General features: G+C 41.2%; 2 protein-coding genes across 2 annotated transcripts; both read left to right on the plus strand.

Annotated features, from left to right (window-relative positions):
- The first annotated feature begins 17,454 nt into the window (after positions 1-17,454).
- On the plus strand, positions 17,455-71,011 carry RLF (RLF zinc finger). Its single transcript, XM_032202441.1, is given in 19 exon segments — positions 17,455-17,613; positions 22,345-22,499; positions 29,633-29,714; positions 44,105-44,237; positions 48,701-48,903; positions 56,154-56,290; positions 63,113-63,254; positions 65,879-66,631; positions 66,633-66,716; positions 66,718-66,790; positions 66,793-66,894; positions 66,897-67,043; positions 67,046-67,090; positions 67,093-67,277; positions 67,279-67,353; positions 67,355-67,612; positions 67,615-67,726; positions 67,729-69,030; positions 69,033-71,011. Coding segments are annotated over 19 exon segments (5,700 nt in total). The 5' UTR covers positions 17,455-17,460; the 3' UTR covers positions 70,592-71,011.
- Positions 71,012-78,421: 7,410 nt separating this feature from the next.
- Positions 78,422-99,312, plus strand: ZMPSTE24 (zinc metallopeptidase STE24). Its single transcript, XM_032202442.1, has 10 exons — positions 78,422-78,572; positions 80,267-80,413; positions 83,217-83,303; positions 83,988-84,104; positions 87,457-87,609; positions 90,453-90,594; positions 92,540-92,700; positions 93,934-94,038; positions 96,987-97,130; positions 97,470-99,312. The coding sequence occupies exons 1-10, from the start codon at positions 78,456-78,458 to the stop codon at positions 97,692-97,694; spliced, it is 1,398 nt and encodes a 465-aa protein (XP_032058333.1). The 5' UTR covers positions 78,422-78,455; the 3' UTR covers positions 97,695-99,312.
- The last annotated feature ends 3,373 nt before the right edge of the window (positions 99,313-102,685 follow it).

Raw genomic sequence — 102,685 nt, forward strand, 5'->3', positions numbered from 1 at the left:
GGACGCGACCCGACCCAGGGACCTGGGCCATAGACCAGACCCAACCCGGGGACCCAGGCCCGGATACCCGACCCCACACGGGGACCTGGGGCCGGAGACCTGACCCGACAAGGGACCCGTGCTGGGGACCCGATCCAACCTGGGGACGTGTGCCGGGGAACTGACCTGACCCGGGGACCTGGGCCGGGGACACGACCCAGGCTGGGGACCCGGGCTAGGGACCCGACCTGCCCCGGGAACCTGGGCCGGGGACCCGACCTGACCCGGGGACCTGGGCCAGGGTCCCGACCTGACCTGGAGATCTGGGCCGGGGACACGACCCCAGATGGGGACCTGGGCCGGGGACCCGACCCGACCCGGGGACCTGGGCCGGGGAGCCAACCTGACCAGGGGACCTGGGGCTGGGGACCCGACCCAACCCAGGGACCCGGGCGGGGAACAGACCAGACCTGTGGACCTGGTTGGGAGACCCGACCCGACCTGGGGACCCAGGGCTGGGGACCTGACCCGACCCGGGACCGTAGACCCAACTGGACCCGGGGACCTACCAGGCATACACCTATCTCTAAAATTGGCCCAATTTCTCGTGTCCCTACCCTGAAGGGCTTTGCAGCTGCTACCCAGAACTAAATGTCTCTCACGAAGAATCCCCAATGTTATAAGTTAGACCACACAATTTACTGGTCTATTGAAATTATTTTATTAATCAAGTAAGCAGACACAAGCAAAACAGCACTGGGCGGCTGGGGAGTCTCCGCTCCGCCATGGCACGCAACTTCCCCTTTCCAGTGTCGCTGTTTTATAGCATTGAAGTTCCGGCTTGTCGAGACCTGTTGACTTGTCGACTTGTCGAGACTTGTTCTGAGGCTGCGCAGTCTGTTGTTGGGGGTCATTATTCTTCCTCCAGTGATCACGCGTTGTGCTTGTGTTCAGGTGGGGGCAAAACAGGATGTCTTGCGGTGGGTGGGTGGTATCTTACAGAATCTTTGTTTTAACAAGGATGTTTACCCAACCCTCCCTTCCCCATTTGTCCCCATGTTACAATGCCGTGAGTTGTGAAACCTTATCTCCTCAGTAGATTCTTTATATTCTCAAGGACAATGAACAAACCCCTACTAATTTATCACACCCAACCTTTGCAGAAGCTTCCCTGGAGGAGGCAATGGTAGCTCCCAGGCCTGCAGCTACCTCCAAAGTAGGACCAAAATTCATAGAGACCTAACCCGTAGGGGTCTTCAGCTGCCACTGACCAGCAATTTTCTCTTTGCGGCTAAACACAATGTTTTATAAAACATGATTTGCTAAGGGAAGAGAAGGCACCAGTCAGGTACCGCCCTCCAAAGCTGGCCAAAGGTCTCGGGAGCCTAGCCTGAAGGGACTGCGCACTCAATCTCAATCTCTCTCTGGACGTGGCCAAACAATTTCACAAAGTATGCCTGGGAGGAGGCATGGGTAGCTACTGCGCTTGCACCTAATTCCCAATTTGGACAAAATTATCCTAGCTTCCCTCACCGGACAAGATGCTTTGGACCAGAACTAAGGCAGGTATGCCTGAGTTTGAACTTAGTTTGAACTTTTTCCTAAGTACAAACTGCTGGCAGGAAAGGGAGCTCCCGAGCATACAGCAGGCTCCAAACTTGACTACAATTCTTGGGGACCTCCACTAGAGGTTTCCAAGTTTAGCATCTGCAATAGAAAAAATCTCTCTTGGAGGAAGCCCAAATTTTGGAAAGGCATGCCAAGGTGAGAAAGCAAGGGTAGCTACCAGGCATAAACCTATCTCTACAATTGGCCCAACTTCTCATGTCCCTACCTTGAAGGGCTTTGCAGCTGCTACCCAGAACTAAATGTCTCTCACGAAGAATCCCCAACCTTTGCAGAAGCTTCCCTGGAGGAGGCAATGGTAGCTCCCAGGCCTGCAGCTACCTCCAAAGCAGGACCAAAATTCTTAGGGACCTAACCTGCAGGAGTCTTCAGCTGGTATTCACAAGCAATTCTTTATTTGGTGTTGTAGGTATGTGATGGAGTGGAAATAGGAGAGCAGAGTTTCAGAGAGATGAGGTGACATGATAGAAGATGAGATGAGGTGAGGGGAGCTGAGATGTTGTAGATGATAGGAGATGGAGTGGGATTAGGTGAGCAGATCTTTGGAGAGATGAGGTAAGGGGAGGGGAAGGGAGGGGATGGGAGATGATATTTGATAAAATAATCTGTTGAAGTGATACATGGTCAGTGAAGTTTAGGTAAGATAGATGTGTTCAGTTAAGGTGAGATGTGGTGTGGTGAGATTATGTGAGCTGAGTTTAGATGAGGTGGTATATATGAGCAGTGATTAGGAGAGATTGAGGAGTGAGATTAGGAGAGCAGAGTTTTGGAGAAACAAGGTGTTGGAATATAAGGTGAGGTGAGTTTACATGTGGTGAGGTGAGGTTTGTGAGATCGTGTGAGATATGGGGAAGTTAATTTAAGTGACATGGTATGACATCAGCTTAACTGACCATAGGTACAGAGAGATTAGGTAAAGTGATGTGATGTGAACTGGCCTGAGGTGATCTGAAGGGAGTTGAGGTAAATTGATATAAAGTGTGGTAACATGAGGTGAGGCGAGAGGGGGAATGAGGTGAAGTGAGTTGATACGAGATAGATGAGGCGAGGTGAATTGAGCTGAGATGCCCAGAACTGAGGAGAGTATAGGTGAGGTGAGGTTACTTGAGGTAAAGTGAGATGATGTGAGATTGGTTGAGGTGAGGTAGATGAGGCAAACTGGAGTTAGATTAGGAGAGGTGAGGTGAGAGGAGATGTGACAAGGTATGGTGAGGTGATATAAGATGGTGTGAAGTTACATGAGCTGAGAAGGTGTCACATGTGGTGAGTTGTTGTAAGGTGAGGTGAGATGAGATTTGATGAAACAAGATCACATGAAGTAATGTGCATTCTGGTGACATGAACTGAGCTGAGCAGAGAGGAGGTGGTGTGACCTGAGATGAGGTGAGAAGAAATGAGGTTAAGTGATGTGACCTGAGCCAAGCCAATCAGAGGAAAGGAGAGATTAGCTGAGGTGAGACAAGGTTTGGTGAAAAGAATTGAGCTTCACCTGACCTCCCTTCCCCTCACCTCTCATCACTTCATCTCTCTTCACATCACTTCATCTCACATTAATCTTATCTCAGGCATCTGCACTGGATGGAGTTTTCCAGGACTGAGAAATGGACTGACAAAACCCTCATGATGCTCACCATGGAGAGATTGCAGAGCCCTTCCCCCTTGTTAGAAACAAACCCAGCATGAGGACATGCTGGGTGCACCCAGCATTGAAGTAAACTGGATGGAAGGGCCTTGCTGGGCAACAAGCTGACCATGAAGCAGTAATCCAATAGTAAAAGATAAATAGTATGGATCAAAGGCATCTCAAAGGGGATTCCTTGAGAAGTCATGGACAGATTACTACTTACAACCTGGGAAGTTTGGTGAAAGGCTGGGAATCGTGCTTTTGATTGTTGAGAGGATCAAGAACATGTCTGGACACACTGTAACCTGCACAGCAGGAAGGGATTGATCAGAACAGAGACACTCAATTTCACACCTTGCAGGCACTGGTGAACCCCAGAGATGGCCGAGAGACTGCTGTCACTTGTTGGTCAAGCTGTGTCCCAGGGGCAGCTGCTACCCCAGCATTACCATTACTGATCCAAGCCATTCTGTGAAAACATCAGCATCCAGTCAGCAGCAATGGGCGTGTGCTGAACTTGGGTTCAGCTCACGCACAGCACTGCTTGCAACTGGGAGAGGTCAAGGCAGGAAGGACATCCCAAGCAGTGCTGGTTGCCTCATGAGGCGGCAGACCCAGTCACTGCAGGGGAGAGCACCGCTGGGCAGCAGAGGGAAGGCACATTTGGATCATCAGCTGGGATCAGAGCAGCCCTGCCTAACCCTCTTGTTCTCTTTGATGACTGAGGATTCTCAGTGACAGCCTGTAGGCAGGAATGAGTTCAAGCTGCACATGCAGCTTGAGGCTGGACCCCTAACTTGAAGGCGGTTGAAAGGAAAAGCACTTAAGTCAGTCTTGGCTAATTTAGCTGTCCATTTCTAGTTGTGTTTCAAATGACTTGGCTGTGATTTCCCTCTTGTTTGGGGACTGCAGGCTCTTTCTGGCTGCTTGTGACTCTGTCCAGAATATGGTTCAAGAGTTTGCAGCTCAGCCCAACGTGTATCTGTTTCTCTTCCTGTGGGACACAGTCAGCATGATAGAATGGACGTGCTTCTCAGAAGAACTGTTCCTGCCTCTGAACTGGCTGCAGCTTTTTCTTGTCATCTTTGAAGGAAAGAATTGAGCATCATCTTGCAGTTTGCAAAAAATGCACTACATGCAATGTGAACCAGAAGATCTCCTGCAATCTTCTAGTCTCACATCATGACAGATTTTGCTGTCTGTGCTGGTAAACCACCAAGAGTCAAGCACTTAGATTTTTCTTTGTGAATGACATGTTGTTTGGAGTAGTGAGTAGCTCCCCATAAAGCCTAAGCTTTAGCTTCTAAATTTTAGGGATGTCTTTTGAGAAGCACTGTCTTCCAAAGATACCATCTTCCCAAAGAGGAGCAGTTACTTATAGTCACACTGTCCTGCTTTCTTTCTAAAGGGACAGACAGAGAGACTGTGCAGAAGGATGCGCTTTGGCAAGGAAGTGGTCACACACTACCAATCTCAGACAAAGGGACAGAGGCAATGCAGGCAAATGTCATACCAAGTAAAGGCTGTTTCTTAGTTATCCACTGTCACCAAGCAGAATCAGCATGCATGTGCAGGTTCTTGCCCTGGTACCTGCTCTTGCACAGAAGAGACAAAGACAGAAGATAATATAAATTGGCCTGAGAGGGGACGTTAGGGAAGGTACCAACATTAGGGAAGATACCACCATCAGGGGAGATACGGTCACGAGAGAATACACCATCCTGAGTGTGGGAATAGAAATGTTGTTTTTGCAGAGTTACATTGTTTAGAAGGAGGGAATGTGGTACTGAGATATGCTTACAGTGATAAGAAAGTTTAGCAGGCGACCTTGTAAAATGCAGACAATCAGACTCCTTAGGACAATTAGGTGAAAATCACGGTGTCAAGTCAAGTCAGATAAGTGAAGAAACATTACCACTTCAAGCAGTAAAAATGTCAAAAGAAATCTGAAATTTAACAGGCCGGCGACTGAAGGCCATGCATTGTTTGTGAAGCATCAGATAGACTGTGAATCTGGATTACCCACTCAGTGGGGAAACAGGGGAGGGTCCTGCCATCAAAAGGTATATAAACTGTGTTTTGGAACTAGTAGATGCGCTCTCTCCTGCTTGTGGGGCGCCCGCCATTGCAATCGCGAATAAATTACTACTTCACTGAGATCCTCGCCTGAGCCTAAGTTATTGGCTACGGAGTGTTTCTCACACTGAGGACCTCCTGACTCGACGGGCTGAGCCTCTCTTCTCCTCCCTCCCCTCCCTCCACATTGGGATGCCTTTGGTTGAGATCTGAACACTTAGTTATACCATTTGTCTCTGAGGAAACTTAGAAACCTCTATAGAGTCTTTGTGCCTTTTAGCGCGTTGATTTCCAGGCTGCATACCTGTGTATTTCATGCATGCTACCTTGCTTTTGCAGACAGTAACTATCACCGGCAATCCAAAGAACCTGTGTACTTGTTGCTGGAATAAATTGCACTTAACTGCATTGTTCCTAGCCGTGATAGTTCTCATTGAATGCAACTAGAGTTAGGACAGTTATATGTTATTGGTGAATCTGTGACCATGGTAGTTCAATGCTCTGAATCCGACCAGACCCATATCGGTTAATGTGTTATTGGTGAATCTGTGATTGTGATAGTTCAGTACCCTCAATCTGACCAGACCCATAACAGTTAATTAGCTACACCCCTTAACGTGACAGTCTGAAATGCTGGAGGTCAGCCAGACTGTGCCCACCATACAGGGAATGCAGGGGAAGGGAGCTGGGGAGCAACAAAGCAGGAGCAGACAAAAGGGCTGTGAGCACAGCAGTGACCCTGCACAGTGCTCACCTGAGAACCCCCCTGTTCAAACTGGCTGTGCCACAGCCACACACAAGCCCTTTCCCTTCCTGATCCTGGACAGAGCCCAGGCTCTGCAAAGCCAGCCTTCCTCAGGTCCTAATGATTCATGGAAGAACTCTACAAGTCAAAAGCAAATGAGTCATAGAGTAGGTATGTTATAAATGAAGTCTCAACTCAATTTGAATTTAGTAATATTTATAAAAGACAAGTAAACAGTGCTGGGTGCGCGGGGAGTCTACGCTCCACCAACACGCACACACAAACATCAGACATTCTAAATATACAGAACACTGCTTTTACATAGTAAACCCAAGTACACCTATACATATGTACAATCAGAAAAGGTAACAAACAATCTTTTAAGTCTATTACTATTAATGTCCATGTCTCGGGGAGCATAGTTGAAGTTGGTAATCCTGACAGAAGTGCTCCCATATCTTCCATGACTTAACAGTCTCCATTTTCCATTCATTTTCTTAATTAAAAACACCAGAGAATTCCAGGGCTAGTCGTGGGAGCAATATGTCTCACTTTAAGTTGTTAAGCAACTCAGTCTTCGGGCCTTATGTATCCTGATCTTCCCAGATTGAAGAAAAGCATATCCATCTCCTTTTCAAGGCCAATGAGGCCTGGGTCAAAAGGCATGTCCAGGTCAGCAGGGGGCATAACAGCAAAAGCCTTCGATGGCTGTAGCAGCAGAGGGGCTGATGGCATAGCAGTCAGATCAGTAAATGAGCCCGCAGCTCCCTCACTGTCTGGCAAACCACACATTTCTGACTGTGGTCCCACACGGCTCTTTAAGGCCTCAGAGACTGCTCGCCAGGTGCCGAGCAATCCCACTGCAACCTTGCCATTTTTAGTTGCAGAGTCCCACACCTTGACCTCAACTTGGTCCCATATTTCAGGCTCATAAACTGTCCAATTGTTAATAAGGAGAATAAGCTGTAAGGTTACCAGGACAGTCTTTGTTTCTAAGGACATATGATTCCCCATAATGTGCAACTGCTTACCAGCGAGAGGCAGTTGTGTGCACAGGTCCGCTTCTCTCAGCTCGAGCTTCTCTTCAGCTCCAGTGCACCTATTTCCAGCAACTTTCTGCACGAGCTTCTCTGAGCAGTTTGCTGAGTTTGGCGGAACCTATCTTCATGAGGCAATCAAAGTGCCTGTTCTAGTCCTGGTCTCCATTCTGCCAGCCTGTTCCTCTTCACTTCTTTTTCCTGCTTCTTTATTGATGACATGACTTCATCGTGTTGCCTTTTTTTTTTTTTTTTCTTTATCTTGAGGGCAGGCTCCCCTCTTATACCCTTCTCCCCACAGCAGTTCTTTTCAAAACAACTTTTCATTGGTCGGACAACTTTGAATATAACAACAACAGCAAACACCCAGAAACTTCCATGCCGTAATGGCTGGAGAACAAGAAACCCCAGACTGCATGGAGTCTCCTGAATCACCCTTCTTTGTTCCCTCTAAACTCTTTTATATTCCTGATGGCCTCATCATTAAGAGTCTAATGTTATCTCAACCATGGGGCTTTCCAACCCCCATGGCCACATTCCCAAATCTCCACCTTCTTTATTAATCGTCCCTAGAAACAAAGACTGTCCTGGTAACCTTACAGCTTATTCTCCTTATTAACAATTGGACAGTTTATGAGCCTGAAATATGGGACCAAGTTGAGGTCAAGGTGTGGGACTCTGCAACTAAAAATGGCAAGGTTGCAGTGGGATTGCTTGGCACCTGGCGAGCAGTCTCTGAGGCCTTAAAGAGCCGTGTGGGACCACAGTCAGAAATGTGTGGTTTGCCAGACAGTGAGGGAGCTGCGGGCTCATTTACTGATCTGACTGCTATGCCATCAGCCCCTCTGCTGCTACAGCCATCGAAGGCTTTTGCTGTTACGCCCCCTGCTGACCTGGACATGCCTTCCAGCCACTGGGGACTTCACCTGACTGACGTTTTTTCAAATATGATGGAGAGTGGCTTGGCAACTACATCAACCAATTCCATCAGGACCCTGGGATGCATGTAATCAGGGCCCACAGACTTGTACTTGTTAAGTTGCATCAGGAGGTTCCAAACTTGCTCTTCGCTTATGATGGGAGGGACTCTGCTCCCCCAGTCCCTGCCTAGAGGTCCAGGGACTCAAGAGATGTGGGAAGCCTGACCACCAGTGAAGACCAAGGTAAAGAAGTTAAGTACCTCTGCCTTCTCCACATCTGTTGTTACCTGTTCTCCTTCATTTGTCAGAGGCGATACACTCTCCTTGGTCTTTCTTTTGTGGTCAATGTACCTGTAGAACCCCTTCTTGGTATTCTTTGCATCCCTCATCAAGTTTAGTTCTGTCAGTGCCTTGGCTTTCCTGATCTTAACCCTGCACACTCGCATAGCATTTCTGTACTCTTCCCAGGGCACGTGGCCCTGTTTCCACCGTCTGTGCATTTCCTTCTTTTGCTCAAGTTTAACCAGTAGGTCCTTGTTCAACCATGCCAGTTCCTACCTTCCCTGCTTGATTTATTACATTTGGGAATAAAGAGCTCTTGTGCTCTAATGAAAATATCCTTAAAGAGTTGCCAGCTCTGATCATATCCTGTGTCCCCAAGGACCATGTTCCATGGGATCTCATCCACTCCTTTGAACAGTTGGAAGTTGGCTCTTCTGAAGGTCAGGGACCTAACTTTGTTCTTAGCCAAGCCCATATTCCTTGAGATTAGAAACTCAACCAGAGCGTGAATCTTAGGTAATTCCCTATTTTCATCAGTGTTCTGCCCGTCCTACCAAATAAATATTCAAGCTTGCATTTTAGATGTCATTTATATGAACTTTTCCATTGGGTTGTCCACATTCATGCTTTTGCCATAAAAACAACTGAAATGGTAGCCCAAGAGGTCAATTACACAAAAATGTCTGAAAAAAACTTTCTTAAACCTTCTGGTTTCACATAACTGATAAACTTCTTGTTACACCCACCTAAAAAATGAAGACTTTCTCATGTCATATTGATCAAATATATTTGCCTAAGAAGAAACACAGGAATTGTTTAGATTTACACTATGACTCATAAGTACATGCAGAGTTGCATTTAGCCATCTGATTTTTAAAATAACTTTTGTTTCTGCCAGTTGTCTTTTACTAATTCTTTAACTTTTGTTGTTAAAACCTTTACACTTTTCCACACATAGAATCATAGAATGGCCTGGGTTGGATGGGATGTTAAAGACCATTGTGGGAATAGAAATGTTGTTTTTGCAGAGTTACATTGTTTAGAAGGAGGGAATGTGGTACTGAGATATGCTTACAGTGATAAGAAAGTTTAGCAGGCGACCTTGTAAAATGCAGACAATCAGACTCCTTAGGACAATTAGGTGAAAATCATGGTGTCAAGTCAAGTCAGATAAGTGAGGAAACATTACCACTTCAAGCAGTAAAAATGTCAAAAGAAATCTGAAATTTAACAGGCCGGCGACTGAAGGCCATGCATTGTTTGTGAAGCATCAGATAGATTGTGAATCTGGATTACCCACTCAGTGGGGAAGCAGGGGAGGGTCCTGCCATCAAAAGGTATATAAACTGTGTTTTGGAACTAGTAGATGCGCTCTCTCCTGCTTGTGGGGCGCCCGCCATTGCAATCGCGAATAAATTACTACTTCACTGAGATCCTCGCCTGAGCCTAAGTTATTGGCTACGGAGTGTTTCTCACACCATCAAGTTCCAAGCCCCCCTGACATAGGCAGAAACGCCTCCCACTAGATCAAGTTGATCAAATCCCTACCCACCCTGGCCTTGTGCACATCCACAGCTTCTCTGAGCAACCTGTTCCAGTGCCTCACCACCCTCTGAGTAAAGAATTTCCTCTGAATATCTAATCTAAACCTACCTTCTTCTAGTTTAAACCTTTGCACCTTGTCCTATCACTACACTCTTTGATAAAGGGAGTCTTTCCTGTAGGCCCTCTTTAGGTACTGGAAGGCCACTATAAGGTTGCCCCAGAGCCTTCTCTCCTTTAGGCTGAACAACCCCAGCTCTTTCAGCCTGTCTTCGTAGGAATCATAGAATAATTAAGGTTTGAAGAGACCTTCAAGATCTGGTCCAACCATCATCCTACTACCAATGTCACCCACTAAACCATGTCCGTAAGCACCAGGTGCAACCTTTCCTTAAACACTCTCAGGGATTGTGATGCCATCACTTCCCTGGGAAACCCATTCCAATGCCTGACTACTCTTTCTGAGAAGATATGTCTCCTAATTTCTAACTTAAACCTCCCTTGGCGCAACTTGAAGCCATTTCCTCTGGTCCTATCATGAGTTACCTGTGAGAAGAGGCTGACCCCGAGCTCCCCACACCTGCCTTTCAGGCAGTTGTAGAGAGCAATGAGGCCTCCCCTGAGCCTTCTCTTCTCCAAAATAAACAACCCCAGTTCCCTCAGCTGCTCTGCACAGGACTTGTGTTCCAGGCCCCTCATCAGCTTCATAGCCCTTCTCTGGACATGTACCAGGATCTCAATGTACTTTTTTACTGAGGGGCCCAAAGCTGTACACAGTACTCAGGGTGCAGCCTCACCAGAGCTAAGTACAAAAGGTGGAAATAATAGCTTTGACTCGAGCATTGGAACTATCCAAAGGCAAGAAAATTAACATCTGGATAGACTCCAAATACACTTTTGGGGTAGTCCATGATCATGGGGCTGTATGGAAGGAGAGAGGACTCTTATCTACTCAAGGGAAACATATAAAGCACACTGAAGAGATTCTACAGCTCCTAGAAGCAGTACAGCTACCTGCAAAGATGGCTATAATATATTGCAAAGCTCACCAAAAGGGAAATACCGCTCAGGAATTGGGCAATGCTATCACAGACTGGGAGGCCTAAAGAGTGGCTGAAAAAAATGACTTAGGAATACAGTCCTTGGTCCCAGATGGTAAGGTACATATTGATTGTGAACCCAGGTATTCCAAAGAAGATCAGAAATTAATTGAAAATCTAGGGGGAAAAATAGGGCAAGGTAGATGAGCAAAAACACCAGAGGATAAAATAATAATACCTTTTGCATTGTTATGGGCCATAGTTATGGCAGAGCATAGAAAATCCCATTGGGGAACAGAAGCCATATATAGGTATCTGAGCCAGTTGATATTTGCCCGGAATCTGTATACTACCATCAAGCAAGTAACAACAGTGTGAGGTTTGTTTACAGAATAATCCCAAATTGGGGCCTAAAGCCCAGTTTGGGCAAACAGGGAGAGGAAATTATCCAGGACAGCAATGGCAAATTGATTTATCAGAACTCCCATGTAAAGGGAGGTTTCAGTATCTGTTGGTCTTGATGGATACCTTTTCAGGGTGGCTGGGAGCATTCCCTTGCTGAACTAACAAGGCTAAGGAGGTACCCAAGGCATTGTTACAAGAAATAATACCGAGATTTGGTGTTCCTGTGGTAATTTCATCAGATCGAGGATCACACTTTGTTGCAAAGGTCATAAGCGTCTGGGAATAGATTGGCAACTACATACCCCACATAACCTTCAATCCAGTGGTCAAGTAGAGAAAATGAACCACCTAATTCAGATATAGATTGCAAAATTAGGACAGGAGGCCCATTTGTCCTGGCCTCAATCATTGCCTTTAGCACTTCTGAGAACCAGGACTAAGTCCAGGACCAAGAAGGGGTCGAGTTCTTTTGAAATAGTGAACAGAAAGCCCTATATCGTACAGTTTGGAATATCAACTCAGACCAGCAGCAAGATATTGAGGGATTACATAATAAGCCTGCAGAAACAACTTCGGGAAGTCAAGAAGCTGGTCCTAGAACTAGGACCTGAGGTCTTGATGGGCCTGTGCACAATATTGAACCTGGTGATTATGTATACGTTAGATCTCTTTCAGATACACTTTTAGAATCAAAATGGGAAGGCCCATTCCAAGTGTTATTGACTACTTACACAGCAGTCAAGATTAAAGAACAGACATAATGGATACATCACACCAGAATAAAGAGGGCATCTAGACCACAATGGGAGTCAGCACCTACAGGACCGCTGAAACTCCAAATTCAGCAAAAAGATGGACAATGCTGGGTTTATTCAGCCTACGGTTAGGTCCCACCCTCTCATGGGAAACCAATTATCACTTTAAATTGACACCTATGTGGGTCAATTTGACCAGAGCCAAAGACTGTTGGGTCTGCATGGCCATGCCAAGGGGAGACCTAGAAATACTACTATACAGAGTTATGACCTCAAATTGGACTTTTATCAATAATGCCACAGGTGTCAATATGTGGAAGGCTGGGAAAACGTCTGTTACAATGTAAATAAAATGTGACAAATGACATAAAGGGACCCAGATTTACCCTCCAGCTGGAGGAATATTCCTAGAGGGATGTAAGAATAAGTCAATGGGAACCTGCAGTTTTTCTCCTCAATCTGGAAGTATTAATCTGACCACTATAAATTGTACTATTACAAATCTGCAAGAAGAATCATCCATCCAAACAATATCTAAATTGGAGTTAAAGGTTTTGGATGTAACCCTCAAAGGAATTTACCTTAATCATACAGTTCAGGCAAAGAGTAAGGCCATGAGCACCATATTCATATGCCCAGCCCCTACCGGATTTTGGTGGTTATGTGGGGATGGGTGGGCCTGGAAAATATTGCCCAGATCCTGGAAGGGAACTCATACACTTGGAAGTATAATTTCCCAGCATAAAATTATTAATCAGACTCAGATACCTTGGGGGATCCTACAGAATCCCTGGGTATGAGCTAGGCAAAGTACCAACCCGTTGGTAGAAAGGCATACCTAATTCCATAATTTTGTCTGATGGTTTCTGCCTTGGAAAGGGGTTAGTGAATTAGAAAAGGCAATTGTAAATATTTCTGCCATGAAAGGATGATAGTTCTTGGGGATTTTCAGAACTTTGGGAAAAACTTACTTCTTGGATACCTAATTTTACATGGCTAAAGCAGCTCTCTATTGTAGTCATTATAATTATCATATTAGGATTATTAATATGTTGTATGTTTCAGTGTTTCATATGGATATGTAAACAAACTGTGAACTCATAAGAGGAATGGAAAAAGCATAAGTTGAGACAGAACACTGAAAGTGGCAAGTATTTCACCAAGACCCTCAAAGGGAATGGTGTTATATGGCAAAAGAATTTGCTTAGGATAAAGAAAAGGGGGAACTTGAGACAGGGAACAAGGGAAAGCACGTCAATTTTGCAGGTTTTAGCTAACACAGGGAGTATGTTGTATATCAACCACAATGACAGGACTGCAGTAGGGAGTACAAGGACGGGATGACCCTAAAAGACAAGGGAAGAAAAGACTTCATACACATAGACAATAGAACCAGCAAGAACAGGCTTGGACTGCTGAAGTCTGTAAAAGAAAGGAAGGGTCAAAAGTTTAGCAGCGAGGAAGACTACTGGTGTTCATCAAAAGACCACCAGAGTACACTGGACAACCACCCAAGGACTCTAGCACGCATGCAAATAGGGGCAGGAACCTATGTTAATGATTCTCTGGATACCTAATGAATATGCAAGAGACTTACAGAGGGGGGGTGAAAGGAATATGTATATATGCTATTAATATAAGCACCCTGGGAGTAACCCTTGGTGTGCATACCAGGAGGAGTGATCTCCCTAGCACCCAGCTGCCATAAACATGCCTGCTTCATAATTCTCCTCAAGTTGTGAAGCTTTATTTCCTTGCCTCGATTAGTCAGGCAGGACTTGCCTTCCACAAACCCACACTGGCTGGGCCTTATCCTCCTGGTTGTCCCACATATGCTGTGTGATTGCATTCAAGATGACCTGTTCCATTACCTTTCCTGGCACCACAGTCAGGCTGACAGGCCTGCAGTTCCCCAGGTCCTCCTTACAACCCTTCTTATAGATGGGCGTCACATTAGCAAATCTCCAGTCACCTGGGACCTCTCTGGTTGACCATGACTGCTGATAGATAACGGAAAGTGGCACAGCAATCACATCCTCCAACTCCCTCAGCACCCTCAGGTGGATCCCATCTGGCCCAATGGACTTGTGACAGTCCAGGTGGAGCAGCTGGTCTCTAACTGTTTCCACCTGAACTGTGGGGTATTCTTCTGCGCCTTGTCCCAGACTTCCAGGTCAGGAGGATGAGTACCCTGAGGATAAGTGAGAAAAATCTCAATAATTTTCTTAGTCAGGATATTCTGTGAAGTTATTTTATTCACAATTGCAATGGCTGGCATCCTGCAAGCATTAGCGCACAGCAAAAGTTTATCATTACCATATATTCCCTATTACCTGACACCTGATTTCTCCCATTTCCTCATTGGCTGAGTACTAGAGGTTCACAACCTATTCAACACAATTCTATACCATATACGTACAATTTAATTTGACCAACTGTTAATTTCTCCTTTTCCTTTTTTTTCTTCTCTCGTGACTAGAGGGCCCATGATTTTTGTTTTTACTCATTTCGTACTGCTCATCCTGTTTTTCTTAGCTATCCTCCTTTTGACAGTGGGACCTTCCCCTTATCTGCTTAACATACTCCCCACTGCTATGCCACGCAAACACTTTTGAATATGCAAGGTTAATGGAATTTTCCCCTGCAAAGACACAACTCTTTCTCACATAAGTGGTCTGGCTAGTAAAGACAGACGCAAAGAAGGTGTTAAGAACCTCAGCCTTTTCCTTACCCTTAGTAGTCATGTTCCCCCCTGCGTCCAATAAAGAATGGAGATTCTCTTTGGCCCTCTTCTTGCCATTAATGTACGTATAAAAACTTTTTGTTACCTTTGACCATAGCAGCCAGGCTGAGCTTGTGCTTGGCTTTGGCCTTCCCGATTTTTTTCTCTGCATATTCTGGCAACTTCCTTGTACTCTCCACAAGCTGCCTGCTCCTTCTTCCACTGGCCATAAAATCTCTTTTTCTCCTGGACACTCATCAAAAGTTCCCTGTTGAGCCATGCCAGTCTTCTTCCCCACCAGCCCATCTGTGGTGTAAATGCCTGAAGTAACTAGGAAAATAAAACTAACATTCACATTTTTAAGGAAAAGGTACAGCATTGAAGAGGTTTTCAGGGTAGGGAATAACTGCATTATCTGAGCGTTCCCTAGGCTCCCAACCTTAGATGCTATCACGCTGGGGAAACTTGGTGTGCTAGCTCTAAGGAACAGCACGGAGCATAGAGTGGAGTGGAGACACCACGGCTAGGCTCTGTAATCAGATGGGGCCTCGATTGTTCTTGTGCACAAAGCTGCACTTTTTGCCACCCTAAGCCAAAGGCCTGTCATGTTTTGACAAATGCTGTACCCTAGTGTACTTTTTGCTCATTATAATATCATTATAATACCAAAACACACCTCCATCCCAAAAGCTACCCGCCTCCAAGGTGCGACCACCCCTCACTGAGCATGCGCTCTGAATTCCTCGGAGCCTATTACTTTAAACGGAGACGGGAAAACTACACCAATTATAACTAAGATATGCTTGACTAGAGCCACTCAAGCTCCACCTAAAAGATAGAAAATAATATAAATTGGCCCAAGAGAAAGGGGATGTTAGGGAAGATACCACTGTTGGAGATACCATCCCGAGGACAACATCCTTAGGACCTCCTGACTCCTGGGATCAGTCGACAGGCTGAGCCTCTCTTCCCCCCCATTGGGACGCCTTTGGGTGAGATCTGAATACTTGCTTATAAACCTCTATAGTCTTTGATCCTTTTAACGCGTTTATTTCTAGGCTGCGCACCTGTAACATCTGTAACACCTGCAACACCTATAACCTCTGTAACACCAGTAACATCTATAACACCTGTAACACCTATAACACCTGTGTATTTTATGCATACTAGCTTGCTTTGCAGACAGTCCCTATCACCGGCAATCCAAAAGAACCTGATTATCTGTTGCTGTAATAAACCATACTTGATTGCATTGTGATAACTCTCATTAAGTGCAACGAGGGTGAGGGTGGTTATCCGTGATAGTTCAGTGTTCTGAATCTAACCAGACCCCCAGGCGGTTAATGCATTTTTGGTGAATGTCCGAACGGACCCCCAGATGGTTAACACGTTTTTGGTGAATGTCTGAACGGACCCCCAGGCCGTTAATGCGTTGATGGTGAATGTCTGACTGGACCCCCAGATGGTTAATGTGTTTTTGGTGAATGTCCGACTGGTTCAGTACCCTGAATCTGACTGGGCCCGTAACGGTTAATCAGCTACACCCCTTAACGCGACACCATCTTACGGCACAGGGTGACAGCCTGCGCCTATACCTTGAAGACTTCCTTTCTTCCTTTCTCAGGAAGAAGGACTTCCTTTCTTCCTGAGAAACATCCAGCCTTTCTGAACCTCTCTGCTCTTCAGGACTGACTCTCAAGGGACCCTCTCTACCAGTGTCATGAACAATTCAAAGTCTGAAACCTCTGGAAGTCCAAGGTAGTAGCTTTACTAACTTCATCAAGAATAGACAGAAGTGCTCTGTCCCCCCTGGTCACCTTCATGGCCCTCCTCTGGACCTGCTCTAAGAGGTCCATGTCTTTCTTACACTGTAGGCCCCAGAGCTAAATGCAGTTCTCCAGGTGAGGTCTCAAGAGAGCAGAGCTGAAGTGGAGAATCACCTCCCTACTGGCTGCACGCGCTTCTTTTGATACAGCCCAGGATACGGTTGGCTTTTTGGGCTGCTAGCGCACATTTCTGGCTATTTTTGTCTAACTTGACGTTATTCCACAGTTACATGATTTCTCTGCTGTAAGGAAAAGCTTTAGGTAAAAACTATTTGGCATTCTTATTGTTCCTGGATATTGGCTGGGCATGAGACCCTCAAGGGATTTCCTAAATTCATCAGTTTTCTGCTTCCAGTCAAGTGCTTTTAAACAAGAATTAAAACAAATACAACCTAGATTAAAAATTTGGCTCTCACCATTGCCCGTTATTATCTTTCAGATAACCTTACCCTGGAATTACCTAACACTGGGTTTTCTGCTTGTGCTGACTCTGGGGCCAGCAGCAGACGTTTACAGCTTCTCTCTGCGACCTCGTCCCAAAACGCAGAGGAACGCCGGTACCCACAGAGCTGCCAGCCTACAACGGGCTGGCGTTGCACCCCCGTTTCCAAGCGAGGGCAGAAGAAGCAACAGACGAAGGACAAGCCCCGCGGCGCGCCGCTCCGCTCCCTTCCCGCCGAGGCAGGCTCCCGTCGCGGCGCGTGACGTCACTCCACAGGAGGCGTCCACCCTGCGCCTTATCGGTGCCTAGGTTTCAGATCACGTGGACGGCGAAGAGCGCGTCTTGTCACGTGCGCGTCACGTGACGCCGTCCCGGGACGATGAGGTCAGTGGATGCGGATCACGTGATCCTTGCCTACGCGCTGTGGGGCTGGGTGCAGATGGCGGACGCTGAGGCCGAGGCGGCTCCGCGGCCCGAGATGCAGCGGCTCGTGGCGGCGCTCCGCAACCGCCTCTGGCAGCTGCAGACGGAGCTCTGCGAGCAGGAGGTGTCGGAGGCTTCCTCCCGGGCCTACTGCCGGGGCTTCTGCCAGGTACGGGGCGCGGCGCGGTCTGCAGGCCGCTCGTGGGGCCGTGGGCCCGGGGGCTCCGATCGTTTCCCTCGCAGCTGTCGCGGCGCAGCGCGGTGCCCGTGGCGGCGCGCGCTGCTGCTGCCCGGGGCCGTGCGCGGTGTGTCTGGCGGCGCCCCACTGCTCCCGGGACCGAGTTGGGCTGGTGGGCCGGGAGAGCGCCGCGGTTGGGCCCTGGCAGCGCTTTGGGCCTGGGCAGCATGTAGAGCCCTCGGGCGGTCCTTGCAAGTAAGCGAGCTCTCTCGGGCAGCTGGGCCACATGGCGTTTTCTCGTTATGAGTTTGCTCAGGATCTAGACCTCAGATTTTCTGCACTTTACCTAGCCTGGCATGAAAACTATCCAGGCTTGGCTGAGCACTGCTGTGGAGCAAGCAGCACTTAATGGCTTATGAAAGCCTGCGTTCAACTTAAATCGCTAAATATGTTTATGGGTTCTGGTGATCTTGCCTGCATTTATTTTTTTTTTAATGTGACTGTGAATAGTGATGTGCAACCATCAGCAATTTCTGAATCAAGCCACTATCTTTAAGAAGAATAATTGCACCTGATTAAAGTATTAGCGATGGAGATGACTTACTCATAAATAAATAATTTAAATGGGCAATTAGTTATTGTTTCTCACACACCATCGTTTACTGTAAGCTCTAAGGTTAAATAATTAAGTTCTGTTAGAGAGCCTTTCCTGTTGAAACTGGAGATATTATGTTCTTAAAAAAAAATCTAGTTTTCCACACCTTAGTTGATACAGCTGTTTGACATCTCTTTCTGAATAGCAAATAGCAAAATCAGATGCTATTTGTGACCAAAAGTTTTACTGCTGCATTAGAGAGTGATAGTGTTCCATTTTTACATCTATAGGCTGTATACTTTGCCATACTCTTCTTTTGGGAGAATGTTTAGCTTATTGCTTATCGTGCAACAGACAGGCTTGTTAGGTTTTGGAATTCTTGCTTTGCAAACTGCAGAGTGCTGCTTGTACCTACTGCTGTCTCCCCCATGTCATGTATACTTTTAAGACTTCTGACCTTGTATTTACATGGGACTTTTTAAATGTGTTACTTTTTCTTTGTTTCATGTTCTGTAAAATTATCTTCAATGCTATTTATTACATGAGAGCATTGAAACAAATATTTGGCAAACATAGAGCACAGGCTGTCAAGATGATCAACACATATAGATACCTCGTCACCCAGATTAGATTGACTGGTGCAGATGAAGCTGTACAGACACTTGATCAATGGAATAAAACGATAATGCTGGCTTTTATAATTAAAAATACCTATAAAAAGTACATTTCTTTACGTCTTTGTACTATTATTGAATGGTAATCTAACTTCAGAACACCATTATAGTATAGATAAAAATGGAAAAGACTTATCCTTGGGTTGTCATCAGTTTTGATTATCATGATTGTACTTGTAAGAGATCCAGAGGAAAATATGAAATTTAGACCTGCCACACTTCAGTGAAGTGTGAATTTGTGATGTCATTGTGCAAACTGCTGTGGGCAGAGTATAATTTTACATCTTGGTTTCTCCTCATAACTGAGGATGCTTGTGGATGTTGTGTGGAGTTCTAATGGTAAAATTTTAAAAATAATCTAAGGTCTTCTCCCTCTAATTGAAACTTAATACAAAGTTAAGTTGAGCTTTTTAACAGCTTTCAGAGTACCATTGATACCATAAGTTTATCATGCTACAGCAGATCTTGCCTAGAAAGAAACTCACTTTCTTTGGTTTAAATATGATCTGGGAATGTAGCTGTGATGAGGGATTGAAAAGAAGTATTTTAGGACAACATGAGATTTTCCATCCTGTGCATACATTTGTGTCATGGTTCTGCAGGGTGCTGTGGAAGTTACTGAGGCTGTCAGAGCACGACACATAAATAGCTTTCTTATGCTTTGAGCTATATGGATACTGTGTTTTGTTACATAGAAATTTGCACTGTCATGTGCTGCTTGCTTTCTGGGAGTGATATTGGATGATTGTTTCCTCGGATACCTGCTTTTTGAGCAGGAGACTAAGGTGTTACTGTTCAGGATAACACAACTAAGAAACTCATGAAGCCTAAGTAGTGGATTGGCTCCACAACTTTACGTATTACAAATGTGATGCATTGTATGTTCAGATTATAAAGAACATCTCTATTGCATGAGCTCCAGAACAGTCAGCTAATGTGAACAGTTTGTGCTTATAGGTAGGATCTGAAAGAATCTCATCTGCACATATGCAGCACCTATTGGCTTTCCAAAATATTTAAAGCTGACATGGTTGAGGACTGTCAATTGTGATCAGGTATGTTTAAGAAGAGGTTGAATTCTTTTTATTAAACAGATACTTAAAACAGTAACAAGAAGTTAGGCAACTTGGATATGTTTAAATTAGTTCTGAGCAAGAAATTGGATGCTACACAAGAAATGCAGATAAGCAGGTATTCTACCATTTGAGGACATGGGAATCAATGCAGTATTGAAGATGTAGGCTGGTCTGTGAATTTTGCTGTAGCTGGTTACATGCAGCCCCTGTTTTTCTCACCTCTCTCCAGTTAGATGGACAATTGTCGTTGAAGGAGAGAGCATAAAGTAGCTGTGCATTATTAACTGGACTTGAACTGTTTGAATAATCTCTTTGGATAATAAAATCAGGCTGCAAGGCAGTACCTGCTCTTAAAATTGTTACTTGACTATTTGTTAAGCAAGTGTGTATAGTAAATATTTGACAAGTTAAAACTTTTCCAATTCAATCTTGTGTGTGTACTGCTGGGAAGAGTCCCCAGTGGACTACTAAAATTTCTATTATCTGTGAAATGACAGAAGAACTTCTAAGGGCTGCTGTGATATAATTACTGCATTTTCCTTACTTATCAGTACACTAATAATAATGTTCAAAACTACGTGTCTTTGAATTTCAAACTATTTAGTAAGTCTTTTACCTTGAATATGACTTGATTAATGCTGGTTTCAGTGTATATCTATTCAGGGAGAGCTTTCTGGTAATTGGCTACTCAACTGCTAATTCTAGCTGATAAAGAGAAGATTGCAATTAAGGAAATGTACAGTGTGTTCTAGCAAAAAATATGTAATTTTTTGGAAACATTCTACCCAATTTTATTGTCTGCATATGATCTAAATGTCTATCACAACTTTCAAGTACTAAATTGAGTATTCTTTTAATGGATGTATTTTTAGGAAAGTGCAGAGATTGCTATGTTCTATCTCTGCAGTCACTATGATAGGCTTGCTATTGGGTTTACTAAATAGATGATTTTACGATAGCCATCAACTACTTGAGTATACTAAGGGATCATAGCTTGACTGCCTTTGTAATTTAATGCTTTATATATGTTTATATAACTTGTCATGTTACTAAATCCTTTACAAGTTTGTTAGTGAAGCACTTAGACTAGTAACAAACTACTAGTAGTTTGTTGCTTCTGTTAGTGAGCTTTATGCGGTGTTTAAGGATGGTTTCTGTAAACTTCCAGTCCTCCAACCCCCCACTTCTTTAAAATTTTTACTAATGTGGGTTTGGATAGTTTATACTTTTTATTCATTTAGGAGTTATATTACTGAATTCCAAGAGATTAATCTGCAAAACAGTCCTGATTTTTTTTTTTAAATTACTATCTAGTAATCATTGACTTTTTCATTAAAGATCACACATGGTTGTCCCAGTCATGTGGATGCCTGTGATTATTTTTTCTACCCTAGGACTAGTGCTGCATAGTTAGATCACTGACAGGCATTGGATAGTTTTTTTTTTTTAAAAAAAAAAAAAAAAAAAAAAAAAAAAAAGGCATGTAGCCAGCTGCTTATTTCTTGCTGCTTTGAAAGCAGTGGAGTACTCTGAACTTTTTCCATACAGTCTTGGCCCTAAGACTTACAAAAATAGTCTTTTTGCCTTTTTTCTGCATTGCAGCTAGCCTTAATTTGCACCTTGTTTGAGTTAGGAAGGGTACAAGGTAAAAGATGAATTGTAATTGGTAAGAACATGAGCTAAATAGTCTGGAGTTAAAGGGTGGCATGCCTACAGGGAAAGGATGTTACTTGTGAAGCAGGCTATTAGTAGAGCTTTGCTGTCCTTGGTCCAGTGCAATGCCTGCTCTCAATATTACTTTATAACTGTAAGAAAATAGCATGGTGGTGATCGAAATTTTAAAAAGATGGGGAAGTATCATCCCTCTGCTAATTGTTTTTAAGTTTGATTTTCTTGAAAATGGCTGGATTTCAGTTTGCTTATTCAAATATGCCTGGGTAGGGTAGTATTGCTATGGTCAAGTACTAAAATCAAGGATAGTCTTGTATTTGGAAAATGACTGTAACAGTATGATCTAGATTCCATATTTCTCTTCTAATACCTTCATGTTTGCTGTAAGAGTAATATATGTATCCTTAAAATGGTACATCTGAGGTCATGTTTTTAATTGCCTGTTTTCTTCTGGATTCTCATTAGTAATAAACAAGTAATGTAGTAGTAATAGTGAGTAGTTTACTACTCAGTAGTAAACAAGTAATAAACAAGTGTTCCAGATGTAGTTCTGTCTTCATGGCAGTTGTACAAAAGAAGCCCTCCTTTGCAGTATAAACTTCTCAGTTCTAAGTTCTTCCATTGTCTATTGTCGATTGCATATTGATGTTTGTATTTTAAATAAGTTTATTATGAGAACTTTTAATGATAACTCATTTTCTTTCAGACACTACTTCAGTATGCTGGCAGTCGGGGTGCATCGGAACACGTTTTACCTTTTTTGGAAGTATATCGAATCTCCATCCAAAGCTTTGCTAATGCACGACCTTACTTGACCACAGAATGTGAAGATGTTCTTTTGGTACTTGGCAGGCTAGTGCTGTAAGTGTTAAGTTGGTACACGAATGCTTTAAAAAAAACTATATAACAGAACTGTACTTTACAAATGAATGGGCAAGTTGATAAAATATGGAATAATACTTAATTTGACAACTGTGTTTAAGATTTATTGTCTAGTAAATATCTTTAGTATTTTTAATCATTCTACAAAACTGTACCCAAGCATCTTGTAAACTAACCTGAACAAGTGGTAAGGCTTTGTTCTTCTGTACTTGGATAAATATGATGGCATTGGAAAGACTCTGTCCCATTGTAAATGTTCTGAAAATTACTTTTTTAATAGAAAAGGCTTAGTCTAGTCCAATAAACAGAAGTTTTAATGTTAGAGTTTCATGCGTGTATTAATAAATTATAAACCTATATTGCTTGCTCTGCAGTTGCTTCCTGTGTATGTCCTCTCACCTGTAATGCAAAGTAGTTCTGAGCAGGTCCCTTTCTGAAAACAGTAAGCTGTTTTGTATTTATGATAGACTAAGTTGGACATGTGGGCTGTTGCTGTGGGATAGCCAAATGTAATTTAACCTGAGTTCTCTGAGTGTCTGTAGACAGATGATTTAAAGCAGAATGATTCTTGGATCAAAGAGGAGAACTGTTTTACTTTCTTTTTTGCAGTCCATCAGCAGAGTTGGGGTATCTTGTACTTCCTCATAGCTCGTTTTAAATGTAGAGATGCTATTCGTGATTGTAAATAGTGTAGCATAAGGTCGTTCAAAAATCATCAGTTACAGCCCTTAGCCTTGTCAGACCTTCCTTGGTAAGATTTCATTCAAAGGCAGGAAGGTGAAGACGCAGAGCCTTAACTATAATGATAATAGCATAAGAGTAATTCTGTCAGTCTTTCAGTGAGTTAATTTTTCTCTTATCAGTAGCTGGTCTGCTTTGTGATTTGAAGTCCAGTGTTCTTTTTGAGAAGGAGTTTGCAATGAACTCCTTGATCATACACTTGTTTTGTAATATACTAACTTCATTTATGTCAGTATTTCATAACCAGGTATTTTCATATAATGCCTAGATCTTTTTATTATTTTTTTTTGGAGTTAAGAGAAGATGTGAACTAGGAGTGATTTGTTATTTGTGATTTTTATTTTTTATTTTTTTTCCTTCTGCCAATGAGAGAAAATGCATGAAATCAGAAAAAAATGGGATCTGGAGGCTTAAGCTGCCAAATCACTTGGCTGGTACCCAATACGCATTTTTTGCAAAATACCTTGGTTGTTTTTGCAGACTGTCCCTTTATAGATAGTGTTCTTATCTTATTGTATTATTATTAATTAGCTTGTGTATTCTTTTGGTTCCAATTCTAATTTCAAAAGTTTGTCTTTTGCTATCTCTGTACATAGAGTAATTCATGCCGGAGTAGTTTCTACGTGGTGTTTGTGTGTTTGTTTTTTTTGGGGGGGGGGGAGGAGGAAGGTGGTATGTGGCAGGAGTCCTAGTTCTGTGTCAGAACTACTTAACAAAATTGCTTTTCTCTCATTGAGGAAAAGTCAGAACATTCTGCTTCTGCTGACATGGTTTCTTCCATCTTCCAGTGTAAGGTACTTGTTTATTGCGGCTTGTATATTGTGGTGGAAGAGAGTAGAGGCTGGAATTGTCCATGTTGTTGCTGTGATTATACTTGAGAGGAATCAAAAGAAACTCAATGAGCGAGATCACAGCTGGGTATGCCATTTACCTTGTTTTGAGCTCTCCTGTGGCATTTTTTTAATATAAATTTCTAAGGGAGTGAGAGAGAAGGTAGGGCAGATTAAAGACAAAAAATTAAGTTCCATGGAGGAGGAAGAATATTAACTAGTTAGGGATGTGAAAGCGTATTGTTCTGATCTAAGTAGGAGTTCTGGGAAGCAATTGGGATTAATCTCAGCTGTCACACACATTCTTTTCAGACTTGAACCCTGATAAGAAATAATACAAGTAAGCTTCCCATTTTAAAACAGTGCTCTACTTACTATTGAAATCTTCCTTCTATTCCAACATCCCTCCTGGGTGAGGGAAAGGAACATCTTCCTCCTGGCATCCTTTTCAGCTGGGTGAGTCAGCAGTGGCAAAACTCAGTATACTGTGGCTTTCTGTGCCACTTGACCAGCTCAGCTTTGTGTTCATAGTAAGTGATGGGGGGCTTCTATGTAATGTAGAAGCTATGCCCCCCATAAGAAAAACGATGCTGATGAAGTGTGAGAACTTCTTGGTCTATTGTCTAACCTTGGGATACACAAGGAAAGCTTGGAGTGGTGACTGCTCTTGTGATTTGCAGATGCGTTAAAGAATTGAGAAGGAATGTTTTTGGTCATGGCTGTGAAGGAACTTGGCTCAAATATAACTCAGACTGCTTGTTCCCACTGCTGTAAAGAACAACATGTCTCTGCCCCTAACGTTCTCAAACACTGTAGCATACTCTACTGTTTTTTCATGATGGCTGTGAAGGCACTGGTTTGAAAGGGAGTTTACCATTTCCTCATCTTCAAAAAGGTGTTTTATATTTTTTTCTGTGCTCGAAGTAGTGAAATGGGAGTTGATTAGACCAGTGAGTTTAATACACATTGCTCCCAGAAGGAAAGTCTTTGCTTCTCATAATACCTCCATGAGGAATCACATATGATATTCATATCTTTGTATATTTAACAGAGCATTTGTAATAAACTGTTGTAATCAAACTAATTAACTCAAATTTATCATTCTGCTCTCAATCATTAAGAGTTAATTAAGCTCTCAACAAATGCAGGATAGCTTCTGGCTACAGGTGAACTAGTACTGCTGATAATCTGATGTATAATTAGTCATCTTTTTAACTCTAAGCAGCTTGAGATAAGAGAAGTTTTCTAATACAATTTAAAGATGAACACAATTTTGAAAGCTTCCAAAGTATTTTTTTTTTAATTTATCTTTAAATTCTTTAAATTTAAATAAATGGATGAGGTATAAAAGTGGTTACAGAATAATTGTTTACATATAATGTGTTTTGGTTTTTTTTTTCCTAGTAAAAATACTAGGAATAGTATACAGAATAAAGAAAATGAAATCAAGGAGAGTTTTGACTTAAAAGATATTCTGAAGTTGAATGTTAGAGACGGATGCTTTGTTAATACCAGAAACATTCAGGCACACATTAATGTTTATTTGCAATAATTATGATTAAAATTTGGAATTAATTTACATGTAGGTAGATAACTGTGGTGGTGCTCACAGAGTAGGGTAGAAAGGTTTGACTTCATGAAATGATCCTGGTATTTTGATTTGTGGTCTTAGTTATGATACCTTAATTCCATTGAGATGCATGTAGTGTGTTTACATGGCAGGGTTTTGGTGGCGGGGGGCTGCAGGGGTAACTTCTGTGAGAAGAATTCGGAAGCTGCCCTGTGGTAGAGTGAGGCTAGTTTCCACTGGCTCCAATGGGTCCCTGTCCCCGCAGCTGGCCAGAGCTGAGTCAATAAGTGATGTTGTTTGCACCTCTGGGACAGCATATTTAAGAAAGAGAAAAAAACTGCTGCGCAGCAGCAAGGGGAGTTAGAAACAGCCCTGTAGACATCAAGGTCAGTGGAGATGCCCCTGGTGGAGCAGGCTGCCCCCTACAGCCCATCAGTCCCACATTGGAGTAGATCTCCATGCTGCAGCCTGTGGAGCAGGTGGATGTGGCCTGTGGAGGACCACTGCCAGAGCAGATTCCGGGCCGGATCTGTAGCCTGTGGAGAGGGGACCATGCCAGGAGCAGATGACTTAGCAGGAGTTGCTGCCCATGGGGGACCTATGTTGGAGCAGTTTGCTCCTGATGGATGGACCCACATCTTGTGCAGTTCTTGAAGAGCTGCTGCCTGTGGGAAGCCCCTGCAGGATCAGTTCAGGAAGGACAGCATCCTGTGAGAGGTATCCCATGTGGAGCAGGAGCAGAGTGACTGAGAAGGAGCAGCGTAGATGTGCTGTAGAATGACCACAACCTCCACTCCCTGTTACCCTGTGCTGCTCGAGCGGAGAAGGTTGAAGAGGGTGGATGGGTAGAAAGTGTTTCTAGTTTCTTTCCTTTGTTTCTCACTTCCCTAGCTTGCTAGTAATAGGCAATAAATTTTACAAATCTCCCTTCTCTGAGTCTGTTTTGCCCATCACAATAATTGTTGAGCAATCTTCCTGTCTTTATCTCAACCCTTGAGCCTTTTGCGTAGTATTTTCTCCCTCTTTCCGTTTGAGGAGGGGGAATGAGAAAGTAGTTGTCAAGGAGCTTGGCTGCCCACCTAAGTAAAATCTCCACAGTGCGTCACAGTAAAGATAGATACAGGATTTGGGGGAGAGAAGTGCACACTGAAGTACTGTATAACAAAAACCCTTTTTTACATTATTGGTTAGAAAACACGAAGTTGAGGAGAACCCCCAAACCCTTGTTCTTTAAAAACGCAAAGGAAAAAGAAGGTATTTAACCTTTGGTAACAAGATGATACCATGCCTTTGAATTGTAGAGTAATGTTAGCTCAAAAGAATGATGCTAGGTTCTTTCTAAAGCCAAAGCTGTTTTGTTCAGTAGCAGTTGATTTCTTCTTTGGGAAGAATGGATGAGAACACAGAAGAGGAGTTACCAAAAGGATTACTCTGAATGGCCATTCCTCACTCTTGCCACTAAGGAAGGCTGAATGGTCTCTTTCCAGTTGAATGAGAGTCAGTTTTTCTAACACAATATTAAGACAATCAACTTGATTTTCTTAAATCAAGGGGGGGGGGGGGAACAGAAATCTGTAATCAGAATATCCTGGACATTCTTGTGGTTCAGCTGTAAGCTGTTATATGTGGTAGTTGTACTCCTAGAGCTTCAGATTTCTCATGGAGTCACTTTTTTGCATATGTTAAGATAGAGTTCTAAAATTGAGCTCTTGTGAGGCTTGCTATTACTGTTTTTGACACTCAAGTAACAGCAACCTGGGTGTAACTGTCTGGACTGGTGAATGAACTCTTATTGCCAGGCTTGAGTACAGTGGAAAAGTAAGTCCCAATTATTTCATAATATTGAGACAAATGACCTTTAGAATACCTGGCAGTTCTGTTACCCACTTTTTCTTGGGCATGGAAATGACAGGGATTTTAGAGTCTGATTATTTGAATAATGACTGAATGGCCGTGGGGAAGGCTATTCTTTTTTTCTGCCTGTCTGAAAGTGTTTAGAACTTTTTGCAGGTTTAAACTATTATTTAAAGGAACAGTACTGGGGAACTGTGAAAGCAAGCTTCTGAAATGTAAAAAAGGTAAACAAGATGGTAATTAAGTATTTTTGCATTTGATTTTGTTTACCTTATATCATAGAATCAGAATGTCTTGGGTTGGAAGGGACCTTAAAGATCTAACTCCAACCACCCTGCCATGGGCAGGGATGCCACACACTAGATCAAGTTGCCCAGGGCCTCATCTAACCTGGCTTTGAAAACCTCCAGGGATGGGGCAGCCTGTTCCAGTGCCTCACCACCCTCTGAATGAAGAATTTTCTCCTAACATCTAATCTAAATCTTCCCTCTTTTAGTTTAAAACCATTCCCCCTTGTCCTGTCATTATCTGACTAGGCAAGGAGTTGCTTTCCATCTTTTTTCGTAAGTCCCCCTTTAAGTATTGAAATGCTGCATTAAGGTCACCCCAGAGCCTTCTCTTCTTCAGGCTGAACAGCCACAGCTCTCTCAGCCTTTTTTCGTAGAAGGGGTGCTCCAGCCCTCTGATCATCTTTGTAGCCCTCCTCTGGACCTGCTCTAACAGCCCCACATCCTTCTTGTGCTGGTGGCCCTAGACTTGGCTGCGGTAGTCCAAGTGGGGCCTCACAAGGGCAGAGTAGAGGAGGACAATCACCTCCCTCCACCTGCTGGCCATTCCTCTTTTGATGCAGCCTAGAAGGCCAACTGCCTTCTGGGCTGCAAGTGTGCACTGCTGGCTCAAGTCGAGCTTTTTGTCCACTAGAAATCCCAAGTCTTTCTCTGCAGGGCTGTTCTCAATTAGTTTTTCTCCCATTCTGTACTCATGTCTGGGATTTCCCTGACCCAGGTGCAGCACCTTGCACTTTGACTTGTTGAACCTCATTAGGTCCACATGCACCCACTTCTCAAGCTTGTCCAGGTTATATGACTGTAGAATGTGGCTGAAAGCTGCTAAGGTATAACGTTTTGCAAGTAACTCTTTAATGTCTTTGTCAAAAGTCAGAGGAGAGGGGGAAAGTCATTGGTTTTGGGTAGTAACCATTTTTGAACTCATGTTTGCTTTGTGAACATCTCTACCTTTTCCCCTTCCTGAAGCTGAGCTCTTACGTATGTGGGAAGAATGAATGTGTTGTCCTGTTATGTCTTATATGTCATATTTATTATTTGGGACTGGAGGTTTTGAACCAGAATTAGCGTGAGTTGGAACTATTTTACAATGCAGGTGTACCTTAGAAGTTATTCAGTGTATTTGTTATATTTGGAGTCTTAGATTGGTTTTATTTCTTAATGTTGCCATGAGTTGCAAGAACACTTTAGCTGTGTGTCCATCTTGTGGTATCTCTACACATAGTGTCATAGTTGATGCACTTAGTTTGAATAGGTCAAAGTGTTCTGTATGGCAGCTGGTTTTTGGGTATTTCATATGCCCAGTACAAGGTTAGATTACTCCCCCGCCCATTCATGAACAGTATAGGCAATAGTCTTCCCATTGCTTTCCCACCTAAAAAAGTGATCAGTGTTCTCAATGACATTCCCCTGAAATGAGGAGGATATACTAAATGCAAAGTTGTTTCTCTTTTGTTTCTTAAAAGGGATAGCATTAGCCTGATGGTTTAAATGAAGGAATGTTAAGTAGATCTCACTTCCTCCTTTTTCTGTTTTTGGAAGAGCAGAAATAGTACAACAATCCTGAGCTATATTGAACAGACATTATTTGGTTATAAGACTAGAAGTTATCCTATCCTAGCGAGACTGTGCACGGTAAAAAGGAGTACTCTTTACTATGGCACCTAATGCCTGATTCTGAGGTTGTTGCTGACTTAACTGATTTGTGCAGTCAAAAATATTTGCTGCTGTCACTTCTTATCTGAATGTCAAGTAACATGTGCCACAAATGTTATTTATCATAAAAACAGAATTTGTTCGGGTAGCTTGCTTACTTGCCTCTTACTTTTTCAGGAGTTGTTTTGAGCTACTGCTTTCAATTCCTGAAAGTGAATTGCCACACGAGGTGTGGCTAGGATTCCATCAGTCTATACAGGTAAGTGTTCTAGATTTTTTTCTATTTTATGTGTGTATGTATATGTATTGATGTATTTATTAGGTTTTTAGATCCATATTCAATCTTTATTCAAGTTTAGTATCAAATATTTTAAGAAGAAACACATACAGCACACTTATCTATGTTGATCCCGTTAAGCATGCAATCTGAGATGTATGTGGAAGTGTCCTTTGAAACTGAACGAATAGCTGACTACAATGAAATTTTTGGCAGGTGCTGACTCTGAGCCCAGTTGCCAGCTGATACACTGAAAAGTTCCAGTCCGGGAGCAGTAGTTAACGGGTGCCACAGAGACACTACTGGGGTGACTGATGAGGCTGTATGAGGCTGTACATACATATATGTTGACTGATTAACAGTCACCATGTGCAACATGAAAGGAGGTTCACTGAGATGATTGCCTGAGTTGACTGAAGTGACTGACTGCATTGATCTTCATACTTCAGTTAGAAATAAAAATCAAAGGGCTTTCTGAGATGGCCACTATTATCCTCAGTTGTTAGTGGACTTACACATGATAACATCATAGACAGTAAGACCTGAAACAAGGAAAGCTGTGAATTTTTAGGTCTGTGTTTTTAATAAAATCAGCTACTGTTTTGATGCTTCTCTTCTGCCACTTCCCCTGAATTCCACCTGTTCTACATTGTGCCTTTCTTGACAGCAAAAATCTAAATGGACAGTCTATTTGCAACAACAATATTAGCAGCCTTGGGCTGACTAGCAAATTTGTAACTACACAGCAGCAACTACAGCAAGAGAAGCATAGTAAATCTTGATTTGTTTAATGGTTTTTATGAGAGTACTAGATGGAGTAATGTAACAGCTCTGGAGTACTGTTCTGAAGACTAAAGACTCACAAAAGCCTTTTGTGAAGATCTGAGTAGTAAGTTAGTGTCCATACCTGATGTGAGATTAACATATTAGGATGTATCTGTAATTCAAGTGATTCTCAGTAATGTGTCTTCTAAGGTGGTGGTGAAACAAGCTAATTACTGTTCCTACACTGGAATGAAGATAGTTACAGTAGACAATGTAGGAGGAAGAGATGTTTTCAAGGCTTCGGTCTGAAAGTACTTAAGTGTCTGCAAGGACTTCAGCTCCTTATGGAGCTGAAAGATAGAAATCATAGAATGGCTTGGCTTGGAAGAAACCTCAAAGATCATCTAGTCCCAGCCCCCCTGCCACGGGCAGGGATGCCACACACTAGATCAAGTTGCCCAGGGCCTTGTCCAACCTGGTCTTGAACGCCTCCAAGGATGGGGATCCATAGCTTCTCTAGGCAACCTGTTCCAGTGATGTATTAAGGCCTTCACCTTACAGTGAAGAATTTTCTCCTAACATCTAATCTAAATCTTCCCTCTTTTAGTTTAAAACCATTCCCCCTTGTCCTGTCATTATCTGACTAGGCAAGGAGTTGCTCTCCATCTTTTTTCGTAAGTCCCCCTTTAAGTATTGAAATGCTGCATTAAGGTCACCCCAGAGCCTTCTCTTCTTCAGGCTGAACAGCCACAGCTCTCTCAGCCTTTTTTCGTAGAAGAGGTGCTCCAGCCCTCTGATCATCTTTGTAGCCCTCCTCTGGACCTGCTCTAACAGCCCCACATCCTTCTTGTGCTGGTGGCCCTAGACTTGGCTGCGGTAGTCCAAGTGGGGCCTCACAAGGGCAGAGTAGAGGAGGACAATCACCTCCCTCCACCTGCTGGCCATTCCTCTTTTGATGCAGCCTAGAAGGCCAACTGCCTTCTGGGCTGCAAGTGTGCACTGCTGGCTCAAGTCGAGCTTTTTGTCCACTAGAAATCCCAAGTCTTTCTCTGCAGGGCTGTTCTCAATTAGTTCTTCTCATTGCTATGTTTATACCAGCAGGTTCCAGGACCAGGTGTTGCTGCTAGTGTCTATTAATCCTAACTGATGAAATTAGAAGCTAGTATTGTCCATGATGAATACTTCTTCAGTTGGAAGTGAAATTAAACCTTGAAGCAGTCCTTGTGCAGACCTTATCACAAGACCTCTTGCCACTATGACTGGATATTTACTTGGTCCTTGTGGCTGGGGTGCTGCTGCAGTAGTTCTGAAGATGCTGATGTAGAGATTATGAAGGAGCTTCTACTTGATATTTTAACTGCAGTCAGGGAAATCACAGGTGCAGTAACTCTTCAGTAGACTGAAGATGAATAAACCTGTTACTTCAAACTGAGAGAAACAGACCAGTAGAGCTGTGAAGTTTTGCCTGTAGCAGACAGAGGCGGAGGTGATCTGTGACTGGTGACTTTAGGTGTGGACAGAACTCCTTTTCCTGAAGTGCTATGGAATATTTACAGTCATGGCAACATTAAAAATAGTTGGTAGGGGCACAAACATAGTAGTAGAAAGAAGTGTGGTAGGTAGCGTTTAAATCCCAAGGCTTTATCAGTGTTTATTAGCACTCAAAAGAGAAGACACCAATGCTTTAAATTGTGAGATTCTCCTACTGGCTGCTGTAGTTCATAGTGGACACACGTTGCAGCACCCCAAAAGTAATTTTGGAGGTATATCAGTTTATTTTGACAATAGAGTTATGCCATCTGTTATACTTAGTCCATAGTTATTAGCTATGATGTTGCAGAGGATAGGTCTGTTCCCAGTCCATTTGCTTTTGGGGAGGCCATAAATAGGGTTGGTCAGCAGAGGTTTGTCTTACGTTAGGGCTGGTGGAAGAGGCTTGAAATTTACTATTTCCAATGTAACACTTTGCATCTGTAGAATCCTAGATTAGGGAAGTTGAGGAGCAAGCTTGCCATACACTAAAGTGAGCCTAATAAGTTTGTAAGTGGTGGTCTAGAATCGAAACAAGATGTACGCTTATATTCAGTGTGGGAGGGCAAATATAAGCTTTTCCCTGTTATAGCAGAAGTTACTAGTCAAAAGTACTGATTTATATCAGTTTTAAGAATTGTGAGCTTTTGACTAGTAATTTTTAGAGGGAGGGATCTGCAAGAAAAATTTTTGTTTCCAAGCAGAGTAAGTTTTAAGGCGTATTCATGTGTGTTTTCAGATTTCTGACACAAGTGATCAATATTTCTGTCAACAGAAGGGAGACTGTTAGTCAGGACTTTCTTGAGGGTGAATATGTTGGAAGCAAACTATTAAATTCCAGGGGTAGGGTGATGCAAGATGAGATCTTTCATGTCAACTTTTAGAAGTAACAGAAAATTCAAGATGTGCGGCTACTAGGTGTGATAATATACTCGGCCTTTTTATTGGGTTTTTGAAACTGTGGCTTCAGAATTAAATGGTTACCTAACGTTCCCATGGTTACGATAGTGGGCAACATTTGTGAAACATGTTAGTACTATTAAACCCAGACCTTGCTGAAGAAGTTTCTGCATTCTCACAAAAAGGTATTTGTAATGAAATTTTGAAGTAGCACTCCAGCAGAAACTTGAGAACAAGTACACCAAAAATCACTTTCAGCCTGTCACATTAGAACTTGTAGGGTCACAATCCATGACTGTGTACACGTGCTAATCTCTAGACAAATCCAGTAGCAAAGTAGCACAAAACTGACATGCTAGGACATGCCTCAGATCAGTATATGTTAATTTTCTTATTCTTTCCCTGACAAAAAGGGCAGGTGTGGCTGATGAGGGATGTAACTCCGAATCTTGCACCAGCTGGAGGACAGGTGTTTTCTTTGGATCTGACTGCAGTTACTGTTACAATCTGCACAGGTAGTGAGAGTGTGTGAAACTTTCTCAGGAGTGAAAAAAGTAAAGCCCTGGGTTTCAAAGCAGCAAGATGTAGGGGCTGTCTTCAAGCTGCAAATGGAAACAATGATGTCCAGACTAAAATGCTATCAAAAGTTTTATTTGGTGTCTGAACCTGTTCTTTCTTCCATTCTAAATAACAGCAGCTATGCCCTGCAGTCCCTCATGAGTCCAATTTCCCTTGCTTCTAGGAAAAATTAGAGGCAACCTGTGATTGGTAATGTATGAGCTTGCATAGCAGAAATCTCAACATGGATTTTAAATAGTGACAGCAGTCAAAAGGATGTGGACACAAATGTGCTTTAAAATAAGTCTAAAAAGATTGGAGAGTTGCAACAGGGCCATTGATGAAAGTAATCTGGAAGGGGATAGTGTGAGAAGTACTGTGGGGATGGATGTGATCTGACTAGTTGAGGAAGATAAAGTTAAGAAACTTAAATAATTTTCATAACTGAGATCTGCTAGCTCCATCTTGCATCCTGAAGCCCTCGTACAAGGGAAGAATTGCTGTTGAAAAAACTCTATTTACATTAGTTGTCTGAATCACAGATTGTCATAAATTGGATAGATAGCATTCTTTTCAGTAGTAGCACTTTACTTTTGTCCGAGTTGGTTATTGGGTTGTATGATACTTTTTGTCAACTACACCTTGCTCCAGAGGTGGTGGCAAATAAGTGTGGTATGTTCTTACTCTGAGACAGTGGCTTCTCGCTCATCTAGAATGTGAAACTTGATAACAGAGAGGAGCTTGGGATAAGTATCATTAAGAGACAGCAAATCTCAGCTACTATAATGCGATGTTCAAAAAATGTGCTTGCTTGCTTGCTCTTTGGCACTTGTTGGTTGGAAAGTGCTTGATGGATGTAAGCTTATCCTTAACTTATCCTTTCTCTTGTTTCAAGATAGAACTGTGAGGAACCTGGCACTGCTTGCCTTTTAATTAAAAAGTCATTTTTACCTCATTCCAAGGTCTTACACATGTTAAATGTCTTCATATAGTGCAGTAAAATCTTGCTGGGTTCAGTATACCTGGCAAAATTCAAAGTCATAGGCTGTTTTTTTTGTCTCTGACCTGATCAATGAGTGAACACTTGAGTGATAAAAGATAAAGCTGAAATATTAATATGTGAGATGGTAATGCAAAATGGATGCTATGACAACCTATTGTATAAGAATGCCATACAATAGTTCACCTGGAAAGGACCTTCAAAAAATCAGCTAGTTCAACTGCCTGATATTTTCAGGCTAACCAAAAGTTAAAGTGTATTAATGAGGGCATTTTCCAATTGCCGTTTAAACGCTGCCAGGCATGGGGCATCGGCCACCTCACTAGGAAGCCCGTTCCAGTGTTTGACCACCCTTGTGGTAAAGAAATTTTTCCTAATGTCCAGTCTGAACCTCTCCTGGTGCACCTTTGTGCTATTCCTGTGCATGCTGTGATCAGCTACTGGGGAGAAGAGACCGGCACCTCCTTCTACGTTTCCCTTCCCCAAGGAGTTGCAGAGAGCAAGTAGGTCACCTCTTGGCCAGCTCCTTGTTGCCCTCCTCTGGATGTATTTGAGTATCTTAATATCCTTTTTTAATTGTGGGGCTCAGAACTGCATACAGTATTCAAGGTAAGGCCACGCCAATGCTAGCTACAGCAGGAGAATCACCTCTTTTGACCAGCTGGCTATGCTGTGTTTAATGCACCCCAAAATCAGGTTGCTCTCTTGGCTGCCAGGGCACACTGCTGGCTCTCATTGAGCCTGCTGTCAGCCAGCACTCCCAGATCTCTTTCTGCTGAACTGCTTTCCAGTCACTCATCTGTGTCTGGCCTCACACTTCCCCAGGTGCAGCACGCATCATTTTCCTTTGTTGAACTTCGTTCTTTTGATGATTGTCCAGTCTATATAGATCCCTGTGCAAGGCTGCCTATCCCTGAAGACAGAATCAACAGCATCTCCCAGGTTAGCAAACATGGTAAGGATGCATTTAACACTTGCGTCTAGATCGCCAATAAAAATGTTGAACAGAACTGGCTCTAGAATTAAGCCTTGGGGATTGCCATTGATGACTGGATGCCTGCCAGTTGTAGCCCATTTGCTATAAACATTTGAGCTTTGCCACTCAGCTGGTTCTTGACACAGTGTAGTATGAACCTGTTTGTCTCACAGTTGGACAGTTTGTCTAGAAGGATGCTGTGAGTTAAGGTATCAAAAGCCTTACTAAAGTCCAGGAAGATTACATCCATTGTCTTCCCTTCATCTGCTAAGCAGGTAGCCTTATCATAGAAGATCAAATTACTAAGGCAGGACTTTTCTTTGATTGATCCATGTTGACTGTGCCTGCCAACAGCTTTGTTATTTAAATATTCTCCGGGACAATGTTCTCTTTATCTTTTCCAGGGACTAAGGTATACACTAAATTTAAACCAAGAGGTCAGTGTTTTCCTGGGTCTTCTGTCATGCCCTTTTTGTAGATGTGTATAACATTGGCCAGTTTCCAGACAGCAGGGACCTGCCCAGATTCCCAAGACCTTTGGTAAATTGCAGATAGGAGTCCAGGTATAATGTCTGCTAATTCCTTCACTCTGGGATGAACCCTGTCTGGCCACATAGACTTAAGGTGTTGAGCTGACACAACTGTTCCCTTACCAGTCCTGAGATATCCTTAATTGCCTATAGAATAGCTCATCTGTGCAATCATCCTGGGTGGGTGCTCAATAGTAGACACCTGTGATGACATCTGCTTTGTTATCCATCTCCTTAATCTTCACCCAGAGGCTCTCTACTGTGTCATCCCTAATAGCAAGGCATGTTCGGTCTCATCTATCCCTTACGTATTGAAGAGACTGCTTGATGACATACAGTGAGAAAGATGAAAAATGCAATCTTTGAAAATGTGCTTCTATTTGTTTTGTGGATAGGATGCAGGATTTACCTGCACATCTCTAATAGTTTTCTTAGTCACCAAAGTCTGACTCTACAGTGGTGTACACAGACTTCTTATGTTTGTGACTGCCACTTGTAGGAATTCTGGTCTGAGGTTACGCACTTCATAAATATGAATTCAGATCAGTTTGTTACTCACTTCTAAAGCTGCCCTGAGGTTTTAACTTGAACATCTTCTGGCATCAGGGCTGACTTAAGCATTAAATTTGTCATTTATCTATCTGAATCTACTAGCACGCTATCTAGCTGTGTTTATATAAGTGGGGAATTTGTCTTACATTAATTAAAAATAAATAACATCCTCCCTGTGGAGCTCTTTCTGATGAATTTGGTTTCCTGGTCCAAATAGTGCTGGAAAGAAAGACTTCAGAGGAAGAACAGCTGTGTGAGCATAATGATTGCTTTGGTAATGTTTTCATATGCTTAAACACATCCTGAAACCTCTGTGTGCTGTTGCTCTTTTTTAGGCTTAGTGGTGTTGGTTAAGAGCAGTTTGGGCTTTGGTTAGGAGCACACCAGTGGTGTTCCCCAGGGGTCAGTGTTAGGGCCCATCCTCTTTAATATCTTTATTAATGATTTGGATGAGGGAATTGAGTGCACCCTCAGTAAGTTTGCAGATGACACCAAGTTGGGGGGAAATGTCGATCTGCCAGAGAGTAGGAAGGCCCCGCAGAGGGACATGGACAGGTTGGGTCGATGGGCAGAGGCCAAGGGATGAGGTTCTATATGGCTAAGTGCCAAGTCCTGCACTTTGGTCACAACAACCCCATGCAGCACTACAGGCCTCGGGCAGGGTGACTGGAAAGCTGTGCAGAGAAAAAGGATCTGGGGGTGCTAATAGGTGCTCATCTGAACATGAGCTGGCCATGTGCCCAGGTGGCCAAGAAGGCCAATGACATCCTGGCTTGTATCAGGAATAGTGCAGCCAGCAGGACAAGGAAGGGGATTGCCCCCCTATACTCTGTGCTGGCGAGGCCACACCTTGAGTGTTGTGTTCAGCTTTGGGCGCCTCACTGCAAAAAGGACATCAAGGTTCTGGAGTGTGCCCAGAGAAGGGCTGTGAAGCTGGTGAAGGGCCTGGAACACAAGTCCTGTGAGGAGCAGCTGAGGGAACTGGGGCTGTTTAGTCTGGAGTAAGAGGAGGCTCAGGGGAGACCTCATTGCTCTCTACATCTGCCTGAAAGGAAGGTGTAGGGAGCTGGGAGTCAGTCTCTTCTCACAGGTAACTCGTGATAGGACCAAAGGGAATGGCCTCAAGTTGTACTGGGGGAGGTTTAAATTGGAAATCAGGAGATGTTTCTTCTCAGAGTAGTCAGGCATTGGAATGGCCTGCACAGGGAGGTGGTGGAGTCACCATCCCTGGGGATGTTCAAGGAAAGGTTGGACCTGGTGCTTAGGGACATGGTTTAGTGGATGATACTGGTGATATGGTGATGGTTGGACCAGATGACCTTGAAGGTCTCTTCCAGCCTTTATGATTCTATTTTGCATTGTTTGCTCTAAGGGTTCACTGCCCATTGATCGTACAGACCCTAACGGCCAGTTGTGCCAAACTGGAATCTGTCCAGTTGGTCAGCAGCTTCTGTTGATGCTTGGTTCTGTGCGAGGTGCAACACTTGCATTTGTCTGTGTGGAACTTCATGAAATCCCTGTCAACTTGTTCCTGCAGCCTGTCAGAGGTCCTTCTCGATGGCTGCTCTGTCCTCCACTATGTCAGCTGCTCTCTAAGTGAGCTGTGGACCAACTGAGACCATGCTCTGTCAGTTATTCAGAACATGAATAAAGATGTGTCAGCCCAGTGTTCTGAGTCACACTGTTGTCTTTCTGGAAACTGCATTCAGCCACGTGAAGAGTCTGCTCCATGGTCTTGCTGGGGATGGTGCTTAATGTTGACTGGCCTGTAGTTCTCCAGAGTATACCTCTTGATCTTGGAAAACTAGTGTGATGGTTTTTTTGTTTGTTTGTTTATTTTCCATGCACCAGAAACCTTCCCCCAGTGGTCATGACTTTTCAGAGGTAGTATTGGTCTTGCAGTGACATCAGTGAGCTCCATCAGATTTGCAGTGTTCAATGCCATGGACATATGACAAACAATTTAGGGCATACATATCTTGTCCTTGTGCTGCTTCATGGCCCCTAAATCTCTGACTAGGTATATAAGGGACCAGGAAGGCCAGAGTGCAGACCTTAACAGTAAAATCTGAGGCAAAATTATCAAGTACCCCAGCCTGTTCAGCATCCTTTGTCATTTGATGCACTGTTTTACTGATGTGGTCTCACATTTTCCTTGGCCTTCATTTTGCTTTCAGTCTTGCATTTTCCTCAACAAAGTGAAGAAAACCAGCTTGTGCCCCCTTCAGTGTAGTCCCCAGAGCCCTTTATTTACTTTTGATGTGCAGTGTCATTAGTGTGCATACATATGATCAGCAAGTAATGATAGTCTGAGGACAAGTCTTGGCAGCATCTCTGCAATATCTCAGATCCAAGCCAGTGTCAAGCATCAAACCTTACGAGACAATCTGACAGCTGAAGGTAGCCAGTACTTAGATGGGATTTTAACAGTGGTAACTGATTACTGTTAATTTGCTTTTTCTTCCTCCTTTCCTAATTTGCCTATTACATTAAAGATTGATTATAGGTGGAAAGTCTGTTTATTTAAAGGTTCATGGGGATATTGTTTCTTTATATGATGACTGCAGGTTAGGAAAGATGATTAGCCTAGCTCTGGAGTACAATGAATCTAAAGGCGTTAACTTGTGAAAAATCAGATTTTTTCTTAAAGAATAATTATTTTTAGTGCTTGTCCTGGTTTCAGGTAGGACAGTTAATTTTCATCCTAGTAGCTGGTAGGGTGCTGTGTTTGGGATTAGGATGAGAAGAGTGCTGATAACATGCTGGTGTTTTAATTGTTGCAGAGCAGTGCTTACGCTAAGCACTAAGCCAAAGACTTTTGAGTTTCTCACTCTGCCCTGCCAAGAGGCAGGCTGGGGGTGCAGCAGGAGCTGGGAGGGGACAGACGCAGGACAGCTGACCCAAACTGGCCAAAGGGGTATTCCATACCATCTGAACAAGGTATGGAGGGGAGGGGAAGAGGGGCGGCTGCTAGGGGTTAGGCTGGGCATTGGTCAGTGGGTGGTAAGCAATTGCATTGTGCATCACTTGTTTTGTACACAGTATTAGTAGTAGTACTGTTATTGTTATTATTATTGTTGTTGTTATTGTTTTCCTGTCTTAATAAACTGTCTTTATCTCAACCCACAGGCTTCACTTTCCCATTTCTCTCTCTCATCCCAGAGAGGGAGGGGGAAGGGTGAGCAAATGGCTGTGTGGTGTTTAGCTGCCGGCCAGGTTAAACCACAACAGTGCTTTCTGCCTGAAATGAGTAGCATTGCTCAAAACTATTGTTTGAGGCTAGTTGGCTACCTCTTTGTTGTACTCACATAGTAAACTGTTCTTAGTTGTAGTCTCTGTAGTTAGGAATATGGAACAGTATAAACTTAATACTGGACACAGACTTTAGTGTTGAAAGAATGGAATACTTGTTTGTTCTGTACTCTATTAGTATGTGATGTTATACTTTCAGTAGATGTGGATAACTAGGGAGTGGGTGGAGGGAAGCCTGTGTTAGCTCTGTTTCACTTTAATTTGGGTTTTATTAAGTAGCATATCTGGTAGTATAGCTTCGTGGTCATTAGAAGTCCTTTAAGAAGAAAGTTCTGAGACTTAATTATGATAGCTGTGTATCAACATAAATGAAACTTCACTGTGAGAATGTAATTTTCTGCTCTCAGTCCTTTATTAAGAATAAGGTTCCCTCCTTGATACATGGGTACATTGCCCAGCAGTTAAATTAGGGTTTTCCTGTTTAGAGGTTTATGGAATAGTTTGTTGCAGTATTAGAAAGGAATGTAAGAGCGTTAAAGTTGGTCTGAAAATAGCATCTGATCCTAGGGACTTTGCTGAACTTCAATATATCCTGTATTAAAGGGTATCTAACCATGAAATTCAAAGATGCCTTTTACTCTGTATGGTAGTCTTGTGTATTTTCATAGCAGATTTACTTTGTTATAGAAGATAACTCAGTAACTTGAAGAATGCATCTTGTATGTTACAATGTAGAAAGAAGTTCATTGTGTCTTGACAATCCATGGCACAAGACTCCTTGGTTACTCCAGTATTCTGAGTGGTCCTAATGTTAGCACAGTTTAATTCTGTAGTCTGGAGAGGTGTAAAAGTAGAGAAGGAAGAGTTGAAGGAAAATAAAGACTCTATTAATAATCTGTAATAATCACATAATTATGATAGATACAATATAATATATTACAATTATAATTATTAATAAAAGTGATCATATCTATTAGTTCAGAACATGGAACTAATTCCAGTATAGATCGAGAATACGACAGAGGGTATTGGAAGGAAACCTGAGGTTAATAATAGCATTGTACATAAGCCTATAGGGCCTGATGACATGGCATCCTAGGGCATGAGGGTTAATGTAGTTGCCAAGCCTCTCTCCATCATACTTGAAAAGTCATGACAGTCAGGTAAAGTCTGCAGTGACTGGAAGAAGGGAAACATCACTCAAATTTTTAAAACATGATAGAAAGGAAGAGCAGAAACTGTAGACAGGCCTCATCTGTGTGCCTGGGAAGATCATGGAATAGATCATCCTTGAAGCTATGTTAAAGCATATGGAAGACAAGGAGGTTATTCAGACTGCGAACCAGGTATTCAGACAACCAAGGGCAAATCTGAACCATCTCCTGGTATTCTGTGGTGCAATAACTATATCAGTGGATAAGGGAAAAGCAACCGATGCATTTACCTGGAATTCTGTAAGGCCTTTGATATGGTCCCATACAGCAGCATCCTTGTCTCTCAATTGGAGAAGTATGGATTTGAGAATTGGGCTATTTCATGGATAAGGAATTAGCTGGATGGCTGCATCCAGGGAATATATCAATATCTCAACCAATATCTCAATGTTCACGTGGAGATCAGTGATATTGGTGGTATCTCTCAGGGGTCTGTATTAGGACTGGTACTTATTAGTATCTTTACTGATGTCATACTCAGTGGGATTGAGTGCATCCTCAGCAAGTTTGCAGATGACACCAAGCAGAGTGGTGACGTGACAGAAGGGATGCAATCCAGAGGGACCCACACAAGCTTGAAAAGTGAGCTCACATGAATGTCATGAAGTTCAACGAAGCCAAGTGCAAGGCGCTGCACCTGGGTCAGGGTAATCCCAAATATCAGTACATCCTGGTGAATAAATGGATTGAGATCAGCCCTATGGAGAAGAACTTGGGGATGTTGGAGAAGGAGAAATTGTATGGGAGCCTGTTAGTTGGTGTAGATAGCCAACCATATCCTGGGCTGCACAAAAAGTAGTAGGACCAGGAGGTCCAGAGGGGGACAATTGGCTCCCTGTTCTACCCTTGTGATATCCCACCTGGAGTACTGTGCCCAGCTGTGGGATGCCCAGCACAAGAAAAATGTGAATCTGTTGGGACCCTCCTCTGGACCTGATCTAAAGCTGATCAGAGGGCTGGAGCATCTATTCGGTGAAGAGAGGCAGAGAGAGCTGGGGTTGGTCAGCCTGGAGAAAAGAAAGCTCTGGGGAGACCTTGCAGTGGCCTTCTGGTAAATGGGGCATCTATGAAGATGGAGAGGGAGCATTTACAAAAACCTGTAGTTGTAGGCCAAGGAGTAATAGTTTTAAACGAAAAGAGGGTAAATTTAGATTAGAAGTTCTTTGTTGAGGTTGATGAGGTACTGGAACTGAAGTTATGGATGCCCTGTTCATGCAAGGTTAGGTTGGATGGGGCTGCCCAAGGAAGTGGTGGAGTCACCATTCCTGGAGGTCTTTCAAAGAGATTTAGATGTTGAACTTAGTGATGTGGTTTAGTGAAGTACTTGTTAGGTCAGAGTTTCGACTCGATGATCTTGAGGTCTCTTCCAACCTAGACAATTCTGTGATTTGAGCAGGTGATTCTTGAGGTAGGTGTCCCTGCCCATGTCAGGTGGGAGAATTGGACTTTAAAGGTCCCTTCCAACTCAAACTATTCTAAGGTTGTATGATTAAAAGTACTGCCAACTCTAAACACAGCTTGTTAGAACCAGTGGATATTGTCATGTATCAAATGCTCTCTCAAACTTAAAACATGACTGATGTCGTGTGTGACTGATGGAAGGAATGCTTTTACTACATGTGTAGTCACAAATTGACTACAGATAGTTAGGTAGCTTCAGTTTTGTCAGTTCTGGGGAGATCTTGCTCAGTGGTACTGTAACTTCTTCAGCGCAGGTCAACACTGTGTCAGTTTTCCTGCTAGAAACATTAAATGCTGGAATTCAATTCCAGTTAATTTTCTTGTGTGTTGACATAACCTTTTCCCGTGTTACTTCTATTATTCTTCCCTCAGATTTCCAGAATTAAAAATGGTAGGGCTTGATCTCCCTGAGGATAGTACAATGCAAACAGGTTTCATGGATGAACCTCTCTGTTGGAGACCTGCTCAGTGTGCTGTGTCTGAGTCAGTTTTCACAGCATCAAAACTATCAGGATTGGAAATACTTGGATCTTAATTTGTAAATGTGCTATGCATGGATTAGTTTCCAAGGGAGTGGTGTGTCTGTATAAAGTAGAAATGAGTATTCATCTTGATTAAAGAAGTTGTTCATGATCCACTTTGGTCAGGATTGCAAGTGTTGTACAGCAGTCTCTGCTGTTTATGTTGTGCTCTGTTTTCTCTTTAAGTTCCCTGAGTCTTCTCACATGTGTAACCACCAGGAAATCTACATTTTCTTATGACCCCTCATCTGCCTCACCCTTTTGGCAGATGAGAGTCCTTTCTGAGCCCCTTCTGGTGCATGCTGTTCCTTCCTTAAAGATGTTTTTTTCCTCTCGCTTTTCTCAGACTACTGAGAGACAGCTGAATGCTGGCAGCTCCCCCTTCTTCTGCATTAAATTTTAGGATGATTTTTAATCATTGCTTCACTGTCCATCCAAATCAAATCAGCTAAAATTTGTGTGCTGCTCTCTCAGAACCCTTCTTCTGCAAGAAGGTGAAAACACTTGATGGCACTGGACTGCCCTGTCAGAGGGTACTGATCAGAAGAATGTAACTGTGAATTTGGACTTTGTACCAAACAGCATGCTTTAATATCTCTCAAAGAAATAAGTCTTCTCTCACTATTGCTTACAGTAAATATAAAGTCTGAGGCTCACAATGTTTTTTTATTCATTTTGAGAAGTAATTAGTCTTAATTCCAATTTCTCAGTTGGCATTATATGCTTTATTACAAAACCCTTCATCTTTTATGAAAAAAAAAATATATTTAAAAGCTAGAAAGTAGTGGTAGACTTAAAAATGAGGAAATTGTTACATGCATGCATGAAGAGACATGAAAATTGCAGAAGAGTTACAACTGCAGAACAGTTGTTTTTTTGAGCTGTCATTACAGCTAAGTTTCTTTATATGGCAGTTGGGAAGCTTTATTGTAGCATTAGAGAAGCATATATGAGAAAGGATGTGTTGTGAAGACACCAATGCAAGCATGTCAGAACAGTAATGACTTAGAAGAATAGTGTAAAATTATCTGTCCTAGTATTTTATTATATTTTAATAAAATTTCATTAAAATGTTTAGCAAAGATTTCTAATGATTTATTTTTCATGTTGTAGGATTCACATGATGCTTTACTGGAATTTGGGAATAACAACCTCCAAATACTGGTGGATATCACAAGGGAAGGAGTGTGGAAAAATCCAGTTCTTCTTAAAATTCTATCCCAGCAACCCGTAGAAACAGAGGAAGGTAAGCATATGATTTCGGAGATGAGATGGGATTATTAAGAGAGAACTTGGTGCAATTTCGGTGAGGAAACTGATTAAAAGTCAGAAGGGAGTTGCAGTTTAAATTGCTTTGTGCAGTAGTATTCATAGGCTGCTAAATAATACTTATGATTGAAACTGTCTCACTAGCACACTGAATCCTCTCTAACATATCTCCACTTGGGCTATAGCACAAATATTTTAGTCTATTTTTTAAAAGAAGCATTTCTTTTTCATTATTAAAAAAAAAAAAATTTTTTACTCCCTAAGGTGCTTTGTTCTGCATAGCTGTGATTTTGAATGATTTCCTGAGTGGTTCACAGGAAGGAATAGTTAATGTCCACATCTTTCAAAGGCAAAGAAGATGCAAGTAAAGTGTGCATTTGAAGGGGAGACATGAGTTTAAAGGTTACCTTTTCTTAAGTTTTGGGCTGGGAATCTGATTGCAGTTAGACTATGGATGTAATATCTTGAATCCAAAAAAAAATGAGGTCAAAAAAAATAACTTTAGTGTAATTTCATGTAACTTTCTAATGTCTTCTCTTAAACTCTACATTTTAACTCACTGAATTTTTTCGTACCTATTAGTGGTACCGAGTACTTACAGATATTTCTTATAGTTGTTCCATTACGAGTACACAAGACCACAGTTTATCTTGGTGATATTCTAAATTAAATTAAAAATAACAGAGGGGGACAAGCTTAAAATATTTTCCTTAAAATTAAGGTACCATAAGCAAGGATTTTTAAATCAAGCTTTCTTCCATATCAGAATTCTTCTTCCTGGCTTTGGGTAGCCTCTCTTTGAGTTGTACTGTATTTGCCAGTCTTCACTTAAAGTATAGCAGAAGCACTCAAACTCCAAAGACTAGTTAATCCCATCTCTAACATGTTTTGAGGAGAATTATCTACCACTAATATTCTGCTTTGGAGCTTTTCATTACTAGTATTTTTAGGACATCCGGTTGCTGCTTTTAGTGGATTTCTGCTCAGACTTGCATTTCAAAATTTGTTCCTCTTACTGAAGATAATTACATCCTGAAAATCTTCAGCTGTTTTGTTCAACTGTTCAACAAGCTTTAGCTGTAGCAAGCCAAGATCTGTTCTGGTGGACTAATGTGAATTCACATGCTTCTGTGTGGACTCCTTTATAGATTTAATTGCATCTTATACACATGACTGATTTTATCAGTGGCTGCTACACTTCATTCCTTTGCAAGAGTACCTTGTATTTCCTGTGATGTGGTTCAGAGTACCTCTTGTCTTCAACAGTAACAGCGTAGTTCAGTCCTTTGTCTTTTAATTTGGAATAAAGTTTCAGCAGACAAGAAATGGATTGTTTGACACATCCGTGACTGTTGAATTGGGCTGGGTGTAGGTCCCTCTTCCTGAGAAAGTGCAGCAACCTGGAATTTATTGATTTCATTGAGTTCTTTATTTAATGAATGTTTGTCTATTTAGCTGGAGCTGAATTTGTGCCCAAAAGAGGTGCTCTCATTTGAGTTTCTTTCATGTGATGCAAGCAGAGGCAACAGGACACTGGAGCTATTCTGGAAATTTTGTAGCTGCTGAGATGCATTTTCACATAGTCTAGAGTAGATGCAGACATGCTTAAACAATCTGAATATGACTTCTGAATCATTTTTTTAGACCAGTCTATCAAAGCAAGGTTTCTCAAGTAAAACGTAAGGTTAAAGAGGTGACGGTCAGAACTGCCATCTTAAAGGCCAGTTCTAAGAGCCCAAATATCTACCTAAAATGTCTATTCTCACTAGGTGTCTTTCTTCTGTGGTGATCTTGAAAACCTTATTTGTGGGTGGTGTTTTTTTTTTTTGTTTTTGTTGTTGTTGGGGGGAAGGGGGATGCTTGCTTGCTTTTGGAATATCTTAGAGTCAACAAAAACGTCATCCTTGTGGCCTGTTACACACAACATAGCTTTTTAGACATATCTGAAAGGTCTTTCTACAAGCTTTCCGAACTTACTATCCTTGCATCCAAACAAGGTATTTCAGATACTGAGTGCTTTCAACAGACAATACGTGTAACAGTAAGTAGTAATAGAGCTTGTGTGAAAAGATAAGCACTGAAAAGGCAATGAGTGCCATGTGAGATCTCTCCTGTTCTTGCTGTTCTAGTTTGCAGCAAATATGCAAAACTGGTAGATGAAAGAAGTAGTGTTATTAGTAATGGAACTGGGAAAATAGTGACAGAGAGGCAATGAGGATATTTAATAACTACAGATACAATAGAGTAATACTGTGGTACTTTAATTATGTAATTCTGTGCGCTTATGTTATGGAGGAGACAGGTTTAAGTTTAGTTGCTTTTGTTAACTTCTTAGAGTATAAGCATGTTGAACAGGTGCTGCAAAGTTGCAGGTTTTTTTGAAGAGTATATAACTGTGGGAAAGACAACATAGGCCATAGGATTCTCCAGAAATTGTAACCAAATATTCAATAACATTTTAAAACAATTTCAGTTTTTTTTATGTGTATATGTATATATATATGTGTATATATATATATATATATATATATATGTATATATATATATATATATATATACACATAAAAAATAAATCATAGAGCTCTAAAATCCTATGGGGGGAAAAAAAGAACTAGATTTGAAGGCATACATATACTTTACTTTTCATCTGAGAGATGAATGTGTCAGATTTGTATACCCAACACAGTGGAGCGAGACAAAATGAAAATTTAAAGAAATCTTGCTGTATGTGCCAATAAATTATGGTGAGGAAAATCTTTTTTAATCTCTTAGACTGTGCTGTTAACATATCTGGTATATCTTTTCATCATCAGACAAGTGTAATTCAGTGACTTCCACTGTTAATACTAAAATATCAACTGATCCATGAAGTTCTACGACACCATGCTTCATAGACTCTTGTCAGTTGTTTTTCACTTCGATTTCTTCCTTCAGTCCCTTCGTTTCTCTGCTTTAGGAGGTCAGATTCTGCTGTAATAGACTTTCTAGAAGTCAAATGATATCTAAGCTGGAATTATTCTTTTTGCCTTGTATAGGACATGATTGGAGCATAGATTAAACAATTATAAATTACCTAGGTATCTGCTGGATTACTTTAATCCATTTTTATCTTCACAATCATTATCAGGTCAACACCTGTATCTGTAATACAAGATGGAAATCACTGATCTGTTTCAAATTTTTCTTTCTTCATTTAATTCTGTCACTCGTTTGATCTGTTTGATGTTCTTGTATGGAAACTTAGTATTTTCTGACTGCTGTCTTCTGTTTGATAGAGATAGTAGGAGTGAAAATACACTTCTTACAGGCCACAACAGGAATGACAGGTTTGAGTAAAGGTACAGAAGAAAGAGTTCTAGTACAATGTTTTTTCAGTTGTTTTTAACCATTTTATCCTCTAGTACAGCAGCAGTTTCACGGAATATCTTCTGAAGTGTTGTAAATGGATGCTACTTCAGTCATCTAAAATTAAATTTGTTTAAATACATCTGATTCTTAAGATCTCTGTGATTACATGCAGTGTAAGAACATATCGACTCCTCTTAATTTTCAAGGGTCTTTTGAAATATGTACATATCTGGAGACTGTCAAGGTGCCTTTGTATTAATGCTTTGTATTAATGTTTTTAAAGCTGGGAATAGCCCGTAGCTGTTGAGAAGCATACTGTTTCTTCAGCAAAGGCAAAATACATCTTAAGTACCTGGAAAGAATCAAACTAAATGGTGAGGTTTTCAACCAGATGTCTTGAACTAATATAAAAATGGCTTTAATTCTGAACTCAGCTTTTATTCGGTTTTAAACTTCATTAAATAAATTTTGCTAACCAATTACAAAAATAATTGAATTTCTAATATGGAATTATCTCACAGTCTCTTGTAATAATTAGTTGTTTGGTTGATCTAGAGTATAAGCCTAGCGTGTCTCAGATACTGTTCTTCAAAAGTACCATAAAAACAATATTTTCTCTCTGAAATTCATTCTGCATATTTTGGCAATGTGTTTAACAGATTAGGTGGAAAAGTCTTTGGTTGAAATATTATTTTTTTTTTTTACTTTTATCTTGTAATATGATGCTACAATTAAAAGTTGAAGACGCTGAATCTCAGCTTAACTAGTGGTATCTTGTTCAAAATACCATATAGTCTGATTAGTGTCCTTCCGTCACTGCCATGGCATAATTCTGTATTGCCTTGATGAATGCAATCATTTGATATGATTTCCACCCCCCATTTTCTATATCCCAGCATTGTGTCCCTACTTATTTGTTCTGAATGTGTGTGGGGAAAAAATACTACATTTATTGCTATGACTTCTTATCACACCCAGTGTTTTTAAGAAAGCTTATAAAAATTTGTAATAAAGTGTGAATGTAGTGAAACAATTTCAGTTAAGTGTTAGTTGTTATATGGTATATTCTCAAAGCTTTTTTTCTTTTCATAGCTAATAAATTGATTACACGAGAAGGACCTTCCTTTCTGCAGATGCGAATAAAACATTTGATGAAGTCAAACTGCATCCCACAAGCTACTTCCTTGTCAAAATTGTGTGCAGATTCTCCTGAAATTGCAAATGTTTCATCTTTTCGCCAAGCCTACATCACATGTGTGTGTTCTATGCTGCCTAATGAAGACTCCATTAAGGAGGTTAGTAAATCCATAGTCCCTTTTAATGTGTATCTATTAAGTATCTTAGAATTTTGTTCTTTAACTTCAGTTCTCTGTATTGCAGACATAAAGTGTTGCAATGGAGTTGCAAAAGATAAAATGATCTATTAGAGACTGTAGTAGTAAAGAACATTTGTATCAACCGCTAGTGTAGTTATGAATTGTGTTACTTGTCTGTGAGGTTAGATGTATTTGAAGTCTTAAAATAAATCTTGTAACTTCAGTTCCCTTTGTAAGCAAAATACAAATGTAAAGCTGTCCTTTCTGACTCCTACCACTGGATTGTGTCTCTAAGTACCACATCCAGCCTTTTCTTAACCACCTTGTTGTAGTTTAACCCAGACAGCAGCTAAGCACCACAGAGCCATTCTCCTACCCTCCCTTTCTGGGATGGGGGAAAGAATCAGAAAAAGAAATGAAAGCCTATCAGTTGAGATAAAGACAGTTTATTAGGACAGAAAAGAAAGGAAAACAATGATAGTACTACTAATAGTAACATGTACAAAACAAGTGATGCACAATGCAGTTGCTTACCACCCATTTGACAGATGTCCAACCTATTCCCAAGCAGCCAGCCCCCCCATATTAATTGTTCATCATGATGTCAGATGTTATGGAATACCCCTTTGGCCAGTTTGGGTCAGCTGTCCTGCGTCTGTCCCCTCCCAGCTCCTGCTGCACCCCCAGCCTGCCTCTTGGCAGGGCAGAGTGAGAAACTCAAAAGTCTTTGGCTTAGTGCTTAGCGTAAGCACTGCTCTGCAACAATTAAAACATCAGCATGTTATCAGCACTCTTCTCATCCTAATCCCAAACACAGCACCCTACCAGCTACTAGGAGGAAAATTAACTATCCTAGCCAAAACCAGGACACACACCCAGGACAGTGACAGTACCACCTCCCTGGGAATCCCATTTCAATGCCTAACCACTGTTTCTGAGAAGAAATTTCTCCTAATATCCAAACTGAACACAACTGGCACAACTTTCATAAACTGGGTTTATGAAAGGCAGATCCTGCTTGACGAACCTGATCTCCTTCTATGACAAAGTGACGCACTGGGTGGATGAGGGAAAGGCTGTGGATGTGGTCTACCTTGACTTCAGCAAGGCTTTTGACACCGTCTCCCACAGTATTCTCCTCAAGAAACTGGCTGCTCTTGGCTTGGACTGGCGCACGCTTTGTTGGGTTAGAAACTGGCTGGATAGCCGGGCCCAAAGAGTCGTGGTGAATGGAGCCAAGTCCAGTTGGAGGCCAGTCACTAGTGGCGTCCCCCAGGGCTCGGTGCTGGGGCCGGTCCTCTTTAATATCTTCATCGATGATCTGGACGAGGGCATCGAGTGCACCTTCAGTAAGTTTGCAGATGACACCAAGTTAGGTGCGTGTGTCAATCTGCTTGAGGGTAGGAAGGCTCTGCAGGAGGATCTGGATAGGCTGCACCGATGGGCTGAGGTCAACTGCATGAAGTTTAACAAGGCTAAGTGCCGGGTCCTGCACCTGGGGCGCAATAACCCCAAGCAGAGCTACAGGCTGGGAGAAGAATGGTTGGAGAGCTGCCTGGCAGAGAAGGACCTGGGAGTGATGGTGGATAGTCGGCTGAATATGAGCCAGCAGTGTGCTCAGGTGGCCAAGAAGGCCAACGGCATCCTGGCTTGTATCAGGAACAGTGTGACCAGCAGGGCTAGAGAGGTGATCGTCCCCCTGTACTCGGCTCTGGTGAGGCCGCACCTCGAGTACTGTGTTCAGTTTTGGGCCCCTCGCTACAAGAAGGACATCGAGGTGCTTGAGCGGGTGCAGAGAAGGGCGACAAAGCTGGTGAGGGGCCTGGAGAACAAGTCCTACGAGGAGTGGCTGAGGGAGCTGGGCTTGTTCAGCCTGGAGAAAAGGAGGCTCAGGGGTGACCTTATCGCTCTCTATAGGTACCTCAAAGGAGCCTGTAGCGAGGTGGGGGTTGGCCTGTTCTCCCACGTGCCTGGTGACAGGACGAGGGGGAATGGGCTTAAGTTGCACCAGGGGAGTTTTAGGTTGGATGTTAGGAAGAACTTCTTCACTGAAAGGGTTGTGAGGCATTGGAACAGGCTGCCCAGGGAAGTGGTGGAGTCACCATCCGTGGAAGTCTTCAAAAGACGTTTAGATGTAGAGCTTAGGGATATGGTTTAGTGGGGACTGTTAGCGTTAGGTCAGAGGTTGGACTCGATGATCTTGAGGTCTCTTCCAACCTAGAAATTTTGTGATTCTGTAACTTGAGGCTATTCCCTTCTTGCTTTAAAATTATCCCCCTAATGTAATTTCTCTCTTATCCCTTATAACTTATCATAATGTTATATGATATTAAAAAAAAAAAAAGTGGAAGGCTTAGGTTAGTGGGAGGATGTTTTTTATGATGACATAGGTATTGAAATATCCTTGTAATGTTAAAACTTCTTCAAACTAAAATGACGTGGTAGACAAAGTCAAGATAATTCTTACATGGTTGTATGTTCTGTATCACAGAATGTTAGAGATTGGAAGGGAACTGGAAAGGTCATCTAGTCCAGTCCCCCTGCCAGAGCAGGAACACCTATTTCAGGTCACACAGGAACACATCCAAGTGGGTTTTGAATGTCTAGAGAAGGAAACTCCACAACCCCCTGGACCAGTGTTCTGTCTGTTCCAGCCTGTTCCAGTGTTCTGTCACCCTTACTGTAAAAAAAAAAAAAAAAAAAAAAAAAATTCTGTTTCCTATTTAAGCAGAACCTCCTATGTACCATCTTGCACCCATTGTCCTATCATTAGATGTCACTGAGAAGAACCTGGCTCTGTCCTCCTGACACTCCCCCTTTACTTTTTTTTAAATATTAATAAGGTCATCCCTCAGTCTCCTTCTCCAAGCTAAAGAGACCCAGCTCCCTCAGTCTTTCCTTGTAAGGGAGGTGCTCCACTCCCTTACTCCCTTAATCATCCTTGTGGCTCTGCGCTGGACTCTCTCAAGCAGTTCCCTGTCCTTCTTGAACTGAGAGGCCCAGAACTGGATGCAGTATTCCAGATGTGGTCTTACTAGGGCAGAGTAGAGGGGGAGGAGAACCTCTCTTGACCTACTACCCACACCCCTTCTGATACACCCCAGATGCCATTGGCCTTCTTGGCCACAAGGGCACAGTTGCTGGCTCATGGTCAACTTGCTGTCCACCAGGACCCTCAGGTCCCTTTCCCCTACGCTGCTCTCCGACAGGTCAGTCCCCAACCTATACTGGTACCTGTTCTTGCCCAGATGCATGACTCTACACTTGCCCTCATTATATTTTATTAAATTTCTCCCTGCCCAACTCTGCAGCCTGTTCAGATCTCACTGGATGGTAGCACAGCCTTCCAGTGTGTCAGCCGCTCTCAGTTTAGTGTCATCAGCAAACTTGTTAACAGTGCGCTCTATTCCTTTATCCAAGTCATTGATGAATATACTGGAATATATATATTAATATATATGAATATATTGAATGTATATGGGATTATTGGACTAGATGATGTTTGAAGGTCCCTTCCAATCCCTAACATTCTGTAGTAGTACTGATCCCAGTACTGACCCTTGAGGAACTCCGCTAGATGCAGGCCTCCAAGTAGACTCTGTCCCACTGACCACAACTGTTTTCTTTTCACCAGCCAGTTCACAGTCCACCTCACTACCTGATTATCCGGATCCCACTTCCTTAGTTTAGCTGCAAGGATGCTGTGGAAGATGGTGTCAAATGTTTCACTGAAATGATGGTAGACCACATCCACTGCTTTTCCTGGCTCTGTCTTCATAAAAGGCTATCAGGTTGTTCAAACATGATTTTCCCCTTGCTAAAACTGTGTTGACTGCCCCTAATGACCCTTCTATCCTTGATACGACTAGAGACAATGCCACGGATAAGTTGTTCCATCACCTTTCCAGGGATGGAGGTGAGGCTGTCTGTTCTGCAGTTACTTGGGTCCTACTTCTCGCCCTTTTTGAAGACTGGAGTGACATTTGCTTTCCTCTAGTCCTCAGGCACCTCTCCCGATGCCTTATCAAGGATGATGGAGAATGGCCTAGCACTGACTTCCACTAGCTCCCTCAGCACCTGCAGGTACATTCTATCAAGACCCATAGATTTATGGATGTCCAGATTGCTTAATTGCTCTTAATCCAGTTCTCATCAACTGAGGCAAATTCCTTTATCCTGACTTCCTCTGGGACCTCAGGGATATGGAGCTCCTCAGGACAGCCTCTGGTATTATAGACAGAGACAAAGTAACTTTGCCTTCTCTTTACCTTGTCTTTATCTTCTGTCACCAGGGCACCCACCTCATTCATCAGTGGGCCTACATTGCCTCTAGTGTTAGTTTTATCCACAGTGTATTTGAAGAAGCCCTTTCTGTTGTCCTTGACCCCTCTTGCAAAGTTTAATTCTAAGGAGGCCTTAGCTTTCCTAGTTGCCTCCCTACATCCTCTGACAATAGTCTTATATTCCTCCCAAGTGGCCAGCCCTTCCTTCCATGATTAGACTCTCCTCTTCCACTTGAGTTTGCCCAGCAGTTCCCTGTTTAACCATGCAGGTCTCCTGTCCCCCTTTCTTGACTTCATACCTGTTGGGATGCTCTGATCTTGGGCTTGGAGGAAGCAGTCCTTTTGAATACCAACTATCTTGGGCTCCTGTACCTTCAAGTACCCTGTCCTATGGAATTTCCCCTTTTTCAATTGCTTGAAAAGGCCATAGTTGTCCCTACTGAAGTCCAGTGTTGCGATTCTGCTTGGTATTCTGTTCCTGCCACACGAGATCCTGAACTCCACCATCTCACGGTCACTGCAACCCAGGCTGCCCTCAACCTTCACCACTTCAACAGCCCTTCCCTGTTAGTGAGGACAAGATTCAGCAGCACTTCTCTCCTAGTTGGCACATCTATCATGTGCATCAGGAAGTTATCATCAATACACTGAAGGAATCTCCTAGACTGCAGATGGCTGGCTGAGTAGGCCTTCCAGCAAATAACAGGGTATTTGAAATCCCCCCCCCCCCCCCCCAACATCCAAGACCTGTGATTGCGGGGCTGCTATCAGCTGCTTGTAGAAGGCCTCGTCACTTTCTTCATCCTGATCTGACACCCACAACAGTATTCCCCATGCCAGCCTGCCCCTTAATTCTCACCCACAGACTCTCAACTTGCTCCTCATTTGCCCCTGGGCAATACTCAATACAATGTAGTTGCTCTCTCACATAAAGAGCAACTCCGCCACCTTGCCTTTCTAGCGTGTCTTTCCTGAGCAGGACATAACCATCCATGACCACATTCCAGCTATGTGAGCAGTCCTACCATGTCTCTGTTACTGCCACCAAATCATAATCTCCTGACCAAACCACAGATTTGTAACTCCTCCTGCTTATTCCCTTCACTGCATGCATAGGTAGGTGTACAGGCACTTCAAGGAGCGAGCTGAGCATGCCAATTTCACCCTAGGAAGGTGGGAGGCCTCTCAGTCTTCATGAATACTAGAGCACTGCCCCACTGGTTGAAGTCCAGCTACAACTCCATCCCCCTTCAAATCTAGTTTAAAGCTCTCCAAATACAGTAACTTAGACGAATAGCCTGGCATCCTTCTTTACAACAGAATACAGGAAAAATGACAGCATTTTTCAATAGGAGTAACTGATGGCCATTAAAAATGTGTTTTCTGGTGTACTGTAGCCTGATAAACAATAAGTAGGTTTTAAGTTTGTAGTTTTAAAAGTGGCAATGTGTTTTTCAAACTGCCTAAGTTGAGAGATTTGTTTATTTATGGGCTTTTTAGAAACTGAGCTTAGTCTCTCAAGTGATGCATATTCAAGCAGATCACAGGCAGTCATGTCATCTTCACATTTGTCGGAGCAACCTATTCCATATTTGCATGCACTGCCAATATCTGTTTTTCTAAAAATGAAGACCTGGAAGATCATTGATGTATCAGAACACTGCAACCTCTTGGCATTACTTCAGAATGTTTGCTGTGATACTGAGTGGTACAGTGGCAGTATATAATTGTGGAAATTATCAGAGATGAAAGTTGGGGCCATATAACTTCTTCCTAATTTGCATTACAAAATACGCTGATTGAATTTGTGATTTCTAAAGAATAAGAATAACTAAGTGAAGTCGCAAAAGAAGACTATGAGAAAATTGGAGTTATCCAGTTGAGACACATTCAGTGACTTTCCAAATGAGCTGAAAATGTGTACCTGTGAGCACCTAACAAGCATGAGAACATAAAAAAGGGTATTGCTTGCAGAGATGAGAATTAAGGGGCTGCATTAACATAATCCCATACATCTTAAAGTACATAGTATATAACAGTTCTCTACAACAAACATGAGAGTGCTGATCAAAGACTAGAGCTGTATTTTTTCTTGAAGTCCTTTTTTCTGCCCTATAGGGCTACTCAGAGTTTTGAATGTAATCTTTTTCTTGGCATTCCTACTGGAAGGAGAAGCAGGGGTTTGGTATTACAATAAGGCAAGAGTCTGCAGTTTGCAATGTTTTTTTGTTTTGTTTTGTTTTCTTTTCTTTCTTTTTTTCCCACTTGCTCTGTAATTGCAGTGTTAGCAGTCTAGGAGATGGCGTTGCTCTTAGCCCTTCAGTTAAGTGTACTTTTGAACAATACAACAAGAACTAAGCAAGGAGCAGTTTTCTGTAGCACTCCCAAGTTTAGGGCTTGGATATAGGACAGAAAATAAAGGGTAGGTTTGTGACTGTGGCTTTGTTAAAGAGAGGCTTGACTGAGAGAAGAGATTGACTCCTTTGAATAGGAGCATCTGTAAATCCAGAACTTCAGTGGGCTTTTCTCTCTCTAAACACTTAAATTTTTAACATCGTGTTTTGGAATGTGATTGTTCAGAATTAATGGTTATGGGCAAAGAGGGCAAGAGACTTGCTTTTTCAGATCTCTTGACCTTTTTAGACCTGGGTTTTAATTGTCAAGAGGAAAACAGAAATGTTTTCAGAGGCAGAGAAGTTGGGAGTTGAGGTAAAGTGTTGCCTTTACGTAAATATTTTGCTGAACTGTCTGAAATAGAAGATGGTCCTGAAGAAAAGTAAAGGATAAGAACTAACGTTTTATACTGTTCCATAGCTTAAAGATGTGTGAACTCTGTATTAAACAGAGACAGTGTTTTGTTCATTTGTGAGACCACTTCCTTTAATACAGTAAACCTGCATTTCTTTTGTAAACATGTTCAGAAATGCCTCTTCTACTTTTTTTCAGATTGCAAAGGTGGATTGCAAAGAAGTACTAGACATCATATGTAATCTAGAATCTGAGGGACAAGAAAACACTGCATTTATTCTTTGTACAACATATCTTACTCATCAGCTTCAAACAGCAAACGTGTATTGTTCTTGGTAAGTACTAAGTATTACTGACTTTTTAACTTAACTGTTCTTTTCTTCACTGCTTACTGTCTTTCATACAAAAGAATTGAGCTGGTCAAGTACAAAAAATATGTAGTGAAATGAATGTAAATTTATTTGAGAAGTTCATCAGACTGAAATACTTTCTAGATAACTTATGACAACATAAATAGCTCATCTTTAGCCTTGTTAAGTCATAGTTGCAGGAAGAGAGCAGTTTGTCACCAAATGGCTATCAGACAAAAGTAATGTCAAAATTGTTCAAAAATAAAACAGCACTTGTATTGTTGGCATTGGCAGTAATGTTTTGACAATGTAGTATCTCTGTAAGTAATTGTCGTGGTTTAACCCGGTCAGCAGCTAAACACCACACAGCTGTTCGCACACCCTCCCCCCTCCCTCTCTGGGACGGGGGGAGAGAAATGGAAAGTGAAGCCCATGAGTTCAGATAAAGACAGTTTAATAAGACAGGAAAATAATAATAATAATAATAATAATAATAATAATAATAATAATAATAATAATAATAATAATAATAATAATAATAATAAATTTTATTATTATTATTATTTATTATTATTATTTATTATTCAATGATGATAATAGTACTGCTAATAATAATGTGTACAAACAAGTGATGCACAATGCAATTGCTCACCACCTGCTGACCGATGCCCAGCCTAGCCCCGAGCAGTCCTGCCCCCCTCCCCCGGCTAGCCACCTCTATATATTGTTTAACATGCCATCAGATGGTATGGAATACCCCTTTGGCTAGTTTGGGTCACCTGTCCTGGGTCTGTCCCCTCCCAGCCTGCCTGTTGGCAGGACAGAGCAAAAGGCTGAGGTGTCCTTGGCTTGGTATAAGCACTGCTCTGCAACAATTAAAACATCGGGGTGTTATCAGCACTCTTCTCATCCTAAGCCAAAACATAGCATTCTACCAGCTACTAGGAAGAAAATTATCTCTGTTCTAACTGAAACCAGGACAGTAATGCTGGAACAGTGCTGTCTGGATTAATATTACACACACAAACTTCGTGGTTCCACAAAGCATGTTGTAATTCAGTTCCATTCTTCACTCTTGAATAAACTCATAGGAGTTTGATACTTTTTTTTCACTTCTTCCACAGAGAGATAAGTAGTAGGAATTGTGAGTCTAAAACTTCTCTACTCCCTTCTCTTTCTAGAGATACAAAACATTTTTGCATCTGTTTCATCTGTGGCAAGCTGATAGAATTAAGTAGGGATGCTGTTTTCTGCCCCTTATAAAATGGGTTTGTAGCTTTGGCTTCTGAAGCATGGCTAAATGTGTTTTTCTCCTGATTAAATTATAATCTCGATAAAGTCTTGCATTATCAAACACCTCAAATGTATCTTGGATATCTGAATGCAGTGAGCTGTGGTATTGTTCATTCACTCACTTCATGTTTTAGAACGATTAAGAAAAGTTTGCATAGCACTTAACTGTGAGTGGGAACAGCTGTTTGTTCAGCCTAGTCCAATCATCTCTACAATAAAGGTAAGAGAGATTTCTGCTTCAGGCCAGAAATATCCATTAGAGCAAAAATCGTACCTTGAAGAGAACAACGTATTATTGGAAAACTCAAAAGAACAGAGAATCTACCATGCTTCGGAGCTCTAAAGGCTGACTGGTTTTTGCTACTTAAATGTGTCATTAGAGATGGCTAGAACAGGGAGCATGCCCAAAGGACGTTGTCATGATTCTCATTAAGCCAGCAGATACAAGGGTGAGATACATCACATGATCTGTTTTTCAAATAAACAAAATGAACATTCTTTCTTTGGACAATAGAACATTTCACCTGAGACTTACTGAACAGTTCTATCTAAAAGCTGCATTCCTAGGTGCAGATTAAGACTCCAGCTTCAGGTATAGCTGAGACTTGTAAACCCTTGCTACTGGAGAATAGACTTCAATGATGTACTGTTTAGAATAACATCCCTTCTTTGTGACAACAGTGTGAGTAGTTTTTTCTTGCAGTAACAAGTCTGAGCTGTAAGTAGCTAGAACTTGAATGAAACTTTTGGGTCCCCTAATTCTAATATACACTTTCTCTTGACTAGCAAGTCAGGAGAGAACACTGCAGACTTCTAATCTCCTTGCCAGTCAGGCCCATGATGGCCCTGACTAAAGATACGTCTACAGCTGTAACATACATACGTAATTCCACATCAGCTTTAAAGTGGTTTAGTCTAAGTGACAAGCAGTAAGTCATGAAGATACAAATATAAGTACAGTCTAGCCACACAAGTACATTCCTACTTAAAGAAGGTGTTAGGCAGCTTTCCTTTCTTGTGGTGAGGTCATATCACTATGTCTTCACTGGTGATAGTAGTTGTTAAAACAAAGGTGTTCTTAGATCCATCCGTTCCACAACTGCCCCTCTGCTGCTGACTGAACATAATCCTTAAGTTCCAGTTCCACCCACCCTTCTTCAGTGACCAGACAGGAGAATGAAAGTGCGCGTAATCTTCTGTGTAATACTGAAATTGTGCAAGGGTATACATTCAAACTGTATGTAGTACTGTGTACAACAGAGTTGTGCACAACTGATGCAGTCCATACCCATTAAAGAGAAAAACTTCCAGGTTGCTGGAGCCAAGAGTGAAGAAGCCCACCTTCTGATGGACTTCTGTCTTTTGAAAGTGATGTAATGATTTTTGATCATCGTGATACTTTGACCTGCAGGTTGTACCTCTAAGCCCCATTTCAAAGTATGGTTGCATAAAAACACAGATGCTTTGCTGGTATACTGCTGTTGGATGGAGTGGCCTTTTATATTGGTCCCCACCCCATTCCCTTGCAGTATATGCAGATATAATGATTATTTTGACATAACATAGATGAATTCAACTTGCTGATATGGCGGAAAACTTCTAATTTAGATGACTACTTTTCTGTCAGATCAGGCAGCTGAACTGATTAGGGGTCAGACGACACACTATAGTTGTAGTGGATATTACGGCTCACAAACATGAGGAGGCACTAGCTCCATACAGACTCTGGTGTGCACCAGAATAATTGCAGAGCTGATCTGAATCAGTGTCCTGGAACAGAGATAAGGTAATGTTGCTTTCTAATCATTAGTAAATTGAATGAGCACAGTCAAAAGCATGCCAAATATCAGAGCTATCTGGAAGGACAGTGTACATTATATGATGCTGCTGTGATATGCATGTTTAGTCTAACTCTACAACTCAAACTAATGTGGGGGAATGACTTACTAGAGTTTGCTTGCCAGACATTATATAGGCTCATGCATAGTAAAAAGATGCACTTAAAAATACTTGGTAAAAATGAATACATAAGCCGAGATACTCTTTTCTGTGACCAGCTGCTGTTTTCAGGGGGCAGCAATTGCTCAGGTAAATCACTTCAGAGAAGGTTCTGTCTGGTTCAAAAAGATAGGAGTGTAGTTGAAAGGTTATTTAACTCTCTGATGCCTGATCTACTGATGATTGGGACTCATACTTTTTCTATAACTGTCATTAACACCATGTGTATTTTCATTGTTAACAGTAAAATGTAATTTTTTGTCACATGTATTTAATCATAATTGTGCATGATGGTGTTTCGAGTCAATAAACATTATAAGTTTTGATCAGTTTTCATAGCATATTTCCGGTGCATTATGCAATTTGATAGGACAGAACTGAGTGTTGGTACCTAAAACATTTAATAGATATCTTTGAGAGGGGAGCAGGGAATAAGGAGAGCAGAGGCCCTTTGATACAACATAGTTTTTGTTTCAGTGTTCCCTTTGTGTTGTTACAGATTCAGTCCAACAGATAAGCCCTAGTATATGGTCTTGAAAATGTCCCATGCATCTGTAGAAAATCTTGAAATAAAATTGTTGTTTCCTGCAGAATTTTCTGGAGCACTTCTTGATTTTACAAAGCACCAGCACACTGAAATATTTTCCACTGCCCTCTAGCTGGACTTGCACTGACACTGTAAGGCTTGTATTGCTGTCAAACAAAATCCTGTGTGCTGCTAGCAGCCCATTCCCATCGTCTTTATCCATATCTTGCTTTATGCAGTATGAGAATGAACCAGCATAAGTGATGCAGATTGGCAGCATTCTGGTTTAGACAGAGGAAAAAAAGGATATGCTGACAGCTGTGAACAGCAGGAGGAAAGTGAGATTACTTTTGATGGTCTATTATTGTGGATGATACTGAGACAAGATTAGTAAACCGTGCATGTGTGTAAATTAATACTGGTAGTGTGAAGCTTCATTTCACAGCTGAAGATGAAGACAGACAGGTTTGTATATGGTCTCCATCATGAAAATTGGGAAATTTTGCAGTGATTGTTGCTGATGATCATAGAATAATGTGTAATGCTACTTGATTGCTACAAGACACTTGATTTCCATTTCAGTTGGAGGTATCTACTGTGTTTGGAGCTTTGTAATTAATACTGCTGTGGGAAATAGTTCTGAGCTACTTGACTGCCTTATTCTCAAAGGAGTTGGGCATTCATGAATCCATGAAATAACATAATCTTTAGTGTTAACATGAACAATATTCAATGTGAACTGCAGCTAAGCACAGTTTCAAAAATTTTTCTCTTCAGTCTGATATGCTAGCAAAATTTTATTCGTCAAAGTTCCTAGAGATACCTGTCTGCAGTTCTTTCTATTTCCTGTTGCTTCCCCCACCTCGAATAAATTTTGAAATAGAAAATTGCCCAAATACTGAGTTTTCTTTTTGTGCCTTTCATATATATGAGCTTTCATATATTTGAACACTGAGGAATATTCTAGGTCACCGTTCTTAAGGACCCCTTCCAGCAGTCTGCTTTAGCTTTGCAGAAAGCAGGAGCAGGATGAGAAAAGGAAAAGGGCAAACACTGAAAACTTGTTCCTCTGACAGAAACTCTTAGGAGGGATTATCCAGAGTCAGTCCCGTCTTTCGGTATTCTCCCAGCTGAATAAATGCACAAAATGGTCTTTTGATAAAGCATTTCAAGTTGTTTTGTATCAGCTGTGGTAATGCCAAGTTTTTTGTTTTTTTTTTTTTTTTCTTTTAATACTTTTATTGGATTCTGTGAGTTTCTCAGTCTGGCTTTCCTTCATACAGTTTCCTTCATAAGTTTCATGTAGTAAAAGTCAGTAGAAAAAGCTGTTGATATTTTGGGTGTCAAAACAATGTCTTTTTCTTCTCCAGTTCTGTTTTGGAATTTAGTTAAAACACCTTTAATTTTGCTGCTTACAGGCTAGTTCCTTGTAGGCCTATCCATCTACTCTGTTCCCTTTCTAACAGAGAAAGGCTGTTAATGACATTTCTAAGCTTCCTTTTTTAAAAATCTGTGTTACTAGTAAATATTGTGTGATTGTATGCATTAAATATACCTCAGGTCAAATCACTAACAAGGCCTCATTCACTTTTGCTTGGCCTAGTGTTCTAGAGTACAATTGCAGAATTCAAAGAAAAACCCTTGCTAATATTCAAAGTTTGTGTGTGTCTTTGTAATCTTGTTTTGAACTGACCTTTTATCTAGAAACATTTATGTATAATTTGATGCATAGGGAGTTAATTTAGCAAAGGTGAAATTTGCTCCAGTGAAGAACCAGAATAAAAACTTTTTTCAAGTAGTATAAAAGATACAGCTCCTATCACTGTTTAATTTTCCATTTCTGTGGTGCCCATCGTGGTGGGAAAGCAACACAAAGTTGATTGCAATGTGCAAGTGCTGTTGCCTTGATTATAATAAACTGCATAAGAGAACAGCTCTGTCCTTGAATGGTGTGAGCAGTTACACACACAACTACTCAAAGACAGTAGACAAAGCCCTCATCTTAAATATTATAGAATCATAGAATCATAGAATATCCTGAGTTGGAAGGGACCCTTAAGGATCATCAAGTCCAACTCTCGACACCGCACAGGTCTACCCAAAAGTTCAGACCATGTGCCTAAGTTCACAGTCCAATCTCTTCTTAAATTCAGACAGGCTCGGTGCAGTGACCACTTCCCTGGGGAGCCTGTTCCAGTGTGCAACCACCCTCTCTGTGAAGAACCCCCTCCTGACGTCCAGCCTAAATTTCCCCTGCCTCAGCTTAACCCCGTTCCCGCGGGTCCTGTCACTAGTGTTAATGGAGAAAAGGTCTCCTGCCTCTTGACAACCCCTTACGAGGAAGTTGTAGACTGCGATGAGGTCTCCCCTCAGCCTCCTCTTCTCCAGGCTGAACAGGCCCAGTGACCTCAGCCGTTCCTCGTACGTCTTCCCCTCAAGGCCTTTCACCATCTTCGTAGCCCTATTATCATTTATGTAACACTTCAAAGTGTGTTCTGCTAGAGGTGCCTTGAAGCACTGTATCAGAGTGGTGTCGCTGGAATGCACGTGTCAGCATCTAAGCCATTTGCCCAGTGGAAGAGAACTGGTTACGTTGCATTTCATCTTGCTTATTCTAAATTTCTATCTGGAAAGTTAAGACTTGCAAGTGTGGGTGGTTTGGTTGGTTGGTTGGTTGTTTTTTTTTGTTTTGTTTTGTGACTGAAAAGGGAATCTATGCAGCTGTAGATGTCTGTTAAGCAAGGTATATCCTCTTGTCTTTCCCCATTAGCAGGAGATACACTGTGCTTTGATCTGATGAATGTTTGGAAATAAAGCGTGGTAACTGTTACCATCAGTATTTCTAAGAAGTAGAGATGTGATTGAAGTGTGTACTGTTTTTTAATAACACTTGAACTACTGTGGTGTCAACTCTGAACTGCAGTGTATAGGCTATGGACAGATTGTGCATATCTGTAATGTGCTTATGTTTTGCTTTAAATTCTTTGCAGGGAGCTGACACTTTTCTGGAGCAAATTGCAAAGAAGAATAGATCCTTCTTTAGATTCCTTCTTGGAGAGATGTCGTCAATTTGGCATCATTGCCAAGACACTGCAGCATTTATTTTTCTTAATAAGAGTCATACAATCTGAAGTAAGTTTCAGTCCAGAGGATTTGGACGCAGCCAGAACTGTTTAGATGTATTTACTATTTTATTGATAATTCTGCTGAACTGCTATAAAAAAGAATCTAGCTTATTTTCAATGTTTTGGCTTTCTGCTTAGGTGCCTATTAGTTTTTTAATTAAAAAAAGCTTTCTGATAAAAAAAAAAAAAAAAATGTTGTCAGTTTAGCACATTGTTGAAGTGACCTTTGATAATTTCAGAATGATTATTACTAATTTGATTATTTGATAATTATAAAATTATTAATAATTGTGATTTTAGAATGTTTATTACTCTAAAATTACAGTTTCATAGTATTTTGCAGACAAAGCGTAACTATATTTTGATCTGATGCCTGTTGGTTGTTGTGCCTCACTCTTGATTTTTGCAGCATCTCTAAGAGATGAAGACTTGAATGAAATGTAACTTTCTTATTCTGAGAAAATATCCTCATCCTCAAAATCTGTGATGCAGTAATATCTGCAGTTCTACCGTCTGTTTTGATACCTATGTTTAGACAGTCACAGAAAGGTTCAACAGAGGTTTAACAGCAATTTTAAAAGCCTCACAAACTCTTCTTGAGAAGCAATGGAAAGACTTAAATTTCTACATCTAGCAGGAGGTCAATCCAGTATTACTGTTCATGAGCATAGTAGGGACAGATATGGTTGCTCAGGAGACTGTTTCTGTCTTCCTTTGGCTGCTCTGATGTTTGAACTGAACCTGCGGCTACTCGCTGTATGAGAGTAGTTTCAAGAGCAATTATGAATGAAAATTAATCAGGAATTTCTTACTATAAAAGGAGGAAAAATAAGCCAGCTGGTTTTCAGGTTAAAAAATAAACTAGCTGGTAATACGTCTTTTATCCTTTTAGTAAAGGTATTATACAGATCTTAAATTAGATATGGGATTTTTCCCTTAGTAATGTCACTGTTTCCAAAAGATTTCAGATATTTCATCATGAAAAACAGCATAGCTTGGCACATGTACTGTAGAATTTGTCATGTGAACTTCAGTTGCACGAGTCCTTCAATTAACAATGCATTCCTAAATTTGCCTTAGCCTTTCATTTCCTCAGACTTTTTGCATTATTATGTGGTCATAAGTTAAGTCAGAGTTAAGGCATCAAAATGGATTATGGATAAAGCAGACAAGGTTCTGTTTTCTAATTAAATTTGTTTGGCGTGAGGTTTGTTTGCCTTGGAGTCTCTTTCATTGACTAGAGTTACTCCTGTGAACCAAATGAGTTACCAAGTGAGATTTGATATGACAAACAAGTATCAAAGCCCTATTTTCGAGTCAAATGAAATAGAAGTCAGAAAGCTTGCATGATAGTCCTTCTGACAGAGCAGAGAGGAGAATATGGAACTCTCATTTGGCAAAGATTAATTCTATTCAGTTAATGAAAGTGCTTTGCACAGAGAAGTCTTTGTTCATAAAGTGGGCCTTTCACACACATTTTAAAAGCAGAGAAAGTGCAGTTATATAAAGTATACTTCATTGTAATACATACAACAGTTTTTCACCTCTTGAGTTTCCTTTTAAATATCGTTAGATTGGGAAAATAACTTTTTACTGCTGTCAAGCAAATAATGATGCTATTGAATTAAATTAGTATTGCATGACTATTGCAATACTATTAGTATTGCGTGCACTGCATAAGCAGTGCATGGTGAGGGTAAGACCTTGCTAATTATTTTCGCTAGTTCTTAGCTTTTTTGGCATTTACCAAAGCTCTTTTGGCATTTACTCTCTGAGTTGATGTAGGTGTAGTCATGTTAACCACTTGTCATCTCTACGCTATTCATAAATAAGTTTTGTACAATTAATAACTAATTACTTAATGCACTCAGACTTTGTTATGTTGAAGAGCATGATTTTGTCAGCATTTGGAACAAAATGGCTTCGATCTTGTCTATGCAGAATTTAAAGTTGTTGTGTTTTTTGTTTTTTTCTTTTAAATCAGCATATGGGTACTGATTTTACATATCCTCCTAATAGTACTGAACAGTATTTCAAAGTTACATAGACTTCTTAGAAAATGTTTGAAGTTGAAATTCCAGTGAACTTCATCAGGAATTTTTTTTGCTCTCATACTGCTTATGCTGTTGAAGGCTGTTTTTTTCAGGGTGCGAGTGTACATTAATTTCCTTATTACACGTTGACAGATATTGTGAATTAATATCCTGTGTGGATACTGCAGGAGTATCGTATGTGGAAGACTTACACCATTTTTTTAGGCATCTGACTTCGATACAATTGAGAGACAGGGAGTGAAGAGAGGTATGAATTGTGATTGAGTCAGTCCATGAAGAGAGGCAGGAGTAAAAAAGACGTTTCACATCTAACACCCTGAATTAGTCGATGTGAGTTCTCCACAGAGTACACTAAAGGACGAATCCACTCACTTAAAAAACAGAAGAGGTCACTCACATAAAGTAACTTAAATTTTTTTAAAGCATGCTGAGGTGACTCAGGCACATAAGACTCAGAAACCTGAACATGTTTTGAATGTGCTCTAGTCTTTCATAGTTCTTTCAGAGAACAGTTTCAGGAGAGAATGTACTTATCAAGAAAGGTAACATTTGTGGCTGTTTGTTGTTTTTTTAACAGGCAGAAGAAGCAGGACTTGCTGTGTCTGTTTTGTTGTGTGTGAGAGCCCTTCAGATCAGATCAAGTGGAAGTGATGAAATGAAGACATCAGTATGTAAAACTATTGCATGCCTTTTGCCAGAAGACCTTGAAGTTAGGAGAGCTTGTCAGCTTACTGAGTTCTTGCTTGAGCCAACATTGGGAGGATTTAATATGTTGGAAGAGCTCTATATGCAACCAGATCAGAAATTTGATGAAGAAAATGCACTGGTTCCAAACTCACTCCGTTGTGAGCTACTGCTAGCTTTAAAAGCATACTGGCCATTTGATCCTGAATTTTGGGACTGGAAGACTTTAAAGCGACATTGCCTTAAACTTTTAGGGAAAGTGGGCTCTGATTCTGAGGATGATGCAAGTTTTAATATGTCAATCAATGAAACCGACATGTTAGAAACTTTCTTGAGTGACTATGAAGAGGCAAAAGAACATAAATATTATGATGGAAAAGACACAATTAGCTACCATAAAGAAAAAGCAAGAGTAAAAAAACCTATTGGTTCTTCAGAACGATACCAGAGATGGCTTCAGTACAAATTTTTTTGTGTGCTCTGCAAAAGGGAGTGTATAGAGGCTAGAATATTGCATCATTCTAAGATGCATATGGAAGATGGTATTTATACATGTCCTGTGTGTACTAAAAAGTTCAAGAGAAAGGAATTCTTTGTACCACATGTAATGGAACATGTTAAGATGCCACCTAGTAGAACACACAGACCAAAAAAAGAAAATAATACTGAAAAAAGAGAGATCACTGCAAAAGACAACAGCCTCTAGCAGTCCCACTCCAGCACTTCAGGAAAAGTTGTATCAGCCAGAGCAGTCTGAAAAATTATGAAAATGATGCACATGAATACGTCACATTTAGCCAACTGGAAATTGCCAACTACAAGACAGAGACATCTATCCATGTCCTGGAACAGATTGTTCTAGAGTATTTAAACAGTTCAAATACTTAAGTGTACATCTGAAAGCTGAGCATCAAACAATGATGAGAATGCAAAACACTACTTGGATATGAAAAACAGGAGAGAGAAATGCGCTTTTTGTCGTCGACACTTTATGACATCCTTTCATTTACGGGAACATGAACGTGTGCACTGTGGTCCTCAACCATATATGTGTGTGTCATGGATTGTTATGCTAGATTTGGGTCAGTTAATGAGCTTCTTAATCACAACAAACACATGATGATCTGCGTTACAAATGCGAGCTAAACGGATGTAATATTGTTTTCAGTGATTTAGGGCAACTTTACCATCACGAGGCACAGCATTTCAGAGATGCATCATACACCTGCAACTTCTTTGGTTGCAAAAAGTTTTATTATTCAAAAACTGAATTTCAGAATCATCTTGCAGTGGCATAATATTGCAGTGTCAAATGGGGAAGTGAAGCAAACAGTAAAACTTGAAGATTCAGTTTCAAAAGACAAATGCAGTTATCTTCCACAGTCCTCAATTGCTTGAACAATCTGAAAATTCCAATCAGAATGAAAACTTGGATCCCACGAGATCACAGGAAATTCCACAGATTAAGGAAGAAGTGCTCTCTGATAGTGAAGATTTAGATGATGAAAGTAATTGCAGTCTTCATTGTGAGAACCATAGTGCAGCTGCTTCAGTAAATCAAGGTCAGGTGTCTCCTTTACTTATGGAAACACTGGCTCACAGTCAAACAGTTTCCAGGCTTTCTCATGTCCCAGGAAGGAGTCTTCCATTCAACAGATGTGAAAGCAACAGTGTTCTGATGTGGCAGTTTGCTTTGGTGAAAAAAAATTTTCATGTGGTTTTGAAGGCTACTGTTCCACGCACAGAACTCCAGAGGTATGCAAAAACACCTTCGCAGGACTCATCCATATAACTTCAAAGGTAAAAAAAAAATGGAGATGAAACTAAAAGACTTTTTTGATCTATTGAGTGATGCTCAGGACAGTAAATCCCCTACAGACAATACAGAGTTAGGTCATAGTTCAGATACAAATGCTGACTCTCCAGAAAGCTTGTATTGTAATATAAATGTTAAAGGGAACAGTGGCTTCAAGGAAGAAACTTGTCCTTCTTCTCCAGAAACATCTTTTTATGATAGTTCTAAAGATTCAAATATTGAAGATAACATGTTGGAACTAATGTTAGGCTTGAAACATCTAAGCTTAAAGAATTCTAACATGCAGAATTCTTCAAAAAGCAAGCATTTTTTGGGCTCTTTGCAGTCCTACTCATCTAGAGACGCCAAGTGCCCTGAGTCAGTAGTAGATGAAACTACCTCAAAATTTCAGTTTCAAGAGCAACACGAAAATTTACCCAGCCAGTACCTTACTCAGCTGGCAGCTAAACCATTTTTCTGTGAATGTCAAGGATGTACGTGTGAGTTTGTAACCAGAGAAGCTCTGTTAATGCATTATGTTAAAAAGCATAACTATTCAAAGGAAATGGTTCTTCAGTTAAATATGTTCCAGCATCGGTACTCACCATTTAAGTGTCATATTTGCCAAAGATCATTTACAAGAAAAACACACCTTAGAATTCACTATAGAAACAAACATCAAATTGGCTGTGAGAGGGTAACTCACAAATTTGAACATGTAGGCTTATGTACAGATGACATACATAAAAATAGCACTGTTCCAACACCTGTCTGTGCAACCAAGGTTGAATTCATTGAACATTCAGATCATTCTGAACAGCTGTGTCATCCTAAAAAGGAAGAGTGTAGTTCTGAGACAGACTTGGAATCCGGTGAAGAGACAGACAATGTAACAAGAAAATCATCTAAAATAGCATCTCTGGACAGCCATAGGGAAGAACTGGAAGCACGAGAGGGAAGAGGAAGTAAAAGAACAGTTGCTAAAGGGAACTTATGTTATATATTGCATAAGTACCACAAACCATTTCATTGTATACATAAAAGTTGCAAACTCTGCATTACCAACCAGAAAGGTTTGATTCGCCATTATAGGACTGTTCACCAGTATAATAGGAACAGCTCTGCTTAAGAAAAAGACAAAGCAAGAACGAAAAGGGAGCTTGTCAAATGTAAAAAAATATTTGCATGCAAACACAAAGAGTGTGGTAAGCGGTTTTTATGTTCTAAAGATCTTGCTAAGCATTGCAGTGACTTCACAATGAACACTTAGAGGATCAAAAACTGCTTTCTGAAACTGAATCTGCAAGATTTGCTTGTAATCAAGCCCAGTGCCCTGCTGTATTTATACCTTGAATAAGCTTTAAACAGCATCTCATAGAAGAACATGCTAGTGAAGAAAAAATAAACAAAGATTTTGAAATCCATTGTGACCTTAATGGCTGTGATCGAGTTTTCACAAATTACAGTCACTACTCTCAACATGTGTATTTTCGACATAGTGAATATTATGATAGTCTCTTTGGAAATCAGAAAGAGGAAGAAGATAATCATAACAAAAATAAAAATGAACAAAGTTATCTGAAAGACACTTTTGACATAAACAAGCAGAATGGGAAGCAGTTAAAAGAAAAATCTAAGAGAGTTAGCAGAAGTAAAGAAAAGCATTTGATTAATCTCAAAACAAAAGAGGAAGCCCTACAAATGTGTAAAGAAAAGTCTAACCAGACCCAGTACCCTTGCATGGTTCAGGGATGTCTATCTGTTGTCAAATTGGAAAGCAGTATATTGAGGCACTATAAACGCACACATCAGATGACCAATATGTATATAGAGCAAAGGATTCAGAAACTTGTTGTTTGTGTTAAATGTGGCATAATGATTGAAAAACAGACCTCCTCTGAAACAGCTTTAGATTTGGATAAAAAAGGCATAAAGGTTAAAGACGAGGTATCAGCTAATCCTGAGTATGTGCAGGAAAGTGAAAAACTTCTTGTTCCAAATTCTGATTGTGAGCATCAAGATGTAAGCAATGAAGACCAAAAAAGAAATAGTGTAAGTTTTGATACAGGTGCCTTTATGTATTCAGGCACTTTAAAATATAGCCACAGTTCAAAAACCAGCTCTTTTGAAGAGCACAATGTCAGGGAGTCAGTTATGTGTAAAACTGAAGATTTTTCTGAAAATAGTGAAAGAGAAAATAGTTCTTATTTCTCCAGTTTACAAATGGAATTGCCAAGAGAGAAAGACACAGAAGGATGTCAAAATAGTGCAGTTACTCAAAATGCAGAAAGAAATGTAGTTTTTGCTACAAAAGACAGATTGCAGAAGCCTTCAGTCTCCAGACCATTTGATTTAAAAACATATAAGCCAATGGGATTTGAGTCTTCATTTTTAAAATTTATTCAGGAAAGTGAGGAAAAAGATGACGACGATGATGATTTTGATGAGGTAGTGGAATGGGAGTCCCCTGAGCAGTTGTCAGTAGATAGAATCTTGCAAAAAGAGGGAGACAGTCAAAGGGATACACCAGTAAAAAGCTTTGTGGATGACAAAAACGTAATCATACCCCAAAATAATCATGGGCAACTAACAGAAATCCAGCCCTTGTTGTCTGAATCATCGTCTGCCCCTTCTTTAGAAAATTTGAGGGCTATCTTGGACAAGGCATTAACAGACTGTGGAGACCTTGCCTTAAAACAACTTCATTACTTAAGACCAGTAGTTGTTCTTGAAAGATCAAAGTTTTCCAAGTCCCTTATAGACTTATTTCCAACAAAAAAGGCAGATGAGCTTTGTGTAGGAAGTACATAGTTTTGCTTAGAGCAGATTGCCTGCACTACTGCTATATGGGGAGAACTTCATTTAGAACAGTAATTGTTACAGTACACACTGTTTAGGTTAGTTTAGACTGTTTAATTACATGAATGTATAATATCTGTCAAAAGTATTGGCTAAGTTAATTTAGCTCCCTTTTTTTTTTTTTTTTTTCCTCAATGAACTATGCTGATTTTGGTGCTATTTAATACATCAGAATACTGGGGGCTTCCTCTCGCAGAGTAAATGTGCATGATTGTATATGGAACACATACTAGGGTACCAGGGTTTGGGGGGCAATGGAGTTATTACTTGACTTGAATGTGCACCCTAGGGTGCTTTGTGTAACATATTGTACACTACAGCATCTTATATTTTTTGAGTTATGAGTTTCAATAAATTACAGTTTTTCACCCATTTGCTTACTGTATAGTAAATCTGTAATGTGGGTTACTTGTGATTGAGTTTGGAACCATTCTGACTGCATTGGATAATGTTGTTTAAATTTTATGCATTTGTAGATTTACCAAACTGATGAACCGCTATACAGAAAGTAAAGTATTACATTTTATTTTATAATATTATCTGTCCTTTTTTCAGACTTAGTACATGTACAAATTAGTACAGGCAGAAAGCACTTGCCACTTAGAAAGATGAGAAACTCCTAGTTACCTTTCCTTTTAAAGGAAGAAGCTTCTGAGAGCATTACAACATGTTTGAAAATAATTGACAGGCTTCCATGAAATTTGCATCACAGTAAAGTTATGGATACATGTTTTGGGCTCCCTGCTTAACTCTTCAGATAACAAAACCTAACTGGAAGATTCACCAGAAAAGCCATGTTTTAAGATCTATTTCTTATCTTTTTGTCTAATTTCTTTGCCTACCTTTTGGATACATCATGAGGCCCAGTCTGTTTCCCGTGTAAGTGTTTTTTCTTGATCTCTATGAGGATGCTAACAAGTGAACAAACAGCCCCTTACTGATCAAGGACTGGGGTTTGATGGAGTGTTGCAGTTTTTATACTGTGACCTGGAAAAGTAGCAATGGAAAGAAAATGAAGCAAACTTTGCAAAGTGTTCTTTAAACAGACAATGATTATTGATTGGGTGCAGTGATGAAGAGGGCTGTTTAGAAAGCTATATTAAAAAGTCTGGGGAACTGTTATGACCAAAGCTCAGTGTCTTCATGCTAACCACTTTAAAAAGTTATTTGGATGTCTTTAAAATAAAGGCTAGGTTAAAAGTCCTACTCCAAGCAGGAAAAGTGTAGTTTATTATACTTTTCCTGTCATCTCATTTTGCTAAAATATAAAAAAAATATAAGCTTCTTGTGATGAAAGGATACGGTGCAAGAAGTTTCTCACTAGCTTTTAAAAAATAAAAGAGAGAGGCTCAAAATGTTAAATAGTACACCAGGGTCAGGCAAGTGAAATAGTGTGTTCCAAATGGTTTCAGCTCTTAAAAGTGTAGTCATGTTCAAACATGAATCATCAGGATCTCAGAACAAATGGGATTAACTGCAGGCAATAAATATGTGATGACTACATCAGATAATGGGCTTAGAGAGATACCAATACACTCAGGGTTTTTTGAGCATCTCACAAAGCAAATTATCCCCATTCATGCCTATATTATAGATCCTGGTGTGTAATATTTAAAAAATAATAAAATAAATAAAAATTGTATAGATCCTGGCTACTAATGTTAGAGAAATTGTTGCTCTTTCTGTAGGCTTAAATATAATGCAGGACAAAATAGAGATGCAGACATTGTTTTTGCCTGTTAGGTATGAAGGCAGGCCCTGCAGTATTCTTCAGTTTAAGAACTATGTTTAGCAACTGCCAAGTCAGTTTTCCTCAGTGGTTGTACACAAGTGTCTTAGAGGTTTTTTCCTCTGGTGATCTGTAATCCTGTGCAACAGTGGGATTTTTATTGCTGTGGTCTCATCTTTGTAGTCATATTTCTGTTCAAAGGATGTCACACTGGACTGTCAGTTACTTCCTAGTTAGAAAAATAACTTCTTATTCATTTGATATACTGGCAGTATATTTCAGTCTTTGTACTTGGTCATCTATAATATATCATCCCATCTCAGTGAGATAATAGACGTCACACCATGAAAACTGCATGGTTCCCATCTGCATCCTGATTCCCAATTTCTTCGTAGGCTGGTCTGTCTGATTTTTCCAGTTCCCTCATGTTGGTGGGTATAAGGGAAAGTCTGAAGTTAGGAATTTTCACTGCCATCGAGTAGGCCATCAGTTTTCCTTCCAAGTGCTACCAGTACTTGTTTTACAGTGAAGATTTAACATCCTATTGCTCCCAAACATACCTGATAAATGTCTTGATCTCTGGTAAAGGAATACCATTGTGCTGACTTCTTAACTTAATAAATAAATAAATAAAATTCCTACTGTAAACAGTAGATACCTGAGAAAATGGAGGTGCAAGTTCATAATCATGGTACATTGCTTTCGTTTTTTTTTAATTATTTTTTGTTCTGTGGTTTTTGTAGCAACAAAACATTTCCTTTGCTGCAAATTCCTGTCTTCCTTTTAAGTTCCCCAAGGCTATGGGCTTCCCTGTCGTGTTCGATGGGTAATAACAAAAGAGTACTGTTATTAAGAGAGACCTGCTAGACTTCCATACTTCTTGCAGGACTCCCCGCAGAGTTAACAGTTTGGATCAGTGGTTTTCCTTGACTGTTATTTTGTGCCTGTTTCTTTGTTCATGCACGATCTTTAGATTTTATAATAGCAATGCAGTCTTATGAAACTGGATTTGGCTTGACCAGGAGGGGACAGTTACCTTGGATTCTTCCCTAGTTTGCAAAGTGAAAGTTCCAGCTTTCTGGGGATTCCCATGCAGCATATCTCTGTCTGCAATGAGGAGTCTCAGAACAAGAAGCTAAACAAATGAATTTATGAAACGTGCTATGCCAGCCCGCTTTATTCTAAAAAGGACTTAACAGAGCTTACTTTAGTAGAATTTGAAGCAATGATACTGCATTGCAAGGAGAAAGAAAGCAGATATTAGGAGACTGTCAAGAGATGAAGAAAAATGGCCAAATACTAGATTAGTCAGTATTAAGTTTCATAATTCACTTATCCAAGTGAAAGGAATCCTTTCAAACAAGTACTGATAAGGTTTTGCCTGTATTATTGTGTGCAGCCTGCGTAACTTGTACTGAATAAAAATAACCTAAAAAACTTGTGTACAGACTGCAGTTCCTAAGGGATGAAAAGTCTGTGAATGATGGTTAAGAACGCTTAAATTGGGTAGCAAATGTATGCTGGAGAGGAGCGCCCCTTCTGTCCTCCCCTCACGTAGTATGAGAAGCTGTGTGAGCTTACAGAGAGCATTGGCACAGAGCAAATCTGCAGGAACTCTGTGCTGGAAATCAGAGAAAGAAAAAAAAAGAAGTTACAAATTCTTAGAGCAGTCCTAGAAGGCCTTTTCTTTAGAAGCACCAAGGGAAAGAGACCTCTGTGATCTTGTTAAAGGACTGAATGGAGATGACTGGCTTCAGTATCAAAAATTGCACCTCTCCAATAGCATAGGAATTTCCTTCAAGCTCTGTGCTAAAGTGTGATGGAGCAGCTCTCACCTGACATGGCATCATTCCTTTGTTATCTATATGTCTGGTCTATGATTCAGGGAAGAGCTGTCACAGCATTGTTCCTCTGTTATTTACAGAGTGTGGTGGAGCCTGATACTGCATCACACCCCTAGTTATCTATGTACTACATGCATGGGACGATCTGGCCTCCCTGACCATATCTTGAGTTCTTGTGATGTGACTAGCCAACAAAGGCACAATTACATGCTAAGGAGGGGTTGCACAACCTGAATCGTAGCCAAAATGGAAAAAGACCTGAATCATGGAAAAATGCTGACTAAAAAAAAGTTAATTGTCTAACAATCCTAATAAGGGGGAAATCCTTCAGTGCACAACTAACTTGAGAACCCTCTGATACCACGCGGTAAATCTAATCTGAACCTTGCCATTCTCAAAGCTTTGTCAAGTTGCTGTTCTAACTACATTTGCTATAGCACATCAAAAACTGGAGCTGTTAGGTATGACATAAATCCAACCTTGTAATCTACCCCCAAAGTGGCAATACATTTCAATCACTACTAAATCTGAGTTTGCCTGAGTAATCTTGCAACATAAAGTAATATTAACAAGCTGTGTGAAAGTCAGGAGTTTTACTCCTTTGCATTTCAGGTCATTAAGAAACTCCTTGTTTATACACGCAATCCTTCTAAGTTCTTACCTTTAATGGAGGTCAGGGAGGGCAAGAGGGAAAACAAAAAAAAGAAGCAATATCTCATTTGGGAAAGTTAATTCAGCTTCAGCGTGTAAGTTCATCATGTGGAATGCTAGGAAGAATGGTAACAGGATGTTAACAGATGTAAACAGGAACAGACAAGGATTTTTGAGTAGCTAGCTGCAGTAGGAACCACCCAAAACTATCAAACAGCAAAGACTAGTGCTCAGCTTCTTGTCCACCAACACCCTTGGCTCCTCCTCAGGGCTGCTCAGAATCCATTCTCTGCCCAGCCTGTATTCGTGCTTGGGATTGTCCCAGCCTAGATGCAGCACCTTGTACTTGGCCTTGTTGCATCTCATGAGGTTTGCACAGGCATGCCTCTTAAGCATATCAAGGCCCCTCAGGGTAGCATCCCTTCCTTCCACACAACACAGCTTGGTGTCATCAGTAAACTTTCTGAGGGTGCCCTCAATCCCACTGTCCATGTCACCAACAAAGATGTTAAATAGTACTAGTCCAAGTACTTAACCATGAGGAACACCACTCGTCACCAGTCTCCACCTGGACACGGAGCTGTTGACCACAACTCTGAGTGTGACGGTCCAGCCAATCTCTTACCCACCAAGTAGTCCATCCATCAAATTCATGTCTCTCTAATTCGGAGACAAGCATGTGAGGTGGGACAGCATCACATGCTTTGCAAAAGCACAAATAGGGTTTTGTATCAATTTCAACATATGAGCTGTGCTTGAACGCGTATAATAGCCAGAAAAACCTGAATGGGGTAAGGGATTCCAGACCTGTAACTGTACGAGGAGCAAAATGAGGCAGTTAAGAAAATATACAGCTACTGTACACCTCTAGGCTGTGAAAAGCACAAATGGCTGCATGGCAGTGCTGGCAGAAACTGCCGCAGGAGTTCTTAGGAGCACAGCAGGATAAGCACTGCTAAACACTTTGCGCAGTAGCATGAGTTTTCTATGGAGCCTTGTGCACCCCTTCCTTCAGAATTGAGGGTGTTGAGTTGTTTCTTTCCAGAAATGCACAATGCTCCAGTCACTGAACTCACATCTCTAGGAAGGCAATGGCCCTGGTTTTGCTCAGCCTGTGTCCTTTGAGTTATAAGGGTTGTTCCAGGTCACCTGCTAAATCTTTGGGGCTGTGAGGAGAACCTGTTTATTTAACCTGATTAATGACTGTGCCCTGATACCAGGCCCAGAAGAAGAGCAGTTCCACCAACAGGTGTTTATTTTCCTTGATGCAAGGAAAGTGAATGTTTGTTTAACACTTTGTTCTTGGCTTTGGAGCAGATGCAAAAGGGATTAAGGGCTTTTAGGGCAACATTTTTGTTTTGGAATTCACTTGCCAGACCCGTGAGTACAGGCTGCACATGGTCACGCAATCACTTAGGTTACAATGAACTTCTTGAGATCATCTAGTCCACCTCATCCACCCTAACTTCTGCTCAAGCAGGGCCAGAGCCAGGACTTTGTCCAGTGGCGTTTTGAGTATCTCCAAGGATGGAGAATTCACAAATCTCTCTGTGCAACTCAACCCAGTGTTTTACCTCCTTCATAGTAAAACATATTTCTTTGTGTTTAGATGGGATTTCATGTATTTCACTTTGCACCTTCTCACTGGGCACCACCGGGAAGAGTTTGGCTCCCTTGTCTTCACTCCCTCCCATCAGATTTTTATGCATATTGATGAGATTCCCCCTGAGCTTTCTCTTCACAAGGTTGAACGTTCCCAGCAATCCCAACCTTTCCTTGTAGGAGAGATGCTCCAATCCCTTCGTCACCTTCATGGCCTTTCACTGGAGTAACTTCAGTAGCTCCATACCTTTCTTGTGCAGGTGAGCCCAGAACTTAACACAGGTCTCCAGGTGTGGCCTCGCCAGTACTGAGAGGAAGGATGACCTCCTTCCACCTGCTGGCAACAGACATCCCTTTAGATATAACTCCTTCACACTATGGATCGGGAACCCTCCTGTGTACGTGTACTAACAACTCCCCAGACATTTATGGGCTGACACCAAATTTTACTGCATTTTCTAAATTATCCTCAGTCCAAACCTTTTCATTGCCTTGGCCAACTCTTCAGCCAAATGTGCTGCTCCTATGGCTAGGGGCTGTTGTGGTCCTCCTGCCCAACCAGGAGCGACTCTGTGCCCTGTAGAACTGGTACCCAATACAGCTCCTCAGCACAAACTACAAGATCACTCTAAAGGTGATCTCACAGTGACTTAGCTCCATGTCAGGCAATGTGAATCCTCCTCACCAAACCTAGGTGGTCCCAAGTTAGAGCAGTTTGGGAAGCTAAGCCTTGACTTGCTCTGCCTTATGCATAGTGCCAGTCTGTGCTTTTGCATTTGGCAAAAACGTAAGAAAAGACATTTGATGGGGAAGGGATGACAGCTACCTCCCCCATGGAGAAACTGCAAGTGTTTACCTTTGATATCTGCTATGTGAAGTTCCTATGGACACTGTATGCTGCTACAGAGTGGTTGGGAAAGTTCAGATGTGTACTGACCTAGCTCCTCAGATTCACCTGAGGAGTGCATTGTTAGCCCTTGCCCAGCCAATTCTCCTCCATTGCTATCACATCACTCCTCTATGTCTTCCAGAGGTAGATTGGGTTAGTGCTCCACAAACTGGACCTGTTGGTGATCCTGTTGTGATTCAGAATCTATAACTGGTGGAGGTGCACAAAATTAGTGTCATCCTCCATCTTGGTCAAGCTGTGCCCTCATAGCTGGAGTCAGGTGGACAGAACTTTTTCTTGCCTGTACTCTTGCCTGTACACTGTGCAGGTAGGTCCTGGCCTGCTGTTCTGTATCTGTCCGTGTCACTGATTACATTTGGCTGAATCAGGCTGGAAGCTGGGCACCAGAATGGCTGCATAGATTAGACAGGTATTGTGCATGCTCTGGTACTACATCAATATCCTTTCCCTCTACCCTTGCAGCCCTGCCCAGCCTCCAGAATAAGTATTTGGATTTCTTTTGATCACACCTAAATTTGGGTTTTTGAGTGGGTGTCGAGTCTTGTTCTGGAGTGTGGGGAAACTTCAGCTTGCTCTGTTCTACAGCTCAATCCCTACATCTTTACACCTGAGCACCGACAACAACTTTTATGCAGGGTAAGAAGTCCAGCACCAACATGCTGGTGCCGCTGACTCCCAATATCACCAGCAGTTCTTAAGAGCTTTTCTCTGCCCAGCTTTCTCAAAGCATCAAGAGCCGTAAAGCCCACCAGGCTGCCGCGGCGTCTCCTTGCCCGACCCCAAGAGCTGACGCGCCCTGTGGCGCACTCCCAAGCGCATTCTGGCCAAGAAAGGCACACCGTCTGTACCGGCCGCGGGCCAGCCGCCCCCGCCGCAACCACCGCGACCCCTTAACGCTCCCCGCTGCTCTTTGAAGGGACGATCCCAGTGCACACCGCGCGGCCCTTCGGGCCCCCCCCGCCACGTTGCTTCGCGCGTCGGCCCGGCCCGGCCGCAGCTCCGCCGGGCGCCAGGTGGCGCCGCAGTGCGGGCGGCGGTGGCGGAAGGAGGAGGGAGGAAGCGCGAGGTCGGTGCGGAGCCATGGCGCTCCGCGGCGAGCTGTGGGCAGATCTGCCCGCAGAGAAGCGCATCTTCTGTTCCGTGCTGCTCTTCTCCTGGGCCGTCTACCTCTGGGAGGCCTTCCTGGCGCACCGGCAGGTCGGCGGGTGCTCCGGCGGCGGCAGGCTTCACCTGGGTAGAGGCTTGGCCGCAGCTCGGCCTGGCTTGGCCTCAGCCGCGGGGGCAGCGGGCGGGAGGGCGAGCGGAGCAGCTCTGCCGGGGGCCGGGGGCCGGGGCCGGGGCCGGGGCTGACGTCCGCCTGGGGAAAGCTCGGCCCTGTCTCGGCCGAGGTAGTGGGGCAAGGGCGCGGCGCTGCTGCCCGTGGCCTGCCGGGCGGAGCTCGTTCTCCGCGTGCAGTCACCGGTGAGGGGTGGAAGGGGTTCGTCGTGTCCGTCTGTGCGGCCCGCGTGGTAGGTTCCAGAGACAGGCGGCAGTGTTAACGGCACTGGACGGAGAGCGCGGACCAGCCTCACGTGCTGCCGCTGTCTGCTCGTTCTTGCCTTTGCTCTGGAGCCTGGCCGGTCCTTTGCAAATGAACTGTGCTTGCTCGAATGATCGAAGGCACTGTGTCCTGCTTGTTCCAGAAATGTGATGGGACGCTCACTATCACATTGCTGTGTTATGTGAATTCATAGAAAGACTTAACAAGTGCAGGAGCATTGGAGTAGGGCTGGCTAGCAGCCAAACACCCACTCAGCTGCTCATGCCTCCTCCCAGGGCAGGGGCAAGAACAGGAAAAGCAAAATTAGAAAACTGAGGTCAGAGTACACACAGTTTAATAAGTGAAGAAAAAAAAAAAAGAGCAACAAGTCCTGCAAATGCCATTGCTCACCACCTCCCACAAGTAGGCTGATGTTCAGCCAGTCTTCAAGCAACAGTTACCTTGGATTTCAAGCCCTTCCCAACGTCTTCTTCCTCCATCAATTTTTATTGCTGAGCATGATGTTATATGGTATGGAATATCCATTCATCCTTTCTGACTTCTCTTCCAGTTTCTTGCCCACTCTGGCATCCATGCTGCAGGGTGGTGGGTAGAGAGATAGTGATGCTGTGCAAATACAAAGTACAGCACTGTAAGAGTGTGTTTTTCTTCTACTGTGGAGAAAGTTGACTCTATCTTGGCCAGACCCATCAGCGAGGGAGAATGTTGCTGGGAGGGGAGGAAGCAATGCTGCTTACACTTGTGAGCCGTTAGATTCAGCTGAGCTGTCAGTAACACTGCAGTCCAATACTTTAGTCAAAGGAATAGTGCACTTTGAAGTGACAGAGGGTAGGAGCTTTTCCTCTAAAAAAGGAATAAAAACATTCAAACAAGATAAGACAGTGAATAATGACTTTCAGACTTCTGAAATTTGCAAGTTGCTTTTTCTTCTATAGCTCCTCATTTATGCAGCCAAACTATAGGTGTGGTTTCTGGTTTCATGGAGGATCTGGTATTTAGTTTGAAACTCTGCTTAGTAGTAATCATGGCACAGTAAGTCTTATACTGTGGAAAAGCTACTTTGTATGATCTTTATGTAGTAAGTATTTATGTTATAAAGAAATAAGTAAGAAAGCAACTCAGCTTCTGATTGTAAGAATTACGCTTTTCTTTTTAATTTAGAACTTATAGAAAATGAGAATTTAGGAATATTTGTTGTCTTTTGCGGGGCAGGGTTAATAGCATTTTTTGTTGTTGTGGTCATTTTTTTCCCTATCTGTGGTGGCTGATGGGTACTTGCTGTGTGTAACTTTTCTCTCCTTTAAAAAAAAAAAAAAGATGCAGTTTTTAAGTTTCTTTTTCAATTTTTCAGAGACGAGTGTATAGAACAACAACACATGTACCACGGGAACTAGGACAGATCATGGATTCAGAAACATTTGAAAAATCTCGTCTGTATCAGCTGGACAAAAGTACTTTCAGCTTTTGGTCAGGCCTGTATTCGGAGGTTGAGGGCACTGTAAGTACCTGAGCTACTCTAGCATTCATACGATACTTTTCATGCAGTTAAAACTGTGAACTACTTTGATTTTTAGCGATCCTATGCAGCAGCACTGTTGGCACAGTGGCATCTCCCGTTAAACTGAAATTTGGAAGACTTAAGATTCTGTGTTTCTTGTTTGTGGCGTATTGGTTTTATAAAAAGAAGAAATTATTTAGACAGCACGTAATTTCTCTATGCAGTGCTGAGTACTGCACAAATACAGCATCAAATACAGCATACATTGTTATGTATTAGTGTCATGTCTGGCCTATTATGCTTTCCAAATAATTAAGGAGTATTAGAATTATTTTCAGCTGTTACAAATACAGATATTTTTCTGTGTTTGAAGGGAAAGGGAGGCAGCTACTTTCATTTTAAAATAAATTTTAAGTAGTACGTAATAAAAAAATGAGAAGAGGAAGAGTACCAGTAGATTCTTCTTGACTATACAGATGTTACGCTTGGCAAGTAATGTTCAAAAATATGAAAAAATAGAGCTGAGAGTTAAAACAAAGTGTCTATATATATGATATGCAAACAGTTGTAGAAGAAACTTTTTCTGACTTAACAGCTGAAATATATTGGTCGTTAGTAGCATGACTGGGTCAGAAATGAATCTTGAATTTCCTGGCATTGGCAAGAATATAATTACTATGTATTATCTACCACAGTAGTGAACTTAAGGATAAAAAGGTCAATTTATGAAAGATAATGAAAATAGCACTGTAAAACCATATAAATCATGTAACAAGAGTAAGAGGACTGGGAGCACTGGTGGACAAAAATGAGACATGAGCCAGCAGTGCAGAAAGCCAATCAAATTCCAGGCTGCATCAAAAGAAGCATGGCCAGCAGGTTGAGGGCTTGTGTCCTATCACTTGTCACCTAAGAAAAGAGACTGAGACACACCTCACTGCAGCTTCCTTTCAGGTAGTTGTACAGAGCGTTGAGGTCTTCCCTGAACCTCCTTTTCTCCAGACTAAACAACTGCAGTGCCCTTAGCTGCTCCTCATGTGTCTTGTTTTCGAGTCCCTTCACCAGCATTTTTGCTCTTCTCTGCACACACTCGAGCAACTTAGTGTTCTTCATATAGGGACAGGCCCAAAACTAAACACAGTACTGGAAGTGCGGCCTGAGTACAGGGTGACAGTCACTTCTGTAGTCCTGCTGGTCACACTGTTTCTGATGCAGGCCAGGATGCCATTGGCCTTCTTGGCCACCTGGGCACACTGCTGGCTCGTGTTCAGCTGGCTGTTGATCAACAGCCCCTGGTCTTTTTCTGCTAGGCAAGTTTCCAGCCACATTTCCCCAAGCCTGTACTGCTGCATGGGGTTGTTATCATCCAAATGCAGCACCTGACATTTAGTGTTCTTGAAGGCCGTACAGCTGCCCATTGGCCCAGCCTATGCAGATCCCTCTGCAGAGCCTTCCTACCCTTGAGCAGAACAACATTCCCACTCAGCTTGGTGTCATCTGCAGATTTACTTAGGGTGCACTTGATCCCCTTATTGAGGTTGTTTATGTTAAAAAAAAAAAAAAAAAGTTAAACAAAACTTTTAAAAACACTGTTTTTTGGTATCTATTGCAGTTCTCTGCTTTTTATGTTGCAGTAAGACCAATGAACAAAAATCAAGGAACAAAAAACAGAAGATGGGAGGTAAAGCTCCCAGTTAATCAATCGAACACTGTCCTAAATAGAGCAGGTCTCAGTAAGCTAAGATACAATCCCTATATTCTACTAGTATCTTCATTTTATTTCATCTTCTGAATAAGAAGTTAATGTTCCCGGTGGGGTTTGGTGGGTTGTGGTCTTGGCATTCTGAATCCCAGAGCCTGAGTTTGGGATCAGAGTGTGCTGTCCCAGGAGGGTTGGTAATGGACCTGCAAGCTATTTGCTGTCTTTATTCTGAATGCCTTTCTGTCAGTAGGTGTATTTTAATGTTGGTAGGCAACTAGGCACCACACAGGCCAGCTCACTCCTCACCCCCCTCCACCTCCCATCTAGCAGGGAGGAAGGAAATCAAAAGGGCAAGCATTAGAAAATTCATGGGTTGAGATAAGGACATTTTATTAAGAAAGAAAGAAATGAAGAAAAAAAACACCACATCCGAAGGAAAACAAAACAAAACACAAGGAATACATAATGCAATTGCTCACTAACAGCCATCTAATGCCTTTCCAGTCCCCAAATAATGTTAGCCCCATCCCCCAGCCAAATCCCCCATTTTGTTGTTCAGTATTTTCACTAGAAATCCAAAAACATAGCATCATATCAGCTACTATGACAAAAGTTAACTCTCTAACATCCAAACCAGCACAGTAAGGAATTCATGCAAGGTTGTTCCAGAACAGTCAAGTTGCTGAATCTTGGCATGCCCTTCATAAAGAGGGCATTTTTGTGTATTATACAACTGTAGGGCAAATGAATTTTAAGATCTTCTGAAAAACATATTTGGTCTGAGACAATGTAGCAGCAAAATCTGTAGTTAATAGGCTTGTATATATATTAATATTTCACCGGCAAAACAAAAAAAAAACAACTGATCTCTACTTCAGCATAGTAAAAATGAACCATTGCAATCTATTCCAGGCATTGTTTATGCAGTGTTATGCGTGTGTGTATTTGGGAGGGAGGGTGTCAAAAACTTAATCATAAAACAGTTCTGATTCATCCTTAAAAGCTGTTTATTTTGCTAACATTTTAGATGGATGGGATGATGTCCTGCTTCATATTGCCTCTGTGGTTTTTGTTTTTTGTTTTTTTTTTTTTTTCCCAAAGATGATTCTGATCTGTGGTGGAATTCCTTTTCTCTGGGATCTCTCTGGTCAGATTTCCAGTCGCGCTGGGTTTGGACCAGAATATGAGGTAAGCAATCTTTAAGTGCTAGAGAAAATGTGTGGTCCCTAGAAGAAAGATGTCATTCAGTCATTAGGGGTTCTTTTTTACTCTTCTCCAAAAATTTGGCAGAAGGTGCAAAATATAGCTTGTTAGATTTAAAAGCTATTGCTTTTCAGACAGTCAGCCTCTGTTTTGTTCAAAAGTCAATGGTATATTGGAGGAGAACAAGGAGTTTTTCTAACCAGGTTTAATGAGTAGTTGTGACCTCTGTAATCTCCAGCTGCTTCGTAAGACATACAAGATGAGAAGCTATTCTAGATGTGTCCTGAAGTCAAGAAATACTGAACAATACTTAGTGATAAACTAACACTGTAGTGATAAAATGAACATAGGTGAACATACACTCTCTATATGTACTATGTGCTAAGGACAGGAAGAACTGTTTTTACAATTCAGCTTTATCTACTGCTTAATACAATTTTAAAGTTTTCAAGCATCAAACAAATCCTTTATGAAAATAGTGTGCTTTGGTTTAATGGAGAGTATTCCTATAATCAATAATCTGATAATTGCAAATGTGATTTCTGTAAATTTATCTAGCTTTAACTTCTAACCAGTTTCAGTTAAACCACTGGTGTAAAATCCATTCTGACAGCAAGAATGTTAGTGTCAGTACAGGTTGGTAAATACTAGGTCTCTCTTTGTTTTTAGATTATTCAGTCACTGGTATTCCTGCTGCTTGCAACACTCTTCAGTGCATTGACCGGTCTCCCCTGGAGTTTATATAACACGTTTGTCATAGAAGAAAAACATGGCTTCAATCAACAGGTATCATAGACAACGTGTATGCTGACTTAATGCCTTTGTTAGGTTTGGTAGGTTAGATGGACTGGCATGTCCACATCTGTGCCAAAGATTGTTATTTTTAGGAACATTTTTACATGCTCTACATAAAAATAAGAGCAATGACAGTTCATGACTGTTGCAGATGTCCTGTGCCACATCCATAATGTCTTTGAGTGAGGCTGTGCCCCTCAGCAGCTTTCTAGCAAAAAGTTTCTGTTATAGCAGTGGAACTAAGAACATTTCATACCTCAGCTGTTCATTCTTGGATGGATCATTCTTTGCTCTTCATATGCTCTTCCTGAGAAGCCTGGGTTGCTGCTCAGTAGGGGTACTTCTGAACACTGTACAGGTGAAACAAAAATAAGAAATTATTTTCCTCTTCATCTCACTCATTGATTTATTGATTTAGCCTTTATTAAATTAGAAAATTTGACTCTTTGCACTTCTGTTGGTTACTCACTTTCAGCACTGGCTTTCTTGACTTTCTCATCAACTTAGTTTAACCTGTTTCAGTATCAGTATCCCATGGGAACAGCCTTTCTTAATGGGAGAGAAACTTCAGTGTGGATGCATAGTACTAGAGTACTGTGTTCAGCTGTGGGATCCCCAAAACAAGAGGGACGTGGACCTATTAGAACCAGTCCAGAGGAGGGCCACGAAGATGATCAAAGAGACCATTACTGTGAAGACAGGCTGAGAGAGCTGGGGTTGTTCAGTCTGGAGAAGAGAAGACTCTGGGGAGACCTTACAGTAGCCTTTCATTACATAATGGGAGCCTACAGGAAAGCTGGGGAGGGACTCTGCTAGGGAGTGTAGTGATAGGGCAACGGTTTAAACTAAAAAGGGGTAGATTTAGATTAGATATTCAGAAGAAATTCTTTACTCAGAGAATGGTGAGGCACTGGAACAGGTTGCCCAGAGAGGCTGTGGCTGCCCCATCCCTGGAGGTGTTCAAGGCCAGGTTGGATGAGGCCCTGGGCAACCTGATCTGGTGGGTGGCATCCCTGCCCATGGCAGGGGGGTTGGAATCTTTGAGGTTCCTTCCAACCGAAGCCATTCCATGATTCTATTATAGGCAAAAATGTTTCCCTTTCACCAGCCTTGGTATGTGTCAGCACCTCATGAGGACATACTGCTAACTAGGACTGCCTAGGGAAGTTTTTTATTTTCCTTGGTTGCCAACAGGTCTTTTAGATGCCAACACTTTAAGATGCAGTGAGCTCAGAGCACTGATCAAGCCTTTCTTCTGTGCAGAAGTTGAGTGTCAAAAGCTAAACTTAGCAGCTCAGGTTTCTCCAAAACTGTCTTGAGACAGCTTGCAGAAGCCATGTAGTTTCTATGTATCCTTTAATGAGAGTGAGAATGATTGAGCTGTCTGCCTAATGTCTTTGTTTCTCCATAACGGTTCTCATGCCAAGAACTGAAGGCTGAGTCCAGCTCCAGTCCAATTTGAGACTCCAGTAATGTTAAATCTCTACATTTCATTTTAGACTAATGGGTTAGGCCCTTCCGTGAATGAGCTAAATTCACAACTGATTCCTGGAATTTATTGAAATGATTTTCAAAGGATTTTCAGGCAGACTCTTTTTTCCGTGGTAGCAACTTTCTGAAAATAATGCTTTTTCTTGAGGTCACATATGCCTTAGAAAGCTGATAAGTGGGGTAAAGACACAAGACACCATGCAATTTTATAGCTCTGTTCCTCCTAGGTCATGGCACTGGCATTAAAAAAGAATTAAAATGAAAACTTGAGCTTAATTGTATTTTCAGATGGTGGTCCTAATGTCTTCATCCAGCAATATCTAATGTTTCGTCAAGTCCAGTGGAACCACTGCTAGCAGCACGATTCTGTTAAGAGTTCTTCCTTGTGACTGTTTAAGTGACTGTTTCTTCAGCCATTTACTAAGCTCAAAAAATGAAAAAGCTATACAACAGGCCTCTTTCCAGCTGAGCTGAGGAAAAAAATACATGGGAGTGCATGGATGTATGTACATTGTTTTTTCTCTCTCATGGCTTGTGCCAGTTCAAGAGTCTCAGTCAAACAGAAACAACTTTTCTTTTGTCCAGGAGAAAGCTTACACAGATCTTTCATGCTTTTCCTTACAGTTTTCCTGTGGTGCTTTTCAGGAAAGAAGCACTGCTTAGTGTGACCAAGGCACACGTGCTTTTCTAATTACAGAATGGTTTTGCTGAACAGGTTCATGTTTACAGGCAAAAAACAGTATTGTCTGGAATGCTCCATTTGTGTGGACACATTTCTGTACAATTGTATTACTGCTGAAACTGATAATTGCTTAGCAAGAGTATATCATCAAAGTGCTCACTGTGTGACCACAGTGAATATGTGTACATAAACCCACAAATTTATATTATTCTCTGTCTGATTTGTGTTTATTACAGTCATGGAAGTCAGAGGCATCTATACAAACTCTTTCCCTAATCGTTATTTTTTTATTTAAACCTGTTTTACCAGTTTGCTTTTTTCTTTCCAGACAAGAGTTCCATATGTTTAACACAGTATGGGCTTTTTAACACAACCTTGTCAGAAAGGATCTTTACATAATAAACCCCTCACTTCTGTGCCTTGCAGATAGCTGTAAGTACTGAAGTAACAATTCCTGAAAGAGCTAGTTGGGTGTCTAATGTTGCAAAATCACTAGATCAGTTTGATTCAAGTACGGGTCTTTGAAACATCCATTAAACATCCATCCTAATAAAGTTATGCTAATTTTAGAAGCTGAGACAGCTACAGGAATAGAAACTACATACCAGTGGAAGCTAACTTGGAGTGAAATGACCAGTTTAAACCTAAAAGTCTTCAGTAGGACTTTTGTCCACTTTTCAGTTAAGACAATCAGCTTGGTAGCTGCTGAAGGTTGAGATTAATTGAGGCAACTGTTCAAAGACAAAATATTTTACAATAGTTTTGTTTCTTTCAGTTTACTACTTCTATAAAATCCCATGATACCTGGAATATTCGTTGCTAAAGGAATTAAGGGACAGATAAGCTTACATTTTTCTTTCTTCCTTTAGTTAAAGATATACATGCAATAAAGTAAGGGTTTGGGTCAGATCTTACTAATGAAGCATGCATCCACATGGGCCTCAAGTCTGGGTGGGTGTACAGACCCACAGCTATCTGGAGTGGAGCTGAAAAGGGTCTTCAGCCTTTTCTTACTGACTCTACTTTCCTTAGCGTGCACTGTTATTGCTACTTCATTATTTTGTGATTTGTCTTACTTTGTTTGTGCTTCCAGTGAAGGAATCAGTTCATTAACAAATATCACCTGTTAATATTTGTATTGTAAATATCACTGATATCCTTTCTTTACAGACACTGGGATTTTTTTTCAAGGATGCCATCAAGAAATTTATCGTGACTCAGTGTATTCTGTTGCCAGTGACATCCCTTCTGCTTTATATTATTAAAATAGGGGGTGACTACTTCTTCATCTATGCCTGGCTCTTCACATTAGTTGTTTCCTTGGTGAGTAAAAGAGTACGTGTGGGTTGCTTCCAAATGCTAGATACTTGCATGGCTCAGTATGCTGAGCTAAGTCTAGACACTCACAAGTCTAAACCTCGGGAGTTTTAGTGTCTGTAATGTTTAACACTTCATGGTATTCTCTGTGGACCTGTTCAGAAATAATAACTTGTATTAACTAACCACATTAGTTTGATATCTTATATTTTATCTATTACACTGGAGTGTTTTAATCAGTTGAAAAATAAACATTCAAAAAAACATGGAATGCTGGAATTAAAATGCTGTATGGTGATAGGCTTTCCTTTTTCTTAACTATAGAAAGGAAACCAAGACAACTAAAATTGGTTTGACAAGACTAGGCAAAAAATGTGCTTTGGGCACATTTATAAAGTTTCATGTATTTCCATTAGGTGTCTCTTCTAGTTAACCAAACACCAATTCTCAGTTGCATTGCTTTGTATTGAGACAAGTATTGATTTTTCCCTTTCTGGTTCAGCTCATGTAGCTTATTTTATATACTGAATTGGTAACTGACATTTTTAGGTCTTTTTTTAGAAGGATATTTTTGTATATATTGTAAGGATGTGATGTTTTTTATTTTTTATATACTTAGTGCTCTACTGTCATTTTTGTCTCGATATACTACCCATTGCTCACCCAAAGAAGAAATTAGAGAACTAGTGTTGTACATATTCATTTATTTTTAAATTAAAAGAATACCGTAACACCTTAAGAACTGTAAGAATTACTAGATTACATTCATGTAATAAAGTGTGTCACGTTAGCCTAACAATAAAATTGTTTCAATCCCAGATTCTTGCGTCAGGTTCAGAATTTCTGGTTGATCTGGGTTGTATCTTCAAGAAGTCTTTTAGGAAAACCTGGCAAGGAAATCATGATTGTTATTTTTCTTAAGCTTCTTTTTTTGTGATTTATATTAGGTAGTTATGTGTCTTTTGTTTTGTTTTTTCTTCATCTCATCACTGCTTTTAGATACAGCTTCTATATCTTTCTTGGACTTCTTTCAATTTGTCAGCTTCTGTTCTGGTCAGCCACGTGTATTGACTGGCCACATTTAGTGTAGCTAAAAATCCACAAAATTTTTAGCTACAAAAAATAGCTAGTGAATGCTTTAAGTTTTTAGGTTTAACAGCATTAAAGACTTGCTTTTTCATAGATGGATTAAGCTGAAATTTTGAAAGAACTGGTAATTTCAGGACTGGAAGAAGGTAATCCCTGGAAAATGTATAGATACTTTAGAAACTGTGAAAACAGAGCCACCCTATCTTTTACTCAGCAAATGCTAGAAAATATGTGTCTTGTCAGAGAACTACAGATATCTGTACTGAAAAAAAAGGTAGCAAGACGGAGTGGCTCACTTTTTTTTTTTTTTTTTCCCCTTTCTGGGACTAATTGCATGCCCCAGCAATTGGTGCTTTGCAGGTGTCTTGCTTTCACTGTAGCTTTACAGGGTGTTGATCATGGTTTCCCACCTTAGTGGGATTTTGAACAGTCTTTGACATACAAAATAAGTGTAGCAGCTGTTAAGAGTTACTCTTTAGAGTTCACTTTAGGGAGAAAAGTTCCAGTTGTAATCATGTTCCATAACATCGTAATTATGGTCAGTTGCATCCTTCTTCCAGTGTATAATCCCTGCTGATACCAAGGGATTACACAAAGATCAGAGATGAAAATTTATGATTAGTACACCCACATTTTAAATGGCCTGAGACGCTTGTATGGACAGAAATAGTTGATTTCACTTCTATAAAATACGTTCCAACAATTTCTGCAAATCATCTGCAGTTTTAAACTCTTATTTTAACAGTTACAGTAACAAAAATAGGTTTTGTTTTTTAAGTGTTGTCTTATTCAAGCAGATAAGCGTGTCCATATAAGTCAGTTTCCTTAATTTCAGATATATTCTTACTTTTCAGTAGTGTGGATTCTTTTCAAAAGTCAACATATATGTTTTCAATGTGAAGAAAAAAACTGTTTATTTCTGTTTCCTTCTCATGCCTTGTTCCTTTTTACTAACCAAAATTAAAACTTATTCCCAGTTCAGTCCTTTTTCTTTTAAATAAATAAATAAATAGTTTTGTGTAGGTCAAGAGTGTGAAGGAAGGAAGTTCAGCTTTTCTTTCCATCAGAGTGTTATTCCACTCCTGGCTTTCTCATTTGGGCTGCTTCTGGTGCAATTTTGAAGAGGTGCAAGTGCATCATAGTGAGGTCTGGGGATATGGCTGTTAATCACTTTGTAACACAGACATCAGTCTGTTCCTTAGCCCTGTGCACAACTGGAAAAAGGGGAAGAAAACAGGACAAGAAATCTCTCGCCTGTTCTAGACTATGGCTGTGCAAGTTAACAGGAGTTTGAAGAAGCAGAACTACCTCTTGGTTTAGTGGGCTCTGCTGCTCATTAGGAAACACTTGAGAACTTTCCAGTGTTGGTGAAGTAGGTGAAAGTGACAGCCTGTCATTGATAAGATCACTGCTGCCAGCTATCGTAGTGGCTTTTTTTTTCTGTGGTTTGAGGAACTCTCAGAGCAAAAGCACTGTTTTTAGTAATTTTGCTCAGGATTGTTTGGAGACCAACCTGCCCCCACCTCCATCTTGCTGTTGAATTGCTGATTGTCAACAGTCTAAGTCATTTTCTTTATAGATGGGATGACCCATGCAAAGCCTTGCTTTGCTATAGATCACAGTTTATACAGGATTCAGTTTATGAAGGTGTGTTTTTCTGAACTGTGCTCTCCCTGTCCCCTTTAAGCCATGCCTCATAGTTAGTACTAAACACATTTGTATGTTCTTTTTTTTTTTTTAATATCCGTATGTGTTTGCAGGTGCTTGTTACAATCTATGCAGACTACATTGCACCTTTATTTGATAAATTCATTCCACTTCCTGAGGGAGAGCTCAAGCAACAAATTGAAACAATGGCAAAGAGCATTGACTTCCCATTGACTAAGGTGTATGTTGTTGAAGGTGAGATTTTTTTGAATAAAGAGTCTGTAACTTTAAATTTGTGGATTTTTAGCTCTGATTTTGAATGTTATAGCAGGGGAGTTGTTTATGTTCAACAGCTATTGTGTTACTTGCCAAAGTCTGTGCTCTATTCCTTTTTTCTTTTTCTTTTTTTTTTTTTTTTTTTTGACTTTGGGTGAGAAAAGTGAAGCTTGAATATACAGCCTTAACTGAGGATGTCCTTAACAGCCATTGCCATGACATGCGCTGTGACGTAGCGCAGTCAGAAACGGAAGCAGCTATTAAGTTTCCAATTCTAGAACTTAAGGCAGAAGGATTTTTTTTTTTTTAACTTTTCTAGTCTTTTTTCAGTATTAATTGCGTTACAATGTCCTTAGTGAAGTACTTGAAAAAGCTATGAATGTTAAAAACACCTATTCCTCTTTAGAGTGTTCATGTGGACAGCTGATTATGGTGTGATTGAATAAACCCAGCCCTTCTACTTGAGATTGTCACTTTTTCACTTTGGAGTAGTAAATTGTGCATCCTCTTTTCTTAGCTTGTGGAATATAACATGGAGCATGCCAGCTACCTTGTCGTTTCCTCTCCAATTCTATCTTCATGGAGAATTTTACTCTTTAATGTTTCCACTGCTACTCATTTTGCTCCCTTTTGTATGTGATTTCAGGGACTTTCGCCAATTTAGTTTCTGTTTTGCCTCACCTGTGAGGATAGAACATATTTCTAATGCCTTGGTGAAAGCAACTTGAAATGGAATAAAGAGCTGAAATGGTAGAATTTTACTGCAGTGGTAGAATTTTGCTTTAAAAGAGAGAAGATAATGAATTTTTTTTTCTAGACTGGAGGTTGTGGCTTTTAAAACTTTGGGATGGCTAAATACAGCCACTACTCTACTTCGGTGCAGCCAGAAAAATCTACTGTTGATATACTTGGGACCCAAGAAATTTAAACTTTTAAACTTTATGGTGAAAGCCCTGTGAGCGAATTCTTAGTACACTGGCACCTCTGTGGTGTATCACTGCATTAGCTTCTTCAGCATGCCTGCATTTAGTGGCAATGATTTGCAGTGGAGAGAGGCTGCCAAATCCATATTTTCTTTTCCTGGCATCCTTCAGGCTGTTGAGCCAACAATGAACCCTGCTGACGTGGGGGGACTGATGCGTGAACATCTTTTTGCCAGTGTTCTGCTGCACTCTGCCTTGTCTCTTCCCACTCCAGAACTAACTTCTTAGTAACATGCAACAAAACCCTTACATTTCATGGTTTGTTCCGTAACAGGCAGATGATAAGGTTCATTCCCTATAAATGCTTTGGTAAAGGTTGAAGCTTCTTACAATAGACAGAGGGGATAACGCTACCTAGTGGCTGGTCATCAGATTTTCTTGCTGAGAAGGGACTGGATGCTGAGGCTTCATACTCTGACCAGCCTCTTCCTCTGTTGGTCTATCTTGGTTTGGTGCTGAAATTACTATCACCACAACATGAGTTGGCTTGCAATGGAACAATGGATATTTTGTGCTCTGAGGAGTTGGTGTGGCTTATGCATGTACTGTGAGAGTCCGCCTTCAGCTTGAAGTGCTTTATCTTTTGTTGGAAAAAACAGACAGATTTCACCTCTTCTCTCACAGAGACCTTGTTCAGTTCTTGCATTGCAACAGCTCCTGTCTATAGGCAAAATTAGGTAAATCTAACAGTTACTTTGATCTGGACAGTTTTGTTTTTGTTTTTTTTTTTTAAATGAATTCAACAGTTTATTCTGCGGAAAGGCTAAAGTATATCAATAGTAGAAAGAATCCATGAGTCCACCATTCAGGTGACCTAGATGAAAGTAACTGCAAAAATTTGCCTATTTCAAATATAATAATTTTAAGGGCCTTGCATAGTTAAGCTGCAGTACACAGACTTATTCAGATCAAGGTCTCTAATGTAAATTTTTACTTAACAGGTTCTAAGCGTTCTTCTCATAGCAATGCTTACTTCTATGGATTCTTCAAGAATAAGCGGATAGTGCTGTTTGACACTCTCCTAGAAGATTATTCTGCACTGAACAAAGAGCCAGCAGAAGGAGAAGAGGGTGAGAATGAAGAGACAAAGTCTAAAACAAAAGTGAGTTTCTCTGTTCTATTCTATTCTGGCTTTATTTTTCACTGTTATTTACATTAACTTCTTGGTGGGATTGTCCCTTGTGTTTTCTGAATGTATTTTAAAGGTCCTAAATGAAATGCTAAAACCCAAACCAAATAATTCCATCACCAAAGCTCAAGGATATTGAGCTGCCATTAAATGGAATTTCTGGGGTTGTTAGTGAGTGGGTGCAGAAAACATCAAAGAAACCTCAGAAGTCCATGGGAGCTTTAGCTTTTTGTTTTCTTGCATGTAACAAATGTGTCTTCCCTGTGACTGATCAAATGAGGAGCCTGTTCAGGTTTTTAGATTGTTCCTTCTCTTGGGACTGCCACACTAAGCTTCCCTTTGAATTGAATGCTTTTGACTATCAGTACATCATTTATGTGCCTTTTGTTGCAGGCAAGAATTTTGGTGCAAGGTGCGCATGTGTGTACATACACAGATTACATGTGCACCCTTCCCCACCCTGGTCAAGAACAGGATGATAGCCTTTCATTGTCCTTTGTATTATTGTGCAACTGCACATCTTCTGTACAGCTTTTGTGGTTTCAGGAGAGTTTTGGGGATGGATAGAATTGGCAGGATATTTCCAAAGAACCTGAAAGAGTAATTCTGAGAAGAATGAATTGCCTTACTCAGCCTAGGTGTAGGTCTATGTATTGATTTTTAAGAGGAGGTGATTCTGAGCTCACCTGCCCATCTTTCCTGATGATATTTTTAAAGCATATCATAGCATTTGTTGCAGATGATGGGAGTGTTGTCATTCAGTAATACCTTGGGAGGAAGGCTACATTCTGAGTATTGAAGGAAGTAGAGGGAGGACTTCACTCTGCTTTTGATTCTGCTTTAAGAGGTTGTGGCTCTGAATGTCAGCTTTCATTGTAATGCCTTTTCCTGAGTAAATAAACAATTAGATCAAGGGATGGCACGGGAGAGTTTGGAGGCAAGTTTTCTAGTATTGTTCAGGTCTGTGTGGGAATGTCTGTATGCATAGAAATAAGATATCACCATCTCTTGGTAGAAGATTGTTGAACTTGCAAGTTTATTTTTTGTAAATATCTTCTCGAAGAAATCTCAATAAGAAGTTGGATGTGTGTATCTGCCAGTAGAAGGGACGAGCCTGCCCTTGGGAAACTTCCTGATGTAGGAAGACAAATTAATAAATAAGAAATTGATTCAGTTGTGTTCAGTTCAACTTCCTTATTCCCTCAGAGTAAGAAGCAAGGATGTAAAAATGAAGAAGTTCTGGCTGTCCTTGGTCATGAATTGGGTCACTGGAAACTAGGTCACACTGTCAAAAACATTATCATCAGTCAGGTAAGTTATGATATTGTTGGTTTTCATAGAGCATTCTGTAATTGTTTCCAATTGCTTGCTTCCAGATTTGTAAGTGTACAGTGAGCATGCAGTAGCCCTTCTGTCCCCACTTTGCCCCATCTGGCTAGTAGGGAGCATGAGCCATGAGTCTGAGAATAGGTATTTTCCTCCCTTCTTGGAGGGGTACGAAGGAATGTGATTGTGGATTATGAAATCTGACCCAGAGTGTATTTCTGAACTTATTTCTATTGTTTTCTTCTACCTTTTGCATTAGTTGTTGGTAAATATGTTATTGTGCCTATATTATAATAGGTATATACATGTATGTAATATATATTATATATAATTTTATTTATTATATGTTACTGTGTGTAACCCCATTTGCAAGAATCCTTTGGGCCCGCCGCATCAGCCAATTGTTGACCCATCTTATTGTGCTTTTATCTAACTGTATTCTGGTCATTTTGTCCAGGAGGATACTGTGAGAGACAGTAGCAAAAGCTTTACTGAAATGCAGACAGATTGTATCAGCTGGCTTCCTTTGGTCATCTAAATGGGTGATCTTTTTGTAGAAGAAAATTACGTTTGTTAAATATGACCTTTCCTTTCTGAACCCATGTTTGCTCTGACCAATGACTGCATTGTCCTTTAGGTGTTTTTCAGTAACTCCAGAATAATCTCCATAATTTTACCAGGCACTTAAGTGAGACTTACAGGCCTGTAATTGCCAGGTTCTTCTTTCTTGCCCTTCTTGAAAATTGGGATCACAGTTGCCAGCCTCCAGTTAACTGGGACCGCTCCAGATTCTCAAGATCGTTGAAAAATAATAGAGAGGGATCCCGTGATGACATCAACCAGCTCTCTGGCTACTCTAGGATGAATCCCATCAATCCACATAATCGATACCTATCCAGGTGTAGCAGCAAATCCCACACAAGTTTGAGGTTGACTGGGAGTTTATCATTCCAGTGGTCACAGTCCTCCAACTTGGGGTCCCACAGCCCGTCACTGATGTTGAAAACAGACAAAAATGCATTAAACATCTCTGCTTTATTTATGTGTCCCAGTTTGTTAGGTGACTGTCCCCATCAAGGACATGTTTGCTCTGGTCCTCCTTTTCCTGTTAACATACTTTAAAAAGCCTTTTTTATTGTTCTCCACACTGCTGGCCAGCTGCAACTCTAATTGAGCCTTGGCCGCATTAATTCTCTCCCTGTAAATGTAAGCAGCATCGCTTTAGTCCTCACATGTCACCTGACCTTGCTTCCAGCAACCATACAATTTCTTCTTCCACCTAAGCTCTTGAAGAAAATCACTGCTCAGCCAGTCTGGCCTTCTGCCCCTCCTTGCTTGCCCCTCCAGCATTTTGTATTTGCCTGTTCTGTGCTCTTAGGAGGTGGTACTTAAAAAAAAAAAAAAAAAAAAAAAAAAAAAAGGCACTGTTGGACTCCATTGTCTTTAAAAGCAGTTTCTCAGGGGACTTCACTAACAAGTTTCCTGAGCAGTCTGAAGCGTGCTCTCACCGAGTCCAGTGTTGAAATTTTGGTGGTAGTTTTTCTCCTATCACCAAAAATTTTAAACTCGACTACTTCTTGGTCATTATGGCCAAGGCAGCCACCTATCACCATTTTACCCACCAGAGCCTCCCTGTTTACAGGCCTCCATCTAGGAGGGCTCCTTTCCTAGTCAGCTTTCTTAGTACCTGTACCAAGAAGTTCCTGTAAAGTCTGCCATATACTATGTAGATTTGTCTTGTTCTAGTTATCATGCATGCTTTTTTCCTCAAATTCCAGACTTTTTTGTCTCTTAGCTTATGACGGTGTGTTCAGAAATGCTTCTCTTTTTTTTTTTTTTTTTTTTTTTTGCTAAGGCTATTCACTTTTTTTTCATTCTGGAACATCTCAAACTTTTAACTTACGAAAATCTTTCTGATTCCATAGTACTTTTTCTTACCCATGCCACTGAACACGTCAGTAATGTCCTTTCTGCTTTGATTAACACAATTATATTCCAACTTCTGATGCTGATATTGATCCCTACTAATTAAAAAGCAACTGATATGTTTTTGCCATTCTGGTAACTCATGTAACTTTTGTCTTCGGATCTGCTTTTTAGATACTGTTATTTCACAGTAATAGGTAAACTTCCAGACATCTTCAGAAATTCTTCTTCAATGTTTTTTGTACTTTTTGTATTGACTGTTTTCTGTCACAAATGTCCCTCTTCTTTCTGTTCTGTCTGTTGAAAAACAAGCATTATTCTGCCACATTTCACATTACTCCAAAAAGATTAAACAGCCACTTGAATGGATTGAAAAGGTACTAATAAAATTCTCTATAAAACATAATAAAGCATGGTAGTGCCCCTTGCCTCTGAAAGGCCAGCCAAGCAATGTGCAAATATGGTTAGATAGAAGCATGGGTTGTTTCCAGGAACAGAAATGTGACACAGCAAATGGTAGGTAATGCTTTGAAGAAGGGTTTTGGACACACATTGTTTGTTTTTAAATGTTTTAGAACCTATGCTTAATTCCAAGGAAATGGGTTGTCTCTTCTATTCCCCCCTTGTGTATCTTGTCTTGCCTTTTCATTTCCCTTTGCTACTTAAAACTTGTTTTTAGCACACTGACAGAAAATAATTAGAAAATCAGAGAATGTTTTAGGTTGGAAGGAACCTCTGGAGGCCTTCTGGACCTTGAGCAGGTTGTCCAGGACCAGAAGAAATTATGTTTTTTTATTGCATGCACATACTGGAAACTGGTAAAGGTTAGCTGTTTGTTCTTCTTCATATATGAGTTCTAAAGTAATCTATTTGGATTTCTTGTTTGCTTTTTTTTTTTTTTTTTTAACCCCCGGGGAGTTTCTATGCAAATCTGTGACATTTTAGGCCATATGTTTGACTTGGATGAAAAACCCATCTTAATCAAGAGTGTTGTTTCCTTTCTCTAGATGAACTCCTTCCTGTGTTTCTTCTTGTTTGCTGTGTTAATTGGTCGAAAAGAGCTCTTTGCTGCATTTGGTTTCTATGAGACTCAGCCTACCCTGATAGGCTTGATGATTATTTTCCAGTTCATTTTTTCACCTTACAATGAGGTAAATTGTTCAATTTGTCTTTGAGACATGGGTGCTGAAGTATCATTCTATTTAAACTATGATTTTATTTTGACTTTATTATTATTTTGGAGAAGAGATTGAAGTTTCTATGGGCTCTATCTGTTATCTACATTTAATAAGTAGAATTTGCGCTCTGTGTCAGAAGACTCCCTGTTTCAGATGTGGCCTGTATAAATCTTAATGAGATCATTCCTCAGTCACAGTAATGTGTGTGGGATGAGGAAAGGAAGATACTGTAGTGGGCATTTACTAATATTGTAAATAAAATGTGGATGGTTGAATTTTTAGATAATTATTAATATACTTCTCTCTTCACAGATTCTCTCTTTCTGCTTGACTGTATTAAGTCGACGATTTGAGTTTCAAGCAGATGCATTTGCCAAGGAACTTGGGAAGGCTAAAGACCTATATTCTGCTTTGATCAAACTAAACAAAGATAATTTAGGATTCCCTGTTTCTGACTGGATCTTCTCAATGTGGCATTATTCCCATCCACCCCTTTTAGAAAGACTTCAAGCCTTGAAAGATACAAAGCAAGAGTGACAGGAATCACTGTTAGTTCAAAGACAGTGTTTCCATCTCAGAGGCAAAGTTCAGAGCTGCTTTTTAAATTCTTTTTAAAAATGGATCGCTCCATCTGAGTGTGATATTAACAGCGCAACAAATCTGAGAGTTCTGAAACAGGTATTTAATTATAAATTACTTTTTTAAACAAAAAAACTGTGGTACTTAATTTAGAAAAACATACTGGGTGAAGACCAAGACACCTTTCCCTCAAAACACTGGCTTTTATCTCCATATCATAGTATAGACTTGTAAGAGAAGACAAAATAATACTTCAAAGCACCTGTTTCTTCAGTTGAACATTGGTTTTGATCCTTTCCTCATTCTCAGTGTTCTGTGAACCTTCCCTTCCCATTCTCAGCCTTTATTCACAATGAAGAAATACTGAGTGACTTGGTTTCTTACATCATAACTGTATTAGCTTGTCACTGTTGGTGTTTAAAAAAAAAAAAAAAGTTTAATGCAAGTACAGGCCTTTCTGCTGGATTCCAGTTCATGTCTGTTGTAATTGAAAATGCTACTTAATAAAGCTTCCTTTTTCAGAAATGTGGGAATAAGGAAATGTACCATGGCTTCATTGAAAATGACTATTAGTCTGTATTCTGTAGCATTATAGTGATATTTTTCTCTTCTGCTCCACTGTGCTTCTGGGGATGTGGAAGAATGTTATGGAGAATCCAGACAGGACCCATGGAAGGACTCAGGAAAAAAGCTGCTAATTTATAGAATCATAGAATGACTTGGGTTGGAAGGGACCTTAAAGATCATCTAGTTCCAACCCCCCTCCCCTGCCATGGGCATAATTCTTTGTTCTCCCGTTTGCTTGTGAGCATAATAGTTAACAGCTTTTCCATACTTCAGTTTTTCCGTTTCTGTCAACCTTGGCCTCATTTTATTGTGTATATAGAAGTGGTCAGATCCGTGAACAGTGTGTCAGAATTTAACTTCCATTCTGAGGGCAGAGAGAGATCTGGAGGCTTTGTCCCCCACTCTGGGGAGGGTTTTTCCATTAATATGGATACAACTGAAATAGTGTTAGAATACTTAGAAAATTTTCCTCCCCATTTTGATACAAATAATACAAGATTTAGTTTATTCATGTAGATTAGAGAAAGGCAAATGGATAACCAGGGAAATCGCTTCTGCATCTGTTATCTCAGATGAGAGGAGCAATTAAATTTACTTTTGTTGAATAAAGATAGCAGTTAAATGTAGGATTGTATGTGTCATACAAATGTTTTGGACCATACTGAATGCAAATACTTCATATAAAAATCAGATTTTATACCTGTGGTAAGTTAAAAAGTTCTCTTTGAACAGAGATGAGCAGAACAAGTCAAAGCAAATTCTATCCTTTCAGGTGTCTGAGTGTTCTCAGAGACTTCACCGTTAATTAAATTAATTTTTGTGATCATAATGAAAAATGCCTTATAAGATAGGCATGATGATGTCTCAGGTGCAGCAAGATACCAGATGTTGCTGGAAACCATATGTATGCCTTATTCTATTTGTGTTTATACCCTAAAGCATGAGCATGTGAAGTTAAACTATAGATATGGACTTCAAAGACAGTTTTTAATTATATGGGGAGCCTATAGTTTGTCATGGTAATTGCATTGAATAAATGGCCTTGAAAATAAAAGAGCTAACTTGAATTTGTCAGTTCAGAAGAGTAGATAAACGTGTTTCGAGTTGCAGAGATGTTTGTTGGTGTAAGCCTATGGAAAATATATGTATGTTACATGTGCTCTGAGAAAAGCATTCATGTCACCCTCTAGGTAAAACATACTCAAAACTGATTTTTGTGGTTATTTCAGAAAATTGGCAAAACACAAACCAAAATGGGACAATGAAGAAAATGCCAGTTACTGTGGAAGCATCTCAGACATGAAATATTTAGGCTATTAGGTGAAGATAGTACTGTTACAGAAATTTCCTGGTGCTTCCTTTTCTTCACTGTCACTGTTTGGAGGTTATCTCAGCACTGGCATCTTGTTTGTCAGTGTGTCCTGTAACCTTCTGCTTGTCCATGTACAGGCAGAATGGCAGATAACTGGAATGCATTACCTGCATGTTGCTGACCTGCAGCCTCTAGCTGTTTACTACGTTCTGGAGAATAGTCTAAATCACACTTGAGTCTTTCTATGCAGCACCTGCTGCTGCCTTCCCGGGTGTCCAGATCCTCCTACAGTGTCTATGCAGCCATGCAAGCAGTCATTCAAGAACAGCTTGATGACAGAGTTTGGCTACTAGAATCAGCCACACATCTATGTCCTTTTTAATTAATGACCAGTTTTGAGAAACAAGGGAAGAATATAAGCAACGTTTGGGGTTTTGTTTTCTGTTATCTTTAAGCTAATAATGCTCAAATACCTTGAGGTAAGGGAATGCAGAGCAAAACATCTTTGTCAGTACATACTACACAGGCAGCCGTAGGGCTTGTGGGCACTGATCAGTGGTGTCCTGCCCAACAGCTCATAGCTCCAGCTTTCCCTTCTCTGCCTCACCAGCTTTTTCAGGCTGAGAGAAGATATAAAAGGGAAAATGAAAAATCTAACCCAAACCTCACAAAGAGACTAAAGAATGACTAAAATTGGGATGCTTTATGGAAGAGAGAGATTTGCTGCCTGCCTGGGGCCCGTATTTGTGATTGAAGAGGCTACTGAGTTTGGTGGGTCCTAAAGATTATAACCCCCTCCTACTTTTTCAAGTTGAATCAAATGAAGCTGTAACAAGGAAACTTGAAATATCAAAAAGGAAAAATCCATGTCCCTTGGAAAGATGTTGAAGGGATTGGAAGCACAAGTAGTGTTCTCCTCTGTCCTTCCAGTTGGTGAATAGGACCCAAGAAGAAAGAGATGAAGGGGCCAAGTGAAAGACTGGCTGCGAGGCTGGTGTGGTGCCCAAGGTTTGGGGTTCTACTAGCGATACACTAGCACGATGCACTAGCGATATCAGTTGTGGCGTACCACTTGGCTGCCTTCGATTCAAGTTCGTACTGAAGTTCCAGCATGTCCGGCACTGCAGCACTCAGTGGTGGCGTCACTTCATTCAGGCCACGATAGTCCACTGTTAGTCTCCACTCACCATTAGACTTTCGCACTGGCCATATGGGACTATTGAAAGGTGAATGAGTCTTGCTGATCACTCCTTGGCTCTCCAATTGACGAATTAGCTTATGGATGGGAATCAGGGAGTCTCGGTTGGTGTCATATTGCCGCCGGTGCACAGTTGTGGTAGCGATTGGCACTTGCTGTTCTTCGACTCTCAGCAACCCCACAACAGAGGGGTCCTCTGAGAGACCAGGCAAGGTAGATAATTGTTTAATGCCCTCTGTCTCTAAAGCAGCTATACCAAAAGCCCACCGGAACCCTTTTGGGTCCTTGCAATATCCTCTTCTAAGATAGTCTATGCCAAGGATACATGGAGCATCCGGGCCAGTCACAATGCGGTGCTTTTCCCACTCATTCCCAGTCAGACTCACTTCAGCCTCCAATACAGTCAACTGCTGAGATCCCCCTGTCACTCCACAAATACAGATGGGCTCTGGCCCTTTATAGCTCGATGGCATTAAAGTACATTGTGCACCGGTATCTACTAAAGCCTTATACTTCTGTGTGTCTGACATGCCAGGCCATCGAATCCACACAGTCCAATAAACTTGATTGTCCCTTTCCTCCCCCTGGCTGGAGGTAGGGCCCCCCTAATCCTGGTCAGAATCTTCTTCGTTTCTGTGTTTGAAGGACTGTCTGCTGGAAGTTGGAGAAGCAAACTTTTCAGAGAATCCCTTTTTCCCGATTGTTTTCTTTTGCAACTCACGTACCCGTGCCTCTAGGGTTGCGGTAGATTTTCCATCCCATTTTCTCATGTCCTCTCCATGGTCTCGTAAGTAAAACCACAGGGTGGCACGGGGTAAGTACCCACCATATCGTCTTCCTTGTGTGGATGAACGCCTACCCCTGATAGCTGAGACACTGCTTTGTTCAGGTGCAGAGGAGAATAATCTCTCAAGTTGGTGAACCTTTTCAGAAAGTTTATCCCAAGTGTTCTCTTTTGGTCGGTGGACACTGGTTTGTTCAGGTGGGGAGGAAGATAGATTCTCTTTAAGTTGGTGAAACTCCAGAAAGTTTCTCCACAGCTGAGACGCAGGCCTGTAAGAAAGAGGAGAGACTTTCTTTGTACTGCCGGAGTTGTTTAGCCACTTCATCCACTGTGAGTTCCTCATCCTCTTTCCAGGCCATTATTGCCAATGAGCTGGCATATGATGATGGTGCACTCTGTACAAACTTCCGCCACATGGGCTGTGTACAGCTGACTTCATCTGGATCTTTGGATGTTTGTCTGAGGTCTGGATCCTCATAAATCACTTCCCGTACGGCTAATTCCCTCAGGTACTGGATTCCCTTCTCTGTAGTGGTCCACTTGCCTGGTAGACATAAAAGTTCTTCCTTGAAGGGATACCTTTCTCTAACAGCTGAGAGGAGACGCCTCCAGAGGCTGTGAGATTGTGCTCCATCTGCAATTGCTTTGTCAATGCCTACGTCTCTAGCAAGGGATCCTGTGGAGGAATGGTTAAGTGAAATAGGACATGTGGATGTTGGGCAGTTAGGAGGCAATGGGCTAGTGAAGTACCGTACTCAACTCACATGAGTCTGGCACGTACGCAGCTGGCTGAGAGCCAATCAGGCTCAAGGACACGATGCCCTTGAGCGATGGGGAAAGTCCCTAAGGCGGGACGGTGGCTAAAAGAAGGAGGAACTACCTGAAAAGAGCAGGAAATGTTAGCCAATCCTGAGCTTAGTTTTTGCAATATGTATGAGTTGATTATGTTCGAACTAGATAAAAGGCGACTGAGCTATCCATTAAAGTTGAAGTTTATTGTTCACTCATATTGAGTGTCTGTGTCTTCCTTCCGTCGACAACAGGATCCCAGCCATCTGGCTTCCCTGCCATCTAATTCCACACAATTG

This window comes from Aythya fuligula, chromosome 23 (genome assembly GCF_009819795.1).
Source record: "Aythya fuligula isolate bAytFul2 chromosome 23, bAytFul2.pri, whole genome shotgun sequence".
Lineage (NCBI taxonomy): Eukaryota > Metazoa > Chordata > Aves > Anseriformes > Anatidae > Aythya > Aythya fuligula.

Excerpts from the sequence above, each read along its gene's own strand:
- ZMPSTE24 (XM_032202442.1), top strand. The coding sequence starts at position 78,456 with ATGGCGCTCCGCGGCGAGCTGTGGGCAGATCTGCCCGCAGAGAAGCGC. Across the intron at positions 84,105-87,456 it reads AACATGGCTTCAATCAACAG|ACACTGGGATTTTTTTTCAA; the intron begins GTATCATAGACA and ends CTTTCTTTACAG. Across the intron at positions 87,610-90,452 it reads TCACATTAGTTGTTTCCTTG|GTGCTTGTTACAATCTATGC; the intron begins GTGAGTAAAAGA and ends ATGTGTTTGCAG.